The sequence below is a fragment of the Mobula birostris genome, chromosome 10 (assembly GCF_030028105.1).
Source record: "Mobula birostris isolate sMobBir1 chromosome 10, sMobBir1.hap1, whole genome shotgun sequence".
NCBI classification, from domain to species: domain Eukaryota; kingdom Metazoa; phylum Chordata; class Chondrichthyes; order Myliobatiformes; family Myliobatidae; genus Mobula; species Mobula birostris.
The window spans coordinates 39,465,511-39,609,689 of NC_092379.1; the positions used below are offsets into that span (position 1 = coordinate 39,465,511).

The 144,179-nt window shown below is 44.7% G+C and overlaps 1 protein-coding gene across 1 annotated transcript; it reads left to right on the plus strand.

The window, feature by feature from the left end:
• The first annotated feature begins 20,680 nt into the window (after window positions 1-20,680).
• LOC140203608 (serine/threonine-protein phosphatase 2A 65 kDa regulatory subunit A beta isoform-like) lies at window positions 20,681-117,004 on the plus strand. Its single transcript, XM_072269656.1, has 20 exons — window positions 20,681-20,928; window positions 22,496-22,710; window positions 52,589-52,746; window positions 53,808-53,938; window positions 54,597-54,676; window positions 57,486-57,595; window positions 58,574-58,664; window positions 58,756-58,856; window positions 62,251-62,483; window positions 64,251-64,398; window positions 67,227-67,382; window positions 70,519-70,633; window positions 73,015-73,085; window positions 73,528-73,662; window positions 78,742-78,915; window positions 86,201-86,261; window positions 88,045-88,199; window positions 99,629-99,771; window positions 102,900-102,991; window positions 116,946-117,004. The coding sequence occupies exons 1-20, from the start codon at window positions 20,681-20,683 to the stop codon at window positions 117,002-117,004; spliced, it is 2,676 nt and encodes an 891-aa protein (XP_072125757.1).
• The last annotated feature ends 27,175 nt before the right edge of the window (window positions 117,005-144,179 follow it).

Consider the following 144,179-nt stretch of genomic DNA (forward strand, 5'->3'; position numbering starts at 1 on the left):
GAAATGAATAACCAGTCGACGTTTCAGACCGTGACCCTTCTTTGGATCGTAAACACTTGTTTCATACCTGCATCCACTTCCACCAGACCCGTCGGTGTGTTCCAGGTACTCAAATCCTCAGCACATCTTTGAGCTGTTCTCTTCTGGCTCTTACATCTCAACTGTGAGCCGTCTGTCTTTGCCTCAGAATTTTGTAAACTTCTATCAGCTCGTCCCTCCCTCAGACTCCGTCACTCTGGAGAAAGCAACCTCTCCGGTAACATCTGCAGTACCAGCCAGCATGTCATCTGTACCTTTTTCAGACCCTTTAAACGGGAGACCAGAGCTGAATTCAGTACTTCAAATGTGACCGAACCAGAGGTTTCTCACAGGCAACGTCCTGTAAACACCTTCTGTACCTTCTCTAAAATCTCCACCCCTTTAAAGGGGAGGCCAGAACTGAATTCAGTACTCCAAATGTGACATAAGCAGAGGTTTCTCACAGGCAACGTCCTGTAAACATCTTCTGTACCTTCTCCAAAGTCTCCACACCCTTTAAAGGGCTGACCAGAGCTGAATTCAGGACTCCAAACGTGACCTAACAGACGTTTATCAAGAGACTGTCCAGGTTTTGTTCCTGCCTGCACCACCACCACCACCTCCTTTGGCAGCTCAGCTACCAACTCCTGCATGAAAAGGTTACTCCTCCAATCTTCTTTAATACATTTTCCCTCTCTCCTTCAACCACTGATGGATAAATCCTGGTTAGAAGTGAAAATCGCACAGTGAGATTTCAGTTAACGCCACCATCATCATCATCATCATCATGTGACGTGGGCGATCGTGGTCTCTCCATGGCCACGGCTGTTCTTGGCAAATTATCCTGCAGAACTGGTTTGTGCCATTGACGCCTTCTGGGCCGTGTGTGTCTTTACAAGACGAGGTGAACCCCCCCACCCCCCAGCCATTATCAGTGCTCTTCAGAGATTGTCTGCCCGGCGTCAGTGGTCGCACAACCAGGACTTGTGATCTGCACCGGCTGCACACATGACTGTCCACCATCTGCTCCCACGGCATCGCGTGACCCTGATCAGGTGGGGGGTCTTAAGCAGGTGTTGCACCTTGCCCAAGGGTGACCTGCAGGTCTGCGGAGGGAAGGAGCACCCTGCACCTCCTTTGGTAGCAACGTATCTCCACCCCGCCAACCCGTCCGGTGAACGATTTTTGTGAAATTGTGCGTTTGTGATTTGATTGGAATTTGTGTGGAAAGCAATAACAGACGGATTGTATTAAAAGGAAGTTTATGCATTCAGTGCCCCCTCTCTTCAACGGCATAAAAATGCGGCATCCAAATTATTCTCCTTTTGCATCCACTAACCTAAATGAGCTCAGCTGCAGTTTGTGACCGTAGTCTGCTAGTTGAGCTCTGACCCGTATCTGGCCAGTAAATGATCAGTTGTGGTAGTGGGAGCTTGCGTGAGAGGCAGAAAGAGGAGATTTTAATCTGGGTTATATCCAGTATCGCTTTAGATTTAAGTGAATGTGCTGCTGTCTTCTTTTGAAGGTCACAGGTACTAAAAATTGCTTTTAAATCACAGCACTTTACAGAACAAGTTCAAACCAATACTGGAGAAATTGGGTCAGGACCAAGGTATGGACGTAAAGTACTTCGCGCAGGAAGCCATGACTGGTAAGTTGTGGCTTTGGACCCAGCTCGGTACGAGCATAAGCATTCTCCCTTCAAGCAGTTGTGGCCTGCATTGTCCCAGAGTCTGTCACTGGGTCTCTGAAGATGAGCACAAGACAAGATGGGTGTCTGCTGGGTTCCTGCTGTGGGGGCACTGATGGTAGAAAAGGCTCTTTAAGCTAAAGATGTGTGTTTTGTAATCTGCACGTGTAACGAGTGAGGGTCGGGGAAAAACATGCAGTCCTCAGCACGTTCATTAAAGGGGATAAAACACAAATTATGGATTCAAAACTCTGAACCAGCAAGAGGGTTATTCGAGCTGCTGGAACAATGCTGTGATATTTGGAACTGTTTCCAGTTAAAGGGATTTACTAATTGTTCAGAATTATAAACCTTGTTATAGAGCCAAGCATGAAGTTCTCAGTTCTGTCTCTTACTTGCCTCCCTGTTTCTGTAAGCTGAATATTTTAGGAACCAATCCAGAGTTTTGAGTACAATCCTCAGTAAAGAGTTCTGTGTTTATATTAGGTGATTTTTAGGGTTTAGGAACGGGTGTTAAAATCTAGTGCCAGACATCCCACCCTGCAAAACCTCATTTCAGGGAGGTAGCAGTACGATATGGAGAGCAAGCTGTTGCCCCATGTAGCAAGCTCCAGTCTGCATGCACCCAAAGGAACGGCAGATTGAGTTTGGTACCAGGAGCACCACAGGAGTTGTCATTCAGCGTAGGACTGCCTTAGGGACTCCAGCTCCGGGTTTACTCCCGAAGCCTTCCCTGTGAGTGGGTACAGCCGCAAGGCAGCAGAGGTTTGAGATCCGAATTTTCCTTCTCCTAGATGAGCTGACGAGTCCCATCTCCCCGAATAGGTCTTGAAGCAACAGGAATTAAGAGTTGGCAATGTATGAATTCACTTGCAATATTTTAGAAATGACATACTCCATCGCTAGAATTCCCACAAGTTGTCGTCATAGCTTACAGATAGATGCGTGTTCTGATTATCTTCAGGAACGTTCCCATTTTGTCTCCTTTTAATATCTAATCTGCATGTTTTCTTTCTTATCTAGTGCTTGCCTTATCATAGAAAGGAGTGAAGAAACGGCTGTGCAGACTTGCAACGAGATCTGCCGCTGACATCTTTGAAAACCTTCTTCACTCTCTCTTTGTACCGTATAGGAAAAAGGAAAGTTACGTCACATCCGGAGTTTCTCCAGTTGCCGGACGATTTCCCTCCACGCCTCTCTGACATAGTGGGGAACCGCATACGAGGCAAGTGACAGCAGTGGTTTGCCATTGCCTTCTGCCGGATGAGTTTCCAAAGAGATCACCAGCTCGTAACCCAGCATGGATGGAAAGCGTGCAGGGGAGCCGGCTGGATTCAAACTCGGGGTGACGCCACTACAGCATCAGCCGGGTCAGCGTACTGTATAATATGGGGACTACTTTATGTTGTAGTAACACGTCGTTGCATGCGCTATTAGGCGCACATTGATACGTATGTGTGTGTTCTGCATCATTTTCTACTGGTAAAGAACCATGAAACTTCGCTCCTGTCTCCAGCATTTTTATTAATAGCATTGTTGTGTAGCCAGGCCACATACACAACACTCTTTAAAGAATTACCCCTGGAAATGTAAATGTCTCGTACGTAGTGTCACTGGATTTTAGCTGCCTTGTAGATTCTAGTCTGCAGTCTTTCTGCTGTCTCAATTTAGCTTGAGATATCAAGCTGTCTACTCCCCTATTTATTTTCATTGACTGTAGTGTACCCAGTGGCATTGTGTATCCGATGGGTTTAACTGTTAACAAGGATGTGAGGTTATTAGCTTTGCTGCTCTGTCGACAGTCACTTGTATCCAGTATGCCTCCTCCTCCTTTCCCAAAACACCTTCGCTTGTATTCCCAGCATCCAGTGGCAAATGCTTGAATTAAAACTGAAGATGTTGTCCAATCTGAAACTGTTCTCGGATGGGGTGGCAGAGGAGGGGCCCAGTGAGGGGCCCACGTTGGATGGGCCTTGGCTTGGGGAAGTGGTCCACATTAATGGGTCCTGACCCTGATGTAGGAGAGGTTTTCGCATTTGATGGGGCCTGGTGAAGGGGTGGGGCCCACATTTAATGGGGCCTCATGTGTCTGCACTGCATTGTCCCCACGTTGCTGAATGATGTGCTATAAGTTTTGACCTACCTTAATTTCCCTTTTAATCGTTTTTAACATTAAAAGAAAGAGTGCCCGTTAGACAGTTATTGAAATGACTTTCAATGCCGACCTCATTATTCCAGTGACTTGAACAGCAGTGCCAGTGGATGCTGTGATTACCTGATGGTTTGGTTAGGCAGCCATTGCTTCTGTACGTATTAGTTAAAGTAGATTTTTCAATAGCTAAGCTTCTCTTCCCGACCAGAATTACACAATATTGTATCATTCCAGTGGTCTAGTCACATTTGGGATGCCATTTCAATATTGCAAATCACGTAACTTAATCTCTGTTAGCTTTTTGAATGATCTTAGAGATTGTGTTAGGTACGTTTAACCTGTTACCAGTGGATGTCTTTCTCCTAATTTGTATATTACATCATTCTTTTGACTGCTTTCCCTAATAAAGTGTATTAAGGTAAACGCTGCTTCGTGTTGCACACCAGAGAGGTGCAGGATTTACCTCCTTGCGACTTTTGCGGAGCAGAAACGTAAAAAGCATGTCATGTGTTTCGTTTCCTTTTAATTTTTTCCTTCTGTTAAATTTCTTTTTGAGGTAGCTTTCTGTGCTGTTCACTGGGTTTTAGACCAAAGTCTTGCACACAAATCAGAGTTAGTCACTGAAGATTTAGTCAACGTGGAGAGACAAGTACAGCAGGGGAACAGGCCCTTCACCTCTTCTCTCTGGCATCTTCTCTCTTCATCTCTTCCTAACAAAAGCCCCAAGCCCAACCTTAGTGTCCCTCACCAGAGAAACCTCCCCTTAATCATAAGGCTATAAGATGGAGGAGCAGAAGTAGGCCCATCAGCCCATCGAGTCTGCTCTGCCATCCAATTCTTCCAGTCATCCCCATTCCCCTTGCCTCTTCATGATGCCCTGGCTAGTCAAGAACCTATCTATCTCTGCCTTAAATACACCCAATGATTTGGCCTCCACAGCCGCTCGTGGCAAGAAATTCCACAAATTTACCACCATCTGACTAAAGAAGTTTCTCCGCATCTCTCTTCTAAATGGATGTCCTTCAATCTTGAAGTCGTGCCCTCTTGTCCTAGACTCCCCGACCATGGGAAATAACTTTATCATATCTAATCTGTTCAGGCCTTTTAACATTTGGAATGTTTCTATGAGATCCCCCTCCCCTCATTCTCCTGAACTGCAGAGAATACAGCCCAAAAGCTGCCAGACGTTCCTCTTATGGTAACCCTTTAATTCCTGGAATCATTCTCGTGAATCTTCTCTGAACCCTCTCCAATGTCAGTATATTCTTTCTAAAATAATGAGCCCAAAGCTGCACACAATACTCTAAGTGTGATCACACGAGTGCCTTATAGAGCCCCAACATGACATCCCTGCTGTTTTATTCTATACCTCCAGGAATGAATACCAACATTGCATTCGTCGCGTTCACCACCAACTCAACCTGGAGGTTAACCTTTAGGCTATCCTGCACAAGGACCCCCAAGTCCGTTTGCATCTCTGCATTTTGAATTATCTCCCCATCTAAATAATAGTCTGCCTGTTTATTTCTTCCACCCAAGTGCATGGCCATACACTTTCCAAGATTGTATTTCACTTGCCACTTCTCTGCCCATTCCCCTGAACTATCCAAGTCTCTCTGCAGGCTCTCTATTTCCTTCACCTGTCTTGGTATTATCGGCAAACTTAGCCACAAATCCATTAATCCCATGGTCCAAGTTATTGATGTACATTGTAAAAAGCAGCAGTCCCAACACTGACCCGTGGAACTCCACTGGTAAGCGGCAGCCAGAATAGGATCCCTTTATTCCCACTCTGTTTTATGCCGTTCAGCCAATGCTCCACCCATGCTAGTAACGTCCCTGTAATTCCATGGGTGCTTATTTTGCTCAGCAGTCTCTTGTGGGCACTTTATCAAAGGCCTTTTGAAAATCCAAATACACCATGTCCACTGCATCTACTTTGCCTCCCCTGCTTGCAATCTCCTCAAAAATTTGCAGTAGATTTGTCAGGCAGGATTTTCCTTTCAGGAAGCCATGCTGGCTCTGGCCTATCTTGTCATGTGCCTCCAGGTGCTCCATAATTTCATCCCTAACAATCGATTCCAACAATTTCCGAACCACTGATGTCAGGCTAGCAGGTCTGTAGCTTCCTTTCCGCTGCTCCGACCCTTCTTAAATAGCAGAGTAACATTTGCAATTTTCCAGTCATCCAGTACAATGCCAGAATCTATCGATTCTTGAAAGATCATTGCTAACGCCTCCGCAATCTCTCCAGCTACTTCCTTCAGAACCCAAGGGTGCATTCCATCAGGTCCAGGAGATTTATCCACCCTCAGGCCATTAAGTTTCCTGAACACCTTCTCAGTCGTAATTTTCAGTGCACATACTTCACTTCACTGACACACTTGAGTGTCCGGTATACAGCAGATGTCTTCCACTGGATTCTAATTCTCCAGATGTCCCCACACTCTGAGACTCCCACCTTGCATTGTTATCTCTGCACCTCCTTCCAAAAAATGTCAAACCACCTGCCCAATCTCCTGTTTAGTGAGTAACAATTTTTAATCGCCCAAAACACTGCTGCCTTGTTCTAACATGCACCAAGACCTTTCATCCATCTCTTCTGTCCTCACCAAACAACCCAAACACCTGGGTAAACAACATTTCAATCTTAAGTCTCGTGCTTTCAATCCCGTCTCCTGTTTCTGCATCCTCTCCCACTCCTACAATTCACCCCAGCCCCAGTCTCTGCACCTCCAATTCCAGCATCTTGTTCAACCATGACTTTCAGCACTCTGCTATTGATGACTGTGCCTTCAGCTGTCTGTGTCTCAAGCTCTGGAATCCCTTCCCAAAACCTTTCTGCCTCTCTCCCCACCTCTGTGATGCTCCTATGAAACTTCCCATCGACCAAACTCTGGTCACTTGTTCTAAAATCTCCTTTCATGGCCTGGTCTCAAATTGTATTTGATGATGCTGCTGCTACGAGAGTCTCAGGACCTTTTGCTGTGTAGCTGTCAGTTCCAGTTCCGTCATAATTCACCTTTAGGCTCATAGGCCACTACAGCACAGAATCAGGTCCTTTGTCCTGTCCAGTCCATCCCAAACTATTATTCTGCTTAGTCCCAGCTGCCTGCACCTGAACCTTGCCCTCCGTACCCCTCCTATCCATGTACTTATCCAAATTTCTCTCAAATGTTGAAATCAAACCCTTATCCACCACTTCCTTTGGCAGCTGATTCCACATTTGCACCACCCTCTGAGTGAAGGTTCACCCTTAAGTATTTCAGCTTTCACCTTTAACCTATGAGCTCTAGTTCTAGTCTCACCCTGCCAGCATGGGAAAAGCCTGCTTGCATTTATCCTATCTACATCCCTCATAATCTTGGATACCTCTATAAAATCTCCCCTCATTCCCCTACACACCAGGGAATAAAGTCCTAACCTATTCAACCTTTCCCTATAGCTCAGTTCCTCAAGTCCTGGCAACGTCCTTGTAAATTTTCTGTGCGCTCTTTCAATCTTACTGATATGCTTTCTTTCATTAGGTAAACAGAACTGCACACAATACTCCAAATTTGACCTTACCTTTGTGAAAGATTGTTTCTTTACATTATAAACACCAATTGTGTTTTTATAAAACGTATCTGAAAGTGACTTCAGGCATATTACTATCTTTACCTGCTTTTTATTAATTATTTTGGTCAGTTTCCTCTTTTGTGTTCCCATGTCAGGTGGGTGTCACTTAAATGTTCCTTAGGCCAAAGGAAAGGAGTTAAGGGCAATTTATACTTCTGCATTGAATTAATGCCATAGGTACGGCGTAGCCGCGTACCCTACGCTGTAGCCTGACGAACACCTCCCCAAAAATGTAACCACGCGTTGCGGTGACGCAGACAGCAACAACTGATTGGTTGGCTTGGTAGCATCGCATTTCCTCCTGTGCATTTCTGGTTGCTTCTTGTCTCTCAGTGGCCGGACAAGCACAGAAAATTCACCCTCCTTCTGCCTCAACCCATTCAATGCTCGTACACACCATCTCCTCCCACGTCTTCCCTCCTTTCTGCGTCGCAGTAACTTCAATAAAAGTAACTCTTGTTCAACATTTATTAGCTCCAACTGCAACATGATGCGCTCAGTTTCAGTCGCCACTGCTTGAAGTACACGAAGAAACTCAACACAGTGGCATAGAAACCCCATCGCCAACTAGCGTTTTGGCGGTGAATTGCAGAGCGACGCGGACACACCAGTGCAGAAGTATAAATGCTCACAAGGGCATAGACCACTTCCGTAGGCTACGGCATCGGCTACAGGTTAGAGCCGACGCAGAAGCATAAATCAGCCTTAACGGTGGGGCGGGTGGAGAAGGGACAAGGGGAGGCCAAGTCAGTCAGATGACATCTTGCATCTGGCTTCGATCGGCTGTTTCTTTGTGGCAACTATTCACCTGTCTCTCTGCTGAGTGCACAGATTGTTCTTATTAGCACTTGTTGATGTGGAAATGTCTTTGGTACCATAGTATTATATGGGAGTTGAATTCCAAAACAGTCCAATTGGCTCAACTAATCTGTCTCAGTGTTTTACCCCCCACCCCATACAAGAAAATAGTACTGATCATATTTACCCAATCAGCTCCTATCTGTCTTTAGACTTGTTTCCATCATGCACCTGTCCAGTCTTTCTGCTGCAACTGTGAACTATGAAAACAAATTCCATGGCTTCTCCAATATCTCCGGTCTTTTGTTTGAAGTTTCTTGCATTTACTGCTGTATTCATGGGCCTTTGCAGTGGATCCCATGACTACTACTGGTCCACCTTTGCAACATTTGAGAAAACACTGTCATTGCAGCACACTGGGTTCCCTTTGTCCTTACCTACCAGCCCACGAGCCTCTGTATCCAGCACTTCACGCTCCAAAACTTCTGCCATCTACAGCGGGATCCTACCACTAAACGCATCTTCTCCCTCCCCCCACCCCCGACTCTCACTTTCTGCTTGTCCACTCATCCCTTCCCACTGATCTCCCTCCTCCACTTATCCCTGTGAACTGCCCCTAGACCACCTCCCTCACCACTATTGAGACCCTTAAACAGTCCTTCCGTGTGAGGCGATAGTTCACCAGCAGGTCTGCCTGGGTCACCTGCTGTAACTTGGTGCAGCCTCCTCTGCATTGGTGAGATTCGGCGTAGATTGGGGTATCATATATTTGAGCACCTTCACTCTATCTGCCACAAAAGGCAGGGTCTCCCAGTGGCTATCCATTTCAATTCAACTTCCTATTCCCATTTTGGCATGTTGGTTGTCTCCTCTACTGCTCAAAGAGGCCACACTCAGATTGGTGGAGCAACATCTCATATTTGATCTGGGTAGCCTCCAGCCTAATGGCACAAACACCAAGTTCTCCAATTTCCAGTAATCTTTCCCCACTCCCTCCTCTCTGTTTCCAGCCCTCATGCTGGCTCCTCTCTTACCCTTCTCTTCACTTCCTCTGGTTCCCCCCCCCCTTCCCTTTCTTCCATGATCTCTATCAGATTCCCTGTTCTCCAGCCCTTTACTTCTTCCACCTATCACCTCCCAGCCTCTCACACCCCCCTCCCCCTTCCCCCTCACCTGGTCTCGCCTATCACCTTCCAGCTTGTACTCCTTCCTGTCCCCGCACCACTTTATTCCAGCTTCTGTCCCCTTCCTTTCCAGTCTGTCCTGATGAGGGGTCTGTTTATTCCTCTCCAGAGATGGTGCTTGACCTGCCGAGCTCCTGTGTTAGTCTGACCTGTGCTGTTCCAATCAAGAAAGATTCCAGTTTCAAGGTCACTCAAGTTAAGAGCAGTGGGGTAATCAGGTTGTTCTCACTGAATCCTGGTCTTCATTGGTGTGTTTTCTTGCAGGGAGTGCTGTTGGAGAGAAGTGGAAACACACTAAATAAGGAGAAGTATGTGACCCAGCATGGAGCAGTGTGCAGGGGAGCCGGCTGGATTCGAACTGGGGACCTTTCGTCCCCAAGTCCGACTCTGATGCCACTACACCACCAGTCGGGTCACAGGACTATAGATGGGGAAATGCAAGCAGACTTTTTCCACTGAGGTTGGGTGGGACTACAACTAGAGGTCATGGGTTAAGGGTGAAAGGTGAAAAGCTTAAAGGGGAACATGAAGGGAAACTCAGAGGGTCATGAGTGTGTGGAATGAGCTGCAAATGCAAGTGGTGCACGCAGACATCCCACCCTGCAAAAACTCATTTCAGGGAGGTAGCACCATCAATTTGCGAGAGACTCCTGGAACTTCCGGGAGAGGTGGGATAGCTGCAATAGAGTAGCTCCTTAGCAGCTAGCCTGCTAGTTTAAATAACGTTAGTTATGATAATGAATGAATGACACCTGTTAAGCTCACCTCAACATGACTTTTACAGTCTTAACCCACCATGGGCAATAGAAAGGTCACTGTTACAAGCTGTGCAGCGAGCAACACTGTCATTATTTTGACCCCTGTTAGGCAGGGGTACACTTTAGTGCAGTCTGGGGTGAAGTACGTTTTATATTTTCTTTTTGCTTTTTGTGGAACACTCTGCCATCCATCCATCCTCTCTCCCTGCGCCCCCTCTCCCCTCCCGCCTCCTCCCTCCACCCTCTCCCCTCCCCCTCTCTCCCCCACCTCCCATGTGTGTGTGTGTGTGTGTGTGAAAAAAATCCATTTCCAGGATATTGTACATAATTTGCAGCCATCAGGGAGCCGCTGTCAATGTGCGGGTGACTCCTGCAACTTCCGGGAGAGGCGGGATGTCTCTGCATGTGAGCTCAATTTCTACATTTAAGGGTAGTTGCGATGGGTACCTGGGTGGCAGTGGTGTGGAAGGCTATGGACCCAGTGCAGGTTGATGGGAGTAGGCAGCTTAAATGGCCTTCTATGAAGTAGATCAGCCTGGGGCCTGTTCCTGTGTTGTATGACCTATGGAAGGCCATCTTAAGTATGAAAAAACAGTTCCAAGGGAAGCTAGAGACAGAATCGGATGCACCTTAGCTTTGGCAGAGTTTGCATGCTATTACTTCCTACAAGGTGAAACCTAACATCATAAATGGCTGAATTAAGATGAATGCCTTTTATGTACACTTTGAAAGGCAGAATAAAATTATACATGTGTAATTCCGTGCAGCATCTTATATCTGTCTCAGAGGCCGACATCTGAACAGCTTTCCAGAGGGTGAACCCTGACAAAGCTTCAGGCACAATGGTGCACCTGGCAAGGCACTGAAAACCTGTGCCACCCAACCAACCAGTTCTATAGGGAATGAATCTCATTGGCACTGAAAACCTGTGCCACTCAACCAACCAGTTCTACAGGGAATGTATCTCATTGGCACTGAAAACCTGTGCCACCCAACCAACCAGTTCTAGAGGGAATGTATCTCATTGGCACTGCACTCACCCTTGCACCAGCTGGTCAACAACAATGCCTACGTCAACCTACTGTTTATTGATTATAACTCAGTGTTCAACATCATCATTCCTTCATTACTGATCAACAAGCTTCAAAACCTGAGCTCCTGTACCTCCATCTGCAACTAGATCGTCGACTTCCTGATTGGGAGATCAAAAATAACATCTCCTCCTCCAAGACAATCATCAAAGACTTATTGTAACTTAGTTATTTTGTTTTCTGTATTGCAGCCACAAACAACAAATTTTACAACATATGCCAGTGATAATAAACTCGATTCTGATTTTATAATGAAGGTCCACGAACAATGCATCATTATGCATTTTAAGCGCTAGTTATTTTGAAATTTGTAGCAATTTACCGTCTTTGGGCTGTACTTTTGCAACTTTGCACTTTACAATTGCTGCAAAGCAGCTAATTTCCTGTCATATGAGACAGTATTAATAGACCTGGTTATGGTGTCATTGGAGACTTTGCTCCAGGAGGTCATCATGCCCTTAACAATAAGTACTGTAGAACTGGTGAGTAAGGCGAACAGATTGAAATTACAAATGAGGCTAGTATGTGGATCCAGACAACACCAAGGAAACTCCAGTCCTTGTATCTATTCAAGAGACTGCAGAATGGATGAGCAAAATTACCATAGTACGATGGTAGAAAGAATACATTTTCCAAAATCCCACCTCTTTCTTCTTGAGGTTCCCCTCAACTGGAAGGAAGTAAACGTAACCCCACTCTTTAACAAAGTTGGGAGAAGACAATTGCAGAGAAAATACTTAAAGCCTATCATTGAGTGAGTGGCAACAGCACATTTAAAGAAGTAGGACTGATCAGAATTGGCGTGTAACTTGTTCAAGATTGCTGAGAATTGATGAGGAAGACAGCTATGCTGCTCATTAGACTTTCAGACCTTGAATAAGGTGCCACAGAAGAAATCATAAAGCACATGGGATTGAAGGAAATATTCTTGTGTGGGTTGAGGATCAGTTAATAAACAGAAAATAATGACTAGGAATAAATAGGTCACTTTGAGATTGGGAGGTTGTTGACTAGTGTTGCAGGAGTTGATGTTGAGCTCTAATATTCAGTCAATATCAATGATCTTGTTGAGAGGGTTTACAATAATATACAGTATCCATGTTTGCTAATGATACCAAGTTGGGGTCTGTATGGCTTGTAATGATGATGCAGAAAAGTTTTAAAGGGATGTACACACAAAATGCTGGAGGAACTCAGCAGATCTATGGGAATAAATAATCAGCCGATGTTTTGGGCCAAGACCCTTTATCAGGGCTGGAGAGGAAGGGAAAGATGCCAGAATATGGAGGGAGGGGTAAGGGAAGGAAGACAAGTTTGAAGGTGATAGGTGTAGACAGGCGGGTGGGGAAGGGGTGAGGGAGAGAGGAAATAACAAGCTTGGAGATGACAGGTGGAAAAGGTAAAGGACTGGAGAGTGGACCATGGGAGACAGGGAAGGAGGAAGGGCACCAGAGGGAGGTGATAAACAGGGAGGAGAGGTAGTAAGAGGCCAGAGTGGGGAATGGAAGGGGCAAAATTTCCAGAAGTAATTCAAGTAAGAGAAATCAATGTTCATGCCATCAGCTTAAAGACTACTTAGTTGGAATACGAGGTGTTGCAGTGTGGGATAAGGGAACAATGAGGTTGGTGGCAGTGGATGGGAGATCTCCAGAGTCGATGAGGTTGCTGGTGGTGTCAGAGACAATATCCTGATGGTCCCAAGTGAGGTCCTTTTCAAGGGGTCAGTAAGAGGAGGTGTCCAGAGAATTGACACTTGGTCCCAAGATTCACAAAGCTGAATGGTTGGTTAGGCCCATTGTTTCTGCCTGTTCTCGCATCCACATACCACAACTCCATTTTATCGCTCTTGTTTCAGTTGCATCCCACCTACATCTGCAAGTCACCTTCCAGCTTCTTACATCATTCCCCCCTCCCCCATCCACTTGGCTTCACCTATCACCTTCAAGCTCAGTCTCCTTCTCCTCTCCCTACACTTTTATTCTGGCATCTTCCCCCTTCCTTACCAGTCCTGATGGAATGTCCCAGCCTGAAGCATCAACAGTTTATTCATTGTTGTAGCGTGGACAAAATCACCAGAGAGACAGAGTCACTGGTAGGTACATAGCAGCCTCTTTTTTCGACACAAGCTACAGCAGGCATCTTAAGGACGGAGACACCTTCCGCAGAAAGGTCTGCTAGCCCAATGCGGGCTCAATATTTATATGCTAAACACAAAGGCAATCGCTACTTAAAAAGTTAAAGACAATGCTTCCTTTTGAGGCTACATACAAAATATCACACCATCCTTTCCTTCCAACGCCAAAATGTTGACAGCCTTTAGGAATGTAAATTAAGTCTACGATACATTTATTTGGCATTTCCCATGCTAACATAGAAGACAATTAATATTTATAATGCATAGATAATACTGTCTTCAAAACTACAGCATCAGGTCAAACTACGGCGCCAGAAGCACAGGAAGTGCATTGTCAAGTAGAAGTCTGGTGGCCAAAGTCACTTAAAGGTAAACAAATCATTACCCTCAAAAAATTCACTTTAACATTCATTTCCATAGATGATGCCTGACCTGCTGAGTTCCTCCAGCGTTTTGTGTGTGTTGTCCTGGATTTCCAGCAACTGCAGTATCTTTTGTGTTTTAAATGGATTCATGCAGGTTATGTGAATCTGCAAGGTCACAGCTGATAGAGTGTAATGTGGAAAAGTGCAAGAGGAAATTTGGTAGGGAAAATAGAAAAGTAGAGTAGTTAAATGATGAGAGACTGTAAGGAGTTGGTGCTCAGAGTGACCTGGGTACCAGTGTACGTGAATCACTGATGCCAAAATACAGCAAACAATTAGAAAGACAAATGGTTTGCTCGTCTTTATTGAAAGAAGAAGGAGTACAAGAATAATAACATTCAAGTGCAATTATATAAATATCTGGTAAGATTGTGCCTGGAATATTGTAAAGAGATCTGGTCTCTCGAGCTAATAAAGGATATGAAAACAAACGAGACTGTAGATTCTGGGATCTGCCAGCAAAAACAAAACTCTGAAAGAACTTAGCTCATCAATTAGTATCTGCAGAGGAAGAATACAAGTTGATATTCCAGGCTGAGACCTTGCACCAGGAGTGGACTGGGTGTGAATAAATGATATACTGTACAGTGGATTCTGGTTAGTTATTCTATCGGTTAATCCAGACAGCCACTTATTTGGGACAACTCTAAATCAACATAAACTAATCAAAAAAATAGCCAGAATTTCCTCACTTATTTGGGACACTATGCCTCTTAACTGGGACGGGAGAGTATTGCCAAACAGTTTCTAACTAGCGTCAGTTGTGTGCACTTGTGTGCCATTAAATACTCCACCGTGCTTAGAGTGAACAGTTTTTAAATATCATCAGCTTGTGTTCAAAAAAGCAGTGGTTCATGTCAGGGATAGGTAGCGAGAAATAAGCAGTAAGACAATTCAGAACTGTTTTTCTCACTGCAGTTTCAAGCAGTCAGGCTTGGAGATGCAAGAAATGGCTGGGAATGAAAATGAAACAATTTCATTGCTTCAACAAATTAGAAACCACGAAGGAAGTTAAGATATTGATAATCATCTTGAATGCTACAATGAAAATGAGGATTTGGAGAATGCAACAGTTTCTAACTAGCATCAGTTGTGTGCATGTGTCTGGCCATGTGACACTACAGCATGCTTAGAGCAAATAGTTTTTAAATAGCATCAATTGCGTATGCTTGTGCTATGGTATTCATTTGAGCCTACTGATGCCAAATGACAAAGCAACAATTTTTGACATGACTTCAACACTGATTTTGTTCATTTACAGTCAATCAAAAAGAACAGAGCAGCGTACACTGTATGAACTCCGCTGTCGAGAACTATTAGGTGTTAACTGTAGTACTACAGTTATATTGGTAATATTCTAATTTGTTCTGTATTTATTTAAATACATAATTTGTTGCTCAGTTGAACATAGTTTGCCCTTTCAAAACTATTTTCATGAAAATTTGGCTAATTGTGGCAGCCACTTAATTGGGCCAAAATGTACTGATCCTGATGTGTCCCCATGAACAAGAATCCGCCATTCTGATAAATGGATGCAGGGTTAGTAAGGTAGAAGATCAGCCATGATTGCACTGATTGGTAGGGCATACATGAAGAGGCAAAGTGACCTACTTCTGCTTCGATTTTTTTAATGATCTCAAAAGCACGGTCAAGATCAATGAGCCTACCTTCAAAAGTCATATTCCATTAACTGCACCAACAGCCTAATTGACTATTAAATCACCAGTTTTGCATCAGACTATAAATCAGGCCTCATATGTAACATTAGAGTACATCACCTGTTCTATCCATGCACCAACAATTGACCCCCAAATCCAAATCTCACAGGTTACAGAAACTGCTCGTTTCAACCAAGATAGCCATGTCAACCAGGTGACACTTACCGACAAATTGTATTGCCCCTTGCAGAACAGGATGGTGTAGGGTCAGAAGCACTGGGTGCTTACTAAATGGGACAGGTGGACCACCACAGAATGAAAGTATCATGACTGCATTTAGTATGCTGGGCACTGACCTACATGATTCACTGCCAATGGTCACGTCAACTGGATCTTGAGGAAATGATATGACCTTCTAAAATATACCAGTGTTGCCTGCAAATTATGTGCATGCAGTAATTGTGCCCTGTACCCTAGTTCAGCTTGCAACTCCAGTGAAATTCCTGCACATTCTCAGTAAATTTGAAAAGTCTTAATATCTCTTCCACAGCAGAGGACAACTAACTGTGAGTTATTAAAAACAGCTCCAATCTGAGAGAAGCCAAACGCTAAAGATTTGTCAGCACATTAAAAGGCAATGCTGTTCTTTCCCTGTTGTTGTAATTGTAGCTGGTGATTTATTTCAGTGAGGACTTTGTGTAAGGCAACCTGCACCTCAACTTGGTATCTTACTGAAGTTCAGAGAGGAGAATGTTCCATAAAGATTCTGGGCGTAAACAAACTTCTGCAATGAGCCTTTCTCCACTTCCCCTCATGTCAGGATGAGTGGCTGTCCCAGCTCTGCTTGGTCCCTGTTATTAGTCACAGAATTGTACAACATAGGGACCTTGTACATTTGACCCATTGTGTCCGTTCTGTCAAAGAGCTCATTTACACTAATCTGATTTCCTGTTATAATAATCAATTAACCTAGTAACTCACACATCTTTTGAGTGTGCCTCAGTAGCAGCACAGCAAGTTCCTAATGGGAATGGATGCATCTGGTGGGATCTCAGAATGAATGTGTAGCCTCCACAGACAACACTGGAGATCAGGAAGGAAGCTAATGTTTGTACCAGACCTCCAAGGTAATCAGTTTCTCTCTGTTTGATCCTGTACCATTCCCTCCTACCATAACACACATCAAAGTTGCTGGTGAACGCAGCAGGACAGGCAGCATCTCTAGGAAGAGGTACAGTCGACGTTTCGGGCCGAGACCCTTCATCAGGACGAACTGAAAGGAGAGCTAGTAAGAAATTTGAAAGTGGGTTGGGGAGTGGGAGTGGGAGGGGGAGATCCAAAATGATCGGAGTAGACAGGAGGGGTTGGGATAGAGCCAAGAGCTGGACAGTTGATTGGCAAAAAGGATATGAGAGGATCAACTGTCCAGCTCTCAGCTCCATCCCTCCCCCTCCTGCCTTCTCCTATCATTTTGGATCTCCCCCTCCCCCTCTCAAATCTCTTACTAGCTCTTCTATCAGTTCATCCTGACGAAGGGCCTCGGCCCGATATGTCAACTGTACCTCTTCCTAGAGATGCTGCCTAGCCTGCTGCGTTCACCAGCAACTTTGATGTGTGTTGCTTGAATTTCCAGCATCTGCAGAATTCCTCGTGTTTGCTCTACTACCACAATACCATTCTCCTCCCTTCCAACCCACTATTACAGCCTTCGCCACAACTTGTCTACTTTGACTCTCCTTCATTATCTTTAAAATTCTTTAAGAAAACCTAAGACAAAATATTAATTTGCATACAAGAAATATTTTGCTGCTAATCATTTCCCCACCATGCTGTATATAAATAGCGCACATCCCGCACACTGATTCGGTTTGAGCGTTGAACCAAGCTTGAATGAGTAAGACATGCCCACTTCGCTTGTTTGACTGAAAGTGAGAAGATGGAGCGGGGCCTCATGTAGTTTCAGGTATCTGCAACAGGTAGACAGATACTATTTCAGAACAGACATTGCCAACCTCGGGAAGGCGCCGAACAGCAAGGACAAACGCTGCATTCGTAGTCTAACCACGGCAACAACATTTTCCTGAGTTACCGCCTTTAAAAGCCCTTGCAACGATCAATGCACACCGAAACCAGGACTGACCCTGTACCTCAAGATGAAAGGGGGCGAACTACTTTTCTTATCCTTACTATGTAATATTATTGCTATTAAATTGATATATTCGACACGTCTCAATAGCATTTTCGAGATTAATCACGGAACATTAAAGCGTGGACACGAGCGGATTTCCAAATATATTACCAGTGTTTGAGGGTCTTGGATTCGGTTCCCGGCCAATGTAATGACGTCAGATCATCAGAACTCAGGCGTCAGCGCAGCATTAGGGCGAGTCTGCGAGATGTTAATGTCGTGGACGCAATATATTAGCGTAAAAATGGGATGCAATGGTGTGGGAAGCGGTGGAGTCCAATGACATAGTAGTGGTTACGAATAGGAAGGATGACAAGTTGGGGTGCCGATGGTTAATGACCCTACCAAATTGGGCAGAAATACGAATGCGATGTGAAACAGGGTCAAAGACGCTTGGAGAGGGGAGGTGAGCAGGATGAAAGGATTCCCTTATATTTGCCACATTATCTTTCCTCTAGTTTGTCAGTGACCTCTCTCTGCATTATCTCGTACTGATCGGTAAGCTCTTGGTTCTTCTCCAGCAAGGCTTTGCCGAGCTTAGCCGCCAGGATGAGATCGTTATCCTTTTGCCGAAGCTGAGAGAGCAGGTGTTCGATACCGGGGCTACCGGCTGCTACTTCCTCGCTGTAATTCTCCTGGCGGCTGGTCGCCAGCACAGGGAAGCGTTCGTCGAACAGCAGGTTGGCACTGCCGTCGCCCTCAAGCCCTGGAGGTGTTGGGAGTGGAGAAATGGGCGGCAGTCTCGGCTGATTGCTGGCCTGATGGTGCTCGGCCTCCTCAACGCCAAACGAGTGGTGGGGCTCGTCACCCTGCTGAACCTCCTGCAGCCATAAAGCCGCCATAGTTCCACCTGCGCTGGGCAGATTATAATGGGCTCCGATCCCGGCTCAGCTCACAGATTGCACCGAATCCCATGGACCTTTCTCCCGTGTCCTGGCCGGGGATCAGGATGGCGTGACCCAGTTCCCCTGCTCGCAGCACTCGGTGTCTCGTGTGGTGATATCACGTGTCAGAACGTGATTGAACAGTGTTCGGAGAAATCATCGAGAAACTTCTATGGTAAACGTGGTTGCAGTTGCTGCAGTAAATAGAAGTTCGAGTTCTATTCTTCCAGAATATGTTTTGTTATTGTTAAACCACGATGCGTATAAAGAACACAACATGGTGTCAGAAGTCGGTCTGGAAGAATAATACGTTCGCTAGTACGGGAGAGTCGAAGATGATCCAAAAGAAAACCGCACGAACTGTTTTCGAGGTTTGCTAACAGCTTTAAAAATGGAACATCTACAATCCCCACCGACACTTCAGCTGACTAGGAATGCAGCTGAAAACTGGAGGAAATATAAGCAACATTTTGAAATCTATTTATCGGCGATCAGAGCCGATAGAAAACCAGAAAACATGAAAGCGGCGATTCTACTCCACGTAATAGGTGACGACGCAATTGAAATATAATCATTCTATTTCTGAAGATGAAATTAATTTCAATTTAAAGTCGATAATGGACAAATTGGAAGCATTTTGTATACCGAAGCGTAATGTGACGTATGAGGTGTTCAAGATTTTCACGTGTAAGCAGAAAATAGATCGATATGTTACGAAGTTGAAACGCCGAAGTAAATCATGTGCGTTTGCAGAACTGGAAGACTCTCTCATTGGAGACAGAATTGTTTGTGGCATTCGGGATAATGGTCTGAGAGAAAGGCTGTTAAGAGAGCAAGACCTGGATTTGGAAAAAGCTTTGATATTTTGCAAAGCTTCGGAAACCGTAACGACACAGGCTGAACATCTTTTCATTGAAAGCTGCAGCGTAGATACTGTAAAAAAGCGCGAACATATTAGAAGAAATATTAAAAAGGCAATGAAACCGACAGAGAGCAAGACGTCTTGTGATTGCTGCAGACAGCAGCACCAGGCAAAAAAGTGTTCAGCGTACGGAAAAATATGCATGCAACAAGAGTAATCATACTACTTTTCACACTGTTGCAGAAATAGGAATAAAATGAAACAAGTAAATGCAGTGATTGAAGATGAACGTGAGGAATGTTATATTGTCACGGTCCTGATTGTTTATTCCCTAGTTTCCTCTAATTTCCTTTAATTGTGCCATGGTTCTGACCGTTAATTTCCCAATTACTTCTAATTTTCTTTCATGATGACACACCTGGTTTCCATCAGGACCTGCAGTATAAGAACCCCCCGGCGTTACAAAACCGAGTTACCAGATCATGGTCTTTTTCCTGTGTGATAACTAACGTTTCCCGACCGCTTAGAAGTGTTTGTTCTAAGTTAGCTGCAATTTCAAGGTTTATCTATGAAACTCCGTCTCTCTGAGTCAAGGCTCCATATCAGGGCTCCGTGTCAAGATCCCTGCTGTTTGCTGTTCGGCGTTTACGCCCGTGTAAGCATCCTACCTTAATCTCCGTGCCTGTGTCCTGCACTTGGGTTCGCCGTAGTCGCTCCTTGCAACAGAACCATCTGGCCACTATGGACCCAGCGGACACGAATACCCTGTAACAAGCCCTCGCCAGCCAGGGCTCCCAACTGGATCTGCACGATCAACTTCTCTGGGATGTCATGGAGAACCTCCGTTCCCTGTCTGCTGACGTAAAGAAGATCAGTGACCAGGTGGACCGAGTATCCGTTCATCTTACCCGATCCACTCCTGGAACTCTGTCAGCCCAGCCCAGACAGCCGGAAGTGGCAACCCCCTACGTGTCGGTAACACCACCGCCAAGAGAGCCATACATACCTGAACCAGAACACTATGCTGCGGATTTGGGGAAGTGCCGGGCCTTCCTTCTGCAATGCTCCTTGGTGTTCGAACAGCAGTCATCCAAGTACTCCACAGACAAGTCAAAGATGGGTTATATGGGTTGTAGCGGGGAAGTGCCTTAGTGTGGGCTACAGCTATCTGGGATAATCAACCGGCTAACTGCTCTTCATTCCCCACCTTTATCACAGAAATGAGAAGGAGCTTTCACCACCCTGCCCGTGGTAAAGATGCCGCTAAGCGACTACTCACTCTCCGTCAGCGCTCACACAGTGTTGCCGCCTATTCCGTGGATTTCCGGATGTTAGTGGCTGACTCGGGGTGGAATGATGAGGCACTCCAAGGGGTATTTTGGAAAGGCCTCAGCGACATGGTGAAAGACGAGTTGGCGGCAAGGGATGACACCAACAGCCTGGATTGTTTGATCTCCCTAGCCACCAGGTTGGACAATTGTCTTCGAGAACGCCATAGGGAGAGAACTGGTCGTCCACTCCCTTTAGCAACTCCACGACACTCTTTACCGTCTCCCACCAGCCCTAGCCTCTCTTCTCCTCCCTCTCCTGGAATAGCTCCCAGTCCAGCCGTTTCCACCACCCAGGAGAGGAACCCATGCAGCTGGGACGGAACCGCCTTTCTCTCACAGAGCGACTCCGGAAATTGAGAGCGGGGAAATGTCTCTATTGCGGCCAGTCCCGCCACTTCCGTGCTACCTGTTCCCTTCGGCCAAAAGGGAGGGTTGACCAGTAGAAAGGGGGACCCTCGTGAGTCAGACAACATTCCCTTCTGTCCCCCGAACCCGGGTGCAGATCCAACCTCCTATCGTTTTTGTGTACCCCTGGTTAAGCGGGGGGCGGGCGGGGCATCCCAGATAATCTGAAGGAAACACGGCCTCCTGGAGAAGGTAGAATCCCGGTGGCTGTTGCTGTAAGAGAGTTACGCTAACCGCTATGCTACTGTGCTTCGAAAAGAACAGAGGAATATCCATTTAGAACAGGAAAGACGAGAAATTCCTTTAACCTGGAGGCGGCGAATCTGCGGTATTCGTTGCCACAGATGGGAGGAGGAGGATTTTAATTGAAAGTCGATGACCAGGGTTTTCCTGATAGACGGTAATGGCTGTCTCGAACGAGAATGCAGAGACTATGGTGGATGAAGAAACGAAGTAGAACATTTGGAAAGCTCATGGGCAGGTTACAGGAAAGACATGCAGGAATGTGAGTCTTGTGCAGAAGAAATGCAGGCTATCTGGACAGATTGTCATCACTTTCTGACGAGGTGGGTGAAAAGCCCCACTTTCGTGATTATATATAACGAGATTTCCACGAGACCCCTCTCTCGTTCTTTTGCGAATATGAATCGAATCGAATCGAATCAATCCCTTGACGGACATCAGTCTTGTCAGCCCAGGAATAAACCTGGCGAACCTTTGCTATAATCCCGATTTTGAACACTTTTCTCAGACAGGGAGACCTGCAGTAAACACTGTAATCATGGTGTACTTATGAAAACCTCTATCCCTACTTCTGGACTCAAATTTTCTCGTCATTTGGACTTAGCATTTTCATCCTTATTCGCCTTCTAGTTCTGTATATCCGTTGTCACTGACTAGAGTCATAGTGCTATACAGCAGAGATACGGGCCTTTTGGCCAAACCGGACCATACCAACCAAGATACCTATTTACCTTTGCAAATTTGTCCACATTTGGCCGATATCATTCTTAACCCAGTGCGCAAGGATACCAAAGGCTGTTTGCATTTTCATTACATAATCTTTCGCTGTTTATTTAACAACCTGCCTTTAAATTATTGCTACTAAAAGTGATAACACTGCATCTTTCGTGTAGTTCCCTGGCAATGAAATTGTACAAAGATACCCTCCCGTGTAATATATCCCGCACATAGCCCACATCCAAGCTTCATAAAGAAGTGTTTTGGATTTGGCTAAAATTAGGAGCTATTTTTTCCAACTTAGGAATGGTGTGCCAGCCATTCGGTGCTATTTTCGAGGGAGAACAGGAATGCAGATCCTTGTTCGAGGGAGAACAAGAACTCAGCCTTGGTCGAGGGAGAACAGGAACGCAGAGCTCAAGGTAGTGGGAAACGGCTGGATCTACCCAGCGGAGGCGAGAGCACGAAGAGATGGTTCCCAACACAAGGCAGCGGCAAACAGCTGGATCTACCCAGCGGAGGCGAGAGCACGAAGAGATGGTTCCCAACACAAGGTAGCGGCAAACAGCCAGACCTACCTAGCGAAGGCTTGGACATAAAGAGACAGTTCCAAACAAAGAAAGATAGTTCTTTATCTAGTCACAGCAAGGCCCCAGTCTTGCCCTGGCGGTTGAACATGACGGTGTTACAGGCGAAGGTAGCAGGCGAGGCTACAGAAGGATGGGAAAGGAACAGTCAAGCAACTGAAGCTGAACCCAGGAGCTGTTTATGTAGCCAACCAAAAATGGGAATCATGTGCCTGGATTGAGGCACACAACAGGACAAGGGAAAACTGGAAAACCTGGAATAAGGAACCATGGACCGGACTGTGAACTGGAATGCGACCTTCACGGACCGGACCATGACATGTATACAATATACGTACATCATGAAAATTTTTTTCTTCACAAGCATGCACGAAAACAGAGCATTGTCCCAAAGAGTGAATGATATTTAAATGTTAGAACTTCAAAGTCCCCGAACTTCCCCCACCCACGCATAAGCAGCAGCAAAGCAACGCAATCGCCAGCATAAAAAAAGCATCTGCTCCCTTCACGGAGCAGTCAAACGTGCAGCAAAGCAGTAATAAAGACACAGAATTTCAGTACCCCCGAAGACTTCTCCTTCGCCCTGTAATTCGCGAAGTCACAGGCTCTCTGTCTCTCCCTAATAAGGGAATAGCAGGTGTCCCAGTTTCACTGAGAGAGGGGAAACATAACAAAATGACTCACAGATTTATGGTGTTAAAGGTGTTTTGCGTCGTTTTTTCCCCGAGTTCTGTGTCCAAGGAAGTCTGGTCTCTGGTCACATAGACAGCAGCCAGCTCTCTGCTTTCGATCTTCCACAGCACATTAGGCGGTGACACCGACCTCACATCTGCCTGCCTCCAGAGCTATGAAATTCCGGCACCCTGAAGGCACGCTATTCTTCCAGGCTGTGTCCTTGGCGTATTGAAAAGCGGACAGTCATGAAGCCCTGAGATTTGTGATTTTTGTGTCCTCTTTGTGGTTTTTATATATGACTTCGATGAAGAAGTAGAAAGGTGGGTTGGTAGGTTTGCTGATGACACGAAGGTTGGGGGTGTTGTCGATAGTCTGGAGGATTGGCAATGGTTACAACGGGACATCGATAGGATGCAGAACTGGGCTGTGAAGTGGCAGATGGACTTCAACCCAGATGTGTGAAGTGGTTCATTTTGGTAGGCCAAAATTGAAGACAGAATATAATAGTAATGGTAAGACTCTTGGCAATGTTGATTATTAAATAATCTTCCAGAAATAGTAGGGGACAGAGGGACCAGTAAGATGGAGGAACTGAGTGAAATACCTGTTAGTAGGGAAGTGGTGTTAGGTAAATTGAAAGGATTAAAGGCAGATAAATCCCCAGGGCCAGATGGTCTGCATCCCAGAGTGCTTAAGGAAGTAGGCCAAGAAATAGTGGATGCATTAGTGATAATTTTTCAAAACTCATTAGATTCTGGACTAGTTCCTGAGGATTGAAGGGTGGCTAATGTAACCCCACTTTTTAAAAAAGGAGGGAGAGAGAAACCGGGGAATTATAGACTGGTTAGCCTAACATCGGTGGTGGGGAAACTGCTGGAGTCAGTTATCAAAGATGTGATAACAGCACATTTGGAAAGCGGTGAAATCATCGGACAAAGTCAGCATGGATTTGTGAAAGGAAAATCATGTCTGACGAATCTCATAGAATTTTTTGAGGACGTAACTAGTAGAGTGGATAGGGGAGAACCAGTGGATGTGGTATATTTGTATTTTCAAAAGGCTTTTGACAAGGTCCCACACAGGAGATTAGCGTGCAAACTTAAAGCACACGGTATTGGGGGTAAGGTATTGATGTGGATAGAGAATTAGTTAGCAGACAGGAAGCAAAGAGTGGGAATAAACGGGACCTTTTCAGAATGGCAGGCAGTGACTAGTGGGGTACTGCAAGGCTCAGTGCTGGGACCCCAGTTGTTTACAATATATATTAATGACTTGGATGAGGGAATTAAATGCAGCATCTCCAAGTTTGCGGATGACACGAAGCTGAGCGGCAGTGTTAGCTGTGAGGAGGATGCTAAGAGGATGCAGGGTGACTTGGATAGGTTGGGTGAGTGGGCAAATTCATGACAGATGCAATTTAATGTGGATAAATGTGAAGTTATCCACTTTGGTGGCAAAAATAGGAAAACAGATTATTATCTGAATGGTGGCTGATTAGGAAAAGGGGAGGTGCAATGAGACCTGGGTGTCATTATACACCAGTCATTGAAAGTGGGCATGCAGGTACAGCAGGCAGTGAAAAAGGCAGATGGTATGCTGGCACTTATAGCGAGAGGGTTTGAGTACAGGAGCAGGGAGGTACTACTGCAGTTGTACAAGGCCTTGGTGAGACCACACCTGGAGTATTGTGTGCAGTTTTGGTCCCCTAATCTGAGGAAAGACATCCTTGCCATAGAGGGAGTACAAAGAAGGTTCACCAGATTGACTCCTGGGATGGCAGGACTTTCATATGAAGAAAGACCGGATGAACTAGGCTTGTACTCGTTGGAATTTAGAAGATTGAGGGGGGATCTAATTGAAACCTATAAAATCCTAAAGGGATTGGACAGGCTAGATGCAGGAAGATTGTTCCCGATGTTGGGGAAGTCCAGAACGAGGGGTCACAGTTTGAGGATAAAGGGGAAGCCTTTTAGGACTGAGATTAGGAAAAACTTCTTCACACAGAGAGTGGTGAATCTGTGGAATTCTCTGCCACAGGAAACAGTTGAGGCCAGTTCAACGGCTATATTTAAGAGGGAGTTAGATATGGCCCTTGTGGCTACGGGGATCAGGAGGTATGGAGGGAAGGCTGGTGCAGGGTTCTGAGTTGGATGATCAGCCATGATCATAATAAATGGCGGTGCAGGCTCGAAGGGCCGAATGGCCTACTCCTGCACCTATTTTCTATGTTTCTATCTGAGAGATCTTGCGGTCACATAGGACACTCAAAGCTGCTGCTCACTTTGACAGTATTGTTAAGAAGGCCTGTGGTATGTTGGCATTCATCAACCGTGGGAATGAGTTAGAGACGTGAGATAATGCTACAGGTATGTAAGACCTTCATCAGACCTCACTTAGAGTATTGTGCTCAGTTCTGGTTACCTCACCGCAGGAAAGATGTCGGTACTATAGAGGGTATGTAGAGGAGGTTTCCAAGGATGTTGCCTGGATTGGAAGGCGTACCTTATGAGAATAGGTTGAGTGAACTTGGCCTTTTCTCCTGGGAGCGATGGAGGATGAGAGGTGGACTGATAGAGGTGTATAAGATCATGAGTGTCATTGATCGTGTGGATGATCAGGGGCTTTTTCCCAGGACTAAAATTTCTGGATTTTCATATTTTGCTACTGGAAAACGGGTAAGCCTGCGTTACTCGGTGTCTCGGACTTTCACACAGCAACGAAAACTAAAGACCTATTATTAAACTGTGCTAGCGACGAGGCTATACATCAGTAGGATATAATAAAACCGGATTTTTTTAAACTGATGTAAGATTTCTGTGGAAAACTATATATAGTAAGATCTCAGATTTGTGTAATTCCCAATTGAATTCCTCACTGCTCAACATCAATTCTCGGAAAGCTTGCAAGGTAAATTCAAGTAAATGTGTCAGTAAATTACATCTCTGAATAATTCTAAAAGTAAATAGAAGATAGAATATAATATAGATAAATTTGAAGTGATCTAATTCCAAAACATGTTGTTTTAGTTTCCCAAAGATTGGTCTTTTTTCAGTTAATTGGAACCTCGTTGTCCTGGAACACAAGTCATGTCATCGGGAAGGGCGATCCTTGTATAAGCAGACATTACAAGAAAGTTCTAGTACCGGACGAACTCTGATTTGTTCAAATTATGCGAGGCCTCCCTCAGACCTTAACTGGAGTTTTATTCATCGTCTTGGTTTCCCTACCTAATAAATGAGTAGCTCTGGAAAAAAAAGCAAGTGTACTTTGGCAGTGTAAAATGCTATTAGTCGGGGCCGGGAAGGGCGAGGTGTTTCGAAACCAGGAACATAATCTCCAAATATCATGAGGTCATTTATAACCAGTATGGAAATAAATATGCTGAATTAATTCAGCGCAGCATGCAGGCTCAGTCATTGAATCATCTGAAACACACACCGGTGTTTTTACTGCGTATTACGAATATAGAGGCGAGCAGGAAAATGACAAAAATGTGGATAATAAGCAATGATTTCGACTGAGTGGGCTCGAGTGTTGAAGCGACTCGTATTTATGACTTTTCCTATGAGAACGCCGGTTCATGCATATGCGTTCTCTAACCTAACTTATTTAACTTAAACTTTTCCATTTTCATATTACCATGAGCGTTTTACGTGTCAGAGTTCTAAAATGTATATTTTTCTTGTCTATGTACTGCTGCTGTTGACAGTCTATGGTATAAACATCCGTGTCTCCCTTTCTTTTCCCTAAAGCTAATTTGGTGGCGATTCTGATCCTGTCCCGCGGGAAGTGTGGCCTCTCTAAATGCATCACTCGCTATTTGGTCTCCATGGCAGTAACGGATTTGCTCCTCATTATTACCGCTGTGATTATCAACCGCATTTGTGGCATTTATTTCCCAGCAAGTTTCCTCTCCATCACCCCAGTGTGTAGTGCCATTATTGCAATAACCTATGCAGCCAGGGTCAGTTCTGTTTGGTTAACCGTCGCTTTCACCTCTGACCGTTTTGTCGTCATTTGTTGCCAGAAACTGAAGGCGAAGTATTGCACCGACAAAACGGCATCTGTGGTCATAGCAACTGTTTGTTTACTTAGTTGTTTTATCAATATTCCATGCTACTTCATTCATGAACCCAGCTATATAATTAACAATGTACCATGGTATTGCAAACTGAAAGCTGTCCGTTATACTTCTCTATTGTGGGGCATTTATGATTGGTTCAACCACCTCTTCACTCCTTGTTTCCCGATCCTTTTGCTCAATCTTCTCACTGTCAGACACATTTTAGAAGCTAGTAGAGCCCGGAAGAGACTCCAAGTCCAAAACAGTGGGAACAATCAGACTGACGCAGGGATGGAGAGCAGGAGGAAGTCTATTGTGTTACTCTTCGCCGTTTCAGGCAGTTCCATACTATTGTGGATGACACATTTGTTACAGTTCCTATATGAGAGAATTTCCAATGACCATCAAGTTAGCGGTTACAGTGATCCCAAGTCTATATTTATTGAAACTGCCAATATGCTCCAACTATTAAGTTGCTGCACAAACACATTTATCTCTGCAGTCACTCAGAGAAAGTTCAGGGAACAGCTGAAAACCACGGTACAATATCTAGTAAATATAATAGGTAAATGTATGAAATAATGGATGAAGCTAATTCAACCACGAATGTGCAACATTGTTTTAAATATAACTTGTCTTGTGTTAAATGTGAACCAGAAACTTTTATCTTCGATCACAAAACCACTTCTGCAAATACAGGGATAAAAATATTAGAATGAAATTGTTGTGAAATGGCCAAGTTGGATATATTTCTCTAATAATGTAATGACAGCAGCCATCCCTAATATTTGTCGGACAAATATTTCATTTGACTAACTGATGATCTATTTCGTACTACAGAGGCCGTGAATGATAGTTCAAGGCGAGAAAGAGCTACAAGGCGAATAAAAGGCAGTAAATGCCATAAAGCATATGGTTGATTTTTTTATGGTAGAAGAAATGGCTGTATTAATTTACTGCAATATGCATCAATGTCTGCGTTTCACAACTCCTTACAAATCGGCAGAAATACATCACGTACTTTTTTTTTACAAAATCATATTATTATATAACCTCTCCATTCGAAAAATATCTTTATATATCCTCGTTGGAACAAAGAGAAATTCTGCCCCAACACTCCATTCTCTGGAAGCCGGAACAAAGATAAGAGCATTTTGATCGTCCTTTATTAACAGACAACTAATCTCCGGAGATACAGCTAATCACTTCGGGCACAACAACAAACCTATCGCATGTACAGGTTAACAAACTCAACAAACCCAACAAAATCAACAAACTCATTCATAAGGCCAGTGATGTTGTGGGGAAGAAACTGGACTCTCTGACGGTGGTGTCTGAAAAGAGGATGCTGTCCAACTTGCATGCCATCTTGGACAATATCTCCCATCCACTACATAATGGACTGGCTGGGCACAGGAGTACATTCAGCCAGAGACTCATTCCACCGAGATGCAACACTGAGCGTCATAGGAAGTCATTCCTGCCTGTGGCCATCAAACTTTACGACTCCTCCCTTGGAGGGTCAGACACCCTGAGCCAATAGGCTAGTCCTGTACTTATTTCCTGGCATAATTTACATATTACTATTTAATTATTTATGATTTTACTACTATTTAATCATTTATGGTGCAAGTGTAACGAAAACCAATTTCCCTCGGGATCAATAAAGTATGACTATGACTGAACCTTCAAGCTAGATAGAGCAAAGATAATTGTGCAGATTAGTAAAATATGATTCGTCATCTGTGAAATCCACTTTGTTTTTTGAACAGAGATTTCAGCTTTTGAGGAGAGCAGACCTATAGAGAAGTGAGCTTCAGTGATTTAGTGATACCTTTGAAATAGTGAAGCCCGTAAAAGTTGTTATGGAAAAGTAGATCGAAAGGCTTCCAGGAAGATTCAGCTGGTTGGATACAAAATTAGATTGATGGTAGGAAGCAGAGGACAATGGTGTGAGTTTACGTTTCAGACTGGAGGTCGATGCATAATGGAGTTCCTTAGGGATTGGTTCCAGGCCTGTTTTCATCTGGAAACTAACAGTCGAGTTTCGTCGCAGCCCTAAGCCTTAACTGTACATTTCCCACTTTTAATGCTGCCTCACCCGCTCTGTTACTCCAGCATTTTAATGCATTGCTTAAACTAAGGATTCCCAGATCCTTATATGTTTTCCCACTGAATTAACAGTCACCTGGCTAGGTTCATTTCCCTACAGCAGATCCTACCTCACCCCTCCCCTCTACCCGGTTCATGGACTGTCGATATGTTGATATATGCAACCCTCGTGGATGTACGTAATGAATTCCGCCAAGCGTGAAGTCCTTGCACTGAGGATGTTGCAGTTAATATTGGAGATGCTGAAGTCACCCACAGCAACAAACGTGTTGCTTTTCGATCTTCCCCATATTTACCTGTGCATATCTCAGTATCTATATGCTCAAACTCTAGTTCGCTAATAGGAAGCGGGTAGTACAAAGCCACCTGAGTGTTTGCACCTTCGTTAACATTAATGTCTAGTCTAGTAGTCTGAGTGGATAAATCCTCTAATGTTTCCTCACTGAGAGCAACTGTGACATTGTCGCTGATTTGACAACACACCTCTCCTTTTATCTCCCTCTCTATCTTTATTGGTGCTGTTGTGGATAGTGTAGTTGACTGGCAAAAAAATACAGAGAGTAATAGATCAATTGTACGTATGGGTGGAGAAATGGCAGATGGAGGTTAACCGGGACAAATCCTGTACCTTGGTAGTCCAAATGGAAAGAGATAATACTGTCAAGGGCAATCTTAGCAATCTTGATGAGCAGAGGGATCTTGGGGTCGAAGTCCGTAGATACCGGAAAGTAGCTACACAGCTTGACAGTGTGGTTCAGGAGGCTTACGGAACACTTGCTTTTATTAGTCGAGGCATTGAGTTCAAAAGTCAAGAGGTTATGCTGCGACTTTCGGGCCACATCTGGATATTCCATACATTTCTGGTTGCCCCATTACGGAAAAGATGTCGAGGCTTTGGAAAGGGTGCAAAAGAAGTTTACCAAGATGCTATCTAGATCAGAAGGCACGCGCAATGGAGGTTATAAGATCATTGGATGCATAGATAGAGTAGACAGACTATCTCTTTCCTAGGGCCTGCATTCGGATAGAAGTGTAATCTCAAAGGAGATGTGAGGGGCAATATTTTACACGGAGACTGGGTGGTGCCTGGAATGAGCTTTCTGGGTTGATGGTACAGTCCGACACCTTAGGGATTTTTAAGCAACATTTCAACAGGCACATGAATGTGAGGGAAATAGAAGGATATTCACATTCTGTAGGCAGAACAGATCGGTTAGTCATTTGATTGTCAGTTTAAATAGTTCAGCACAACATTGTGGGCTGAAGGGTCTTTATATAAGGATGTAATGTTCTATGTTCTATGATAGAACCATGCATGATTTCAATAATTCCCCCTGTTTCTGGCCAGCCTTCCCCCCTCAGCTCTAATGAAACACCATCGGAATGAAGCGATAGCTCTCTTTCTCTCTCGTCAGGTATTAACGGACCTGTTAAATATACCAAAGGTAATCTCTTTTTATTAGGGATATCCTTCCTCAGCATTTTTTAGCTGTAGAAATTGTTTTTTTTTGTTCTTTCGTTACCTTAAGACCATAAAAGCAAAAGACATAGGAGCTGAATTGGGCCACTGCTCTGCCATTTGATCATTGCTTATCGCTTTTCTTCTCAATTCCATTCTCTTGCCCTCTCCTGTAACTTTTCAGCATTTGACTGAACAGGAACCTAGCAACTTCCGCCTTATCTACACCGAATGACCTGGCCTCCACAGTCGCCTGTGTTGTGCTAATGAATTCAACATATTCACAACTCTGAGGCTAAAGGAAAACCCCCTCATCTCCGTTGTAAATGCACGTCCCTCTATTCTGAACCTGTGCACGTCGGTGCTAGACTATCCCAGATAGAGGCAACATCCTTTCCAATCCCAGTCCATCTGTGCCTTTCAACATTCGATAGCTTTCAATGAAATTACACTAACCACACCACCCCCGTCTAATCCTTGAAAATCCAGCGACTACATGACCAGAGACGTCAAACGGCACTAATATGGCGAGCCTGTCATTTCCGGAATCATTTTTGCGTTTTTAATGGCCCCAAGACTGCTCACGGGACTCCAAGTGTGGTGTCACCAGTCCCTTATAAATTCCCAGCGTGATATGTTTCTTTTTTCTCTTTTTGTCCTCTCAGAATGAATGCTAAAATTGTATTTACATTCCTAATCACAGACTCAACCAGCAAGACCGTTAGGGAGTCCTGCACGAGGTCTTCCAAGTCCCTTTTCACCTCGGATTTTTGAATTTTCTCCCCTTTTAGTCTACGCTTTTATTCCTTTTACCACAGTTCATGATCATGTTCTTCCCGACACTGTATTCCATCTGCCACTTCTTTGCCTATTCTCCTAATTTGTCTAAGTCTTCCTGCAGCCCCTTTGCTTCCTCAACACTACTTGCCCGTCCACTTATCTTTGTGTCATCTGCAAAATTGGCCACAAAACCATCACTTCAAATCATTGAAGTAGAACGTAAAAATAAGTGGTTCTAACATTGACCACTGTGCAACACCACCAGTCATCGGCAACCAATCGGAAGAGGTTTTGCTTATTCACACTCTTTGCCTCTTGTCAATCTGCCAATGTTCTACCCATGCTAGAATCTTCTCTGTAGTACCATGGGTTCTTAATTGCTTAGCAGCCTCATGTGCGGCACCTTGTCAAAGGCCTTCTGAAAATCAAATCCACAACATCCACCGTTTCTGCTTTGCCTGTCCTACTTGGTATTTCGCCAAATAATTCCATAAGATTTGCCTGGCAAGATTTCCCATAAAGAAACCCATGTCTATTTTACCATGCCTCTGGTACCCTGAAACCTCTTCCTGAACAAGCGACTCCAAAGTTTTCCCAACCACTGAGGTCAAGGTAACTAGCCTATAATTTCCTCTCTTCCCCCTCGCTCACTTCTTGAAGAGTGCAGTGACATTTGCAATTCTGCATTTCTCTGCAACTATACCAGAATGTAGTGATTCTTGAAAGATTATTATTACTCCACAAACTATTCAGGTACCTCCTCTGAACCTTGGGGTGTAGTCCATCTGGTCCAGGTAACTTACTTGCCTTCAGACCTTACAACTTCCTGGGCACCTTCTTCCTAATAATAGCAACTACGTTCACGTATTCCCTCTGACACTTCCGACCATACGGTGTGCTGCTAGTGTCCTCTACAGTGAAGATACTGCAAAGTACTTAATCAGTTCTTCCGCCATTTTCTCGTCCCTCATTACTACCGTTCCAGTGTCATTTTCGGGAATTTGATATCTACTCTCGCTTTCCTTGTAATCTTTGTATATCTGACAAAAACAAAATACTGTTGACATCCTCTTTGTGTCATTGAGTAGATTCCTTCACATTTCAACTTTTCTCTCCCTATGGCTTTTCAGCTGCCGTCTGCTATTTCTCAGAAACTGCCGAATCTTCTGACTTCCCACTAACTAATCTAATTACATAGGTGATTTCTATCTGAAAGACTGCTGACATTTTCGAAGCGTTTGTATTTTCTTTTTACATTTGCCTTCTTCCAAACTTAAGAGATCTCAGATCGTTGTCCAAGTTTATCCCTCACTGTGAACCCATTACTTTTGGTATTGGGAAATGTGTTGAGGGTTAACCTGGCTTCTCAGATGAATTGACCTCACATCAAAAGCATTATGACCATGTTTCATTTCATGAAAAGGGAACCGATAGTCCTTTCGAACGTGATCGACTTTGCAGGCTAAAACAATTGACAATAGTGATTGGTCTCGTTTGCATTTCGTACACTTATAGCTGCTTTCAACTGCTTTATTCGACCATGTGAGATTTTAGAGAGCCGAAGGTGCAATGTCCAAGTTCAAATTCTAATTTTATTGGCATAAACATGGATCAGAATTAATGAGACCCAGGTTAACATATTCTGACAGGACTTTACTCTTTAAAAACTTATAAAAACAAAATCTTGATTTGAACTCCTCCCTCTCCATACTTGTCTATCTTCCAGCCTAACAACTCCTCTGCATGTGCAAGTAGACAAACGGCTAGGAATTGTAGGATTTGAGTAAGAATAAGTATGTTTTCAAGTGGCAGGCAGTGGCCAGAAGAGATACTGAAGGAATCAGTAATCCATGCATTCTTAATATATTTTCATGTCGAAGATCAGAAAAATAAATGTAATATCTGCGGTTCTGCTAACAACACAACTGTACAGCAGGGGTCCCCAACCTAGTTTGCAACGCGGACCGGTTTCTTATTGACAATATTCTTGCGGACTGGCCGACCTGGTGGAGGGGTGGGGTGTAGGGTTACCAACGGATACGTTGTGTTTACCTCGAGATAGGCTACAATGACCATGAAGACTTGCGTGGGCACCAGTGCGCATGCGTGACTTGCGCATGCGTGTACGTGCCGATTTTTTTTCTACAAATCGTTTTTGGCGATTCTGTACGGGGGCGGGGTGTTAATCACGACCGGAATATAGGTGATAAGTGGCTAATACACTGAATTTCATTTCTAAAAGGGTTTATCTAACAAATTTAATATTAAGCACACAGCGCATATCTTCCTTGCATGAATAAGTCAATTATAGGGGAGGACAGGGGAGATTGAAGTAAGTATTGAACGAACTTCCAGTGGAAGTGGTAGAGGCAGGTTCGATATGATCATTTAACCTTAAATTGGATAGGTATATGGACAGGAAAGGAATGGAGGGTTATAGGCTGAGTGCAGGTCGGTGGGACTAGGTGAGAGTAGCGTTCAGCACAGATTAGAAGGGCAGAGATGGTCTGTTTCCTTGCTGTAATTGTTATATGGTTATATAAGTCACTTATAAGTCAATAGCATCATAACATTTTAAGTAACATTTGGATATTAAACACACAGCACATATTTCCCCGCATATAAATTAATTGCAACACACAAATATCGCTGAATCAGTGGGAGCCCTGGGCTGAAAACTTGTTCCCTTCAACAACACGGTCATATCGAGGGGTGATGGGAGACAGCGATACTCGAAGTGGGTTCCCTATGTCCAGTCTATTCTGCAATTTAGTTTTTGTTGCATTCATTGCAGAGATATGTTGGAAATGGAAGCACCGTTTTCAGTGCTTTTGTGGCTATCTCAGGATATTTAGCCTTGACTTTGATCCAGAATGCCGACAGAGATGTTATGTCAAACATACTTTTAAGTCCGCCTTCATTTGCAAGCTCGAGGAGTTGATCTTCTTCCTGTGCTGACATGGATGACGCGCGGGTAATGACCTCGCGTGTGTTCAAGCTCAGCAGTGGGTGAGGGGGGATGAGGAAAGGTGAAGCTGACTCATATCGCCAAATCATATCGTTTCCTCGCGGCCCGGTACCGGTCCACAGCCCAGTGATTGGGGACCACTGGTCTTTGTTACGTACCCCGTAACTGGGTTGCCAAACCAGCAGAAATGGATCACTCAGTTGGAGTCTGGATTACTAGAACTAAGAAAGTTTTATTAAAGAAACAAGCAACACAGTACTCTAATCAAAAGGATAATGAATGCAACAGTTCAGCAATGATAAACATGCATGTACACAGAATTAAGATAACAGGATCAATCAAGCTCTATCGTTGTCTAGGGGTAAATGCCCAGTTTCAAAGTGACGCAAAGTTCAGTTCAGTTTAGTTCAGTTCAGTTCGCAGACAGTGGAGGGAAGGAGAGAGAGAGCAAAATGAATGAATATTCAAAAGGGCTTCCACACACAGACCTTCGCAGTCAGCTTTCGGGCGAGCCCTTTGTGATGTCATCTGAGGTCACTGACCGTGACCCCCTCCGTTTCGAGATACGATCGTTTCTCTGCGGTGAACCCGGCACCCAGGCAAGGGTGGACACACACCAGGTTCCCGCCGATCATGCCTTTCCGCCCTGTGCGTCTATGGCCTGGTCCCGCAACCGGCCTTCCAAAACTTCCCACCGACTTGTGAGAGACGCACCGCTTCCAGGGTCTCGTTACCTCGGGTGTCGTGTGTGTGCTGCCTTAGTGAACCTGTCCCTTTTTATCCCCCTGCTGGGGTATCGCCTGTCCATCACTTCAAACAGTTCAGGGTTCAAAGGGGGAGCCGATCTTGACAGCTCTCTCCTTCTGTTACTCTCTCTCCCGTCCCTTCATTACACATCTCCCAATGCTGCTCCATTGTTTTCCTTATCTCTCTCTCTCCTGAAGACAGGTGGCAGACCAACTACTGATCCCACTGGTGCCAGCACAGGACAGCTACATCTTAATCTATGTGTATTCTTGTCACACTTCCCCCCTTTAAGGATTTTTACCGGGGGTAAAAATTACAAACATGAATACATTATTTGGTACACACAGATATACATCTTTATCAGCTATTTGGCTAATACAGCGAGTTTGAAGTTGTCAACACCTGACAGACAGTCAGCCATCACATTTTCTGTTCCTTTTATATGTGTTATTAATAATCCCTCTTACCAGGCTCCAACTTAGCAAACTTCATAGTGGCCAAAAACACTGATGAATTGCGATCAATGTACCTCTCATTGGGTTTCGTCCCGGACCACAATAACAAGGGTCGTCCCATTCCGACTTAGTTTTCTCTCGCAAGGGCTTAGTCGGAGGGGGAGGGGTGGTAACCGCAGAGTTACTGCAAAACTTCCTACAGTACCCCACCATCTCCAAGAGCCTTCTGAGGGTCCTCTTGTCTGTCGGGGTTGGGATGTCAGCGATAGCCTGCACCGTAGCTTGCATCGCCGCCAGCTGCCCCTGTGTCACCACAATTCCCAGGTAAGTGACCTTCGTGTGGCCGAACTCATTTTTTCCAAGGTTCACTATCAAGCTGGCTTCAGACAGCCGTATTACATCGCCAATACACACCTCTGTGTTCGTCAGCCCTTTCGTCACTGAATTACCCAACTGTCAATGTCCTGGAGGGGCCAACATTGTCCAGAGTCTCAGCAGGACAGCCCACATAAATACTGTGGTACCAGAGCAGATTGGATGTTGTGAACTCAATGAAGACCTTCCCATCTTCACCCTCTTCCCTTCCTAATCCCCCTTCTCCCATGGCCCACTCTCCTCTCCCATCAGATTCCTCCTCCTTCAGCCCTTTAACTCTTCCACCTCTACCAGGGGTTCCCAACCTTTTACTTGCCATGGACCAGTACAATTAAGCAAGGGGTCTCAGAGTGAATGTGGAGAGGATGTTTCTTATGGTAGGGAGTCTAAGACTAGAGGACAGCCTCATAATAGTGAGGTGTCCTTTTAGAGATGAATAGGAAGATGAGAAGAAAGTTCTTTAGCCAGAGAGTGGTGAATCTGTGGCATTTATTGCCACAGTCAGCTGTGAAGGCCGAGTATTTTTGTATATTTAAGGCAGAGGTTGGTCAGGTCATGAAGGGATAAAAGGAGAAGGCAGGAGATTGGGGCTGAGAGGGAAAATGGATCAGCCATGATGAAATGCAGAGCAGACTAATGGTCTAATTCTGCTCCCATATCTTGTGGTTTTAGGATATTGGGAACCCCTGACCTAAACACTTCCAGCTTCTAACTTTATCCATCTTCCCCCTTACCTGGTCTCACCTATCACCTGCCAGCTTGAAGTCCTTCCCTCCATGCTCCCACCACCTCCCAGTCTTATTCTGGCTTCTTCCCAGTTCCTTTCCAGTCCTGATGAGGGGGTCTCGGTTTGAAACATCGACTCTTTATTCCTCAGCAGAGTTGCTGCCTGACCTGCTGAGTTCCTCCAGCACTTGGTGTGTGTGTTGTGGGTTGGAAGCAAAATATGCTTGACCCTGATGGACTGAGAGAGACACAATCTCCACCTACTGGCTGTTTATTAATACGTAAACCAGTACAGGAAAAAAAGAATTGTGGTCAGCATAGAGCAGACATGATTACATCGCACGGCAGGGCAGGCTTCTGACAACCAAGTCCAGCTCCTGGCCTTCACGTCTGGCTGAGCTACTAAGATTGGCGGAACCGTTTCTACTGACAGGAGAAGGCACCTAGGTGGGTTACTGATGCCTTAAAACAAGTTGCTTTGGGCTGATGCCAAACTATCGACCTCTGCCATTCCTTTGCATTCATCTGCTGCGTGGAGAGAGCTAGCCTGCTGTGTGGGCAACAACTTGCTCTCCGTGTTGTACTTCCTTGGCTTGCACATCATGTAGACAGCTAGGACACAACATCCATGGTCCATTCCGACCAATGCAGAACCTCCAGGTCTAGCTCATTAACAGACTCCTTCAGCCGACTGGAGGACAGTCTCCATATGAAAGACCGGAAGAACTGAAGACATTGGAGTAGAGTTAGGCCTTTCAGCCTATCGAGTCTGCTCCGCCGTTTCATCATGGCTGATCCATTTCCCTCTCAAACCCATTTTCCCTTTAACCTTTGACGCCCTATCTAATTATTTGGTGATGCGTTGCCTGAGCTGCCTATTCAAACATCCAATGTCAGTCCATCCTTTCTGAGATAAGGGGCCCAAAAATGCACACAAGACTCCAGGTGAGGCCTCACTACTGCCTTATAAAGCCTCAGCATTACATCCTTACATGCAGAAAGACTGGAATCCTCTCTCTCACTCACGCTGACACCAAGCTGTCTGGCCAGGGCAAACATCTGCCAACAGGTTTGGTTGCTAACTTGAAATCCAGCTCACGTTCCCAACCTCCGAACCAAAGCCCTGCTTGTGCTGAAGGCTAAAGCAGTGAAAAGACCCATTGGCGTGACCCTCCGACGTTCCTTCAAAGATATCCCTGCAGCTGAGGGCAGGAGTCCTTTAATAGAACATACAACAGTATAGTACAGGAACAGGCCCTTCGGCCCTCAATGTTGTGCCAGAACAATTAAATTAGTAATCAGATAGCTAACTAAGCTCATCTCTCCTGCCTACACAATGTCCATATCCTCCCATCTTCCTCACATTCATGTGCCTATCTAAACGTCTCTTAAAAATCTCTAATGCATCTATCTCTACCACCACCGCAGGCACCCACCACTCTCTGTGTAAACGATCCGCTCTCACATCTCTGAAATTACCCTCACTCACCTCCTCCTCTCCTTGGACTCCCCGCTCTGGTTCTCTGCCTGCTCTGGATCTTCTCATCTCGAATTGCCGACGGGACATCGACTTCATCACTCCTTCACTCCTCCACTGAATGCACTGCCCTCTACTCTCCCCGCACCAATCCCAACCTGACCATCAAACTGCCTCCAAAGCCAGTCTATCCTTCCTCAAGTATGGAGACCCGAACTGCATGTAGTACTCCAGGTGCAGCCTCACCAGTACCCTGTACAGTTGCAGCATAACTTCCCCGCTCTTCAATTCAGTCCCTCTAGTAATGAAGGCCAATACTGTATTCCATTTGCTTTTGTGATAGCCTGCTGCACCTGCAAACTAACCTTTTGTGATTCATGCACAAGTACTCCCAAGTCCCTCAGCACAGCAGTATGCTGGAAATTTTCACCGTTTAAATAATAATCTGCTCTTCTATTTTTCCTAACAAAGTGGATGACCTCACATTTACCAACATTGTACCCCATCTGCCAGACCCTTGCCCACTCACTTAACCTATCGATATGTATCTCTCTGTATCTTCTGCACAATTTACTTTTCCACTCAATTTGGTATCATCAGCAAACTTAAGCGATACACTACACTTGGTTCCCTCTTTGAGATGGTTAATATATATTGTGAACAGTTGCGGGCCCAGCACCGACCCATATGGCACCACTGCTCACCACTGATTGCCAACCAGAGTAACACCCATGCATCCGAACTCTGCTTTCTTTCAGTTAACCAATCCTGTATCCATGCTAATACATCACCCCAACTCTTTGCATCCTTATCTTATGGATAAGTCTTTTATGCAGTACCTTATCAAACACCTTCCAGAAATCCAAGTAAATAACGTCCATCTGTTCCCCTCTATCCACTGTGCTCGTTATATCCTCAAAGAACTCCAGTAAGTTTGTCAAACAGGATCTGCCTTTGCTGAATCCATGCTGCATCTGCCTGATGGATCCATTTCTTGCCAGATGCCTCGCTATTTCTTCTTTAATGATAGCTTCAAGCATTTTCCAACTACAGATGTTAAACTAACTGACCTGTAGTTACCTGCTTTTGCCTACGTCATTTTTTGAACTGTGGCGTGACATTCGCCGTCTTCTAATCCACCAGAACCTGCCCACAGTCCAGAGAATTTTAGTTTATTTTCTTTCCTTATTCCCTTTCTTTATTAATTGCTTGATGGGTCTTTGTTGCTGTTTGAAATTTTCCCAGTCTTCCAGTTTCCCACTACTCTTAGAGGCTTTCTATTCACACGCTTTTAGTTTGACACCTTCTTTAATTTCCTCAGTTATCCAAGACTGGCTCTCCCCACCCTTACTGTCCGTGCTTTTAACTGGAATATACTTTTGTTGAGCACCGGGAAAAATCTCTTTGAAAGACTTCCACTGCTCCACCATATAGCCTGTATTCCCAGACTACTTTTGCACCCTCCATTTGTATGGGAAACTCAGTCATACTGTGATCACTCTTTCCAAGAGGATCCCTAACTACAAGATCACTAATCTTACCTTTCTCATTGCACAGGACCAGATCTAAGATAACACATTCTCTTGCAGGTTAAGTAACACGCTGTTCAAGAAAGCCATCATTTATGCGTTCTATGAAGTCCTCCACAAGACTGTCTCGACCAACTTGATTCACCCAATCTATGTGCAAGTTAGTCTCCCATGATAACTGCTGTTCCATTCTCCCGTGCCTGAGATATTTCTGTTTACTGCCTGTGCCACTGTAATGTGATTATTTGGTGGCTGATCGACAACTCCCACCAGGGATTTTTTTTCCATTACTGTTCCTAATCTCTACCTAGATGGACTCAACGTTCTGCTCCTTAGATCTTATATCGTCTCTCACTGTCGCACTGATCTCATCCTTAGAGCGCTACCCCACCTCCCTTACCTTCCTGCCTATCATACCGTATAACCTGATATCCTTGGATATTTAATTCCCAATCTTGACTTAGCTGAGAGGTTGCTTTGAGCTGAGCTGTAAATCATCTACAAGATGTCAGCTCAGCTGAAATCATCCACATCTCATAGATTAAATCATTCGTCCCACCTAAGACGACTTAGCACGTCAACCAAGAGAATGGTTATCAAACTGATTGTTCATTTGTATCAATAGTCCATTGACTTGGCCGGAATGGTTATCAAGCTGATTGTTCTTTGTATCCATAGTCCATTGACTTGGCTGGAATGCTTATCAAATTGATTGTTCTTTTGTATCGGTGGCCTTATAACCTCTGACAATTCTGACATCAGGCAGTGAATTAGTTGAACTGCTGGGGAGATCAGAAAGGTTCTCTCCCTGATGTCGGGTCCAAATTCACTCACCGGCTGAGCTCGAAGAAATAAACGGGTGGAAAGATAAGTAACGATCTTTTTGTACTGTTGTTATTTGATCCAGCAAAGTTACGTTTACAAACCTCCTCTGCACCTTTCCAATCCTGAGGCAACCAGAACGCGACACAATTGTGTTGTGGGTAGTGGGGAACTGGTGTGGGATCAGAAAGAGGGCGATAGGATTGAGGAGGGATTATAAAGGGGTAGTAGAGAATGTGGTTAAGAGCATAAGATGCAGATCAGAATTAGGCCACTTGGCCCATCAAGTCTACTCTGCCATTTCATCATGGGTGATCCATTTTTCCTCTCAGCCGCAATCTCCTGCTTTCCATATAACCATATAACAATTACAGCACGGAAACAGGCCATCGTGGCCCTTCTAGTCCGTGCCGAATGCTTACTCTCACCTAGTCCCATCTACCTGCACTTAGCCCATAACCCTCATTCCTTTCCTGTCCATATACCTATCAAACTTTTTTTTAATGACAAAATTGTACCTGCCTCTACCACTTCTACTGGAAGCTCATTCCACACAGTTACCACTCCCTGAGTAAAGAAGTTCCCACTCTTGTTACCCCTAAACTTTTGCCCCTTAACTCTCAACTCATGTCCTCTTGTTTGAATCTCCCCTACTCTCAACGGAAAAAGCCTATCCAAGTCAACTCTATCTATCCCCCTCATAATTTTAAATGCCTCTATCAAGTCCCCGGTCAAACTTCTACGCTCCAAACAATAAAGACCTAACTTGTTCAACCTTTCTCTGTAACTTAGGTGCTGAAACCCAGGTGACATTCTGGTAAATCTCCTCTGTACTCTCTCTATTTTGTTGACATCCTTCCTATAATTTGGTGACCACAACTGTACACAAGACTCCAACTTTGGCCTCACCAATGCCTTGTACAATTTCAACATTACATCCCATCTCCTATATTCAGTGCTCTGATTTATAAAGGCCAACATACCAAAAGCTTTCTTCACCATCCTATCCACATGAGATTCCACCTTCAGGGAACTATGCACTATTATTCCTAGACCACGCTGTTCTACTGCATTCTTCAATGCCTTACCATTTACCATGTATGTCCTATTTTGATTAGTCCTACCAAAATGTAGCACCTCACACTTATCAGCATTAAACTCCATCTGCCATCTTTCAGCCCACTCTTCTAACTGGCCCAAATTCTCTGCAAGCTTTGAAAACCCACTTCATTATCCAAAATGCCAACTATCTTAGTATCATCTGCATACTTACTAATCCAATTTACCACTCTATCATCCAGATCATTAATGTATATGACAAACAACATTGGACCCAGTACAGATCCCTGAAGCACACCACTAGTCACCGGCCTCCAACCTGACAAACAGTTATCCACCACTGCTCTCTGACATCTCCAATCCAGCCACTGTTAAATCCATTTTTCTACTTAAATATTATACCTAACGATTGAACCTTCCTAACTAACCTTCCGTGTGGAACTTTGTCAAAGGCCTTACTGAAGTCCATATAGACAACATCCACCACTTTACCCTTGTCAACTTTTCAAGTAACCTCTTCAAAAAATTCAATAAGATCTGTCAAACATGACCTTCCATGCACAAATCCATGTTGACTGTTCCTAAACAGCTACCCTGTCTATCCAGATAATTATATATACCATCTCTAAGAATATTTTCCATTAACTTACCCACCACTGACGTCAAACTCACAGGCTGATAATTGCTAGGTTTACTCTTAGAACTTAGCAATTTACTCTTAACTTTACTCTTAGAACACCTCCACCACCATCGCCAGCAGCTCATTCCACGCACTCACCACTCTCTGCATAAAGAGCTTAGCCCTGACATCTCCTCTGTACCTACTTCCAAGCACCTTAAAACTGTGCCCTCTCATGCTAGCTGGGAAAAAGCTTCTGACTATCCAAACGATCAATGCCTCTCATCATCTTATACACCTCTGTCAGGTCACCTCTCATCCTCCGTCGCTCCAAGAAGAAAAGGCCGAGTTCACTTAACCTATTCTCATAAGTCATGCTCCCCAATCCAGGCAACATCCTTATAAATCTCCTCTGCACCCTTTCTATGCTTTCCACATCCTTCCTATAGTGAGGCGACCAGAACTGAGCAGAGTACTCCAAGTGGGGTGTGACCAGGGTCCTATATAGCTGCAACATTACCCCTCGGCTCTAAACTCAATCCCACGGTTGGTGAAGGTCAATACACTGTATGCTTTCTTAACCACAGAGCCAACCTGCACAGCAGCTTTGAGTATCCTATGGACTCGGACCCCAAGATCCCTCTGATCCCCCACACTGCCAAGAGTCTTTTTCTTCATTAATCTTTTCATTGATTTAAAAAAAGCTTAAATACAAATCAAGAGGAGAATTCATTCAAATATATATATCGGTAACAATATAATCCAAGATTAAGATAGACATTGTCAAAATCATAGATATTGTTAAACTAGTATAAAATATATAATAAAAAATGAAAATAACAATTGTCTTAGCAGTTTATGAAGAGAAAGGAAAAAACATTGGGTTTTAAATGAAAAGGAAAAAGAACCCACTACACTAAAGAAACAAAAAAAAAGAGGACTGGGCAGTCCATTTTCAGGATACGATCAAGAAAGAAAGAAAGACTTTCTGATGAAATCTAAAACTTTGAAAAAAAGACTGAAAGAGTAATAAATAATTAAATGAAAATATTGGATAAAAGGTCACCGTATTGCTAAGAGCCTTACCATTCATACTATATTCTGTCATCATATTTGACCTACCAAAATGAACCACCTCTCACTTATTTGTGTTGAACTTCATCTATCACTTCTCAGCCCAGTTTTGCATCCTATCAATGTCCCGCTATCCACACTATCCACAACCCCGCCAACCATTGTGTCATCAGCAAATTTACTAACCTAATCCTCCACTTCCTCATCCAGGTCAATTGGTGGCCATCAAGAGGTCCTGGTTTCTTCTGCTGAATGGACTGTGGGTGCTCGTCAAAGTGGTCTCCCAATCTGGGCCGGGTCTCACAGGTGAAATGTTGCCTCACCTGGAAGGACTGTTTGGGCCCCGAATGGTAGTGAGGGAGGAGATCCAGGGGCAGCTGTGGCACTTCTCCTGGTGGCCACCAATTTTAATTCTACCTCCCATTCCCATTCCAACATGTTGGTCCATGGCCTCCTCTACTGCTGCGATGAGGCCACACTCGGGTTGGAGGAACAACTCCTTATTCCGTCTGGGTAGCCTCCAACCTGATGGCATCAACATCAATTTCTCCTGCTTCTGGTAATGACCCCCCCACTTCACCATTCTCCATTCACATTTTGCTCCCTCACCTTATCTCCTTACCTGCCCATCACCTCCCTCTGGTGCTCTTCCCCCTTCCCTTTCTTCCATGGCCTTCTGTCCTCTCCTATCAGATTCCCCCTTCTCCAGCACTTTATCTCTTTCACCAATTTCTCAGCTCTTTACCTCACCACTTCCCATCTCCTGGTTTCACCTATCACCCACAACCTTGTACGTCTTCCCCACCTTCTTACTCTGATCTCATCTTTTTTTTCTAGTCCTGATGAAGCATCTTGGCCCAAAACGACAACTGACTGGTACAAGCTGACAGGAAGGTGACAGTAACTCAAATCACCTCACGTTACAACAGTGGTGTGCAGAAGAGCATCTCTAAACACACATGTCGAACCTTGAAGTGGATGGTGAAGAATACCATTTTCACAATACCAGTAATATTATTGAAAAAAAAATAACGTTGACTTGCAGTCTATGCAGAAGTAAACATCATGGTACCTGCAGCTGCCTAAATTGACATACAGTGGCAGGAAAACGTTTGGGCACCCCGGTCAAAATTTCTGTTACTGTGAATAGTTAAGTGAGTAGAAGATGAACTGATCTCCAAAAATCATAACGTTGAAGATGAAACATTCTTTTCAACATATTGAGCGAGATTAGTGTATTATTTTGGTTTTGTACAATTTTTGAGTGAAAAAAAGGAAAGGAGCACCATTGAAAAGTTTAGGCACCCCAAAAGATTTGAGCTCAGAGGTAACTTTTACCAAGGTTCCAGACCTTAATTAGCTTGTTAGGGTTATGGCTTGTTCACAGTCATCGTTAGGAAAGGCCAGGTGATGCAAATTTTAAAGCTTTATAAATACCCTGACTCCTCAAACCTTGTCCCAACAATCAGCAGCCATGGGCTCCTCTAAGCAGCTGCCTAGCACTCTGAAAATTAAAATAAATGATGTCCACAAAGCAGGAGAAGGCTATCAGATGATAGCAAAGCATTTTCAGATAGCCGTTTCCTCAGTTCGTAACGTAATTAAGAAATGGCAGTTAGCAGGAATGGTGGAGGTCAAGTTGAGGTCTGCAAGACCAAGAAAACTTTCCAAGAGAGCTACTCATAGGATTGCCAGAAAGGCAAATGAAAACCCCTGTTTGACTGCAAAAGACCTTCAGGAAGACTTAGCAGACTCTGGAGTGGTGGTGCACTGTTCTACTGTGCAGCGACACTGAAGAAATATGACCTTCATGGAAGAGTCATCAGAAGAAAACTTTTCCTGCATCGTTACCACAAATTTCAGCATCAGAAGTTTGCAAAGGAACATCTAAACAAGCCTGATGCATTTTGGAAACAAGTCAATGGTAGAATTGAGTTTTCTTCAGTTGGCAATTCTTCTAGAAGTGCCAGGATTTGTTTTCCTCAAAGACCATTTCTATATTTTAAAGATTCTTTGCTTCCTGCAGGGAGGAGGTGTGAGGCTATTTGGCTAACCATTGGTGGGAAGGTAATTTAGATTAGGAATCAATTAAAGCCAATTGTACGGACAAATGTCAACTTTCCCCTTATTATTCTTTTGCCTCGGAGAACAATTTAGAGTGATTTCTTTTTTTTAATCCTAACTTGCCCAAAGAGGTGAATATTAATGCACTGGGATCACGAATGTAATTCTGTGTCGTTTTCTTTTCTGTGTACATTGGAACAAAAAGTCTGTCAGACACAACTGTTTCATTCAATAAATCACAAGACCCACCCCAACTGAAATTTGTGGCCAATGATTATAATCAATGATGGGAAGGTTCAAATAATGAAGTGCTTCAAATATTTGGGATAGCATGTTTTAATTAGTTTTAATCAGTGGCTGATGTCATCACAGTGGGTCATGACATCACAATGGCTGATGTCATCACAGTGGCTGATGACATCACAATAGCTGATGACATCACAGTGGCCAAATCAGAAACCATGAGAAATATTTTGGTGTTGATATCAGATAAGAAGCACAAACTGTTGTGTCTCAGTCTTCAGCTAGGAAATAATAGAGAGCTAAAGAGGTGATAACTCCCGAACAAAATGGGGTTGAGATGGACCAGATGCTTGCTCAGGCAGGATGAAGAGGAAAGATCTCAGGTAATTCCAAACTTGTCAGCAAGTGTTCAGTGTCCAGCTGGCCCCCATTTTTTGAACGTTCACTTTACGACTCCTCGCTGTTATGAAAGACCAAATTAGTTACCGGTTTTCGCTGACAAGAAGGTGTTTTCACTGTTACAAAAAAATGCAGCATGCACCCCGAGCAGCGAGAGTGGTGAAAATAGCGTTCAGCATTTCTTGTGAAGCGAGCCGTTATAGAGGCAGCGCGCACCCTGAGCAGCGAAAAGTGAAAGCGTTCAGCGTTTAGTTTTGCAGCCAGCCGTTATAGAGGCAGCGTGCACCCGGAGCTGCAAGAGTGGCGAAAAGCCAAGCTTCTTCCCCGGGAACTACACTCAGCATCTCAGCATTAAGCTGCCATAGCTTTGAACTGCGTGAGATTTTCGCTACAATTGACAATGCTGCAATGATTGCAGAAAAGTATGACTTTAACTTTGAAAGGGCACGTAGGTTCAGGGCAGGTTTGCAGGATGTTTTGAGTGCTTACAAAGAACTGTATGATAGAAAGATGTGTGAACGTTCCAGCATGCTGGCTGTCTTCTTGACTCTGCTAAGTGAAACTACGCTGTACATCAGTGGTCCCCAACCTCCGGTCCGCGGACCGCTACTGATCCGCAAAGCATGCAGTGGTGCAGCGATAGCCGGAACGCACCCAGAAAAGTGCTGAAATAAACAAGCTAATTAATTAGGTGCCGCCTGGCATGTAAATGTCGGCCCAGATCAGAGACGATGCAATCAGCACCTAATTAATTAACACACATAAAAGTTGCTGGTGTACACAGCAGGCCAGGCAGCATCTATAGGAAGAGGTGCAGTCGACATTTTGGGCCGAGACCCTTCGTCAGGACTAACTGAAGGAAGAGCTAGTAAGAGATTTGAAAGTGGGAGGGGGAGGGGGAGATCCGAAATGATAGGAGAAGACAGGAGGGGGAAGGATGGAGCCAAGAGCTGGACAGCTGATTGGCAAAAGGGATATGAGAGGATCATGGGACAGGAGGCCTAGGGAGAAAGAAAGGGGGAGGGGGGAAGCCCAGAGGATGGGCAATAATGGATGGGGTACGAGGGGGAGGTGGGGCATTAACGGAAGTTAGGGAAGTCACCGTTCATGCTATCAGGTTGGAGGCTACCCAGTCGGAATATAAGGTGTTGCTCCTCCAACCTGAGTACGGCTTCATCTTTACAGTAGAGGAGGCCATGGATAGACATATCGGAATGGGAATGGGAATGGGACATGGAATTAAAATGTGTGGCCACTGGGAAATCCTGCTTTCTCTGGTGGACAGAGCGTAGGTGTTCAGCGAAACGATCTCCCAGTCTGCGTCGGGTCTCACCAATATATAGAAGGCTGCATCGGGAGCACGGGACGCAGTATACCACCCCAGCCGACTCACAGGTGAAGTGTCGCCTCACCTGGAAGGACTGTCTGGGGCCCTGAATGGTGGTAAGGGAGGAAGTGTAAGGGCGTGTGTAGCACTTGTTCCGCTTACAAGGATAAGTGCCAGGAGGGAGATCGGTGGGGTGGGATGGTGGGGACGAATGGACAAGGGAGTCGCGTAGGGAGCCATCCCTGTGGAAAGCGGAGGGGGAGGGAAAGATGTGCTTAGTGGTGGGATCCCGTTGGAGCTGGCGGAAGTTACAGAGAATTATTTGTTGGACCTGGAGGCTGGTGGGGTGGTAGGTGAAGACAAGGGGAACCCTATCCCTAGTGGGGTGGTGGGAGGACGGGGTGAGAGCAGATGTGCGTGAAATGGCAGAGATGCGTTTGAGAGCAGAGTTGATGGTGGAGGAAGGGAAGCTCCTTTCTTTAAAAAAGGAGGACATCTCCTTCGTCCTGGAATGAAAAGCCTCATCCTGAAAGCAGATGCGGCGGAGATGGAGGATTTGCGAGAAGGGGATGGTATTTTTTCAAGAGACAGGGTGAGAAGAGGAATAGACCAGATAGCTGTGAGAGTCTGTAGGCTTATAGTAGGCATCAGTAGATAAGCTGTCTCTAGAGATAGAGACAGAAAGATCTAGAAAGGGGAGGGAGGTGTCGGAAATGGACCAGGTATTCAAGGACTCGGCAGCTAACCTCAATGAGTATGCCTCAGCTGTCACAGACTTCTTTGGAAATGCACGGAGAACTGTGTGTCTCACAAGACGATCCGGGTATTCCCTAACTGGAAACCATGGATGAATTATGAGGTCAAATCCCTTTTAAAGGCTGGAGCTGCGGCTTTTAGGTCCGGGGATACCAGTGGCTACACAGAATCCAGGCGTGAACTCCGGAAAGCCATTAGGGGTGCCAAGAGGCAATATCGAGCCGAGTTGGAAGCCCAGGTTAACCAAAGGGATGCCAGTAGACTATGGCAGGGTCTAAATGAGATCACTGGGCACAAAGAAAAGGCTGGGAATTTCTTGTGTGATTCTTTCAAGGGTAACATGTTTGAGATGAACATTAAACTTTGAGGGTTTGGGCTAATAGGTTGCAGCAGGTTAGTGAAATATATGGAAGGATATAATGGGATGCATTGAAAGGGCAGGGAGGGGGCAATCCAGTGGACGGATGTACAGAATTTAAGTTGCTGGATGTTAAATGTTTGCAAGCTTCCTGCCCATCTAATCTTTATTTTATCAAATCAGAAAATACTAACAGCTCGGGAACTAATCTATTTCCATTCTCTTGCCCTTGTGCAGTCTGCTTCCTCAGAAGACAGTGCCCCTTCATCAAACGAAGCTGATAGAAAGACTAACACCAGCCCTAGTTTACAGTCATGCCAAGGATCCTGCAGCTCGTCTGACGAATCTGTATCCATGACACAATCAGGTATGAAGTTTCTGACAGCTATGTGTGAGCTTTTCAGTATTATACTCGGTAGGTACTCACAGAATTCCATGTAAGCACAGCTAACATTACAGCTCAGTACTGATGGGAGAGTCTCAGTAAATCTAGTTGCTCATGAAGGGTTGCAATTGTCCATATCAGCAGAATTGTATTCAGCTGCAAACTGTAATCTCGAGGCCTGGTCTATCACTCCTTTTGACCATTACTATCAAGCTAGGGACCAATGCCAGTTCAGTGGTGAGTATAGAAAGAAGTTTTACAAGTTGCATTGGGTGGATCTGAACTGAATAGAGCTGCTACACAGAACCATCAGCTTGTTAAATGGCAAAAGCAGCATGCAGTAAACAGATGCATCACACACAATGCTGGAGGAACTCAGCAGGCCAGACAGCATTAAAGGAAAAGAGTAAACAATCGATGTTTCAGGCCGAAAACCTTCACGACTGGAACGGAAGGAAGAAGGAGTCAGAAAAAGAAGGTGGGGGAAAGGAAGGAAGAGATACAAGTTGGCAGGTGATAGGTGATACTGGGAGAGGTGGAGCGGTTAAAGTAAAGAGCTGGGAAGTTGATTGGTGAAAGGGGTAAAGGGTTAGAGTAGGGGGTATTTGATAGGAGAGGACAGAGGACCATTGAAGAAGGGAAGGAGGAGGAGCCCCAGTGGGAGGTGATGGGCAGGTAAGGAGATGAGGTGAGAGAGGGAAACGAATGGAGAGGAGGAGGAGGCAGCTACTGGAAGTTTGAGAAATTGACGTTTGTGCCATCAGGTTGGAGATCACCCAAACAAAAAATAAGCTCTTTGCCGCTCCAACCTGAGGGTGGCCTCACAGTGACAGGAGACCATGGGCTAACATAATGGAATGGAAAGTAGAGTTGGAATGGCTGGCCACCGGAAAATCCCGCTTTTTGTGGCAGATGGAGCGAAGCTGCTTGACAAATGTCTCCCAGTCTGGTCTGATCAATATATAGGAGGCAACACTAGATACTATAGGTGATCCCAACAGACTCACGGGTGAAGTGTCGCCTGGCGTGGAAGGGCTGTTTGAAGCCCTGAATGGTAGTGAGGAAGGAGGTGTAGGGGCAGGTGTGGCCCTTGTTCTGCTTGCAAGGATAAGTGCCAGGAGGGAAATCAGTGGGGAGGGATGAGTGGACAAGGGAGTCGTGTAAGGAGTGATTCCTACGGAAAGATGTGCTTGGTGGTGGGCTCCCTTTGGAGATAGCAGAAGTTGCAGAGAGTTACGTGTGGGATGCAGAGGCTTGTGTGGTGATAGGTGAGGACAAGAGGAACCCTATCCTTCGTGTGGCGGCAGGTGGAAGGGTTCAGGGTGATTTGTGCAATGTGGTTGAGGGCTACGTTGATAGTGGAGGAAAGGAAGCCCTTTTCTTTGAAGAAGGAGGATATCTCAGTTGTTCTGGAATGAAAAGCTTCATTCTGGGAGCAGATGCAGTGGAGATGGAGGAACTGAGGCCAGGGAATGGCATTTTTGCAAGTGATAGGGTGGGAAGACGTCTTGTCCAGAGAGCTGTGAGAGTCAGTGGGTTTGTAAAGAGTATCAGCAGATAAACTGTCTCCAAAGATGGAGACGGGGATCGAGAAAGGGGTGAGAGGTGTCAGAAGTGGGCCAGTTGAGGGCAGTGTGGAAATTGGAGAAAGTTGAGGAAATTGATGAGCTCAGCATGGGTGCTGGAAGCAGGACCAATGCAGTTATCTTTGTATCGTAGGAAGAGTTGTGGAGTGATGCCCATTTAGGTTCGAAACATGGACTGTTCCACAACTGTTAACTCTCTTCCATAGCTGTTGCCTAGCCTGCTGAGTTCCTTCAGCATTTTCTGGGTATTACTTTGGATTTCCTATATCTGCAGATTTTCTCATCTTCAATGAAGAGTTCAGCAGTTCCCCAACCAATGGATCTGATCAAAGTTCTGCCACCCTGGATCACACAGTCGTGATGGTGATAGGTTAGCTAACATGAGGACACTTCTCCAGTGAAGATCCCCACCTTCAATTAAACCAGAGCCTGGAATGAACTTTGTGAAACTATATTCAACTCGAAGAACTGAGTGAATGATGCATCTGTGCTTCCTCCCAAAGTCCTCACTGTTATAATGGTAGTTTTCAGCCAAATCAAAGAATGAGCAAGTAGCAGGAACAGCAATAATAATGAAAATGGGTAACCTCTGATGTGCCGTGCTTAAAGTTGCACTTCAGAACTAAATGCCTAGCATGCCAAGCATATCCAGTACAGGTCTGTCAGTGGCAACTACATGTCCCTAGTTACGTTCTATCCACCAAAAACAGAGTATATCCGATCTGGCTAATTACTGTCCTATCATAAAAGTAATGGGAGGTGTCACCAACTGTGCTCTTAAGGGACATTTGCTCTTCAGTAATCTGTTCCCCCATGCCCATTTTGACTTTCCAGGGTCAGAGTTAGTGCAGTATTTACAGGTGATTTGAGTGACTGCCTTTAATGAGGCTGTATTTGACAGGGTGTGGGATTAAATAGCCCGAATCAAATTGAACTCTGGAAATCAACGTGAAAACTACACTGGCAAGATTTGTACCACACAAAGGAAAAGGTTTAAAAGCAGTGGTCAGTGAGTTCTAGCTTTGGTTAGTGAACTGCTGCGTGTAATCTATTTTGCAGCAAGTGTTTCTCTGCCTATTGATGCAATGCTCACCATTAGCTTCCATTTTTTTAAAAATCCAATTTTATATTTAAATTGTTTCCTGATGTTTCCCTGCTTATGATCTCAATGAGTCCACAACTGTATTTGCTGTTGAGAGTGTGAGCCACGTCTCCAACGAGGCCGTGACTCTGGCCGGTCGGTGTCCGACGAGGTTGGGGCTTTATGTGCGTAATTGGTATTTTGGGGGATATCAGTATTTCTTTCCTTCCCTGTTTGCCCTTCATCTGTCGGCTTACTGGGCCAATTAAGAAGACATTTAAGAGTCTATTGCCTTGCTCAGCTGTGTGTTAGTAGTATTCTGAGCTATAAGAGTGCATTTAGTGAGTTATGGATCTGATTGCACTGTACAGTGACAGCTTTTGATTATATTTACGGGAGAATGGTACCAGGAGGACAGTGTCAAAATCAAAATGCATTTCCTGCCACTGGGGATCTCAGGACATGTGTGATAAACAAAACAAAATCGTATGTGAGAGTTTCCATTTAATTCTGGCAGCTATTAATGCATTGAATCAGGTGGATTTTAATTCGAAATTTAAGCTTCAAGTAGCAATAAATGAATAGAAACTGAGTAAAATTGTTAGTTGATTTCACCCTGCTGAGGTATGTATTTTGAATGATAAATAATTGGTTGAATTGGAAGCTATTACCTATTATAACTTTGATTTGATTGCATCCTGAACAGAGAAAGCATCTGAGCAGAGTGATATCGAGGGCAGGATTCATGCACCTAAAGATGATCTGAGGAAACATAAACCTATTGTAAACAAATTGAAGAAAGGGCAGAAGCTTCGGAAGGAGAGATTGAAGGCACAGGAGGTCAGTCTCATTAACGAACTAAGGGTAAGATTGTCGGCGTACTCACCTTGACTGCCCTGCCAGTCTTTGATTAGGGCAATAAGAACGTTGTATGTATATACTACCCCAAAATCAATTTGCTATCCACAATATTCATTTTTTAATTTGGAAAATTGTTGAGGAAATTCAGTAACACACATCAAAGTTGCTGGTGAATGTTTATGTGTGTTGCTTGAAATCCTAGCATCTGCAGATTTCCTGGTGTTTGAGGAAATTAAGTACATGATTATTCAAAGGACTTGATCTACCTTTATTCTTTTTGTTTCTGTTCCATTGCTGGAAAATCCTTTATATCACCCTCAACTCATTCTTAAGGCCCTTTGCATTGCTATATTGCTTCTGACTTTCAAAAGTCTTTGAAAAGTATGTAGCATTCAATAGTGCGTTCGGTTGTCTTTCCCCAGTTGCTGCTATTCTCCTGCTTTGTATCTGCTATGTTAAAGCAGCAGGAGGCAATGCTTTCTGAAAGTTTGGGGAAATCTGGATTGTTGCAGTCTTTACAATTTATTTTTTACAGCATTTAGCCAAATTGATTTGCCATCCTCTGAATATTTTCAGTTGTCAGCCTTGATTAATTTACCAACTAAAATTGGATTGATTAAGTTGAAAATGCTTTTGCTGATTTGTTGAGTTTGCAGCCACTGTCTTCGTATGCCGATGGAAAGCTGTTTCCAATATCCTGAGACATATGTGAATTTTGGACTGTACTTCATATTGGTTTCCTTCAGGTTTTGGTGTTTTGTTAATTGTGGCTGGTTGGTGGGTGGGTGAGCTGTAAATATTTTGTGTGTAAGGTGGGGTTGGGGGTTTCGATGTTACTGTGACTGGTCTGTTTTGCAGGCGAGGGGGTCGGGGATTGTTATTGTTTCTTTTCTTTGTCGTACTGATGGTGGGGAGAGTTGGTGTCTTTTCTTTCATCAACTCTCATGGTCTTTCTGTATTTCAGGGCTATCTGGAGAAGACAAGTATCAGAGTTGTACGTGCATACTTTGACAATAAAATGAACCTTTGAACATTTCACCGTTTTCTTTCTCTTGTATTACCAGTCCTGTGATGAATCGATTAAAAGGACTCCAGCAAAACTAAGCAAAGTGTCCAGTTCCACCAAACCACAAATCAAAACCCCTTCCTCCATTGCTGCTGAGAAGCCCAAGGCTGAACCACTTTCTCTACAAAGGTAATGTCACTGGGCAATACAGCCTTAGTTGGAAAAGGACTTCTCAGAATATTGGTAGTGTCACTGTTTTATAAGTTAAACATAATGGGATACCTTCTCCCCTATTGAAAGTACTTATTTTTAAATTAGGTTGCACGTGACTGTTGTTCATTTATTTAGCAGACTTCTTTAAAGAGTAGTACAGTATTTTCTACTGAGGAGGTGGAGCATGAAACAATGACAGTGACTTTTGAAATATTATTTCAGTAATTTTGTTTCTCTCTTTTTAGACACTGCTTCACCTGCTGAATATTTTTTCATTCTCTTTACATTTCCAGCACCTGCGATATTTTGATTTCTGTTTTCAAAAAGTTTACTAAATTTCTAGCAGGTTTTCTTTCAAGAGCTGATTGTTCCATCCAGTGACATAATTCATTCTATTCTGCAGTTTAATGATAATCTGTGAAATTTGCTGTGCTCCTGAGTCTGTGGGATTTGGCTCAGAAATGTTGTGAGTAGCTTGCTGTAACACGCACGGAATCAGGCAGAATTTGTGAAAAGAAAAGCAGTCTACAATGTCGATCTGCGATCCTTCGTCACTGCAAAATTCCAAAGACAATATGATATTTATCTGCCAAGCTCTTAAGCTCAAAATTAGTTTTCTGCTTTTTGTTTTCAGGGCTGAATCTGAAAAGAGCTGGAAATCGCTTCCTGAGGGTGAAGGATCTAATGTGTCATTGAGTTGCTTTGTTAAAAAGGGTACGTCTGCATCTCAAAATGTTCTCTCTGTAAACACCTGAGATGACACATTCCAAAAACACTTGATAAAAGAAAGTTTTTTAAGTTGAAAGTTTACAAGTATAAACACTTTTAAAAATTAGTTGAACAACTAAATTGTGTTTCTAAAAATAAAACCTACCTGCCTATTTCCTAAGCCAAGCTCATAGAACCATAAAAATAAATATGTTGGGAATTGCATCTGTGATGGTCAAGAAAAGAGCTACCCATTCTAATTCCACGTCCTACCTCAGGCTCTGTAGCCCAGTTGATCACAGCGCTTCAGATATTCATTTACTTTTTAAATATGAGGGGAATTTATGCCTTGGAAGTATTTCAGATCCCTCTACCATCCTCTGAGTGAAAATACTTTTAATACTACTAGCAGTTACGATGGACCTCAGTTTTTTTTTAATCCCCCTGTTCAGGAAATAAGCCCTTCTCATTTCTGCCATTTGATCCTCCCAATTTTATACATCTCAAGACTAGAAAACAACCCAAGCTTATCCAATCTTTCCTCCATAGCTACAATTTTCCAGGCTTAACATTATCTCTTGTAAGACCGACCTGGGCTCCCACAATCCAGGCTATTCATATGGTACGGTATTGAAGGATTACTCTACCAATAGAGATGCAATGGTAACCGGAAGCCTGTCTGGTTTTATCAATGTAACAGATAATGTAGTCCCAATTTTAAAAAGAAGTAGGAAGTGTTCTTCCTCCAGTTCTTGCCAATGTTTTTCTGGCAACCGACACTTAGAACATTATCTGGTCTGCAATCTCTCCATCACTTCAATCACTTTCAGTTACTTGGCCCAGATCACTTTATTTTCACTATGGGTTTAGTGTTTATACATTTTCATCCCCTTCCAGGAAGTCCTTAATGTTCTGCTTCTTTCTAGACAACAGACCTCATCAGTTCCCCTTCATCACCATCTTTCCTCACCTGGTAGAACTAGTTCTTACTCTCAAGTTTGACTTAGGTTTCTCCCACTTTCTCCAAACTAAAGGTGAAGCCTCGGACAGTTGCATGGGCCCCAATTAAACATGCCTTTTCAGCAGTTATATGGGACAATCCATGTTTCAAGCCTTCACTAGTAACGCCTTGGCTTCCTGCATATGGCGTGCACGCAGTAGCTTCATTTCGGGTACAGTGAACCAGATGCCCGATATGTTAACTCCACCTGCTCTCCTTGCTGATCTCCAGGGTCCCAAGCTTAAACCTCTCAGGCTGGGGATTGCCCTGCAGGTGATAGGGCATGGTCCTCAATTTCTCAACTCCCAGCATGCCCAGTAACTCGTAGATGAGTCTACTCTCGAAGTCCCATCCCTGGTCGCTATGTATCCGCCTGGAGAAGGCCATAATGCATGAAATACTTCTCCCATAACACTTTTGCCACCGTAGTCGCCTTCTGGTCCTTGATAGGAAAAGCCTGAGCATATCCAGTGTAGTGGTCCGTGTTGCTGGCATCGGGTTCTATAGACAGGAAATCCATACACACCAGGTCCAGGAGCCCTGCACTCTGCAGGTATGACCGAGGAGCTGCCTGCACAGGCAGTGTCTTCCAGCGTATGCAGCGAATGCACGACTTGCAGTCCTCTTCAACCTCCAACTTCATTCAGGGCCAGAAAAACCATAGGTCTTGTCCACCCCCAAATGTCCAGAATCATCATGAAGTGAACTCAACGCAATGCTCCGATACTTCTCAGGCAGAACCAGCTGGCAACGCCGAGGTCGGTCCGGGGCTGACATGGCCGGTATAAAATTTGGTTCTTTAACTTCAAACGAGGCTATTCTCTCAGTAATGGAGGTACTGAAGCTGGTTTTGTCTTCTCCGCCTGCGCCATATCCCCCTTTCCAAATACATACCAGATAGTGCCAGTGCCCGGATCACCTCACTGAGCAGCTGCCACTCCTCCAGAACTCAATTCCGGCAGCTGCTTGCTCTTCAGAGCAGTCAGGTTACAGTAAACTGGAGGTAGGGCATCATCAGAAGCCCCCAAATGATCCACTGCTCGATCCGCCCTTTCCTTTTCGTCGGCCTTCACGGTGATGGCAAACTGACACATGGCCTTTATAACCCTTATTTTGTTGTGTGGTTAGTAGAGAAACCAAATATAAAAGACAAAGACGCCACTCTTGTTAAAGTTAACAGTTTGTGCACAAAAATCTTTGGAGCTCACGCCTCCGGTGTTCCTCCTCAATGACCTCCGCCGAAACGTTGCCAACCGCTGGACCCTCGAATTCCCGTAGACTCCGTCCGGTGATCACCGGGCACTCCCCACACTCGTTCTACCTCCTCACTCGCCTCGACCGAAAAACCACAAAAGCTCGGTTCCCAGACAAACAAGATAGAATAATGTGTCTCTCGTTTGGTTAGTTCCCTGTTATCTGTAGTTAAAACCCAAATATCGCAGCTACAGAGAAACTATTACATCAGCAGTTAGCATTACAGAGACGCCATTTCATTAGCCTTAGCAGTTAACATTACCAAGAACCCTACATGTGTTAGTCGGTATGTGTTCTAAGACTGGGGCTCTCAGTACATGTGTGATAAACAAAACAAAATGGTATGTGAGAGTTTCCAATTAATTCTGGCAGCTATTACTGCATTGAATCAGATAGATTTTAATTGGAAACTTAAGCTTCAGGTAGCGATAAATGAATAGAAACTAAGTAAAATTGTTAGTTGATTTCTCCCTGCTGAGGTGTATATTTTGAATGATAAAGAATTGGTTGAATTGGAAGCTACTACCTATTATAACTTTGATTTGATTGCATCCCTAACAGGGACAGCATCTGCCAAGAGATCTAGTGTAGACAAATTGAAGGAAGTGCATGAAAAGTATCAGGAGGAGAGATTGAAGGCACAGGAGGCCAGACTCAGTAAAAAACTAGAGGTAAGATTATTGTTATACCTTCTTACCTTGACTGTCCTGCCAGTCTTTGATTAGGGCAATAAGAAAGTTGTCTGTATATACTACTCCAAAATCAATTTGCTATCCACAATATTCATTGTTTAATTTGGAAAACTGTTGAGGAAATTAAGTATATGGTTATTCAAAGGACTTGATCTAGCTTTATTCTTTTTGTTTCTGTTCCATTGCTGGAAGATCCTTCATATCACCCTCAACTTATTCTTAAGGCCCTTTGCATTGCTATATTGCTTCTGACGTTCACAAGTTTTTGAAAAGTATGTAGCTCATTCCACACTCTCACCACCTTCTGAGTGAAGAAATTCCCCCCTCATGTTCCCCTTAAACCTCTCACCTTTCACTCTTAAACCATGGCCTCTGGTTGTAGTCCCACCCAACCTAAGTGGCAAAAATCTGCTTGCATTTACCCTAGATCCTTCATACCTCTGTCAAATCTCCTCTCAATCTTCTATGTTCCAAGCAATAAGGGCCTAACCTATACAATCTTCCCTCATAACTCAGGTCCTCCAGTCCTGGCACCATCCTTATAAACCTTCTCTGTACTCTTTCAACTTTACTGACATCTTTCCTGTGGGTAGGCAGCTGAAAGTGCACATGACACTCCAAATTAGGTCTTACTACTGTCTTATAGAATTTCAACATAACATGCAAACTTACCTTGATTTATGAAGCCCAAGGTGCCAGAAGCTTTCTTCATGACCATATCTACCCATGGCACCACTTTCAGTGAATTATGGTCCTGTATTCATGGAAATGGATGACCAAAGCAGAGGCTCGGCATCTGTAGAAAGAGAAACCATTTAATGACTGGGCTCGGGACTTGTGCTGACGAGAATAATGTTGTGCGGTGCCCAGTGGAGTGGCCAGTAATATCTTTTTTTTTCCAGAATTCTGTTCAGGGTTGGATGGCATTGATCAATTTCATTTCTTTCCTTTCCCCAGTCACGGTTGAACAACATAAAGCAACTGTCCACAATTGCCTTGGCCTTGGGGGTAGAGCATACCCGGAATGAGCTGCTCCCACTTCTGACTGGTAGGTACAAAGCTGCGTGTGGTTGGGCTGCTTCGGTTTGAACAATCGCCTCTCAGAGTCACCTTGCCACTGATTTCTCGTCTAGATGCAGACACCATTTTCGATGAAGACGAGGCACTGCTGGCATTAGCGGAGCAACTAGGGAGCTTCACGGTGCTCGTTGGCGGACCGGAGTATGTTCACTGTTTGCTGGTAAGAGCGGTCGTACATTTACAAAGCACTGCACAAGACGGACACGCGGTTAATGCCATTGAAGTGGTATTACTGTCTTAATAAAGGTTAATTTCCAGAAGATGATTCTCAAAGCAGCAGGGTTCCACAGGCAATGATAAAGTAAGTGACTTTATAATGAGTCATAGAAAAGTTCAGCACATGTTCCCCTTAAACATTTCACCTTTCACCCTTAACCCATGACCTCTAGCTGCAGTCTCATCCAACCTCAGTGGACAATGACTGCTTGCATTTACCCTATCTAAACCCCTCATAATCTTGTCTCCTTCTGTCATATCTCTTTGCAATCTTCTATGTTCCAAGTTAAAAAGAAGTCCTAACATATTCAATCTTTCCATATAACTCAGGTCCTCCAAACCCGGCAATGGCCCTGTAATCTCTCTTTGTTATGATGGGTTGCTTGAATGAGGGGTAAATGGACACATACAGAACCCTCTCTGCTTTTATTGTTTGCAATAAAATCTTTGAGGCAGATGAGGCTTTGTGCCACCCCAACATATTTGTAGGCACGAGAAAGTCTGCAGATGCTGGAAATCCAAATCAACTCTCACAAAACGCTGGAGGAACTCAGCAGCTCAGGCAGCGTCTGTGGAAAAGAGTAAGCGGTCGATGTTTCTGGCCGAGACCCTTCTTCAGGACCTGGTTAAAATATTGGAGGGGTGTATCATTGAGAATTGCTGCAGTGAAGTGTAGTTACTCTACCCCTGATCCAGGTTCACCCACGCAGCCTGTTGGAAAACATACACGAACTGATACCGTCCCCCGAACACTGAAACCTCTGCTCTGTATTGACCAAATATACGTTCAACATGAGCCCAACCGGGGGAAACAAAACACAGATTTTAATGCCCAAATGCAATGGTCCTATGCATTAAATATTTATTTAAAATAACATACTTGTATTGTTTTTAAATACCCGTAATGGGGAACAAGATTCTGAAATTAAATAACGAGGGCCTCAGGCTATTACAGGGCATAGATCAAATTGAAATGATTTTCAGTGATCAGTTCATCATAGGACAATTCAGAATTAAAACAATGAAATCAATTTATGAAACCACCAAAGTAGCTCGATCAATGAGGTTTAACCAGGATGCTGCCTGCTTTAGAGGAAGTGCTGCAACTTTGTCAGACTCTGGGTGGGCCACGTCTGGAGTATTGCATGCAGTTCTGATTGTCCCACTATAGGAAAGATGTTGGGGCTTTGGGGTCGATGCGGAAGAGGTTCGCCAGAATGTTGCCTGGTTTAGAGGACGTGTGATCATGAGAGCTGGATAAACTTATGTTGTTTTCTCTGAAGCGCTGGAGGCCGAGGGGAGATCTGCTAGAGGTTTGTAAGATTATGAGGAGCATGTGCATAGATTAAGTAAAGAGGAGTATCTGTTTCCCAGGATTTAAATGTCTAATACCAGAGGTATGCATTAAAGGTGAGAGTGGGTAGGTAGGTTCAAGGGGGATGTGAGGGGTAAGTTTTTTTTACCATCAGAGTGGTGGATGCCTGGAATACATTGACTGGTATGATGGTAGATGCTTTTCAGAGACTTTTGGATAGGCGCATGGGTATGAAAAAGATGGAGGGAGATGGACATTGTGTAGGTAGGAGGGATTAGTTCTTGGTGGTTTTTGATTTTCTTTTTAGCTGGTTCAGCACAACATTGTGGGCCGAATGGCCTGTTTCTGTACTTTACTATTCCATGTTTCACTTTATTGTTTGCAGTGGTTTCAAATTAGACATTCCAGCGTCAGTATGTTGCGTATAGAGTGTGTACGTTCTTTTGTATTGATACTCCTTTCAAAAATGTTTTCTTTTTGTGTAAAATTACCTGCGAGTACAGGCAGAGAATTCTTAAAGCATTTACGTAAGGAATCCAATTTGCTCATGTGTGGGTGGGGGCTGTATATAAAATATCACAAACTTTTAGCAGTGTTTCTTGAAGAACGCTGAGATGGCGTGGCTTTGTATTATAGAAAATAGCAATTCAGAAACGTTTTCTCGGAGCCCCTGTGATGCCTGCAATTCTAAACTGAAACGTGGGCACAGTTGTTGTTTGAATAGTTCTATAAGATATAGGTGCAGAGTTAGGCTATTTGGCCCATCGATCCATTTTCCCCTCTCAGCCCCAATCTCCTGCCTTCTCCCTGTATCCTTCCATGCTGCGATTAATCAAGAGTCTTATCAATTTGTCTTTCAATCATGGCTGATCCTTTTTTCGCCTCCTCTGCCCCACTCCCCAGTCTTCTCCCAGTAACCTTTGATGCCATGAACCTATCAAGAACCTATCAATCTCTGCCTTAAATATACCCAATGACTTGATCTCCACAGCCACCTGTGGCACAGAATTCCACATATTCACCACCCTCTGGCTAAAGAAATTCCTCATCATTTTCATTCTAAAAGCATATCCCTCTATTCTGGGGCTGTGCCCTCTAGCCTTAGACTCCCCTGCCATAGGAAACATCCTCTCCACATCCACTCTATTCAGACCTTCCAACATTTGATAGGTTTCAATGAGGTCTCTTCTCATTCTTCTGAACTCCAGCGAGTACAGGCCCAGAGCCATCAAACGCTCCTCACGTGACAAGCCTTTCATTCCCAGTATTATTTTTGTGAATCTCCTTGAAACTCTGCACACTGTCAGCACCTCCTTTCTTAGATGAGGGGCCCAAATCTCCTCATAATACTCTAAATGATGCCTCACCAATACATTATAAAACCTTAACATTACATCCCTGCTTTTATATTCTAGTCCTCTGGAAATGACTGCTAACATTGCATTTGCCTTCCTCAGCCTGCAAGTTAACCTTTAGTGAATGCTGCACGAGGACTCCCAAGTCCCTTTGCACCTCGGATTCTTGAATTTTCTCCCAATTTAGAAAGTAGTTTACACTTTTATTTCTTCTAACAAAGTGGATGACCATGGACTTCCCTCAAACTTTGGCAAAATTATTCTGACAGGCAGCTTCATGTTTATTTGCATATTAAAACCTCATAGGATGAACAATTATTGGTACTTAATTTGAAGATGAAATAGTAATTACTGATAATTAGGAATGTGTCAGTGTAATTTCCATTTAATATTAGTACAGAGTTTTCTGGTTAGGAACCTTGGGAATTTCTGTGATTGAGAAAATATGTCCTTTGATTTATACAGTTTTTGGTAGTTTGTGTTTTGTCCTCCAGCACGGCTCTATATTCTTCTGCCTTTAAATGTTTCTCTGTCTCATTTTCTTTATGAGAATTCCTAATTCTCAGCAATGTAAGAATTTATCTTAAAGATTGTTTCTAAATATTGTGTTTCTTAGAAGTAGAGTAAAAAGAAGATGTGTTTCAGTTTAATTCTTTCCCACTAATCAGCCTCCCTTGGAGAACCTGGCAACGGTGGAAAAATCGGTAGTACGAAATAAAGCCATCGATTCACTGCGAGCCATCTCCCACGAGCACTCTCCTGCAGACCTAGAAGTCCACTTTGTGCCACTGGTCAAGCGCCTGACTTGTGGTGACTGGTTCACGTCCAGGACTTCGGCATGCAGTCTTTTCAGTGTCTGCTACCCTCGGGTATCCAGCTGTGTAAAGACCGAGCTGCGTCAGTAAGTACTTTCCTCCCTTGGAATGCTGGAGATGAACATGATTGAAGTTGGCTAGGAATATTACAGTATTATTGTAGAAAATCTACATCCTGTAGTATCGCTCATTATGTACCGTGTCGTGTGGTGTGGGCGATCGTGGGTCTTTCCGTGGACACGATTGTTCTTGGCGAAGTTTTCTACACAAGTGGTTTGCCATCGCCTTCTTTCTGGGCAGCGTGTGTCTTTACAAGACGGGTGACCCCCAGCCCATTATCAATACGCTTCCGAGACTGTCTGCCTGGTGTCAGTGTCAGGAGTTGAGATCTGCACCTGCTGCTAATACAACCGTCCACCACCTGCTCCCACGGCCTCACGTCGTCCCGATCGGGGAGGCTAAGCGGGTGCTACACCTTGCCCTAGGGTGACCTGCAGGCTAGTGGAGGGAAGGAGTGCCTTACACCTCCTTTGGCAGGGACGTATTTCCTTCCTGCCACCCAATTTCAGTATAATTTGGTTTTATTGGCGATAAGATGCTACCACCATGGTGGACGGGACCTTGTTTTAACTGAGTGGGTAGAAGTTTCTAGTTTAGAGAATAATCAGCCCCAAAATAGCACAGAAAGTGTGGCATTTTTGTTTTTAATGACATAAACTGAAGGTTTTTTGTGTGTTTTTAGTGAGGAAGGAGCAAAAGCCGAGGTGCATCATAGTGGAGTGGTGCTCATCGCTTACTCTCGGCTGTGTGGTTGAAGTGGCCTTGTCATTTACAAAGGCGTGCTCTTTTTGAGAGCCGTGTCTTGTCAAGCCTGTTGCTCTGCTTCAGGGCCATTTTGATTAATCTGGCGCGCAGAGGATTTCACTTGTTCGGAGGTGTTTGAGTTTTGTCGGACGAGAAGGTTGCTTTGGTAACTGTGTGCCCCTGCAGTCCACAACCAATGGCTCTGTTCTGCTCCAAGTGCAGGAGTCCCACATCTGGGGTTCACTTCCAGCCGCTTTACTCCCTGAATTAAAATTTTTTGTGGCGTCATTTGTGTAAACTTTCAGACACAGTCAGTTGTTTCAGAAAAAGAGAGGGCTGTATGGTGGGGAAATTCTAGGCAGCTTCTAGAGTAGGTTACGTGGTCAGCACAACATTGTGGGCTGAAGGGCCTGTAATGTGCAGTAAATTTCTATATTCTGTTGCTATCTTGAAGTATTTCTCAGGATAAAATCTGAATACCACAAATATTGGATTTTTGGGTGGTGTGGTGGAGATGCGTCTCTACCAAAGGAGGTGTAAGGCTTCCTTCTGCTGGTCTGCAGGCCACCCTTGGGCAAGGTGTAGCTCCTGCTTCGATACCATCGACCCCTCCCGACCGCCCCCGCCCCGATCAGGGTCAGGTGAAGCCATGGGATCAGGTGGTGGATGAGCAGCCGGTGCAGATCACAAGTCCCGGTTATGCGACACCTGACGCCAGGTAGACAGTTTCTGAAGTGCATTGATAATGGGCTGGGGGTCACCCACCTTGTAAAGACACACACTGCCCAGAAGGCGGAAATGACAAACCACTTCTGTAGAAAACTTTACGGAGAACAATCAGGGTCATGGAAAGACCGTGACCACCCATAGCATATGACACAGCACATAATGATGATGGGTTTAGCAAAATATTTTAGTAGCTTCTGATTTAGAAACATTAATTGCAAAAATGTCAATTTTTAGTGCTTGTATTTCTGCTTGCGAATTGTTAAGTTCTGCATCAATGGGCGACTACTCCTATGTGACCTTTAATTTTATTTTTTCTGCAGACTTTTCCACAGCTTGTGCTCAGATGACACGCCAGTGGTCCGCCAGGCAGCAGCATCAAAGTTGGGTGAATTTGCAAAGGTTCTGGAGCTGGAGTTTTTGAAAAGTGACATTATACCCCTCTTCACTTCCCTGGCTTCTGATGAGCAGGTATGTAGTTGTAGAGCAGACACTGGGGTGGCAGCGGGAAGTCGAATTGAAGTGGGTGGCCATTGGGATACCCCGGCTGTCGCAGCGGAACCAGAGAAGGTGCTCGATGAAGAAGCCGCCCCCCCAACCCCATCTGTGTTGGTCCTCCGATGTCGAGGAGGCCACGGCAGGAGCTCCAGATACAGCGAATAGCCCCGAGAGGAAAGCACCGCTTCGCCTGCAAGAACAGTTTGCAGCCCTGAACGGAGGCAAATGGGCGAGTGTAGACCTTGTCTTGCTTTCGGGGAGAGCGGCGAGGATGAATGAGTGGCGTGGAACCCTGAAGGGTGGGGTGGGTGAAGGGGGGTGTGATTAGTGGCAGAGACCCCTTGCAGATAGCGGAGGATTGAGATTAGTCTAGGAGTCTATTGTGGGTGGTGGGGGCTACAGACACTGATGCGCTGGAAAGGCTTGTGGGGTGGGAATGCAGGTGACGTGGATAAAGGAAGCGTGGATTATAGTGAAGAAAGGTGATCTTATTCCCCATGGCTTGTCATGATTTATCTTGCTGAAGCTGCTGCTGTCACCTTGGCTTTATGTCACATGTGTATCAATTGCTTGTACTGAGGAGCCTCTGTATCCCACACGTCATGGCAGTGTGTGAAATAACGGAGAGCACTTGGCTCGTTCCGGTCACAGGCTGTCTGTCATTCCGCTCACTGGAGCAATTCCCCCCCCCCCCCCACCCCACATTACCGCTTGCATTTCACTGTATGGATGAGCTGGAGGTGGGAAAGATTAGTACGGATGGTGTGTCCGTGGCAAAGAACTGAGTTGCATCCGGTTAATACGTCCATGTACTCAATATGCTACGCCTTGTTAATGCCACTTCCTGCTTGCAAAGTTTCTGTTGTCGTAGTCTGCACCATCTGTTCACCTTTGTAACCGGGGTTCACAACCCTCTTTTACGCCATCGACCCCCTACCATCAACCGAGGGGCCCCAGGTTGGGAGCCCCTGCTTTATAAAGTTCCTTTGTCCACAGCAGATGGAAGCAGTGCCCGTCAATCTATCGACATGATTACACCATTCCAGTACTCCAGCTGGAGATGCTCCTCCAAGAAGGTGGTTATCTTGAGGCTTTTGCCTGAAGAGTGAACTGTTTAATCAGTGTGTGTCCTTTCATATTCCTCCAACCTAAAGTATCCCGGGCAAAAGGCTTGACGCAGTCCGCAGTCTCCTCGTGTACTAAGGAGCCAGAGTCGTACAGAAATGGTACGCTGAAGGGGAGCTGGGATGGACACTTTGACCCTCACCTAGCTTCTGGTTAACGGTTGGACGTGTGCTCCTTGGTGTTGAGTAAGCTTCTCTTCTGGTTACTGTCCAGTGACTCCTGGAAATAAACCTTCACATCTGTAGCCAAGGAGATGTTCACACTTGCTCCAGGTTCAGACCCCACCAATGATGGCTAGCGTATCAAAACAAGGATGTAATGTTCACATTTTATAAGGCTTCACTTGGAATATTGAAGGTAGTTTTGGGCCCCTTATCTAACAAAGGGTTTGCCAAGACAGGAGTGGGTTCAACGGAGGGTCACGAAAGTGATTGAAAGGTCCAGGATTGAAAGGCTTGTCGTTCAAGGAGCATTCGATGGCTCTGTTCCTGTACTCATTTGAATTCAGAAGAATGAGGGGGAGGGATCTCATTGTAACCTGTCAAATACTAAAAGGCCTCTAGAGTGCATATGGGGAGGATGTTTTTTATGGTGGGACAGCCTAAGACCAGAGGAAGCAATCTCAGAGCAGAGGTTTGTCCATTTAGATTGGAGATGAGGAAGGATTTCCTTATCCAGAGAATCTGTGGAATTCATTGTCACAGAGGAGAAGTCATTGGGTATATTCAGGGCAGAGAGGTTGATAGATTCTTGATTAGCCAGGGCATGAGAAGTGACCTGGTTGAAGCGTGTAAGATGATAAGAGGTATTAATCGTGTGGATAGCCGGAGACTTTTTCCCAGGGCTGAAATGGCTAACATGAGGGGGCATAGTTTTAAGGTGCTTGAAAGTAGGTATAAGGGGGACATCAGAAGTAAGTTTCTCACCTAGAGAGTGGTGGGTGTGTGGAATGCACTGACAACAAAGGTGGTAGAGATGGATACAGGGTTTTTTAAGAGACTCTTAGATAGGTACATGGAGCTTAGGAAAATAGAGGGCTATGCGGTAGGGAAATTCTAGGCAGTTTCTCGAGTAGGTTACTTGGTCGGCACAACTTTGGGGCTGGATAGCCTGTAAAGTGCTGTAGATTTCCGTGTTTCGATGAAGAGATATGGGGAGAAGGCAGGAGATTGGGCTGAAGGTGAAATGGATCAACCATGATGAAATGTCAGAGGAGACTCGATGTGCCAAATGGCCTAATTCAGCTCCTACATCCTACGGTGAAAAGTGACCACTTGGGTGATTAGCTTGGAGATTCACTCAGCAGAGAATGCTGCTTCAAGAGCAGGAGAAAGAAAATTGATTTATCAATAAATTTTTGCACTGTCATGACATTTGCTAATATACTAATCCAAGGAATGCTTCCATCAAAGGTTGCATGTTGATACACTCCAAATTTCCATTCCAGTACTTGTATCCTGGGAAGATTCCAGCACACATTGCAAAGTAATGAAACCTGTTGCTACTTTCCAGGTGATCTGAACGGATATCATCTGGGAAACAATTGTTATATTGTCAGTATTTATTTTTATGATTTTTTTGATGAGATTAGTTCTTCCTAATGTTAACTTCAGGAAATTAATTTTGTTTTTTAATGAAGAACCAGCTCAAACCCGGTTTGAACATCTTTTTCACAGGATTCGGTGAGGCTGTTGGCAGTTGAGGCTTGTGTGAGCATAGCCCAGCTGCTGCCCCAGGAAGACCTGGAAGCGTTGGTGATGCCGACCCTCCGGCAGGCAGTGGACGATGAATCCTGGCGTGTTCGCTATGTGGTGGCAGACAAATTTTCTGAGGTACGTGTTATTGCTAAAGCACAAAATGCATCTCTTTGGTATGATGATATGGTGCATTTATGTTTTAAAGCTAGTCTTTAAGTTTTCTGTTCCAGCTGGAATCCCTTCTGATTCTGTCAAAAGTCATGAAAACACGATTAGTTCCTCTAATACAGTTTTAAAAAATCATTAAATCAAGCACCTGCGTATTTTTAATATAATTGACTGACATGCCAAAAGGTGCTGAGATTTCTTTCCAGATTCATTTAATTAGCCTGTTTTTAAACATGGACCTGAAATACAACAAACTTGGTCTGAATTGAGCTCAGATCTTTTTCAGTGTATCTGAAGGATAATCCTGTGACAGGGGTTTAGAACAAACTTGTTGGCATAGTGCCAGGGATCTGGGGATTCAGCACGTGCACAGGTTGATGACACTGATATTTTTCACTTTTGACTGGAGGAAGTTAAGGGGAACTTCAGTTCTGTTTAAAAATGAGCCGAAAGGTTGAAAAGCCAGGACGAGATCCTCAGACACTTTGACACTCAGGAACTTGAAACTACTCACCCTTTCCACAGTCCCCTTGATTAGGACTGATGTGTGTTCCCTTGACTTCCCCTTCCTGACGTCCACAATCATTGGTTTTACTGTCATTGTGGTAAATTTTGTGATGTAGGGCATTAATTAATTAATTTAATTAAAATTTTGATGGACTGGACTTTGCTGGTTCCTTCCCACTGCTGACTTCACACAAACCAGGTATGGTGTAGGGAGGTGGTGATTCAACTTCACCCTCCTGTGGTCCACAATCAGTTCCTTGGTCTGACTGACAAGTGCCAGATTGTTGCCACACCACTCAACCAGCTGATCTATCTCACTCCTCTTCGGCTCCTTGTCACCATCTGAAATTCTGCCAACAATAGTTGTGTCATCGGCAGATTTATAGCCCTGAAGAGCAGTCTCGGCCCGAAACATGGACTGTTTATTTCATTTCCATAGATGCTGCCTGGCCCGCTGAGTTCCTCCAGTATTTTGTGCTGGGTTTCCAGCATCTGCAGAATCTCCTGTGTGTTTATAGTTTTTGAACCAGATGGTCTTTGTTCTCAGTATAAAACTTGTTGCCTCAGGCTTCCTCCTGGTGCTCCGGTTTCCTCGCACAGTCCAAAAGCATTCCAGTTAGTATGTTAAAGGGTCATTGTAGATTGTTGCACAAGTTGGTGGCTTACTGGCGGTGCAGTTTGAAGGGCCGGAACAGCTTGTTGTGTTCTGTGTCTCCAATTAAATCTATGCCCTTTAGTCTTAGACTTTCCCAGCCTGGGAAAACACTCGGATCAACTGGAATCTCTGTGCTTTTCTCACCACAGTGTAATCCAAATCCTCAAAATAAAGGCACATTGCCTACACAGGTTAATTGCAAACATTAACAATCAGGTTAACATTATTTAACAATTAAGAAGCATTATTTAATGATTAAATAACATTATTTAGTTGTTTTTTTTTGACCTGAGAAATTAGCTGATTACAATTGCTCACGTTGTTGTCTGTGTACCATACTTTCGGATTCAGAGCCATCAACGACAATATTTTCTCAACTTTGCCTTTCTTTAAAAATTTAAAATTCCGTCTCTTTAGGCCAGGAAAATCCGGTCCCACCCCAAAGCATTGAGATTAAATCTTTCTGTTCTGTATGAGTGTAAAATCTGTACTGAAGCAGCTGGTTTATCTGTGGATATTTTATCAAGGATAGATCATTACAGCTGTTTTACCTGGGTAACACTTAAGATTGCTGCTTCTAAATGGACATCATTTATATAACCATTCCTTTTTTCTCCCCTCTCATTTATTTCTTTACCAGAGCATGAGGTATCCACTCATTGATAAACATCTGAACACAATGGCAACATTTCTCTGGGTTTCTTTCCTCTTACCCCATGGCTTCACGTGACCCTGATTGGGGGGGTGGGTTGGCTAAGCAGGTGCTACACCTTGCTCAAGGGTGACCTGCAGGCTAGCGGAGGGAAGGAACGCCTTACATGTCTCTTGGTAGAGATGTACTTCCACCCCGCCACCCATGATAAAATTACATAATTAAAAACTGTAAACCTGATCGAAAATTAAAGCAAATTACAGATGGACCAGTGTTCAAAAGGACACAGAAAACACAGCCATTTTGTCAGCTTAGGATTATTACCCTTGGAACAGGCAAAGACTTTATATTGTCTGTCTTTATAAGATAACTAACCCGTGTTCAAAAATAAGCTCCATATAAGGTAACACACACAAAAATGCTGGAGGAACTCAGCAGGTCAGGCTGCATCTATGGAAGTGAATAAACAGTTGACGTTTTGGGCCAAGACCTTTCATCAGGACTGGAAAGGAAGGGGAAATATGCCAGAACAAGATAAAGGTTGCCAGAGCACTTGTGAAATTGGCACCAACCCATTATTGGAAAACAATTGCATTAGAACGGTACGGAGTTTATTGTATTTATAATGTTCTGCTATCATTGCTAATGACAGACCATCACAAAAGGCACTTTCTATGCTCAAGATCACGTATAAACTAATCTTGCAATGAAGTCTGTAGCTAAAGTATAGTTCAGATTTTTAATTTTGAAGTTCATATTTTTAGAGTACATACATGTCACCACATAAAACCCTGAGATTCATTTTCCTGTGGGCATACTCAGCAATTTCTATAGAATAGTAACTGTAAACAGGATCAATAAAAGATAAAGTACAAATGCAAATGTAAATAAATAGCAATAAATAACAAGAGTATGAAATAACAAGATAAAGAGTAATTAAAGTAAGATCATTGCTCGTGGGAACATCTCAATTGATTAAGTGTACTTATCCCCTGTAGTTCAAGAGCCTGATGGTTGAAGTGTAGCAACTGTTCTTGAACCTGGTGGTGTGGGTCCTGAGGCTCCTGCACCTTCTACCTGATGATTGAGGGGTAGTAACTGTTCTTGAACCTGGTGGTGTGGGTCCTGAGGCTCCTGCACCTTCCACCTGATGGCAGCAGCGAGACCAGTGTGGAAAAGAAAGATGGTGTTGTCCTTGTGATTCCTCTGTTCACGTGTTAATGCACAGATTGCTGCTATTGAAACCCACTCTATCTTTGTTACTCATTTGGTTTCTCTTGCCTTTAAAGCTTCAGAAAACCGTGGGTCCTGAAATTGTGGAAAATGATCTGGTTCCTGCTTTCCAAAACCTGTTGAAAGATTGTGAGGCTGAAGTGCGAGCAGCTGGGGCCAACAAAGTTAAAGGTTGGTTGGGAATTCTCATTCTTGTCTTTTCCATCCGGTTTAAGATGTTGTTGGTGAAGCACAGTGACAACTTTCTGGCAGCAGAAACAACTATCAATTACTTCATTAATAGACTCTTGTTCTGGGCAATGACACTGCAATCTGTGCCTGTAACTTTCCTAGTGGAGACGAGGCCTTTGATCCAGCTGTACAACCTGGCATTTTGCAGTGCAGTCCTGAACATTATTTGCTTACTTTTCTTGTCTGCACAATTTGTCTTTTTTTCCTGCGCATTGTGTGATTGATAGTTTTCTGTTTTTAATAGGTTCTGTTGGGTTCCTTTGCTTTGTGGCTGCCTGTAAGGAGACAAATGTCAAGGTTGTGTATAGTACACATGGTGGTTGCACATTTTGTCCGACGATGACAGGAAACCTGTGCGGGAGAGTTTTTAAAATGGAAAAGCCTTTGCACTGTGGCAGTTCCACTCTCTTGGCCTCAGAAGTCCGGGTCCAGTGGTATGAACAAGCGCCAGAAGAAACAGGGGTCTTCTTGTTTGCAGTGGATGACCAGGACGCTTTCTGTGTCTTTTCATGCCCCTCGCTCTCCACAGCGCGATGCAGAGCCACCTTCCTGGCCGTTGGGTTTTACTGTAGATCGCACCCGCCCAGTCCGCTGAGGCTGACTTTGCGTGCTAGGACTGGCTTGTCCGAATCTCACTGGAGTATGAGACTGCTGTCACGTGCAAATGGCTGCTTGCAGCCACAGGGGAGAGATGAGTGTCCGGTGGGGAGCAAAGGTGAGTGAGCTGCCCCGGAATGGACACGACAAGCCCCTTCACCAGAGGTGCGACCCCTTCCCTGGACACCCCTGAACTTTGAACTCCTGTGAAAGATCTAAACAAGGTTGAAAGAATGCAGAGAAAATTTACAAGGATGTTTCCTGGTCTGGAGGACCTGACTTAGAAGGAAAGATTGAATAGGTTAGGACTGTATTCTTCAGAATGCAGAAGACTGAGAGGAGATTTGATGGAGGTACAATATTATGCGGGGGGTATGGATGGGATAAATGCAAGCAGGTTTTTTCCACTCTGGTTGGGTTGGACTACAACCAGAGGTCATGGCTTAAGAGTGAAAGGTGACAGGTTTAAGGGGAACATGAGGGGAAACTTCTTCACACAGAGGGTCATGAGAATGGAACGAGCTGCCAACACAAGTGGTCCATGCAGTTTTGATTTCAATATTTAAGAGAAGTTTGAATAGGTACATGGATAGTAGGGATATGGGGCGGGGGGATGTTGTGGTCCTGGTGCAGGCAGATGGGAGTAGACAGTATGAATTGTTCAGAATGGACGAGAGGGGCCAAAGGGCCTTTTCTGCGCTGTGCTTTTCTATGACTCTATTTAATGTGGTACCACATATCCAGGTGACACTTCTCCAAGTGAGAACAGCATGCCAGCATGCCTCCCCTTTGGCATCCTGATCTGATCCCAGAACTGGATGACAGCAAATGGAAAGGAATTGTGTGCCACTTGACTTCATGTTTCGATGGTGGCTGCTCCTTACAAAGTGCACTTCATTGCTTGTGCAGAGTCGTGAAAGGTTGTGAGATTGTGAAAAAGAGTGAATGCTGTTCTTTACGTTTGTACCACTGACTGCCTAACCCGAGGCCCTCCGTTGGTCAGGGTCCACCATGGATGTTACGTGCAGCTGTCTACGTGATACGTAAGCCAGGGCAGTATGATATGGAGAGTAAGCTGTTGCCCATGTAGCAGGCTCCCCCTCTCCACGCATCTGATGAATCTGAAGGATCGGCAGAGACCGATACAGTTTGGTACCAGTGGCGTCGCAGGAGTTGCCAGTCAGCGTTGAACTCAACGTAGGACTGCCTCGGAGAATCCGGCTCCGGATTTTTCCCTCGGGGTTTACTCCAGGGAGAACATACAGATGTGCCAGAATTGAACCTGTGCTGTCTGACTCTTGATGTTTACGCTGTAGGTGCTGGCCTTGCTTTTCCTTGTGCGACTTAAATTGTGCTGCAGAATGTATGTTTTCTCTTGCCACTATCTTGTGAGAAGATACAAATATTAAGGCAGATGCTTTTCAGCAATTGCTTAATCTGTTAAACTTTATTGATTTATCATTGTGGTGAGAGTGTGGAACGAGTTGCCAGCACAAGTGGTGCGTGCAAGCTCGATTTCAACATTTAAGAGAAGTTTGGATGGGTACGCAGATGGTAGTGGTATTGAAGGCTATGGTCCAGATGCAGGTTGATGGGAGTAGGCAATTTAAATGGATTGGCACAGAATAGATGGGCTGAAGGGCCTATTTCTGTGCTGTACTTTTCTCTGACTCCATTGTTTTGTTTGAGAATAACTCTCTAACATGCAGTACTCTATCTTGCAGATTTCTGTGAAAACTTGCCAGTGGATTGCAGGGAGACTGTCATAATATGTCACATCTTGCCGTATGTTAAGGTAATATGCCTTCTCAAATTCTTGGCTGGTTATACAGTCTATCTAAAATTAATGTAGCAACTCATCTCATTCACTTCAGGAAAAAGTCCCTCAGTATTTTGGGTGGGTCTGAAACGAGGATTCAGGCACCATTTATCAGTGTGAACTGCTTGTAACTGGAAAAGCTCAGTGTCCAAGCACGAGTCACATCTTGCCCCCTCTCCTGTCCCATTCTCCTCTCCTGTCCCATCCCCCTCTCCCACTCCCTCCCCATCCCCCTCTCCTGCTCCCTCCCCCTCTCCCAAAGGGCTGAGTTCTGCCGAAGGGTTTTGGACTGAAATGTCGACTGTCCTTTTCTCCATAGGTGCTGCCTGGCCTGCTGAGTTCCTCTAGCATTTTGTGCGTGTTGACTGAGATACCTGTCTGGGTTTTCATTTGATCATTTTTTGTGTTTCTTTTCCAGGAACTTGTGTCTGACACCAATCAACACGTGAAGTCAGCTCTGGCCTCTGTTATTATGGGCTTGTCCACCATCCTGGGCAAGGACAGCACTGTTGAGCACCTGCTTCCCCTGGTCTTGGCTCAGCTCAAAGATAAGGTAATTTTATCATGAAGTACAAACTTTAACATACCCCTTGCGTGACTGGTGGCCATCGTGGATAATATTTGATTAGCCTACCGAAATCAGGCAAACACCAATGGAGAGCTTTCTTCTGTGTGCTGTTTGGAAGCTGTTGTCAAGTCCAGAGTGCTGAGGAAAGGTCGCTTATTGTTCATTAGGCGATCAAAAAGTTGGTTGTCGTCTCTGGAACTTGTACATCTGCTGAAGGTGACGAGCAGTCCATGCTCCACCACAAGATACAGGTATCTGGATAAGTGTGCCAGAATGGGACGTGTTGCAACACAGACTGATGTGTCTAGGCTTTTACTCTCACTGATATCGATTCCCGGAAGGGGACAGCAGTTGGCCCATGTTCATCTGCTTTCTTTCCTGTTGACAAACATTGTAACTGCCGTTTGCTTGAAGCTGTGCGGTGATGTCCAGCATTCTAAAGTGGATAATCACAGATCCTGCAGATGCTGGCAATCCACAGCCACACGCGTGCACACACACATACACACACACACAATGCTGGAGGAATTCAGCAGGTCAGGCAGCATCTATGGAGGGGAATGAACCCTTGGGCTGACACCCTTCGTCAGGACTGGAACGGAAGGGGGAAGGCGCAAGAATAAGAAGGTTGGGAGGATGGGGGGAGTACAAGCTGGTAGGTGATAGGTAGACCAGGTGATGGGAAAGGTTGGTGTGTAGGGGAGGGGAGTTGAAGGCAGGTGATGGGTGGGAAAGGTGAAGGGCTGGAGAGGATAGATAGTAGGGGAATTAAGGGTTATGGGGAAAAGGCAGGTAGATGAAGCTGAGTTTATGGACAGGTCAGCCATGATCTTACTGAATGGCGGGGCAGGCTTGATGGGCCGGATGGCCTACTCCTGCTCCGATTTCTTATGTTTTTCTGAATCATGAATGGAATAACAACTGTTTCTTCCACCGGAGTCTCTCCAACTGTTCTTTTAGTTTGAGAGCTTCAGATAAGAGCAAATGTGCAGTGCGTTCTTTAGAAGCAGTGATGTGAGCTGGTTTGTAATCTGAGTGCATATTGGATTAAAGATGAATCGGTTAATGGTGTGATGGAGCTGTTATTTCTCCATCCATCAAGTTCCTTGTTTATTTTGGTGTGAACTTAAACAAAACTGTTGCATGTGCAAATTCTGGATTTTTTAATTTATATGGAAATTTGCATTCTTTCATTATTTTTACAGAATTAAGATTATTTTTAAAAATGTAAAAAAAATCTCACCCCTCTCCTCTCTTTCCTCAATTCCCCACTCTGAGCTTTTACTTCTCACCTGTCTATTACTTCTCCCTGGGTCCCCACCTCCTTCCATCTCTCCTGTGGTCCACTCTCTTCTCCTCTCCTCTCTCAGATTCTTTCTTCTCCAGCCATTGACCTTTCCCACCCACCTGTCTTCACCTAACACCTTCCAGCTGGCCTCCTTCCCCTCTCCTCACCTTTATATCCTAGCATCTTCTGCCTCCCTTTACAGTCCCGATAAAAGGCCTCGGCCTGAAACACCGACTGTTTACTCATTCCCATAGATGCTGCCTGAGCTGCTGAGTTCCTCCAGCGTTTTGGGTGAATTGCTCTGGATTTCCAATGTCTGCAGACTTGATTCCCTTCATGTGCTACACCCGAAAAGATTCCCCAAATGTCAGAAATGCCTCGATTTTCCAGGCACAGCTGACAGATTCAAAGTGTACATCTTCAAATTGGCAGCTGTTAATTCAAGCCTTGAATTATTTGTTAGTTTGAAATGAAATCAAGAAAAAAGCCTGCTGAATCATGATTTGAACTGTTGGATAATTTAATAGTAATTAGTATCTTGCATCTATTTATGCCAAAGGTGCAGAAAGATTTCTCAAACGCAGAAATTCAAGTGTTTTTCTTTTGTGAAATGCAGCTTTTCACAAAATGACCGTTGTTTCCTCCCATGGCCCTCCCGAGGAGCTCGCCTGCACTCAGGGAGAGTGAACGGACAATAAATTAAGACTCAGGAACAGAATTAGGCCACTCAGCCCATCGTGTCTGCTTAGCCATTCCATCATGGCTGGCTTATTACCCTCTCGGCCCCATTCTCCTGCCTTCTCCCCCGTAACCTTTAACACCCTGACTAATCAAGAACCTGTCACCCTCCACGTTAAGTATACCCAATGACTCGTCCTCCACAGCCTTCAGCGTTGATGGATTCCACAGATCCACCGCCCTTTCCTGAAGAAATTTCCTCTCAGCTCTGTTCTAAATGGACGTCCCTGTATTCTGAGGCTGTGCCCTCTGGTCACAGGAAACCTCCTCTCTGTTCTAGGCCTCTTAATATTCCATAAGTTTCAATGAGATTCACCCCTCTTCCTTCCCGTCTGAACTCCATCGAGGACAGAGCCGGAGCCGTCAAGCACTCCTCCTGTATGTTTCATTCCCAGGATCATTCTCGTGAACCCTCTCTAATATCAGCACATCTTAGATAAAGGGCCCAAAGCTGCTCACTATACCCCCAACTGCGTTCTGACCAATGCCTTATAAAGCTTCAGCATTACCCTTATATCTTTTCTAGTCCTCTCAAAATGAATGCCAACATTCCATTTTCTTTCCGTACCACCAACTCAGCCTGCAAGATAACGTTTAGGGAACCCTGCACGAGGTCTCCCAATTTCCTTTGCACGTCTGATTTCTGAATTTTCTGCCCATTTGGAAAATAGTACACGTCTTTACTCCTTCTACCAAAGTGCATGGCCATACGTTTCTGGTAGTAGGCACCCTTCGATCCCGGGGATGATGGGTTTGTGCCTCTGGTGGACTGTGTCCTCTACTGGGCAGGAAGGTTTGTAGGACCGGCTCTTCCCATGCAGCAGGCTCCCCCTCTCCACATCACTCATGTTGTCGAAGGGAAGGGCAAGCGCCAATACAGCTCGGCACCAGTGTCATCGCAGAGGTTGCCAGAGTGAAGCTGTAAACGACATCAAACTGCCTTAGGGGTTTACCCCCAAAGCCTTTCCCATGGGTGGGCATGACTGCAAGGCAGTGGAGGTTTAAAATCAGGGTTTTCCCTCTCCTAAGCGGGCTGCCGCCCAAGGCTGAGAAATCCTACCTACCAGAAACACTTTCGGTCAGTGCAGTATATTCCAACTGCCACTGCCTTGCTATTCTCCCAATCTATTAAGTCCTTCTACAGACTCTCTGCCCCTCCACCTATCTTGGTATCATCCACAAATGTGACCACCAAGCCATCAATTCCGTTGTCCAGATCATTGACATCTGCTTGAAAAGAAACGGTCACAATACCAACCCCTGTGGAACACTAATGGTCACCTGCAGTCAACCAGAAAAGGCCCCTTTCATTTGCAACTCTTTGCTTCCCGTCAGTCAGGCAATCTTCTATCTTTACTAGGATATCTTCTGTAATACCATGGGCTCTTAACTTGTTAAGGAGTCTCATGTGCGGCATCTTGTCAAACTCCAAGTAAACAGCATCCACTGACCCTCCCTTGTCTATCCTGCCTGTAATTTCCCCTTAAGGAAACCATGCACCTCCAAGTACTGGGAGCCTCGTCCTTAATAATGGACTCCCAACATTTTCCCAACCACTGAAGTCAGGCTGAAGGGCCTATAGTTTCATGTCTTTTGCCTCCCTCCCTTCAGAGTGAAGTGACATTTGGAAATTTCCAGTCCTCTGGAACCATTCCAGATTCTAATGACTCTTGAAAGATTATTACTAATGCCTCCCCAATCTCTACAGCTGCCTCTTTCAGAACCCTGCGGTGTAGCCCATCTAGTCCAGGTGACTTGACTACCTTCAAAACTTTCAGCTTCCCAAGCACCTTCTCCTTAATAAAAGCAACTGCACTCACTTCTGCTAACTGACTCTCGAATTTCTGGCATACTGCTGGTGTGACCATAACTTGGACCATAATGTATAGTACTGTGCAAAAGTCTTAGGCTGGTGTATATAGCTGGGGTGTCTGAGTTTTGCACGGTCCTGTAGTAATTCTTATATACTGCACTGTGCTGCTGCTGCCGCAAAAAACAATCAAATTTCTTGACATCTGTGAGTGATGATAAACCTCGCAGATGTCTGATATGGGTCTCTGATGTGGACTGAGAGTGGGAAGGGGGCAGGGAGAGGGGAGTTGTGTCCCTGTCCCCCTCTTTTGGTGAATGTCGGTGATAGCGTAAGATGATATCCTGGTTCTGCATTTGTGTTTATGGACTGTGGACTTTTTCAGATTTAGGGTTTTTATATTCTGTTTTCTTCATCGCCTTATTCTTTTCGTTTTGTTGTGTGAGGGGAGGGTGTTTGGGGGTAAAATGCTCTGTTAGTTTTTTGTGCGGGGGATGGGTTGGGGGGGATCAATGTTGCTATTCCGTTTTGTGTGTGGCGGGAGGGGTAGTTTTGGGGATCAGATGATCAGGATGCCATTATTTTTTGTACCAGGGCTGGGGAGGTGTAGGTTTCATGCTTCTCTCTGAGTGACTTTCATCTTCTTTCTTTGCTTGGTGGCTATCTGGAGAAGACAAATTTCAGGGTTGTATTTGGATACGTGCTTTGATCATAAACAAACCTTTGACTCTTTGGTTGGGAAAAGGGGGAAGGGAGCGGGAAGCACCAGAGAGACATTCTGTAATGACCAATAGACCAATTGTTTGGAATCAAATGCCCTTGCTTGTGTTCTCAGAGCTGAGTGTGTCTCCACTCGCACCACACCCTCCTGCCCCTGGCAGTCCACCTCAGCCACCTCTCTCACACCCCTACCGTGGGTGCTCCACTCTCACCATTCCCAACATCCTGTGCTCCCGCCAGATTTACAAACTTGCTCTCCACTGCACGTTGGCAAGTACAGTTCTGTGCAAAAGTCATTGGCACCCTGGCTAGATGTGCATGTGCCTAAGTACTGTAAGTGTGAAAGTGGCATTCATATTTCTTTTGTGGGATTAATATTTCATAAATGTCCAAGATGATACTTTGAAAGCAGAGAGTCTGGGGAGCGCCAGTGTGTTTGTCAGACAGCGTTCGCAGTATGAATGTTTTTCACCTTTGCTGTACTCAGAAAATTGCCTTTCCTTCCTAGTGCCCTGAGGTCCGTTTGAACATTATCTCCAATCTGGACTGCGTGAATGAAGTTATTGGAATTCACCAGTTAGCACAGTCTCTCCTGCCAGCCATTGTAGAATTAGCAGAAGATGCCAAATGGAGAGTGCGCCTTGCGATAATCGAGTACATGCCTCTGCTTGCAGGGCTGCTGGTGGGTGGTTTATTCTAAAATGTTTTTATAGTCTATTAGCAATGCTTCCATATGGATGATTTGCAGAATGGAAATGATTGCCCATATCAAATTGATACTTTAGTTTAAAGACGGAAATAACTTTGAACATCTTCTTTCCTTTTGCACCAGAAGCAAATGTGCGATAGTAACAATTATACTTGTAGCCCACTGACATGGGTAGTCTTACTTTAGACTCGGGGCTCCCAACCTTTTTTTTAATTGACCATTAACCAAGTAGGGGTGGAAACCCCTGGTTTAGACAATCAGGTTTAGACCCCTGTTTAAGGACTGCGGACTTTGTCAGACTTGGGGATTTTATATTCTGTTTTTATATTGTCTGTTTCTTTTCATTTTGTTGTGCGAGGGGAGGGTGTTTCAGGGTAAAATGTTCTGTTAGTTTTTGTGTGGGGGGTGGGCTGGGATTGTTGCTGTTCCATTTTCTGTGTGGAGGGAGGGGTGGTTTTGGGGGGGGGGCTGATGATCAGGATGCCATTCAATGACTTTCATGTTTTTTCTTTGTTTCATGGCTATCTGGGGAAGACAAATTTCAGAGTTGTACATGATAATAAGTGAACCTTTGGCCTGCACATCAAACAGACACAAACAGAAAGGGCAATAAACTCCATACAATCAGATGAGGGGGTGACAACGGTTGTCGCAGAGGAAATAAACAATATCTTTTTGAGATTTTACCAAGATCTGTACAGCTCAGAATATTCAGATTCAGCTCCACAAATACAAACGGAATTTCTCGACTTGTTACAATTTATACCCCGAGATGAAACGTCCTTGACATCACTGGAGTTTAAACTTAGAGGCTAAAGAATTGTCTGCAGCTATAACTAACATGAAGGGAGGGAAAACTCCTGGGCCCAATGGAAATTCCGATTGAAATATATAAAATCTTTAAGACTAAACTAATACCACCTCTGCTTGATATGTATCAGGAGTCATTTGACAATGGATCCCTTCCCTCCTCTCTTAATATGGCAGCAATCACACTACTGTTAAAACCTGGAAAACCACCATCCCTTTGTGGATCTTATAGGTCAATCTCACATCTGAACAATGATCTCAAAATTCTCTGTAAGGGATTAGTTAGGAGGCTGGAGCCACTCTTGCCAAAAATGGTCCACCCTGACCAAAATGGGTTTGTAAGGGAAGGCAGGGCTTCCACAACATTCGAAGAGTGCTTAATATACTTTATGAAAAATCTGGAAGCTCCGATAGCGCTATTCTGTCATTGGATGCCGAGAAAGCCTTCGACAGAGTGGAGTGGAATAGGGGGAAAATTTCTAAGATACAGCTTCTGTATTCTAACCCACAGGCTGAAGTTTTAACTAACCTGCTTTTTTCGGCATCTTTTAAACTCCAACGGGGAACAAGACAGGGATCTCCCCTCCTGCTTATCCTGGCCATTGCGCCACTTGCTATGGCAATTTGAAAACAGGCTAACATAGCAGGAATAACTATAGGAGATGTAGAACATCGCATAGCCCTGTACATGGATGACGTAATTTTGTCAGAACAGGGTTTACCTATTTGGGTGTTAAAATTACTCCTACTATTGGTAAAATTATCCCAACTAATTATAAACCTCTCACAGACTCAGTTACTCAACTTACAAACAGATGGACGAAATTGCTCATAAATTTGATTGGACGCATAAACGTTCTAAAAATGTCAATTTTACTGAAGTTCCTGTACCTTTTCCAATCTATCCCACTTTCTCCTCCATCATCTTTCTTTTATTTATTTTTTTTTAATTTTATTTTTATTTGGATAAGGAATTCACAAATATCACGTACTTTTTTCACACATATAACCTTTTCCATTTTTTTATATGTATAAAACTACAATTATTTATACATTCTTAAGTACACATTGAGATGATATAAAAGGAAAATAAACATTTAAATAGATAATTATGTACTGTGGTAAATCTAACCAATTAGGCTAAGTAATGGAATTAGTTGTTAAGAAAAATGGTAATAATAGTTTCCATATAACCCTTCTGGACCATTTCCACTGGTCCAAAATGTTGTATATAAGCCTAAGTATCAACCATTGCAGGTGTTTATATCCTAATTTGTTCATGCTTGCTCCTGCCCGCAGACATAATTATCCAATCCCTATGTAGTTATTTACTCTTTCTTTTATTTATTAAAGAAATGTTTTTCTAATTTCATCTGGAATAATAGATGTCCAAGACTCAGGCTTTCCCTGTTATATCTGCCGTATGACAGAGGTGGCTTACAGCTACCAAATCTTATATGGTATTTCTGGGCGGCCCAAATTAGAGCAGGAATGTTTTATTTTGTTAAGGATCACTCCCCTCCTTGGGTCTCAATGGAATCCCAGTTGATCAATATCCCTCTAGAACTATATATGTATTCAGCAAATAAGAAAAACCTGGTCACACAATCTAAAATCCCTTTCTTAAAAAATACAACAATGATTTGGCACGATGCTCTTGCGTAAATGGGTGAGACATCACAGTTATCCCAGTTTACTCCTACCTTTGGTAATGATAGCTCCAGCCCGGCAGAGCGGATCCTAGTTTTAAAACTTGGCCGCCCCGAGGCATAGCTAAGGTGTCTGATCTTTATAATGGCAATTCATTTATGTCTTTTGAAGAACTCAAGGCCACATATGGAATTCCAACAAAACACTTTTTTAAATGCCTTTAGTTGCAAAGTTTTATTATGTCCAGGCAAAGTTACAGTTTGAAGCTCCCTCCTTTATTTACCCTAGAAGACATCACTCTGAAATTATCTGAAGCTAGGGGACAAGTGTCTGAATTATACATGTAAGGGTTTCTTCTTTTATGTTACTTGCTAAGGCTAATAAAATGGCTTCTCTGTACTGTTAACTGCTGAGACAGTGGTTCTCTAGAGCAGCTTGTTTGGGTTATAATTACTGATACAGGAATTGTATTCATTTGCTAACCAATTGGGATAGATGGTATTCTTTCTTGTGTGTCTCTAAGCTATTGTTTTTCGTGGGCTCTGGGCAGAAGGCGTGATGGGGACAGAGAGAGGAGACGCGAGGAGAGAGATGCTGTAAGCTGGGCAATGGCACGGACCCCGAGCGGGAGTCCGAGGCCCAGGGTCTTCAGCGAGGATAGGAGACGAGGACAGACTCGTGTGGAGTGTTTGGTGGATCACCGAGGGTGGTCCCATTCGTGGGTTGGCGGAGTTCAGAGGACATTGATTGGAGGAAGGGGGACCCGGTTGTGTAAGAGCTCCAACGAGTGTGCACCGAACTGATAGTTACTGACTTGGCACCTTTATTCTATTTGTTTCTACTAACCCATCACCAAGAAATACTTATAAAGTGTAATCATTTAATCGCATATGGCGTACTGTCGGTTAATTGGCGGTGTGGGGTACATCACACAGCATCCACACAAACTTGATCTCCCCGTTTGGCGGGGCTGAAGGCTTCTCCCCCTAGACGAAAGCGAGCTGAGCGAGTCTGAGGCTTACCAGGGGGCTACATACAAATTGTTTGCAAGTAAATGCAAAGAGTCATCAAACAACATGCTACAAGCATGGAGAACTGATTTGCATGAGAACCTGTCAGAAAAAGAGTGGTCAGAAGCTTGTTCCTTCGTTCAAACCCAGTCAGTGAACACTCATTCTAAGCGGATAACCAGACAGTACATTACTCCAGTCAGGTTTCGTCACTTTAACCCCAACATTCCAGACACATGCTTTAAATGTAATCACTAAAAGGGGTCTCTGTTCCATTGTATGTGCGAGTGCCCCCAGATAATCTGCTTCTGGAAGAAGGTGCTGGATTTGATTAGTCAGATTATTGGAAAAAAGGTGCTCCTTGATCCTAAATTATGTATTCTGAACATTTATCCAAAGGACTTTGTAACCTCCAAAAGTGCAAGGTCTCTGCTTAATATTTGTTTTTTGAAAGCCAGACGTTGCATAGCCTATTCATGGAAGAAACCCACAACCAGTGGACTTTCACAATGGCTGAAAGGAGTGACTTTGTATCTTGCTCTAGAAAAGATCAACTACATCACAGAAAAACAAACTTGGCAAATGTCGGGAAATTTGGGATATTTTCCACAAGTTTCTGGAGAACAATATTTGGGATGATGAAAGTAACAAATTGAACTGACAGCTTGTTTTTAATGGCCGGGTGTTTGCTTTTTTTGTGCGTTGTTTTTCCTTTTATTTCTGATGTATTTTATTTTTCCCTTTTTCTTTAACCTTGTTGCACTTTCAAACCTATGGATGATCGAATGTGTTTACTTTTCATTCTGTAAAAGCAATAAAGAGATGTTTGAAAACAAATAAGTGAACCTTTGAATCTTTGATTGGGAAAAGGGGAAGGGAGAGGGAAGCACCAGAGAGATATTCTGTAATGATCAATAAACCAATTGTTTGGAAGCAAATGACCTTGAGAGCAGAATTAGTCCATTCAGCCCATTGAGTCTGCTCCAACATTCCACCATGGCTGATTTGTGATCCCTCTCAACCCTATTCTCCTGCCTTCTCCACATATCCTTTCACACCCTGATTAATGAAGAGCCTGTCAGCCTCCATTTTAATTATACCCAATATCTTGGCCTCCACGGTTGTTCATGGAAATCAATTCCACAGATTCACCACCCTCTGGCTGAAGAAATCACTCCTCATCTCTGTTTCTGCCAGGTGCTCCGATTTCCTCCTCCATCCCAAAGACGTGCTGGTTGTAAACTGGTTGTTGTAGATTCCTCCTCTGTGTCGGTAACTAGCAGGAGTAGTGAGGTAGTGTTCATGGGTACGGTGTCCACTCAAAAATCGTATGGCAAAGGGGAGGAAGCTGTTCCTGAATCAGTGAGTGTGTGTCTTCAGACAAATTGTCCCTCCTTTCTGGTAGTAGCAATGAGAAGAGGCTGGTGGGGCCCTTAATGATGGACAGTGTCTTTTTGAGGCACCGCTCCTTGAAGATGTCCTGGATAATATGGAGGCTGGAGCACACGATGGAGCTGACTAATTTTATAACTCTCTGTAGCTTACTTAAGCTCTCCTGTATCATACCGGATTTAGTATGTATTTGGTTTTAAGGAAGCAAATCGCTCTCAGTTTCGGTGTGCAAACACAAAGTAGATTTTCTTCAGTAAGGCCTTTGACAAGGTCCCGCATGGGAGGTTAGTTAGGAAAATTCAGTCGCTAGGTATACATCGAGAGGTGGTAAATTGGATTAGACATTGGCTCAATGGAAGAAGCCAAAGAGTGGTAGTAGAGAATAGCTTCTCTGAGTGGAGGCCTGTGACTAGTGGTGTGCCACAGGGATCAGTGCTGGGTCCATTGTTATTTGTCATCTATATCAATGATCTGGATGATAATGTGGTAAATTGGATCAGCAAATTTGCTGATGACACAAAGATTGGAGGTGTAGTAGACAGTGAGGAAGGTTTCCAGAGCCTGCAGAGGGACTTGGACCAGCTGGAAAAATGGGCTGAAAAATGGCAGATGGAGTTTAATACAGACAAGTGTGAGGTATTGCATGTTGGAAGGACAAACCAAGGTAGAACATACAGGGTTAATGGTAAGGCACTGAGGAGTGCAGTGGAACAGAGGGATCTGGGAATACAGATAGAAATTCCCTAAAAGTAGTGTCACAGGTAGATAGGGTCGTAAAGAGAGCTATTGGTACATTGGCCTTTATTAATCAAGGTATTGAGTATAAGAGCTGGAATGTTATGATGAGGTTGTATAAGGCATTGGTGAGGCCGAATCTGAAATATTGTGTTCAGTTTTGGTCACCAAATTACAGGAAGGATATCAATAAGGTTGAAAGAGTGCAGAGAAGGTTTACAAGGATGTTGCCGGGACTTGAGAAACTCAGTTACAGAGAAAGGTTGAATAGGTTAGGACTATTCCCTGGAGCGTAGAAGAACGAGGGGAGATTTGATAGAGGTATATAAAATTATGATGGGTATAGATAGAGTGAATGCAAGCAGGCTTTTTCCACTGAGGCAAGGGGAGAAAAAAACCAGAGGACATGGGTTAAAGGTGAGGGGGGAAATGTTTAAAGGGAACATTGGGGGGGGCTTCTTCACACAGACAGTGGTGAGAGTATGGAATGAGCTGCCAGACGAGGTGGTAAATATGGGTTCTTTTTTAATATTTAAGAATAAATTGGACAGATACATGGATGGGAGGTGTATGGAGGGATATGGTCCTTGTGCAGGTCAGTGGGACTAGGCAGAAAATGGTTCGGCACATCCAAGAAGGGCCAAAGGGCCTGTTTCTGTGCTGTACTTTCTATGGTAAAGAGTTGTCAAGGTCTGAGTCAGAGTCACGGGCAGAGGTTGTGGTTGGGCTACTCAGCCACGTGGTTACCCTGGGAATTGTTAGCTGTGCTGGATATGAAGCAAAGTAACCTGAGAATTATGCAAAGGCTAACTTGTTCCCAGTGACTGAATGTAGAAAGTGGAATGTTTTAACCACATGGGAGACGTGAATGTAGAATGCTGCACTGTCATGACGAAGAGAGATACTGTGCGGGTCAGGAGTGTGGGATCTGTAATCTAAATAATCCAGCACATGCATAATTACGTTTAAATGGTGAAGTTGAAATAGCACCCTGCTGTGGATGTGGTAGCATAGGATTCACTGGGTTATTTATTTAAAGGTACATGGAGGAATAAGGCCCTTCCTGCCCTTCGAACCGTGCTGCCCAGCAATCTCTGATCCAACCCTAGCCTAAACAGGGACAGGTAACAGTGATGAATTAACCTCCCAACTGGTGCGTCTTTGGATTGTGAGAGGAAACCCGCGCGTTCCGCAGGGAAAATGTACTGGCTCCTTACAGGTGACATCAGAATTCCCAAGCTGTAACAGTGTCAGGCCAACTGCTACGCCACCGATAGTGGTCAGTAACGTTCTTACTGTCTGCATTAAACCATCGGACACTTTTAAGATTTTTCCTATTTTTCATGGATCATAGTCCTGGTATTGACACAAAGAAATTAATTAAGGATAGTCAAAATACTAGATGCAAGTACCTTAGATAGGGTATCTTCTGTGTAGCCTTCTGCCACGGCACAATCCAGTTTGGTGCAGTTTATTAGAGCACGTTGCCAGTCTTTCTTGTGTGACCCCTTCACCATTGGCTCAAAGGAGTTAGCAAACTGTACTGGTAAGTAGCGAAAGGTGAAGACGGCTAGAATGCAAATGTGGCAAGTTGGCATGTTCTACTAGAAATTCGAGGGGTTATTTTATCAACATTCTTTCTTTTGTCAAAACCTGTTTAGGGAGTGGAGTTTTTTGATGAGAAGTTGAACTCCTTGTGCATGACGTGGCTGGTGGATCGCGGTGAGTATAGCCTTGATGAATCGTTACTTTTGTTGAACGAAAGTCCTTCAAAGTTGTCCATGTCATCTTACTGGTGCTTCCATGATGCTGAGTGACCCTACCAGGTGCCTAACCAAAAATCCTTCATCGTGCTTTGTCACATCCTCAAAGGATTGGGTCAGGCTCAAGACACGACATGCCCCTCACAAAGCCATGCTGACTCTCCGGAATCAGACTATGCTTCTTGTAAATCCTGTCTGTAGGAATCTTCTCCTGTAATTTGCCCACCGGTGAAGTAAAACTGACTGGTCTATAATTCCCAGGGTCATCCCTACTCTCTTTCCTGAACAAGAAAATAACATTTGCCAACTTCCAATCATCTGGTACTTCCTCCGGTGAGGACTGGCCAGTGAGGATGCCCAGATCGTCACTAAAGGTGCAGCAATCTCTTCCCTTGCTTCCCGTAGTAACCCTGGGGTATATCACATCTGGCCCCGGGGACTTATCTATCCTAGGGCTTTTCAAAATTCCAGAACATCCTCTTTCTCAATGTCAACATGTTGCAGCATATCACTGCCCTCGCAAGCATCAAGGTCCCTCTCACTGCTGATTACTAAAGAAAAGTATTCATTGCGGATCTCCCCCAAAGTCCACCGACTCCAAACATTTTGCCTCTTTTAGCTCTGGCCGGCCCAGACTCTCACTCTGGCCATCCTCCTGTTCTTCAAGTTTGTTCTTCTGAATCCAACTCGCCACGTCCTTCTCGTGGCCCCTCCTGGTTCTCCGAAGTCCATTCTTCACTCCCTCCCTGGCCACATTGTAACCCTCTGGAGCCCAGGCTGATCTTTGCATCCTATGCTTCTAGACTAGCTGTTGCACATCTCTTGTCAAGCATGGCTCCTTCACCCTTCTGTTCTTTCCCTGTCTCAGTAGGACAAAACTCTGCAGAGCTCCATCCAGGTGAAGCCCAAAATGACTTCCACATTTCAATTGTGTGTTTCTGAGTGCATTCATCCCAGTTTGTACTCCCAGGTTCCTGTCCAATGTCCAATACCATCATAGTTCAAACACCGGCACCTCCTCCCCCCCAGTTATTACTGCTGCAAGCAATCTTGTCGTACTCTTGTACACATGGCAACAAGAAACAGACTTGACTTTGACCGATACGTTTATTTATTTAATTATTCGAGAATAGCATGGAACAGGCCCAACAAGACGCACTGCCCAGCAACCGGCCGATTTAACCCTCGCCTCATCACAGGACAGTTTACAATGACCAATCAGACTACTAAGTAATAAATAATGGTAATCTATTCGAAGTATTTTTTAAGTATCTAATGGGGCAACACAGTGGCGTCTGGTTAGCGCAACACTTTGCAATTGGGTTCGATTCCCACTGCCACCTGTGAGGAGTTTATACGTTCTCAGCCTGACTGCGTGGGTTTCCTCCGGGTGCTCCTGTTTCCTCCCAGAGACCTACTGGTTGGTAGGTTAACTGGACATTGTAAATTGTCCTATAATTAGGCTAGGGTTAATCGGGGGTGGCTCACAGGGCAAGAAGGGCCTGTTCCACGCTGTATCTCAATAAATAATCAATGATAAATAAGTATATTAAAATGCTACTTTCCAAGTGCATAATTTCCTCCACTGTGTGTAACTTGGTATGGAACAGGTCGACACTTTGAAGAAGGTGGTACGAGCATTTCATTTCGGAACTTTGTATTTTATCAGCAAGGTACATATTTGAAAATCGAGTAGTAACAGCGATCAGATCATTTCTTGACCTGTCAATGCTGTCTTGCAGTGTACGCCATTCGTGAGGCCGCGACCAACAACTTGACCAAGTTGGTGGAGAAGTTTGGCAAAGACTGGGCAGAATCCGCCATTGTGCCGAAAGTACTTGCCATGGCCAGTGACCCCAACTACCATCACAGAATGACCACCCTGTTCTGCATTAACGTGAGTATAGCTTTGACAATGTACTTGCCCATGGCCAGTGACCCCAACTACCTTCACAGAATGACCACCCTCTTCTGCATTAACATGAGTATAGCTTTGACAATGTATTTGCCCATGGCTAGTGACTCCGACTACCATTGCAGAATGATCACTCTGTTCTGCATAACGTGAGTATAACTTTGACAATACTTCCATTACACTTCACAAGCTGCTAAAATATTTCATGAATAAAATGTACAGTTAGAACACACACTAAAGAATAAAGAATTTAACAAAAATAATATGGATTTGTTTAAAATGTTCTTTTAATATATTCTTTGTGAATGTTTAGATTCTGCAAAAAATCAATTAACACTTTGCCAAAGCTGCTCCTTCCAATATTGACATCTGCTTGATACGAGCTTCTGTGCTTGCGTTATTTGCTGAGGTGTAGTGGTGTTTTGTGTTTAATCTGCAAGGTGTCTGGAGTAAAAATTGAGTTGAGGGTGAGACTTTTTATGATTTCGTGGAGCAGAGTTCCTAACCGTCCCTGTGGAAATGGACTGATGGTGTTAGCTGAAGGACAACTGATTTCATGACCTGTTGACCCACCAGATGGCTTACAGCTTTCAAGTTTTATTTCACAAGGGTCTGTTTCCGTGCTGTAGTGGACTATGGCTCTGTCTTTTGCTTAGAGATCTGAGTACCTTGAAATGGACATTATACATTATCTGGCTGAGGGAATTGTAAGTTTTTTGACGCAACTAGTTTCAATTTACAAGTGTACTTAAAGGCCCCCACAGTCATTCCAGTTGCGGAATTAACTTCTTTCCCTGGATTTATTTTATGGGCCTGGGCTTTGCTGGAGTTTGGACAAGGTGATGGAGAGATTCAGTTGAAATGCCCAGATAAAATGGATGTTTCTAAAGTGGGTGAGTCTCGGACTGGAGGGCACAGCCTTTGGAACAGAGGGATATCCCTTTAGAACGGAGATGAAGAATTTCTTTAGCCGAAGCGTGGTGAGTCTACAGAATTCATCGCCACAGGCGGCGATAGGAGGCCAAGTAATTGGGTGTATTTAAAGTGGAGCTTGATAGGTTCTGGAGGGTGTCGAGAGGTCTGCACAACCTGGCATTTTTGCGGTATCCTCAAGGATTTGGCAAGCTGGACTCTCAAGAATGCAGGTGCAGCGGCCGCGGCCATTGCTGGGAGTGGACTTCAGGTTGGATGAGAGTGGCCTGAGAGGGGAAAATGAAGTGGTGTTCAGTCGATTTCAACAACGAGCCAGGTTAAAAAGTTTAAAGAGTCGCAGGGGGAAAGACTAACTTCTCTGTGAGGCTTTACACACCTCAGCAGTGAACCGACTGTCACTGTCAGCACTTGTCTCCGCACTGAATTGACTTGCTGGCTGTGCCCTGCGACCATTGGGCCCCTGGCTCAGATAAAATGCTGAACTGGCTCCTTGGCTGTGGACTGCAACCATTGGGCCCCTGGACTGGTTTCACTTCTCTCAGCACAGAACTGACTCCCTTGCTGTGGCCTGCAGCCATCTACTGATCTGAACTGGCTCCCTGCCTGTGGGCCTAATTTCGGCGACCCTGCGGTTCATGTTCTGTTTCTTACTGGTTTACTATTTTTTTATTCTTGTTTGCCCGATTTGTTCTTTTTGGGCACATTGCGTGTCTGACAGTCTTTGCTGTGTAGGATTCTTTCTTTTTCCATGGATTCTCTTGTGTTTCTTTGCTTTATGGCTGCCTGCAAGAAGACGAATCTCCTGCTTGTATATGGAGTTCATACTTTGGTAGCAATGTACTTTGAAATTTAGACCTCTGGATCAGCAGGAACACCTCAGAAAGATATGCCTGCGTGGGCTGGACCAAAACAGGGCTAACAGCCTGCGGGAGTGCTCGCTGGGATTCAAACTCATAGGGATGGGCCACAGGCCACATTTACAGTTGAGGTGGCAGTGGAGTTAAATATCGAAGGGAAACAAAGCAAGCCCAGTAAGGAGAGCAAACCTCAGTCTGATAAGAAATGCAAGATTATATTTATTTTGGTGTAAGCAACGTTACTAGTAAAGCAAATGAGCTCACAGGAGGGTGATATTGTTACTGTCATAGAGAGGGTTGAATGGCTGAACGATTCACTCAGTGAATGGTGTGGTGGGCGTGGCACCGTAATATTGATTTCTTACTGAAATATCGAGGAGGAGGACATTTTGGGACACACCTTACTAATCCACAAGCCTCTACTGGTGAACTTCCGGTAAGATGGCAGTGTGCTGGGGCGCGGCGGGTTCTACGGGGCCAGCCAAACGTGTTACTATCTTTTGTTTATTTCTTTACAATCTCAAGACCCTGCTGGAAGTTAAGCACTTAAAGAGTGCTGCGGCCTACCCCAACGGCGTAGAAACTGAAGAAGCTGGACTTGGGGCAGATCGTTCTGCTCCCTGCGTCAGAGAGTCAGCAATCTGGTTGGCGTGCAGACTGGCAGCGAGCAATTGTCTTAGTCTCTTTTCTTGTGATTGCAAAACCCTGTTGAGCATTGTTAATGTGTAATGCTGCAAGTCTGGTCTTCTGATTTATTGCGGACTACAGGGGCTGGCAGCAGCGGTGACTGACACCCCTGCAGGGTGAGCGGATGTGGCCTCAAGCCATGGGGCCGCCTGTTTGCAGCCACCCAGGAGAGAGGCATCAAGAGCTGGCACTGGAGGTGGTGTAGCGCAGCGTTTAAGCTAACATTGGTGCTGTCCCTCTCCCCCAAAGTGTTTGCTTGGCAGAAGGCAGGATGTATGTGTTCGACTACAGACTGCTGCAACATTCATGGACTCAGGGACTTGGACTATATTTGTTGTGTGACTATATTTTACTGCTATATGTGCCACGTGCTGTGTATGACTGTTGGTACTGTGTTTTGTACCTTGACCCTGAAAGAACACTGTTTCGTTTGGATGTATTCATGGGTATTTATGAATGACAATTAAACTTGAACTTGATGTAAACAGCCAAGAACAGCAAAACATTGGAATATTACCTGCAAGCTGCACACCAACCGGACTTGGAAATATATTGCCATTACTTCTGAAACCATCTTTTCACTGGGCGTCTCTGGAAATGCAGCCTTTTAGCCCCTCGCAAACAGCCACTGGACTCCGCGGGGAGAAATTTCAGGCTTCGTACATCTAAGGTGTATGTGACTTTGGTCCCGCAAAATCCGTGAGGTTGGGATGTCTCACCTACCCAAACCCCGGTTTGTGTGAATGCTGTGTGATTTACTGCCCCTGGCAATCGCCTGTCAGCAGAAAATAACAGATTGTACACTGCATAGAATTATTCAGGAGTATATTTAAGAATGTTAACTTAAGCAAAGAGTTATTAAAGGAAAGAAAGAGAAAAAAAGCAAAAAGGGCCCATTCTACTTAAAAAGTCACAACTGCACAGTGGAGCTCAAATCTTGAACTTCTCTGTAAATCGCGCGCTGGACCCTCCCTCGGTCTGTGTGAAAGCACACAGCACCTTCCGAAGGTCACTGGAAATCCATCTTGAACAAAGAGGCTTTCCCACGGGATTATTGGTCCTTCCTCCTTGAAGCCATTCATCTGCAGAAAGCACCCTCATCGTCCACCATCTTTCCTCCTGTCTTCTCCCAGCTCCCGCCAAACAAAGACCTCTCTGCCCAGTAATCTCTAGCACCTTCTCCCAATTCTACCATCCTGATTGGGTGACACCTCATTCCTGAGCTCAGACCCAAACAGGCTGAAAGCAGAACAGATTGCTCTTACAGAACTGCTAAAATGAAATGCCTACAGCATAGCAGTAAAAATCTGAACCAGGGCATTGACTCTGACTGGGTCAGAATCCTGTATCACCCACCTGAACTGCATTGTGGGTGCACCCACACCTCAAGGGCTGCAGCCCACCACAAAGGAATTAAATACCACTTCAACCTGTGATGCCCACACATTCCTTGGAGGAATATGCAAAAAGAGCTTCAAGTAACAGTGTACAGGTAGTCCCTAGGAGTGGTCACATGTGACAGCTCTCCCAGTATTCAGCATGAGGTACAGGAGCAAGGATATCAGAATCAGGTTTAACGTCACCGGCATAATGTCGTGAAATTTGCTGTCTTTGTGGCAGCAGCACAGTGCAAAACATAATAACAGAGAAAACTGTGAATTACAGTAAATATATAAAATAATAGTGCGGAAACAGAAATAAAAAATAGTGAAGTAGAGCATGGGTTCAGTGTCCATTCAGAAATGGCAGAGGGGAAGAGACTGTTCTGGAATCGCTGAGTGTGTGCTTTCAGGCTTCTGTGCCTCCTTCCTGAGGGTAGCAGTGAGAAGAGGGCATGTCCTGGGTGGTGGGGGTCCTTCACCATGGATGCCGCCTTTTTGAGGCATCGCTCCTCAAAGATGTCCTGGATACGAAGGAGAAAGGCAAAACACAGTTGTGCGAGTTAACAGGTTATAGCAGTACAGAACCGCAACTTCTCTGTTATCAGCACGAACGATTTCAAAGGGAATGGCCCAAAGGAGGGGGGATCCAGGAAAACTTCGTGAGAAACAGAGTGAGAGAAGGACGTGGCTGGAAAACTCGAGCAGGGCAAGAAACCGAGTTATTAGGAGTCTTTAGTGGGGTTGGATATGGATGTATTTCCAAGGCCTGATGAAATGTATCCTTGGCTGTTATGGGAAGGAAGGGCTGAGCTCCCAAGGTCTCTTTGAGAGTTCAGTGCTCCCATTGCTCTCTCATTGCTCCCCCTCCGTGATCTCTGCTTCCCTTCGACGGGAGTCAGTGAAACCTTCTCTCACTCTGTGATATCTGCTCAGCTCTTTACTTCATCCCTCCCCACTCCTGGTTTCACCCAGCACCTTGTATTTCTTTCTCCACTCACCTTCCACCCCCCCCCCCACAACTTTTAAATCTACTCATCTTTTTTCTCCACTCCTGCCGAAGGGTCTCGGCTGGAAATGTCGACTGTACTCTTTTCCACCGATGCTGCCTGGCCTGCAGAGTTCCTCCAGCATTTTGTGTGTGTTCAAGGATCCTGGTTGTTTAAAATCCTAAATTGTCACAGAACAGGTGCCAGGTAACTGGATCCCAGCAGTACGGTGCCGTTCTTCGACGAAGGCAGCAACTGGTAACTACAGAGCTGTGAATCTAACATCAGTGGTAGAAAGGGTGTTGTAAAAAGTCTCAAGGGACGGGATTCAGCTGCACTTGGGCAGAGCTTCATCAGAAATGGTCAGCGTGCAAGCGGTGATTCTGTCGGCCAGTTTGAGTTTCTTGGAGTTACGGGTGTACTCATGCAGTTGGTGTTGTCTACAGGGACTTCGGTAAATATTTTGACAAAATCCCCAAATGAGCAAGAGACCGAGGGATCCGAAGTAACTTCACAAATTGGGTTCAAAGTTGATTTGCTGATCAGCTTTTGTGATTACCCCGTGGCGTACCACAGGAATCTGTGCTGGAACTCTCCTGTAAATGATTTGGATGTGGCTAGAAGTTTAGAAGATGACATAAAAATGTGAGCTTTGTCTTGCAGTGTTAGTGCTAATGATGGTGCATTGGTTAGTTGGCAAACTAGGCAGAGCAATTGTACCTAGAACATAGAACGTTAAAGCACTGTGTTAAAGTGCTGTGCTGATCTTTTAACCTACTCTGAGATCAATCTAACCGTTCCCTCCTACATAGCCCTCCATTTTTCTATCATCTGTGTGCCTATCTAAGAATTTGTCAAATGTCCCTAATGCATCTGCCTCTACCATCACGCCTGGCGGGGCATTCCACACACCCACCCACTCTGTGTGTGTGAAACAAAAATCTTACCTGTGTACCTTCCTCCAATCATCTCAAAATTATGCCTCTGGTATTGGCCATTTCTGCCTTGGGAAAAAGTCTCTGGCTGTCCACTCTATCCACACTTCTCATCCTCCTTCACCCCAAACAGAAAAAGCCCCAACTCACTCAACCTTTCCTCATAAGACACGCTCTCTAATGCAGGCAGCCTCCTGGCAAGTCTCCCCTGTGTCCCCTCTAGATCTTCTCCATGCTTCCTATGACAAGAAGGAAGAAAAAGAAAATATTTAAAGAAAAACTGGATAGGTATATGGACAGGAAAGGAATGGAGGGTTATGGGCTGAGTGCAGGTCGGTGGGACTAGGTGAGAGTGGAGTTCGGCACGGACTAGAAGGGCCGAGATGGCCTGTTTCCGTGCTGTAATTGTTGTATGGTTCTACAAGTCACTTATAAATCAATAGCATCATAACATTTTAAGTAACATTTGGATATTAAACACACAGCACGTATTTTCCCCGCATGAGCATATAAAATCATTGCAACACACCAATATCGCTGATTCAGTGGGAGCCCTGGGCTTGTTTCCCTGCAACAAGACGGTCCTATCACGGGCTGATGGGAGTCAGCGATACTCGAAGGGGGTTCCTCATGTCCAGTCTTTTCCGCAATTTAGTTTTCGTTGCATTCATTGCAGAGATATGTTGGAAATGGAAGCACCGTTTTCAGTGCTTTCATGGCTATCTCAGGATATTTAGCCTTGACTTTGATCCAGAATGTCGCCAGAGATGTTATGTCAAACATACTTTTCAGCCCGCCGTCATTTGCAAGCTCGAGGAGCTGATCTTATTCCTGTGCTGACATGGATGACGTGCGAGTAATGACCTCGCGTGTGTTCAAGCTGAACAGTGGGTGAGAGGGAATGAGGAAAGGTGCAGCGACTCCTATCGCCAAATCATGTCGTTTCCTCGCGGCCCGGTAGCACATGCTTTGTGGCTTGGTACTGGTCCGCAGCACGGTGGTTGGGGACTGCTGCGCTAGGGAAATTCTAAGCAGTTTCTAGAGTAGGTTACCTGGTCGGCACAACATTGTGGGCCGAAGGGCTTGTAATGTGCTGTGAATTTCTATGTTCGGAAACATGTGGTTAAACCTCCCAGCCCTCTCGTGCTTTCCCACTTATTTCTGCCTTCTCTGCTTACCGGACCTGCCTGTTCAGTGAGTTTGACATAGAATTCTGAGTTAACACCTGCTACACTAGTATCCTGTGTCCCAGCCCTGCTGCCTCACCAGCTTAAACCCTCCCAAAGTGCTCGAGCAAAGGTATGGATAAAAGGGACGCACAGAGGCGGTTTCCAATAGCGCAAGAGTCTGGGGCCAGAGGGCACAGCCTCAGAATAGAAGGACGTCCCTTTACAGCAGAAGTGAGGAGGAATTTCTTCAGCCAGAGGGTACTGAATCGGTGGAATTCATTGTCACAGACGGCTTTGGAGGCCAAGTCATTGAGTATATCTAAAGTGGAGGTTGATAGATTCTTGATTTGTTAAGGGCGTGAAAAGATATGGGAGGAGGCAGAAGAATGGGGTTGGGAGGAAAAATAAATCAGCCATGATGGAATGGCAGAGGAGACTCATAGAAACAAAGAAAGCCTACAGCACAATACAGGCCCTTCGGCCCACAAAGCTGTGCTGAACGTGTCCTTACCTTAGAAATAACTCCGCTTACCTATAGCCCTCTATTTTTCTAAGCTCCATGTATCCATTCAGGAGTCTCTTCAAAGACCCGATCGTTTCCGCCTCCACCGCCGCCTCTGGCAGCCCAACCCACACACTCACCACTCTCTGCATAAAAAAAACTTGCATTGAAACATAGAAAACCACAGCACAATACAGGCCCTTCAGCCCGCAAGGTTGTGCCGAACATGTCCCTACCTTAGAAATTACTCGGCTTACCTGTAGCCACCTATTTTGCTAAGCTCCATGTACCTATCCAAAAGTCTCTTAAAAGACTCTATCATATCTGGCTCCACCACCGATGCCGGTAGCCCATTCCACACACTCACCACTCTCTGAGTAAAAAACTTACCCCTGACATTTCCTCTGTACCTACTCCCCAGCACCTTAAACCTGTGTCCTCTTGTGGCAACCATTTCAGACCTGGGAAAAAGGCTCTGACTATCCACATGATCAATGCCTCTCATCATCTTACACACCTGTATCAGGTAACCTCTCATCCTCCATCGTTCCAAGGAGAAAGGGCCGAGTTCACTCAACCCATTCTCATAAGTCATGCTCCCCAATCCAAGCAACATCCTTGCAAATCTCCTCTGCACCTTTTCTATGGCTTCCACATTCTTCTTGTAGTGAGGCGACCACAGTACTACAAGTGGGGTCTGACCAGGGTCCTATATAGCTGCAACATTACCTCTCGGCTTCTAAATTCAGTTCCATGATTGATGAAGGCCAATACAGCGTATGCCTTCTTAACCACAGAGTCAACCTGCGCAGTCCCAATGATATGGACTCGGACCCCAAGATCCCTCTAATCTTCCACACTGCCAAGAGTTTTACCATTAATACTATATTCTGCCATCATATTTGACCTACCAAAATGAACCACTTCACACTTATCTGGGTTGAATTCCGTCTGCCACTTCTCAGCCCAGTTTTGCATCCTATCAATGTCCCGCTCTAACCTCTGACAGCCCTCTACACTACCCACAACACCTCCAACCTTTGTGTCTCAGCAAACTTACTAAGCCATCCCTCCACTTCCACTTCCTCATCCAGGTCATTTATAAAAATCACGAAGAGTAAGGGTCCCAGAACAGATAACTGAGGCCGACCTCCATGCAGAATATGACCTGCCTACAACCACTCTTTGCCTTCTGTGGCAAGCCAGTTCTGATCCACAAAACAATGTCCCCTTGGATTCCATGCCTCCTTACTTTCTGAATAAGCCTTGCATGGGGTACCTTATTAAATGCCTTGCTGAAATCCATATACACTACGTCTACTGCTCTTCCTTCATCATTGTGTTTAGTCACATCCTCAAAAAATTAAATCAGGCTTGTAAAGCACGACCTGCCCTTGACAAAGCCATACTGACTATTCCTAATCATGTTATACCTCTCCAAATGTTCATAAATCCTGCCTCTCAGGATCTTCTCCATCAGCTTACTGAGGTAGGACTCTTTGGTCTATAACTTCCAGGGCTATCTCTACTCCCTTTCTTGAATAAAGGAACAATATCGGCAACCCTCCAATCCTCTAGAACCTCTCCCATCCCCATTGATGATTCAAAGATCATCACCAGAGGCTCAACAATCTCCTCCCTCGCCTCCCACGGTAGCCTGGGGTACATCTCATCCAGTCCTAGCGATTTATCCAACTTGATGCTTTCCAAAAGCTCCAGCACATCCTCTTTCTTAATATCTACATGCTCAAGCTTTTCAATCTGCTGCAAGTCATCACAACAATCACTAAGATCCTTTTCTATAGTGAATACGGAAGTATTCATTAAGTACCTCTGCTATTTCCTCTGGTTTCATACATACTTTCCCACTGTCACACTTGATAGGTCCTGTTCTTTCACGTCTTATCCTCTTGCTCTTCACATACTTGTAGAATGCCTTGGGGTTTTCCTTAACCCTGCCTGCCAAGGCCTTCTCATGGCCTCTTCTGGCTCTCCTAATTTCCTTCTTAAGCTCCTTCCTATTAGCCTTGTGCTGTGGTAAAGGAGATAGAATTATGATCACTATCTCCAAAATGCTCTCCCACTGAGAGACCTGACACCTGACCAGGTTCATTTCCCAATACCAGATCAAGTACAGCCTCTTCTCTTATAGGCTTATCTACATATTGTGTCAAGAAACCTTCCTGAACACACCTAACAAATTCCACCCCATCTTAAACCCCTTGCTCTTGGGATCCACCAATCGATATTTGGGAAATTAAAGCCTCCCATCATGACAACTCTGTTATTATTACACCTTTCCAGGATCTGTTTCCCTATCTGCTCCTCGATATCCCTGTTACTATTGGGCGGCCTATGAAAAACACCCAGTAAAGTTATTGACCCCTTTCTGTTCCTAACCTCCACCCACAGAGACTCCGTAGACAATCCCTCCATGGCGTCCACCTTTCCTGCAGCTGTGACACTATCTCTGATCAACAGTGCCACGCCCCCACCTCTTTTGCCTCCCTCCCTGTCCTTGTTGAAACATCTAAAACCCAGCAGTTGAAGTAACCATTCCTGTCCCTGAGCCATCCTAGTCTCTAATGGCCACCACATCATATCTCCAAGTACTGATCCACGCTCTAAGCTCATCCGCTTTGTTCACAACACTCCTTGCGTTAAAATAGACGTATCTCAAACATTCGGTCCGAGAGCATCCTTTCTCTATCACCTGCCTATCCTCCCTCTCGCACTGTCTACAAGCTTTCTCTGTTTGTGAGCCAACCCCCTCTTCCCTAGTCTCTTCAGTTCGGTTCCCAGCCCCCAACCATTCTAGTTTAAACTCTCCCCAGCAGCCTTAGCAAACCTCCCTGCCAGGATATTGGTCCCCCTCTGATTGAATTGCAACCCGTCCTTTTTGTACAGGGCACACCTGGCCCAAGAGAGGTCCCAATGATGTAGAAATCTGAATCCCTGCCCCCTGCTCCAATCTCTCAGCCACGCATTTATCCTCCACCTCATTAACCACTGACATCTCCTCTGTACCCACTCCCAAGCACCTGAAAACTATGCCCTCTCGTTCTAGCCATTTCAGCCCTGGGAAAAAGCCTCTGACTATCCACACAATCAATGCCTCTCATTATCTTGTTCACCTCTATCAGGTCACCTCTCATCCTCGTTCGCTGCAAAGAGAAAAGGCCGAGTTCACTCAACCTATTCTTATAAAGCATGCTCCACAATCCAGGCAACATCCTTGTAAATCTCCTCTGCACCCTTTCTATGGCTTCCAAGTCATTCCTGTAGTGAGGCGACCAGAACTGAGCACAGTACTCCAGGTGGGGTCTGACCAGGGTCCTATATAGCTGTAACATTACCTCTCGGCTCTTAAACTCAATCCCACGATTGATGAAGGCCAATGCACCGTATGCCTCCTTAACCGCAGAGTCAACCGCATAGCAGCTTTGAGTGTCCTATGGACTCTGACCACAAGATTCCTCTGATCCTCCACAGTGCCAGGAGTCTGACCACTAATGCTATATTCTGCCATCATATATGACTCGATAGCCGAATTCCACTCTTGCGTCTTATAATCCTGGTTCCCTCTTGGCTCGGGTCACCTTGTCATGGAAGAGATCCCAGTGATGCTGTCTGCTCTGCACCCACACTTTGTATATTTCAGCCGTCCTGCCTTCCTGTTTCTAAACTCGCTCGTACATGGCAGAAGGGGTAGTCCAGTGATTACAATATACCAGCACTTTTTCTTTACAACTTGTCTATTGATCTGTAAATCTCCGTTGCAGGACCTCATCTCTCTCCTTGCGGGTGATCATTGGTGCCAGTGTGGACTATGCCTTTTTATCATGGGGCAAAATACATTCTGAGCGTCGCACAAATCAGATCGATGATCTTTTCTTCAGTCTTGCTTCGTGAAGTTCGGGGCTGTGAATGAACGTTTGCATTTTCTGCTGTTTTTTTTAGGTGTTGTCTGAAGCCTGTGGCCAAGAAATCACAGCAAAGCACATGCTGCCGACGGTTCTCCAGATGGCAGGCGATCAGGTGGCAAACATTCGCTTCAACGTGGCTAAATCATTGCAGAAAATAGGACCGGTTTTAGATGCCAGGTAAGTATTTGAGTTGGGGCTTATAACCCGGCCTGTGGAGAATGTTTCACCTCCAGTTTGGAATGGAAATTGAGACGCCACTGTGGTGGCATTTAGTGATGGAGTCGCACCGTCTTTTGTACCCACAGGTCCAATCCGGCCAAGACCACCGTCTCTGCCGGTCCCATCGTCCCAGGTTCTCAACCTGGGGTTCATGGACCCCTAGTGTAATGATCCATGGCACCAAAATAGTTGTGCACCCTTGCTCTAAACCTTTCCTGCCCGCGTACCTGTCCTTATTGAAGTTGTTAATGTGCCTGTCTCAACCAGTTCCTCTGGCAGCTCATTCCATGTACTGCATGGGAGAGGGGCATAAACTTAACCCTCGGGCCTCCCCCTCCCCTGTGGTGTTTGCCTCACTTTCCTGCTTGACCTTGATCCTTTGGTACCCTTAAACGATCTTCTTCTCTATCCAGAGGTTAAGGCCATAAGACACAGGAGCAGAACCAGGCCGTTCGGCCCATCGATACTGCACGGCCATTCTATCATGGCTGATTTATTATTCCCCTCAACCCCACTCGCCTGCCTTCTCCCCTTTTTTTTAAAGAAAGGACATCCTCACCAAGAACATTTAGTAGCCCGTTTCTACCCTCCAAATTACCTGTTTAAGGTCTCTCCACTGCCTTTGTATTCCAAGGGCCTCATTTTACTACAGCTTTCCCAAGCAATGCGCAATATTCCTTTGGGTTCTGGATACAGTCAGTTGTACTGTATAGAAGCATGACCTCTTGTCCATTGCATCTATACTGACAATCACTCCTTGCTATTGTAAACCCACTCAGCCACACTAACTCCACATCCCTCTGTCTTGTTCACTGAACCTGTACAACAGGCCCGTTGGCCCACAATGTTGTACCAAACTAATTCTTCCTTTTCAGTCCGGACGAAGGGTCTGGGCCCGAAACGTCACCTGTTTATTCATTTCCATAGGTGCTACCTGACCTGCTGAGGTCCTCCAGCATTTTGCGTGTGTTGCTCTGGGTTTCCAACTCCTGCAGACTTTATAAATAAAGCAGCGCCTAATTGAACCGTGTCCTTTTGCCCGCACGTGGCCGATATCCTCCATTCTCCGCACGTTCATTTGCCTGTCTTAACAGTGTCTTAAATACTTCAATGCTCACACAAAACGCTGGAGGAACTCAGCAGATCAGGCAGCGTCCATGGAAATGAATAACCAGTCGCTGTTTCAGACCGTGACCCTTCATTGGATCGTAAACACTTGTTCTTGTTTCATACCTGCATCCACTTCCACCAGACCCGTCGGTGTGTTCCAGGTACTCAAATCCTCAGCACATCTTTGAGCTGTTCTCTTCTGGCTTTTACATCTCAACTGTGAGCCGTCTGCCTTTGCCTCAGAATTTTGTAAACTTCTATCAGCTCGTCCCTCCCTCAGACTCCATCACCCTGGAGAAAGCAACCTCTCCGGTAACATCTGCAGTACCAGCCAGCATGTCTTCTGTACCTTTTTCAGATCCTTTAAAGGGGAGGCCAGAGCTGAATTCAGTACTCTAAATGTGACCTAACCAGAGATTTATCACAGGCAACGTCCTGTAAACATCTTCTGTACCTTCTCCAAAGTATCCACACCCTTTAAAGGGGAGGCCAGAGCTGAATTCAGTACTCCAAATGTGACGTAAGCAGAGATTTATCACAGGCAACGTCCTGTAAACATCTTCTATACCTTCTCCAAAGTCTCCACACCCTTTAAAGAGCTGGCCAGAGCTGAATTCAGTACTCCAAATGTGACCTAACCAGAGGTTTATCACTGGCAACGTCCTGTAAACATCTTCTATACCTTCTCCAAAGTCTCCACACCCTTTAAAGAGCTGGCCAGAGCTGAATTCAGTACTCCAAATGTGACCTAACCAGAGGTTTATCACTGGCAACGTCCTGTAAACATCTTCTGTACCTTCTTCAAAGTCTCCACACCCTTTAAAGGGGAGACCAGAGCTGAATTCAGTACTCCAAATGTGACCTAACCAGCGGTTTATCACAGGCAACGTCCTGTAAACATCTTCTGTACCTTCTTCAAAGTTTCCACGCCCTTTAGAGGGGAGACCAGAGCTGAATTCAGTACTCCAAATGTGACCTAACCAGAGGTTTATCAAGTGACTGTCCAGGTTTTTGTTCCGGCCTGCACCACCACCACCTCCTTTGGCAGCTCAGCTACCAACTCCTGCATGAAAAGTTTGCTCCTCCAATCTTCTTTAATACATTTTCCCTCTCTCCTTCAACCACTGATGGATAAATCCTGGTTAGAAGTGAAAACCGCACAGTGAGATTTCAGTTAACGCCACCACCATCTTCATCAGCATGTGACGTGGGCGATCGTGGTCTCTCCATGGCCACGGTTGTTCTTGGCAAATTATCCTGCAGAACTGGTTTGTGCCATTGACGCCTTCTGGGCCGTGTGTGTTTTTACAAGACGGGGTGACCCCCCCCCCCCACCCCCCAGCCATTATCAGTCCTCTTCAGAGATTGTCTGCCCGGCATCAGTGGTCGCACAACCAGGACTTGTGATCTGCACCGGCTGCACACATGACTGTCCACCATCTGCTCCCACGGCATTGCGTGACCCTGATCAGGTGGGGGGGCTTAAGCAGGTGTTGCACCTTGCCCAAGGGTGACCTGCAGGTCTGCGGAGGGAAGGAGCACCCTGCACCTCCTTTGGTAGCAACGTATCTCCACCCCGCCAACCCGTCCGGTGAACGATTTTTGTGAAATTGTGCGTTTGTGATTTGATTGGAATTTGTGTGGAAAGCAATAACAGACGGATTGCATTAAAAGGAAGTTTATGCATTCAGTGCCCCCTCTCTTCAACGGCATAAAAATGCGGCATCCGAATTATTCTCCTTTTGCATCCACTAACCCAAATGAGCTCAGCTGCAGTTTGTGACCGTACTCTGCAAGTTGAGCTCTAACCCGTATCTGGCCAGTAAACGATCAGTTGTGGTAGTGGGAGCCTGCGTGAGAGGCAGAAAGAGGAGATTTTAATCTGGGTAATATCCAGTATCGCTTTAGATTTAAGTGAATGTGCTGCTGTCTTGTTTTGAAGGTCACAGGTACTAAAACTTGCTTTTAAATCACAGCACTTTACAGAACGAGTTCAAACCAATATTGGAGAAATTGGGTCAGGACCAAGATATGGACGTAAAGTACTTTGCGCAGGAAGCCATGACTGGTAAGTTGTGGCTTTGGACCCAGCTCGGTACGAGCATAAGCATTCTCCCTTCGAGCAGTTGTGGCCTGCATTGTCCCAGAGTCTGTCACTGGGTCTCTGAAGATGAGCACAAGACAAGATGGGTGTCTGCTGGGTTCCTGCTGTGGGGGCACTGATGGTAGAAAAGGCTCTTTAAGATAAAGATGTGTGTTTTGTAATCTGCACGTGTAACGAGTGAGGGTCGGGGAAAAACATGCAGTCCTCAGCACGTTCATTAAAGGGGATAAAACACAAATTATGGATTCAAAACTCTGAACCAGCAAGAGGGTTATTCGAGCTGCTGGAACAATGCTGTGATATTTGGAACTGTTTCCAGTTAAAGGGATTTACTAATTGTTCAGAATTATAAACCTTGTTATAGAGCCAAGCATGAAGTTCTCAGTTGTGTCTCTCACTTGCCTCCCTGTTTCTGTAAGCTGAATATTTTAAGAACCAATCCAGAGTTTTGAGTACAATCCTCAGTAAAGAGTTCTGTGTTTATATTAGGTGATTTTTAGGGTTTAGGAACGGGTGTTAAAATCTAGTGCCAGACATCCCACCCTGCAAAAACTCATTTCAGGGAGGTAGCAGTACGATATGGAGAGCAAGCTGTTGCCCCATGTAGCAAGCTCCCCATCTGCATGCACCCAAAGGAACGGCAGATTGAGTTTGGTACCAGGAGCAGCACAGGAGTTGTCATTCAGCGTAGGACTGCCTTAGGGACTCCAGCTCCGGGTTTACTCCCGAAGCCTTCCCTGTGAGTGGGTACAGCCGCAAGGCAGCAGAGGTTTGAGATCCGAATTTTCCTTCTCCTAGATGAGCTGACGAGTCCCATCTGCCCGAATAGGTCTTGAAGCAACAGGAATTAAGAGTTGGCAATGTATGAATTCACTTGCAATATTTTAGAAATGACATACTCCATCGCTAGAATTCCCACAAGTTGTCGTCATAGCTTACAGATAGATGCGTGTTCTGATTATCTTCAGAAACGTTCCCATTTTGTCTCCTTTTAATATCTAATCTGCATGTTTTCCTTCTTATCTAGTGCTTGCCTTATCATAGAAAGGAGTGAAGAAACAGCTGTCCAGACTTGCAACGAGATCTGCCGCTGACATCTTTGAAAACCTTCTTCACTCTCTCTTTGTACCGTATAGGAAAAAGGAAAGTTACGTCACATCCGGAGTTTCTCCAGTTGCCGGACGATTTCCCTCCACACCTCTCTGACGGAGTGGGGAACCGCGTACGAGGCAAGTGACAGCAGTGGTTTGCCATTGCCTTCTGCCGGGTGAGTTTCCAAAGAGATCACCAGCTCGTAACCCAGCATGGATGGAAAGCGTGCATGGGAGCCGGCTGGATTCAAACTCGGGGTGACGCCACTACAGCATCAGCCGGGTCAGCCTACTGTATAATATGGGGACTACTTTATGTTGTAGTAACACATCGTTGCATGCGCTATTAGGCGCACATTGATACGTATGTGTGTGTTCTGCATCATTTTCTACTAGTAAAGAACCATGAAACTTCGCTCCTGTCTCCAGCATTTTTATTAATAGCATTGTTGTGTAGCCAGGCCACATACACAACACTCTTTAAAGAATTACCCCTGGAAATGTAAATGTCTCGTACGTAGTGTCACTGGATTTTAGCTGCCTTGTAGAGTCTAGTTCTGCAGTCTTTCTGCTGTCTCAATTTAGCTTGAGATATCAAGCTGTCTACTTCCCCTATTTATTTTCATTGACTGTAGTGTACCCAGTGGCATTGTGTATCCGATGGGTTTAACTGTTAACAAGGATGTGAGGTTATTAGCTTTGCTGCTCTGTCGACAGTCACTTGTATCCAGTATGCCTCCTCCTCCTTTCCCAAAACACCTTCGCTTGTATTCCCAGCATCCAGTGGCAAATGCTCGAATTAAAACTGAAGATGTTGTCCAATCTGAAACTGTTCTCGGATGGGGTGGCAGAGGAGGGGCCCAGTGAGGGACCCACATTGGATGGGCCTTGGCTTGGGGAAGTGGTCCACATTAATGGGTCCTGACCCTGATGTAGGAGAGGGTTTCGCATTTGATGGGGCCTGGTGAAGGAGTGGGTTCCACATTGATGGTTCCTAAGGTGGGGCCCACATTTAATGGGGCCTCATGTGTCTGCACTCATTGTCCCCACGTTGCTGAATGATGTGCTAAGTTTTGACCTACCTTAATTTCCCTTTTAATTGTTTTTAACATTAAAAGAAAGAGTGCCCGTTAGACAGTTATTGAAATGACTTTCAATGCCGACCTCATTATTCCAGTGACTTGAACAGCAGTGCCAGTGGATGCTGTGATTACCTGATGGTTTGGTTCGGCAGCCATTGCTTCTGTACATATTAGTTAAAGTAGATTTTTCAATAGCTAAGCTTCTCTTCCCGACCAGAATTACACAATATTGTATCATTCCAGTGGTCTAGTCACATTTGGGATGCCATTTCAATATTGCAAATCACGTAATTTAATCTCTGTTAGCTTTTTGAGTGATTTTAGAGATTGTGTTAGGCACGTTTAACCTGTTACCAGTGGACGTCTTTCTCCTAATTTGTATATTACATCATTCTTTTGACTGCTTTAATTAATAAAGTGGATTAAGGTAAACGCTGCTTCGTGTTGCACACCAGAGAGCTGCAGGATTTACCGCCTTGCGACTTTTGCGGAGCAGAAACTCGTAAAAAGCATGTCATGTGTTTCGTTTCCTTTTAATTTTTTCCTTCTGTTACATTTCTTTTTGAGGTAGCTTTCTGTGCTGTTCACTGGGTTTTAGACCAAGGTCTTGCACACAAATCAGAGTTAGTCAATGAAGATTTAGTCAATGTGGAGAGACAAGTACAGCAGGGGAACGGGCCCTTCACCTCTTCCCTCTGGCGTCTTCTCTCTTCATCTCTTCCTAACAAAAGCCCCAAGCCCAACCTTAGTGTCCCTCACCAAAGAAACCTCCCCTTAATCATAAGACCATAAGATGGAGGAGCAGAAGTAGGCCCATCAGCCCATCGAGTCTGCTCCGCCATCCAATTCTTCCAGTCATCCCCATTCCCCTTGCCTCCTCATGATGCCCTGGCTAATCAAGAACCTATCTATCTCTGCCTTAAATACACCCAATGATTTGGCCTCCACAGCCACTTGTGGCAACAAATTCCACAAATTTACCACCATCTGACTAAAGAAATTTCTCCGCATCTCTCTTCTAAATGGATGTCCTCCAATCTTGAAGTCGTGCCCTCTTGTCCTAGACTCCCTGACCATGGGAAATAACTTTATCATATCTAATCTGTTCAGGCCTTTTAACATTTGGAATGTTTCTATGAGATCCCCCTCCCCTCATTCTCCTGAACTGCAGGGAATACAGCCCAAGAGCTGCCAGACGTTCCTCATACGGTAACCCTTTCATTCCTGGACTCATTCTCGTGACTCTTCGCTGAACCCTCTCCAATGTCAGTATATTCTTTCTAAAATAATGAGCCCAAAGCTGCACACAATACTCCAAGTGTGGTCACACGAATGCCTTATAGAGCCCCAACATCACATCCCTGCTCTTTCATTCTATACCTCCAGAAATGAATACCAACATTGCATTCGTCGCGTTCACCACCAACTCAACCTGGGGGTTAACCTTTAGGCTATCCTGCACAAGGACCCCCAAGTCCCTTTGCATCTCTGCATTTTGAATTATCTCCCCATCTAAATAATAGTCTGCCTGTTTATTTCTTCCACCCAAGTGCATGGCCATACACTTTCCAACATTGTATTTCACTTGCCACTTCTTTGCCCATTCCCCTGAACTATCCAAGTCTCTCTGCAGGCTCTCTATTTCCTTCACCTATCTTGGTATCATCGGCAAAATTAACCACAAATCCATTAATCCCATAGTCAAAATTATTGACGTACATTGTAAAAAGCAGCAGTCCCAACACCGACCCGTGGAACTCCACTGGTAAGCGGCAGCCAGAATAGGATCCCTTTATTCCCACTCTGTTTTATGCCGTTCAGCCAATGCTCCACCCATGCTAGTAACGTCCCTGTAATTCCATGGGTGCTTATTTTGCTGAGCAGCCGCTCGTGGGCACTTTGTTAAAGGCCTTTTGAAAATCCAAATACACCAAGTCTACTGCATCTCCTTTGTCTACCCTGCTTGCAATCTCCTCAAAAATTTGCAGTAGATTTGTCAGGCAGGATTTTCCTTTCAGGAAGCCATGCTGGCTCTGGCCTATCTTCTCATGTGCCTCCAGGTGCTCCGTAATTTCATCCCTAACAATCGATTCCATCAATTTCCGAACCACTGATGTCAGGCTAGCAGGTCTGTAGCTTCCTTTCTGCTGCTCCGACCCTTCTTAAATAGCAGAGTGACATTTGCAACTTTCCAGTCATCCAGTACAATGCCGGAATCTATCGATTCTTGAAAGATCATTGCTAATACCTCCGCAATCTCTCCAGCTACTTCCTTCAGAACCCAAGGGTGCATTCCATCAGGTCCAGGAGATTTATCCACCCTCAGGCCATTAAGTTTCCTGAACACCTTCTCAGTCGTAATTTTCACTGCACATACTTCACTTCCCTGACACACTTGAGTGTCCGGTATACAGCAGATGTCTTCCACTGGATTCTAATTCTCTAGATGTTCCCACACTCTGAGACTCCCACCTTGCATTGTTATCTCTGCACCTCCTTCCAAAAAATGTCAAACCACCTGCCCAATCTCCTGTTTAGTGAGTAACAATTTTTAATCGCCCAAAACACTGCTGCCTTGTTCTAACATGCACCAAGACCTTTCATCCATCTCTTCTGTCCTCACCAAACAACCCAAACACCTGGTTAAACAACATTTCAATCTTAAGACTCTTGCTTTCAATCCCGTCTCCTGTTTCTGCATCCTCTCCCACTCCTACAATTCACCCCAGCCCCAGTCTCTGCACCTCCAATTCCAGCATCTTGTTCAACCATGACTTTAAGCACTCTGCTATTGATGACTGTGCCTTCAGCTGTCTGTGTCTCAAGCTCTGGAATCCCTTCCCAAAACCTTTCTGCCTCTCTCCCCACCTCTGTGATGCTCCTATGAAACTTCCCATCGACCAAACTCTGGGGGTCACTTGTTCTAAACTCTCCTTTCATGGCCTGGTCTCAAATTGTATTTGATGATGCTGCTGCTACCAGAGTCTCAGGACCTTTTGCTGTGTAGCTGTCAGTTCCAGTTCCGTCATAATTCACCTTTAGGCTCATAGGCCACTACAGCACAGAATCAGGTCCTTTGTCCTGTGCAGTCCATCCCAAACTATTATTCCGCTTAGTCCCAGCTGCCTGCACCTGAACCTCGCCCTCTGTACCCCTCCTATCCATGTACTTATCCAAATTTCTCTCAAATGTTGAAATCAAACCCTTATCCACCACTTCCTCTGGCAGCTGATTCCACATTTGCACCACCCTCTGATTTAAGGTTCACTCTTAAGTATTTCACCTTTCACCTTTAACCTATGACCTCTAGTTCTCGTCTCACCCTGCCAGCATGGGAAAGGCCTGCTTGCATTTATCCTATCTACATCCCTCATAATTTTAGATACCTCTATAAAATCTCCCCTCATTCCCCTACACACCAGGGAATAAAGTCCTAACCTATCCAACCTTTCCCTATAGCTCAGTTCCTCAAGTCCTGGCAACGTCCTTGTAAATTTTCTGTGCGCTCTTTCAATCTTACTGATATCCTTTCTTTCAGTAGGTAAACAGGACTGTACACAATACTCCAAATTTGACCTTACCTTTGTGAAAGATTGTTTCTTTACATTATAAACACCAATTGTGTTTTTATAAAACGTATCTGAAAGTGACTTCAGGCATATTACTATCTTTACCTGCTTTTTATTAATTATTTTGGTCAGTTTCCTCTTTTGTGTTCCGAAGTCAGGTGGGTGTCACTTAAATGTTCCTTAGGCCAAAGGAAAGGAGTTAAGGGCAATTTATACTTCTGCATTGAATTAGTGCCACAGGTACGGCGTAGCCGCGTACCCTACGCTGTAGCCTGACGTACACCTCCCCAAAAATGTAACCACGCGTTGCGGTGACGCAGACAGCAACAACTGATTGGTTGGCTTGATAGCATCGCATTTCCTCCTGTGCATTTCTGGTTGCTTCTTGTCTCTCAGTGGCCGGACAAGCACAGAAAATTCACCCTCCTTCTGCCTCAATCCATTCAATGCTCGTACACACCATCTCCTCCCACGTCTCGGCTCCTTTCTACGTTGCAGTAACTTCAATAAAAGTAACTCTTCTTCAACATTTATTAGCTCCAACTGCAACATGATGCGCTCAGTTTCAGTCGCCACTGCTTGAAGTACACGAAGAAACTCAACACAGTGGCATAGAAACCCCATCGCCAACTAGCGTTTTGGCGGTGAATTGCAGAGCGACGCGGACACACCAGTGCAGAAGTATAAATGCTCACAAGGGCATAGACCACTTGCGTAGGCTACGGCATCGGCTACAGGTTAGAGCCGACGCAGAAGCATAAATCAGCCTTAACGGTGGGGCGGGTGGAGAAGGGACAAGTGGAGGCCAAGTCAGTCAGATGACATCTTGCATCTGGCTTCGATCGGCTGTTTCTTTGTGGCAACTATTCACCTGTCTCTCTGCTGAGTGCACAGATTGTTCTTATTAGCACTTGTTGATGTGGAAATGTCTTTGGTACCATAGTATTATATGGGAGTTGAATTCCAAAACAGTCCAATTGGCTCAACTAATCTGTCTCAATGTTTTGCCCCCCACCCCATACAAGAAAATAGTACTGATCATATTTACCCAATCAGCTCCTATCTGTCTTTAGACTTGTTTCCATCATGCACCTGTCCAGTCTTTCTGCTGCAACTGTGAACTATGAAAACAAATTCCATGGCTTCTCCAATATCTCCGGTCTTTTGTTTGAAGTTTCTTGCATTTACTGCTGTATTCATGGGCCTTTGCAGTCGATCCCATGACTACCACTGGTCCATCTTTGCAACATTTGAGAAAACACTGTCATTGCAGCACACTGGGTTCCCTTTGTCCTCACCTACCAGCCCATGAGCCTCTGTATCCAGCACATTACTCTCCAAAACTTCTGCCATCTACAGCGGGATCCTACCACTAAACACATCTTCTCCCTCCCCCCACCCCCGACTCTCACTTTCTGCTTGTCCACTCAACCCTCCCCACTGATCTCCCTCCTCCACTTATCCCTGTGAACTGCCCCTAGACCACCTCCCTCACCACTATTCAGACCCTTAAACAGTCCTTCCGTGTGAGGCGATAGTTCACCAGCAGGTCTGCCTGGGTCACCTGCTGTAACTTGGTGCAGCCTCCTCTACATTGGTGAGATTCGGCGTAGATTGGGGTATCAAATATTTGAGCACCTTCACTCTATCTGCCACAAAACGCAGGGTCTCCCAATGGCTATCCATTTCAATTCAACTTCCTATTCCCATTTTGGCGTGTTGGTTGTCTCCTCTACTGCTTGAAGAGGCCACACTCAGATTGGTGGAGCAACATCTCATATTCGATCTGGATAGCCTCCAGCCTAATGGCACAAACACCGAGTTCTCCAATTTCCAGTAATCTTTCCCCACTCCCTCCTCTCTGTTTCCAGCCCTCATGCTGGCTCCTCTCTTACCCTTCTCTTCACTTCCTCTGGTTCCCCCCTCCTCCTTCCCTTTCTTCCATGATCTCTATCAGATTCCCTGTTCTCCAGCCCTTTACTTCTTCCACCTATCACCTCCCAGCCTCTCACACCCCACTCCCCCTTCCCCCTCACCTGGTCTCGCCTATCACCTTCCAGCTTGTACTCCTTCCTGTCCCCGCACCACTTTATTCCAGCTTCTGTCCCCTTCCTTTCCAGTCTGTCCTGATGAGGGGTCTGTTTATTCCTCTCCAGAGATGGTGCTTGACCTGCCAAGCTCCTGTGTTAGTGTGACCTGTGCTGTTCCAACAAGAAAGATTCCAGTTTCAAGGTCACTCAAGTTAAGAGCAGTGGGGTAATCAGGTTGTTCTCACTGAATCCTGGTCTTCATTGGTGTGTTTTCTTGCAGGGAGTGCTGTTGGAGAGAAGTGGAAACACACTAAATAAGGAGAAGTATGTGACCTAGCATGGAGCAGTGTGCAGGGGAGCCGGCTGGATTCGAACTGGGGACCTTTCGTCCCCAAGTCCGACTCTGATGCCACTACACCACCAGTCGGGTCACAGGACTATAGATGGGGAAATGCAAGCAGACTTTTTCCACTGAGGTTGGGTGGGACTACAGCTAGAGGTCATGGGTTAAGGGTGAAAGGTGAAAAGCTTAAAGGGGAACATGAAGGGAAACTCAGAGGGTCATGAGAGTGTGGAATGAGCTGCAAATGCAAGTGGTGCACGCAGACAACCCACCCTGCAAAAACTCATTTCAGGGAGGTAGCACCATCAATTTGCGAGACACTCCTGGAACTTCCGGGAGAGGTGGGATAGCTGCAATAGAGTAGCTCCTTAGCAGCTAGCCGGCTAGTTTAAATAACGTTAGTTATGATAATGAATGAATGCCACCTGTTAAGCTCACCTCAACATGTCTTTTACAGTCTTAACCCACCATGGGCAATAGAAAGGTCACTGTTACAAGCAGTGCAGCGAGCAACACAGTCATTATTTTGACCCCTGTTAGGCAGGGGTACTCTTTAGTGTAGTCTGGGGTGAAGTACGTTTTATATTTTCTTTTTGCTTTTTGTGGAACACTCTGCCATCCATTTATCCTCTCTCCCTGCGCCCCCTCTCCCCTCCCACCTCCTCCCTCCACCCTCTCCCCTCCCCCTCTCTCCCCCCCTCCCATCTGTGTGTGTGTCTGTGTGTGTGTGTGTGTGTGTGTGTGTGTGTCTCTGTGTGTGTGTGTGTGTGTGTGTGTGAAAAAAATCCATTTCCAGGATATCGTACATAATTTGCAGCCATCAGGGAGCCGCTGTCAATGTGCGGGTGACTCCTGCAACTTCCGCGAGAGGCGGGATGTCTCTGCATGTGAGCTCAATTTCAACATTTAAGAGTAGTTGGGATGGGTACCCGGATGGCAGTGCTGTGGAGGGCTATGGACCCAGTGCAGGTTGCTGGGAGTAGGCAGCTTAAATGGCTTTCTATGAAATAGATCAGCCTGGGGCCTGTTCCTGTGTTGTATGACCTATGGAAGGCTATCTTAAGTATGAAAAAACAGTTCCAAGGGAAGCTGGAGACAGAATCGGATGCACCTTAGCTTTGGCAGAGTTTGCATGCTATTACTTCCTACAAGGTGAAACCTAACATCATAAATGGCTGAATTAAGATGAATGCCTTTTATGTACACTTTGAAAGGCAGAATAAAATTATACATGTGTAATTCCGTGCAGCATCTTATATCTGTGCCACCCAACCAACCAGTTCTATAGGGAATGAATCTCATTGGCACCGAAAACCTGTGCCACCCAACCAACCAGTTCTATAGGGAATGAATCTCATTGGCACTGAAAACCTGTGCCACACAACCAACCAGTTCTATAGGGAATGAATCTCATTGGCATTGAAAAGCTGTGCCACCCAACCAACCAGTTCTACAGGGAATGTATCTCATTGGCACTGAAAACCTGTGCCACCCAACCAACCAGTTCTATAGGGAATGTATCTCATTGGCACTGAAAACCTGTGCCACTCAACCAACCAGTTCTATAGGGAATGATTCTCATTGGCACTGAAAACCTGTGCCACACAACCAACCGGTTCTACAGGGAATGAATCTCATTGGCACTGAAAACCTGTGCCACCCAACCAACCAGTTCTACGGGGAATGTATCGCATTGGCACTGAAAACCTGTGCCACCCAACCAACCGGTTCTACAGGGAAAGAATCTCATTGGCACTGAAAACCTGTGCCACTCAGCCAACCAGTTCTACAGGGAATGTATCTCATTGGCACTGAAAACCTCTGCCACTCAACCAACCAGTTCTATAGGGAATGATTCTCATTGGCACTGAAAACCTGTGCCACTCAACCGACCAGTTCTATAGGGAATGTATCTCATTGACACTGCACTCACCCTTGCACCAGCTGGTCAACAACAATGCCTACGTCAGCCTACTGTTTATTGATTATAACTCAGTGTTCAACATCATCATTCCTTCATTACTGATCAACAAGCTTCAAAACCTGAGCTCCTGTACCTCCCTCTGCAACTAGATCATCGACTTCTTGATCAGGAGATCAAAAATAACATCTCCTCCTCCAAGACAATCATCAAAGATTTATTGTAACTTATTTATTTTGTTTTCTGTATTGCAGCCACAAACAACAAATTTTACAACATATGCCAGTGATAATAAACTTGATTCTGATTTTATAATGAAGGTCCACGAACAATGCATCATTATGCATTTTAAGCACTAGTTATTTTGAAATTTGTAGCAATTTACTGTCTTTGGGCTGTACTTTTGCAACTTTGCACTTTAAAATTGCTGCAAAGCAGCTAATTTCCTGTCATATGAGACAGCATTAATAGACCTGGTTATGGTCTCACTGGAGACTTTGTTCCAGGAGGTCATCATGCCCTTAACAATAAGTACTGTAGAACTGGTGAGTAAGGCGAACAGATTGAAATTACAAATGAGGCTAGTATGTGGATCCAGACAACACCAAGGAAACTCCAGTCCTTGTATCTATTCAAGAGACTGCAGAATGGATGAGCAAAATTACCATAGTACGATGGTAGAAAGAATACATTTTCCAAAATCCCACCTCTTTCTTCTTGAGGTTCCCCTCAACTGGAAGGAAGTAAACGTAACCCCACTCTTTAACAAAGTTGGGAGAAGACAATTGCAGAGAAAATACTTAAAGCCTATCATTGAGTGAGTGGCAACAGCACATTTAAAAAAGTAGGACTGATCAGAATTGGCGTGTAACATGTTCAAGTTTGCTGAGAATTGATGAGGAAGACAGCTATGCTGCTCATTAGACTTTCAGACCTTGAATAAAGTGCCACAGAAGAAATCATAAAGCACATGGGATTGAAGGAAATATTCTTGTGTGGGTTGAGGATCAGTTAATAAACAGAAAATAATGACTAGGAATAAATAGGTCACTTTGAGATTGGGAGGTTGTTGACTAGTGTTGCAGGAGTTGATGTTGAGCTCTAATATTCAGTCAATATCAATGATCTTGTTGAGAGGGTTTACAGTAATATACAGTATCCATGTTTGCTAATGATTCAAAGTTGGGGTCTGATGATGCAGAGAAGTTTTAAATGGATGTACACACAAAATGCTGAAGGGACTCAGCAGATCTATGGGAATAAATAAACAGCCGATGTTTTGGGCCAAGACCCTTTATCAGGGCTGGAGAGGAAGGGAAAGATGCCAGAATATGAAGGGAGGAGTAAGGGAAGGAAGACAAGTTTGAAGGTGATAGGTGTAGACAGGTGGGTGGAGGAGGGGTGAGGGAGAGAGGAAGTAACAAGCTTAGAGATGACAGGTGGAAAAGGTAAAGGACTGGAGAGTGGACCATGGGAGACAGGGAAGGAGGAAGGGCACCAGAGGGAGGTGATAAACAGGGAGGAGAGGTAGTAAGAGGCCAGAGTGGGGAATGGAAGGGGCAAAATTACCGGAAGTAATTCAAGTAAGAGAAATCAATGTTCATGCCATCAGCTTAAAGACTACTTAGTTGGAATACGAGGTGTTGCAGTGTGGGATAAGGGAACAATGAGGGTTGGTGGCAGTGGTTGGGAGATCTCCAGAGTCGATGAGGTTGCTGGTGGTGTCAGAGACAATATCCTGATGGTCCCAAGTGAGGTCCTTTTCAAGGGGTCAGTAAGAGGAGGTGTCCAGAGAATTGACACCTGGTCCCAAGATTCACAAAGCTGAATGGTTGGGTAGGCCCATTGTTTCTGCCTGCTCTCGCATCCACATACCACAACTCCATTTTATCCCTCTTGTTTCAGTTGCGTCCCACCGACATCTGCAAGTCACCTTCCAGCTTCTTACATCATTCCCCCCTCCCCCATCCACTTGGCTTCACCTATCACCTTCAAGCTCGGTCTCCTCCTCCTCTCCCTACACTTTTATTCTGGCATCTTCCCCCTTCCTTACCAGTCCTGATGGAATGTCCCAGCCTGAAGCATCAACAGTTTATTCATTGTTGGAGCGTGGACGAAATCATCAGAGAGACAGAGTCACTGGTAGGTACAAAGCAGCCTCTTTATTCGACACAAGCTACAGCAGGCATCTTACGGACGGAGACACCTTCCGCAGAAAGGTCTGCTAGCCCAATGCGGGCTCAATATTTATATGCTAAACACAAAGGCAATCGCTACTTAAAAAGTTATAGACAATGCTTCCTTTTGAGGCTACATACAAAATATCACACCATCCTTTCCTTCCGACGCCAACATGTCTGGGTTGGTATCGACAGCCTTTAGGAATGTAAATTAAGTCTACGATACATTTATTTGGCATTTCCCATGCTAACATAGAAAACAATTAATATTTATAATGCATAGATAATACTGTCTTCAAAACTACAGCATCAGGTCAAACTACGGCGCCAGAAGCATAGGAAGTGCATTGTCAAGTAGAAGTCTGGTGGCCAAAGTCACTTAAATGTAAACAAATCATTACCCCCAAAAAATTCACTTTAACATTCATTTCCATAGATGATGCCTGACCTGCTGAGTTCCTCCAGCGTTTTGTGTGTGTTGTCCTGGATTTCCAGCATCTGCAGTATCTTTTGGGTTTTAAATGGATTCATGCAGGTTATGTGAATCTGCAAGGTCACAGCTGATGGAGTGTAATGTGGAAAAGTGCAAGAGGAAATTTGGTAGGGAAAATAGAAAAGTAGAGTAGTTAAATGATGGGAGACTGTAAGGAGTTGGTGCTCAGAGTGACCTGGGTACCAGTGTACGTGAATCACTGATGCCAAAATACAGCAAACAATTAGAAAGACAAATGGTTTGCTCGTCTTTATTGAAAGAAGAAGGAGTACAAGAATAATAACATTCAAGTACATTTATATAAATATCTGGTAAGATTGTGCCTGGAATATTGTAAAGAGATCTGGTCTCTCGAGCTAATAAAGGATATGAAAACAAACGAGACTGTAGATTCTGGGATCTGCCAGCAAAAACAAAACTCTGAAAGAACTTAGCTCATCAATTAGTATCTGCAGAGGAAGAATACAAGTTGATATTCCAGGCTGAGACCTTGCACCAGGAGTGGACTGGGTGTGAATAAATGATATACTGTACAGTGGATTCTGGTTAGTTATCCTATCAGTTAATCCAGACAGCCACTTATTTGGGACAACTCTAAATCAACATAAACTAATCAAAAAAATAGCCAGAATTTCCTCACTTATTTGGGACACTATGTCTCTTAACTGGGACGGGAGAGTATTGCCAAACAGTTTCTAACTAGTGTCAGTTGTGTGCACTTGTGTGTCATTAAATAGTACACTGTGCTTAGAGTGAACAGTTTTTAAATATCATCAGCTTGTGTTCAAAAAAGCAGTGGTTTATGTCAGGGATAGGTAGAGAGAAATAAGCAGTAAGACAATTCAGAACTGTTTTTCTCACTACAGTTTCAAGCAGTCAGGCTTGGAGATGCAAGAAATGGCTGGGAATGAAAATGAAACAATTTCACTGCTTCAACAAATTAGAAACCACGAAGAAAGTTAAGATATTGACAATCATCTTGAATGCTACAATGAAAATGAGGATTTGGAGAATGCAACAGTTTCTAACTAGCATCAGTTGTGTGCATGTGTCTGGCCATGAGACACTACAACATGCTTAGAGCAAATAGCTTTTAAATAGCATCAATTGCGTATGCTTGTGCTATGGTATTCATTTGAGCCTACTGATGCCAAGTGACAAAGCAACAATTTTTGACATGACTTCAACACTGATTTTGTTCATTTACAGTCAATCAAAAAGAACAGAGCAGCGTACACTGTATGAACTCTGCTGTCGAGAACTATTAGGTGTTATCATAGTACTACAGTTATATTGGTAATATTCTAATTTGTTCTGTATTTATTTAAATACATAATTTGTTACTCAGTTGAACATAGTTAGCCTTTTTAAAACTATTTTCATGAAACTTTGGCTAATTGTGGCAGCCACTTCATTGGGCCAAAACGTACTGATCCTGATGTGTCCCCATTAACTGGAATCCACCATTCTGATAAATGGATGCAGGGTTAGTAAGGTAGAAGATCAGCCATGATTGCACTGATGGTAGGACATACATGAATAGGCAAAGTGACCTAATTCTGCTTCGATTTTTTTAATGATCTCAAAAGAACGGTCAAGATCAATGAGCCTACCTTCAAAAGTCATATTCCATTAACTGCACCAACAGCCTAATTGACTAGTAAATCACCAGTTTTGCATCAGACTATAAATCAGGCCTCATATGTAACATTAGAGTACATCACCTGTTCTATCCATGCACCAACATTTGACCCCCAAACCCAAATCTCACAGGTTACACAAACTGCTCGTTTCAACCAAGATAACCATGTCAACCAGGTGACACTTACCGACAAATTGTATTGCCCCTTGCAGAACAGGATGGTGTAGGATCAGAAGCACTGGGTGCTTACTAAATGGGATAGGTGGACCACCACAGAATGAATGTATCATGACTGCATTTAGTATGCTGGGCACTGACCTACATGATTCACTGCCAATGGTCACGTCAACTGGATCTTGAGGAAATGCTATGACCTTCTAAAATATACCAGTGTTGCCTGCAAATTATGTGCATGCAGTAATTGTGCCCTGTACCCTAGTTCAGCTTGCAACTCCAGTGAAATTACTGCACATTCTCAGTAAATTTGAACAGTCTTAATATCTCTTACACAACAGAGGACAACTAACTGTGAGTTATTAAAAACAGCTCCAATCTGAGAGAAGCCAAATGCTAAAGATTTGTCACCACATTAAAAGGCAATGCTGTTCTTTCCCTGTTGTTGTAATTGTAGCTGGTGATTTATTTCAGTGAGGACTTTGTGTAAGGCAACCTGCACCTCAACTAGGTATCTTACTGAAGTTCAGAGAGGAGAATGTTCCATAAAGATTCTGGGCGTAAACAAACTTCTGCAATGAGCCTTTCTCCACTTCCTCTCATGTCAGGATGAGTGGCTGTCCCAGCTCTGCTTGGCCCCTGTTATTAGTCACAGAATTGTACAACATAGGGACCTCGTACATTTGCCCCATTGTGTCCGTTCTATCAAAGAGCTCATTTACACTAATCTGATTTCCTGTTATAATAATCAATTAACCTAGTAACTTGCACATCTTTTGAGTGTGCCTCAGTAGCAGCACAGCAAGTTCCTAATGGGAATGGATGCATCTGGTGGGATCTCAGAACGAATGTGTAGACTCCACAGACAACACTAGAGATCAGGAAGGAAGCTAATGTTTGTACCAGACCTCCAAGGTAATCAGTTTCTCTCTCTTTGATCCAATACCATTTCCTACTACCATAACACACATCAAAGTTGCTGGTGAACACAGCAGGCCAGGCAGCATCTCTAGGAAGAGGTACAGTCGATGTTTCGGGCCAAGACCCTTCGTCAGGGTGAACTGAAAGAAGAGCTAGTAAGAGATTTGAAAGTGGGGAGATCCAGAGTGATTGGAGAAGACAGGAGGGGGAGGGATAGAGCCAAGAGCTGGACAGGTGATTGGCAAAAGGGATATGAGAGGATCAGCTGTCCAGCTCTTGGCTCCATCCCTCCCCCTCCTGCCTTCTCCTATCATTTTGGATCTCCCCCTCCCCCTCTCAAATCTCTTACTAGCTCTTCTATCAGTTCATCCTGACGAAGGGCCTCGGCCCCGATATGTCGACTGTACCTCTTCCTAGAGATGCTGCCTAGCCTGCTGCGTTCACCAGCAACTTTGATGTGTGTTGCTTGAATTTCCAGCATCTGCAGAATTCCTCGTGTTTGCTCTACTACCATAATACCATTCTCCTCCCTTCCAACCCACCATTCCAGCCTTCGCCACAACTTGTCTACTTTGACTCTCCTTCATTATCTTTAAAATTCTTTAAGAAAACCTAAGACAAAATATTAATTTGCATACAAGAAATATTTTGCTGCTAATCATTTCCCCACCATGCTGTATATAAATAGCGCACATCCCGCACACTGATTTGGTTTGAGCGTTGAACCAAGCTTGAATGAGTAAGACATGCCCACTTCGCTTGTTTGACTGAAAGTGAGAAGATGGAGCGGGGCCTCATGTAGTTTCAGGTATCTGCAACAGGTAGACAGATACTATTTCAGAACAGACATTGCCAACCTCGGGAAGGCGCCGAACAGCAAGGACAAACGCTACATTCGTAGTCAAACCACGGCAACAGCATTTTCCTGAGTTACCGCCTTTAAAAGCCCTTGCAACGATCAATGCACACCGAAACCAGGACTGACCCTGTACCTCAAGATGAAAGGGGGCGAACTACTTTTCTTATCCTTACTGTGTAATATTATTGCTATTAAATTGATATATTCGACACGTCTCAATAGCATTTTCGAGATTAATCACGGAACATTAAAGCGTGGACACGAGCGCATTTCCAAATATATTACCAGTGTTTGAGGGTCTTGGATTCGGTTCCCGGCCAATGTAATGACGTCAGATCATCAGAACTCAGGCGTCAGCGCAGCGTCAGGGCGAGTCTGCGAGATGTTAATGTCGTGGACGCAATATATTAGCGTAAAAATGGGATGCAATGGTGTGGGAAGCGGTGGAGTCCAATGACATAGTAGTGGTTACGAATAGGAAGGATGACAAGTTGGGGTGCCGATGGTTAATGACCCTACCAAATTGGGCAGAAATACGAATGCGATGTGAAACAGGGTCAAAGACGCTTGGAGAGGGGAGGTGAGCAGGATGAAAGGATTCCCTTATATTTGCCACATTATCTTTCCTCCAGTTTGTCAGTGACCTCTCTCTGCATTATCTCGTACTGATCGGTAAGCTCTTGGTTCTTCTCCAGCAAGGCTTTGCCGAGCTTAGCCGCCAGGATGAGATCGTTATCCTTTTGCCGAAGCTGAGAGAGCAGGTCCTCGATACCGGGGCTACCGGCTGCTACTTCCTCGCTGTAACTCTCCTGGCGGCTAGTCGCCAGCACAGGGAAGCGTTCGTCGAACAGCAGGTTGGCACTGCCGTCGCCCTCAAGCCCTGGAGGTGTTGGGAGTGGAGAAATGGGCGGCAGTCTCGGCTGATTGCTGGCCTGATGGTGCTCGGCCTCCTCAACGCCAAACGAGTGGTGGGGCTCGTCACCCTGCTGAACCTCCTGCAGCCATAAAGCCGCCATAGTTCCACCTGCGCTGGGCAGATTATAATGGGCTCCGATCCCGGCTCAGCTCACAGATTGCACCGAATCCCATGGACCTTTCTCCCGTGCCCTGGCCGGGGATCAGGATGGCGTGACCCAGTTCCCCTGCTCGCAGCACTCGGTGTCTCGTGTGGTGATATCACGTGTCAGAACGTGATTGAACAGTGTTCGGAGAAATCATCGAGAAACTTCTATGGTAAACGTGGTTGCAGTTGCTGCTGTCAATAAAAGTTCTAGTTCTATTACACTTAAATGAAAGGGTGGGCTGGGGAGTTGGCAGCTGATACCGGCGAGGAGACCAGGGCGTGGTGGCTGAGGCTGGAACTGGAGTTGGCTCGACGGGAAGCTGGCTGTGTTTTGCTTGATGCGTGAATGTGGTTTGGAACCTGTTGAGGGAAAGAGAGTGGGGAAGGAACGGAAATTGTTGGGAGGGGGTCGTGTGGGTCCAGTAATGGCGGACAAGATAAGAGGTGGAGTTGAGGGCAAGAAAGTGGAGAAGGAGAGGGATAGGGACTTGGGATCAGAGGTAGGCAGCTGGGGAGAGGTGGATTATTGTGAAGGGAGAAATAAAGGGAATGAGGAGGTAGTGAGGGGTCGGATGAATAATAACCAAGACAAAGGGAATAGAAGAATAAGAAATGATAGTGGAGAAAGCTCTGAAAGTGAGGAAGATGAACAAGCTCAGAGAGGAGGTGTTGTCATAATTAGGTTTAATGAGAAGGCTCAGGGACATATGAAGAAAATTGACCCGTTTGTGCTAACAACAGCTCTGGCAAATAAGATAGGGGAAATAGTATTTGCAAAAGTCCTTAATGATGGCAACTTATTGGTAAGATGTGCGAATGAGGAACAACTTGAGAAAGCACTCAAGCTAAAAGAGATAGGAAAATGCAAGGTGGAATACACTGGGAGGGTGGGAGCACAAAACAGTGGTTGTGAAGGAGTGATCATGGGGGTACCAATGAGTATAAATATGGAGGAGATAAAGAGGAATATCAAAGGAGGGAAAGTAATGAATGTTCAAAGACTGAAAACAACAAAGGAGGGAGTGAAAAAGGAAAGTGAAACAGTATTGATTGAATTTGAAGAAGAAAGAGTGCCAGGAAGGTGTTCCTGGGTTTCATGAGTTACCCAGTAAGGGTGTATGTGCCAAAGCCACTGAGGTGCTATAATTGTCAAAGGTTTGGACACATAGCTAAAAACTGTAAAAGGTAGAGGAGATGTGCTAGATGTGGGGGTGATCATGAATATGGAAAGTACAGAACAGGAGTGCAACCAAAATGCTGCAATTGTGGAGGAGCTCATAATGTTGCATATAGTGGGTGTGAGGTTGTCAGACGGGAGACTAAAATTCAAGAAATAAGAGTGAAAAGAAAGATCACTTATGCAGAAGCTGTAAGAATGTCAGGAGAATAGAATAATGCTCCTAATGAACAGGGAGCAATAGGGATACGAGAGATGCAACAAAGAACAAATGGCAGGATTTATGTAGACAAAAAGGCTCTAGTAACATTCATTGCAGGAGTAGTTAATAGTACGGCTGAGGTAAAGTCAAAAAGTGACAAAATTCAGCTGGTGGTAAAAGCAGCAGTAAACCATTTAGGGTTAGTAGGACTGGCATGGGAGGAAGTGAGGGAGAACCTCACTATTCAGTCAAGCCAGGAAGTGTCATGTGTTGGTTAATACTAATTATGGTGATTCTTTTACAATGGGATGCAAGGAGCTTACTGGCCCATAGCCAGGAATTCAAGCACTTTATTAAAGAAATGGTTGTAAAACCGGATGTAGTGTGTATTCAGGAAACTTGGTTGAAACCAACTTTAGACTTTGTGGTATATGGGTATACAATGATAAGGAAAGATAGAAATCTAGGGGGAGGAGGGGGCTGTGCTATGTTAATCAAGCAAAATATACCATATAGGGTACTGGAAAAAGGAGATGATCAGGAATACATGGTGGTGGAAGTGTGGGAGAGAGGGGAGGGAGTGGTTATAATTAACTACTACAATTCATGTAAAAGGTTGGATTTGGACAGCCTATTAAAGATACAAGGACAAAACAGACATAAAGTAGTGTGGTGTGCAGATTTCAATGCTCAACGCACAATATGGGGGGATCAGATTACAGATCCAAATGGAAAGGTAATTGAAGATTTGATGGAAGAAAGGGATTTGGTGTGTATGAATGATGGTAGAGGCACAAGGATAGACATAACAACAGGAACTGAGTCAGTGTTAGATATTACATTAGTGTCTAATACCTTGGCTGGCATTAGTAACTGGGGAGTTTGGACTGCTTCAACAGTAGGCAGTGATCACTACCCAGTTTTATGTTCAGTGGGTGAAAGAGTTGAAGTAAGACCAGGTGGCAGAACCCCAAAGTGGGTGTTTGGAAAAGCAGATTGGGGTAAGTTCCAGAAGTTGAGTGAAGAAGGGTTGACAAAGATTGATATTTCTGGAAATGTAGATGAATTAAACAGTCAGGTGACTTCAGCAATTATCATGGCAGCAGAAGGATCTATTCCCAGGAGTAAAAATAGGATGAATAGGAAACTGGTAGCATGGTGGACAGAGGAATGTTGTCAGGCTGTAAAAAACAGAAATAGAGCATTCAGGCTAGTTAAAAGAACCCATAATATGCAGCATTTGGTTCAATATAAGAAAGCACAGGCAGTGGTGAGAAGAACTATACGTCAAGCTGAAAGGGCAAGTTGGAGGAGTTTTTGCGACAAGGTAGGAAGAACAACACCTGTGGGAGAGATATGGGGGATGATTAAGAGGATGGGAGGAGATAGAAGGGAATGGGAATATCCAGTAATGATATCTGAGGAGGAAACTGCAGTCTCCAGTAGGGATCAGGCTGAGGTCATGGCCAAGTCATTTGTACTGATACACAGTTCAGAAAATTTGTCTTAAGAAGGGAGAAGGAGAAGGGAAAGAATAATGAGTTAACACCCAGGTGTGTTAAACAGGAGGGAAGGGACAGATGATATAATTGATGATCCATTTACATTAGCAGAAATAGTGAGAGCAATAAAGAGATCGGGACCAACCTCCCCAGGGAAAGATCTGATATGCTCTGTGATGCTAAAAAATCTCGGAGAAGGAGCGCTCTTGAAGTTGCTGCATTTTTATAACAGAGTGTGGGAGGAGGGAAGATTACCAAGTGCATGGAAAGAAGCAGTAGTAATTCCAGTAAGGAAGCCTGGCAAGGATCCGTCAAAACCCACGAGCTACAGACCAATTGCATTAACATCAAGTATATGTAAGATACATATATGTAAGATACTGGTACAAAGGTACCAGTGGATATAGGTAGGTCACTGTTTGCGGATGATGGGGCCTTGTGGAAAAGAGGCAGGAACATGGACCATATAATCAGGAAACTACAAGAAGCAATTGATGAAGTGGTGGAGTGGGGTTATGATTGGGGATGTAGATTTTCAGTAGATAAAACTCAAACTGTATTTTTTACCAGGAAAAAGGTTGAGGTAGGGAAGAAGTTAAGGATGTATGGGGTTGAATTAGAAAGGGTTGTATCATTTAAATTTCTGGGAGTTATATTTGATTCACGATTAACATGGGCAGACCATATCAGGAAAGTTGAGGAGAAATGTAAAAAAGTAATAAATGTGATGAGATGTTTGACTGGTAGGGAATGGGGAGCAAGTTGTTCAGCGTTGAAGAGAATGTATGTGGTCTTAGTGAGATCTGTATTGGATTATGGAAATATAGTATAAGGATCAGCAGCTAGGTCTCTTATAAGGAAACTGGATGTGATTCAGGCTCAGGCCTTGAGAGTGTGCAGTGGGGCTTTTAAAACGTCACCAGTGTCACCCTACAGGTAGAATGGGAATAATGCCTTTGGAGCTAAGAAGGATGCAACTGATGACAAACTACTGGGCTAACTTGCAGGGGCACAATGATTCTCACCCTGCTAAAGGAGTGCTGGGAAAATGGGAGGTTTCAGAGGGATACCTTTAGTCGGGTAGGGAATGATATCGCGAAAGAATGTGGTGTGTTTGATCTGAGGATAAGTCCTTCAGTAGTTTATCCAGTAGTAGCTCCATGGAAGCTTGTATGGCCTGACATAGGCTGGCATTTGTTAGAGGTAAAAAGGAAAGAAAGATATAAAACCGATTTGGTAAATGCATTTAACTGTCATGTGATGGAAAAGTATAGTGATTATACTCACATTTATACGGATGGTGCGAAGGAACCTGAAACAGGAGTGACAGGGTTTGGGGTGGTAATACCAGCACAAGAAACTGGAATCAGCAGAAGAACATCTAATAAGTTAGGGGTGTTTACAGTGGAGATGCTGGCAGTGTTGGTTGCGTTGCAATGGGTGCAGAAAGCCAGACAAGTCAAAGCATTGATATGTTCAGATTCATCCTCAGTTCTAGCAAGTTTAAGGTCTTTTCACAAAAACAGTCAGCAAGATGTACTTTATGAAGTCCTTCAGTTAGTTACAAGAATTGCAAATCAAGGAGGTCAGGTAAAATTTCTATGGGTTCCAGCACATGTAGGGGTGAAGGGGAATGAGAGGGTGGATGAGTTGGCAAAGAGGGTGTTAATAAAGAAAATGTGGAAATGCACATTAGTATCAGTAAAGCAGTGTGTAATCTGGGAAAAAGTCAACCGAATGTGGCAAGAAAGATGGGACAGGGAGGGGAAAGGGAGGCATTTATATCAAATACAAAAGAGTGTTGCAGGTACTAGGGTAGGTAATGGAAACAGAAGAGAGGAAATTGTGTGGACTAGGTTAAAGCTGGGGCATTGTGCATTAAACAAAACATTGAAAACGATAGGGAAACACCAGACAGGATTGTGTGAGGAATGTCAGGAAGAGGAGTCAGTAGAACATGTAGTTTTGTGTTGCAGGAAGTTTGGGAGACAGAGAGAGATGATGAGAATTAAATTAAGGGAGTTGGGGGTGCAGGAATTCACATTAAAAGGGTTGCTGGGCATGGGTGAGAGAGCACAAGTCTGGATATTATTAGCGTTTTTAAGGGGTACAGCGGTTTTATATAGGATATGACGGATAAACAGGAATAGGGTACTAGGAAGGTCAAAGATGGGAGGGTACAATGTAGGTTTGTGTGTGTGTGTGTGTGTGTCTGCGTGTGTGTTTAGGTGAAGGGATTTAGAATATAGGTCTAGTGCACATTCCGGAGCCGAGGGTGGTGGTAATGCACCATTAAGCTGGACGCCGACCATCCTAAAACAAGACGCAGACAGACAGACACTTAAATAACTTTGGCCACCAGACTTCTACTTGACAATGCACTTCCTGTGCTTCTGGCGCCGTAGTTTGACCTGATGCTGTAGTTTTGAAGACAGTATTATCTATACATTATAAATATTAATTATTTTCTATCTTAGCATGGGAAATGCCAAATAAATGTATCGTAGACTTAATTTACATTCCTAAAGGCTGTCGATACCAACCCAGACATGTTGGCGTCGGAAGGAAAGGATGGTGTGATATTTTGTATGTAGCCTCAAAAGGAAGCGTTGTCTATAACTTTTTAAGTAGCGATTGCCTTTGTGTTTAGCATATAAATATTGAGCCCGCATTGGGCTAGCAGACCTTTCTACGGAAGGTGTTTCCGTCCGTAAGATGCCTGCTGTAGCTTGTGTCGAATAAAGAGGGTGCTTTTTACCTACCAGTGACTCTGTCTCTCTGATGATTTCGTCCACGCTCCAACAATGAATAAACTGTTGATGCTTCAGGCTGGGACATTCCATCAGGACTGGTAAGGAAGGGGGAAGATGCCAGAATAAAAGTGTAGGGAGAGGAGGAGGAGACCGAGCTTGAAGGTGATAGGTGAAGCCAAGTGGATGGGGGAGGGGGGAATGATGTAAGAAGCTGGAAGGTGACTTGCAGATGTCGGTGGGACGCAACTGAAACAAGAGGGATAAAATGGAGTTGTGGTATGTGGATGCGAGAGCAGGCAGAAACAATGGGCCTACCCAACCATTCAGCTTTGTGAATCTTGGGACCAAGTGTCAATTCTCTGGACACCTCCTCTTACTGACTCCTTGAAAAGGACCTCACTTGGGACCATCAGGATATTGTCTCTAACACCACCAACAACCTCATCGACTCTGGAGATCTTCCATCCACTGCCACCAACCTCATTGTTCCCGTATCCCACACTGCAACACCTCGTATTACAACTAAGTAGTCTTTAAGCTGATGGCATGAACATTGATTTCTCTTACTTGAATTACTTACGGTAATTTTGCCCCTTCCATTCCCCACTCTAGCCTCTTACTACCTCTCCTCCCTGTTTATCACCTCCCTCTGGTGCCCTTCCTCCTTCCCTGTCTCCCATGGTCCACTCTCCAGTCCTTTACCTTTTCCACCTGTCATCTCTAAGCTTGTTACTTCCTCTCTCCCCCACCCACCTGTCCACACCTATCACCTTCCAACTTGTCTTCCTTCCCTTACCCCTCCCTTCATATTCTGGCATCTTTCCCTTCCTCTCCAGCTCTGATAAAGGGTCTTGGCCCAAAACATCAGCTGTTTATTTATTCCCATAAATCTGCTGAGTTCCTCCAGCATTTTGTGTGTACATCCCTTTAAGACTTTTCTGCACCATCATGAGAAGCCATACAGACCCCAACTTGGTATCATTAGCAAACATGGGTACTGTATATTATTGTAAACCCTCTCAACAAGATCATTGATATTGACTGAATATTAGAGCTCAACATCAACTCCTGCAACACTAGTCAACAACCTCCCAATCTCAAAGTGACCTATTTATTCCTAGTCATTATTTTCTGTTTATTAACTGATCCTCAACGCACACAAGAATATTTCCTTCAATCCCATGTGCTTTATGATTTCTTCTGTGGCACTTTAGTCAAGGTCTGAAAGTCTAATGAGCAGCATAGCTGTCTTCCTCATCAATTCTCAGCAAACTTGAACAAGTTACACGCCAATTCTGATCAGTCCTATTTTTTTAAATGTGCTGTTGCCACTCACTCAATGATAGGCTTTAAGTATTTTCTCTGCAATTGTCTTCTCCTAACTTTGTTAAAGAGTGGGGTTACGTTTACTTCCTTCCAGTTGAGGGGAACCTCAAGAAGAAAGAGATGGGATTTTGGAAAATGTATTCTTTATACCATAGTACTATGGTAATTTTGCTCATCCATTCTGCAGTCTCTTGAATAGATACAAGGACTGGAGTTTTCTTGGTGCTGTCTGGATCCACACACTAGCCTCATTTGTAATTTCAATCTGTTCGCCTTACTCACCAGTTCTACAGTACTTATTGTTAAGGGCATGACGAGCTCCTGGAGCAAAGTCTCCAGTGAGACCATAACCAGGTCTATTAATACTGTCTCATATGACAGGAAATTAGCTGCTTTGCAGCAATTGTAAAGTGCAAAGTTGCAAAAGTACAGCCCAAAGACAGTAAATTGCTACAAGTTTCAAAATAAATAGTGTTTAAAATGCATAATGATGCGTTGTTCGTGGACCTTCATTATAAAATCAGAATCAAATTTATTATCACTGGCATATGTTGTGCAATTTGTTTCTTGTGGCTGCAATACAGAAAACAAAATAACTAAGTTACAATAAGTCTTTGATGATTGTCTTGGAGGAGGAGATGTTATTTTTGATCTCCCGATCAGGAAGTCGATGGTCTAGTTGCAGAGGGAGGTACAGGAGCTCAGGTTTTGAAGCTTGTTGATCAGTAATGAAGGAATGATGATGTTGAACACTGAGTTATAATCAATAAACAGTAGGCTGACGTAGGCATTGTTGTTGACCAGCTGGTGCAAGGGTGAGTGCAGTGCCAATGAGATTCATTCCCTATAGAACTGGTTGGTTGTGTGGCACAGGTTTTCAGTGCCAATGAGATACCTTCCCTATAGAACTGGTTGGTTGGGTGGCACAGGTTTTCAGTGCCAATGAGATACATTCCCTATAGAACTGGTTGGTTGGGTGGCACAGGTTTTCAGTACCAATGAGAATCATTCCCTATAGAACTGGTTGGTTGGGTGGCACAGGTTTTCAGTGCCAATGAGATACCTTCCCTATAGAACTGGTTGGTTGGGTGGCACAGGTTTTCAGTGCCAATGAGATTCATTCCCTGTAGAACTGGTTGGTTGGGTGGCACAGGTTTTCAGTACCAATGAGAATCATTCCCTATAGAACTGGTTGGTTGGGTGGCACAGGTTTTCAGTGCCAATGAGATACCTTCCCTATAGAACTGGTTGGTTGTGTGGCACAGGTTTTCAGTGCCAATGAGATTCATTCCCTATAGAACTGGTTGGTTGGGTGGCACAGGTTTTCAGTGCCAATGAGATACATTCCCTATAGAACTGGTTGGTTGGGTGGCACAGGTTTTCAGTGCCTTGCCAGGTGCACCATTGGGCCTGAAGCTTTGTCAGGGTTCACCCTCTGGAAAGCTGTTCAGATGTCGGCCTCTGAGACAGATATAAGATGCTGCACGGAATTACACATGTATAATTTTATTCTGCCTTTCAAAGTGTACATAAAAGGCATTCATCTTAATTCAGCCATTTATGATGTTAGGTTTCACCTTGTAGGAAGTAATAGCATGCAAACTCTGCCAAAGCTAAGGTGCATCCGATTCTGTCTCTAGCTTCCCTTGGAACTGTTTTTTCATACTTAAGATAGCCTTCCGTAGGTCATACAACACAGGAACAGGCCCCAGTCTGATCTATTTCATAGAAAACCATTTAAGCTGCCTACTCCCAGCAACCTGCACTGGGTTAATAGCCCTCCACACCACTGCCACCCAGGTACCCATCCCAACTTCTCTTAAATGTTGAAATTGAGCTCACATGCACAGACATCCCGCCTCTCGCGGAAGTTGCAGGAGTCACCCGCACATTGACAGCGGCTCCCTGATGGCTGCAAATTATGTACAATATCCTGGAAATCGATTTTTTTTCACACACACACACACAGATGGGGGAGGGGGGAGAGAGGCAGAGGGGTAGGGAGGGGGGAGAGGGGGCGCAGGGAGAGAGGATGGATGGATGGCAGAGTGTTCCAAAAAAAGAAAAAAGAAAATATAAAACGTACTTCACCCCAGACTACACTAAAGTGTACCCCTGCCTAACAGGTGTCAAAAATAATGACAGTGTTGCTCGCTGCACTGCTTGCAACAGTGACTTTTCTATTGCCCATGGTGGGTTAAGACTGTAAAAGGCATGTTGAGGTGAGTTTAACAGGTGTCATTCATTCATTATCATAACTAATGTTATTTAAACTAGCCGGCTATCTGCTAAGGAGCTGCTCTATTGCAGCTATCCCACCTCTCTGGAAAGTTCCAGGAGTCTCTCGCAAATTGATGGTGCTACCTCCCTGAAATGAGTTTTTGCAGGGTGGGATGTCTGCGTGCACCACTTGCATTTGCAGCTCATTCCACACACTCATGACCCTCTGAGTTTCCCCTCATGTTCCCCTTTAAGCTTGTCACCTTTCACGCTTAACCCACGACCTCTAGTTGTAGTCCCACCCAACCTCAGTGGAAAAAGCCTGCTTGCATTTCCCCATCTATACTCCTTCTGTGACCCGACTGGTGGTGTAGTGGCATCAGAGTCGGACTTGGGGACGAAAGGTCCCCAGTTCGAATCCAGCCGGCTCCCCTGCACACTGCTCCATGCTAGGTCACATACTTCTCCTTATTTAGTGTGTTTCCACTTCTCTCCAACAGCACTCCCTGCAAGAAAACACACCAATGAAGACCAGGATTCAGTGAGAACAACCTGATTACCCCACAGCTCTTAACTTGAGTGACCTTGAAACTGGAATCTTTCTTGTTGGAACAGCACAGGTCACACTAACACAGGACTTTGGCAGGTCAAGCACCATCTCTGGACAGGAATAAACAGACCCCTCATCAGGACAGACTGAAAAGGAAGGGGACAGAAGCTGGAATAAAGTGGTGCGGGGACAGGAAGGAGTACAAGCTGGAAGGTGATAGGCGAGACCAGGTGAGGGGGAAGGGGGAGGGGGGTGTGAGAGGCTGGAAGGTGATAGGTGGAAGAAGTAAAGGGCTGGAAAAGAGGTAATCTGATAGAGACCATGGAAGAAAGGGAAGGAGGAGGTTGTCTCCTCTACTGCTTGAAGAGGCCACCAATCTGAGTGTGGCCTCTTCAAGCAGTAGAGGAGACAACCAACACTCCAAAATGGGAATAGGAAGTTGAATTGAAATGGACAGCCACTGGGAGACCCTGCCTTTTGTGGCAGATAGAAGGTGCTCAAATATATGATACCCCAATCTACGCCGAATCTCACCAATGTAGAGGAGGCTGCACCAAGTTACAGCAGGTGACCCAGGCAGACCTGCTGGTGAACTATCGCCTCACACGGAAGGACTGTTTAAGGGTCTGAATAGTGGTGAGGGAGGTGGTCTAGGGGCAGTTCACAGGGATAAGTGGAGGAGGGAGATCAGTGGGGAGCGATGAGTGGACAAGCAGAAAGTGAGAGTGGGGGGTGGGCAGGGAGAAGATGTGTTTAGTGGTAGGATCCCGTTGTAGATGGCAGAAGTTTTGGAGAGTGAAGTGCTGGACACAGAGGCTCGTGGGCTGGTAGGTAAGGACAAAGGGAACCCAGCATGCTGCAATGACAGTGTTTTCTCAAATGTTGCAAAGATGGACCAGTGGTAGTCATGGGATCCACTGCAAAGGCCCATGGATACAGCAGTAAATGCAAGAAAGTTCAAACAAAAGACCGGAGATATTGGAGAAGCCATGGAATTTGTTTTCATAGTTCACAGTTGCAGCAGAAAGACTGGACAGGTGCATGATGGAAACAAGTCTAAAGTCATATAGGAGCTGATTGGGTAAATATGATCAGTACTATTTTCTTGTATGGGGTGGGGGGTAAAACACTGAGACAGATTAGTTGAGCCAATTGGACTGTTTTGGAATTCAACTCCCATATAATACTATGGTACCAAAGACATTTCCACATCAACAAGTGCTAATAAGAATAATCTGTGCACTCAGCAGAGAGACAGGTGAATAGTTGCCACAAAGAAACAGCCGATCGAACCCAGATGCAAGACGTCATCTGACTGACTTGGCCTCCACTTGTCCCTTCTCCACCCGCCCCACCGTTAAGGCTGATTTATGCTTCTGCGTCGGCTCTAACCTGTAGCCGATGCCGTAGCCTACACAAGTGGTCTATGCCCTTGTGAGCATTTATACTTCTGCACTGGTGTGTCCGCGTCGCTCTGCAATTCACCGCCAAAACGCTAGTTGGCGATGGGGTTTCTATGCCACTGTGTTGAGTTTCTTCGTGTACTTCAAGCAGTGGCGACTGAAACTGAGCGCATCATGTTGCAGTTGGAGCTAATAAATGTTGAACAAGAGTTACTTTTATTGAAGTTACTGCAACGTAGAAAGGAGCCGAGACGTGGGAGGAGATGGTGTGTACGAGCATTGAATGGATTGGGCAGAAGGAGGGTGAATTTTCTGTGCTTGTCCGGCCACTGAGAGACAAAAGGCAACCAGAAATGCACAGGAGGAAATGCGATGCTACCAAGCCAACCAATCAGTTGTTGCTGTTTGCGTCACCGCAACGCGTGGTTACATTTTTCGGGAGGTGTACGTCAGGCTACGGCATAGCGTACGTGGCTACACCGTACCTACGGCGTAGATTCAATGCAGAAGTATAAATTGCCCTTAACTCCTTTCCCATGGCCTAGGGAACATTTAAGTGACACCCACCTGACATGGGAACACAAAAGAAGAAACTGACCAAAATAATTAAGAACCAGCTGGTAAAGATAGTAATATGCCTGAAGTCATTTTCAGATACGTCTGATAAAAACAAAACTGGTGTTTATAATGTAAAGAAACAATCTTTCACAAAGGTAGGGTCGAATTTGGAGTATCGTGTGCGGTTCTGTTTACCTACTTAAAGAAAAGATATCAGTAAGATTGAAAGAGCACACAGAAAATTTACAAGGACGTTGCCAGGACTTGGGGAACTGAGCTATCGGGAAAGGTTGGATAGGTTAGGACTTTATTCCCTGGTGTGTAGGGGAATGAGGGGAGATTTTATAGAGGTATCCAAGATTATGAGGGATGTAGATAGGATAAATGCAAGCAGGCTTTTCTCATGGTGGAAGGGTGAGACTAGAACTAGAGGTCATAGGTTAAAGGTGAAAGGTGAAATACTTAAGCGTGAACCTTCACTCAGAGGGTGGTGCAAATGTGGAATCAGCTGCCAGAGGAAGTGGTGGATAAGGGCTTGATTTCAACATTTGAGAGAAATTTGGATAAGTACATGGATAGGAGGGGTACGGAGGGCGAGGTTCAGGTGCAGGCAGCTGGGACTAAGTGGAATAATAGTTTGGTACGGACTGGACAGGACAAAGGACCTGATTCTGTGCTGTAGTGGCCGATGAGCCTAAAGGTGAATTATGACGGAACTGGAACTGACAGCTACACAGCAAAAGGTCCTGAGACACTCATAGCAGCAGCATCAAACACAATTTGACACCAGGCCGTGAAAGGAGATTTTAGAACAGGTGACCAGAGTTTGGTCGATGGGAAGTTTCATAGGAGCATCACAGAGGTGGGGAGAGAGGCAGAAAGGTTTTGGGAAGGGATTCCAGAGCTTGAGACACAGACAGCTGAAGGCACAGTCATCGATAGCAGAGTGCTTAAAATCATGGTTGAACAAGATGCTGGAATTGGAGGTGCAGAGATTGGGGGTGGGGTGATTTGTAGGTGTGGGAGAGGTTGCAGAAACAGACGGGATTGAAAGCAAGAGTCTTAAGATTGAAATGTTGTTTAACCAGGAGTTTAGGTCGTTTCGTGAGGACAGAAGAGATGGATGAAAGGTCTTGGTGCATGTTAGAACAAGGCAGCAGTGTTTTGGATGATTAAAAATTGTCAGTTGTTAAACAGGAGATTGGACAGGTGGTTTGACATTTTTTGGAAGGAGGTGCAGAGATAACAATGCAAGGTGGGAGTCTCAGAGTGTGGGAACATCTGGAGAATTAGAATCCAGAGCTGGAACAGGGGAAGACAAGATTTGGGATACTTGGCCGGGAAAGGCTAAGTGGGCTAGGTGGGATGAAGCCATGGAAGGATTTGTAAATAAGTACATGAATTTTGATATCAATCCCCTGTATTGCCAAGTCAATGGAAGTCAATGGGAGTAACTAAGGAGTATGGCATAGAAGCATTTGCAGCTCCTCAGTATGGCCATTTGCAAGAGTGCTACCGGACCTCTTCCTTAAAGCTGTGGATCAAAGGGCTCCCCTCTACCTTTTGGAAGAGGTAATGTGAGTACATCTCATCCCACTTCATGGAATGGATTCTGAGTCGGAAGATGATCTTGGAGGGTTCTGAGACAAAGACTGAGGCCTGTTGGCTCTCCACTTCTCGGTGTTCCTCCCTAATATCCACACCCTTGACTGCAACAGGAGAAGATTCTGCAAGCACGTCAGAAGTTGACACAAGTCCTGCTGACCCTGTCTTGGTTTCTGAATACCTTTTCATATGAAGGATCTCTTGATGATTTCAATGCATTTGTTCTATTATTCATCCAAATCAAACTGGCTTTATGCCAGGTAGACATATGCAGTTTAATTTGCGACATCCTTTCAATACTTTATACACAGAACATGCAGAAGAGGCTGTAGTCATTTCATTAGATGCGCAACATGCGTTTGACCAAGTGGAATGGCCATATATGATGTTTGCACTTAAGAAATTTGGATTTGGACCATCTTTCATTAAATGGATTGAGATAATTTATTCACACCCATCTGCTTCTATTATCACTAATCAGAATATTTCCTCCCCTTTTGCAATTCATCGTGGGACTCGTCAAGGCTGCCTCCTTCTCCATTTTTGTTTGCAGTTATCATTGAGCCACTGGCTGTTAGCATCCGACAGGACCCTTTGATAGCTCCTATTGATATGCATGGACATAAACATCACCTTTCGTTATACGCTGATGATGTCAAGCCAGCGAGCACTGTGAGGGTCATGGTTTTTGACTTCTCCAATGCGTTCAACACCATCCGCCCTGCTCTGCTGGGAGAGAAGTTGACAGCGATGCAGGTGGATGCTTCCCTGGTGTCATGGATTCTTGATTACCTGACTGGCAGACCACAGTACGTGTGCTTGCAACACTCTGTGTCCGACAGAGTGATCAGCAGCACTGGGGCTCCACAGGGGACTGTCTTGTCTCCCTTTCTCTTCACCATTTACACCTCGGACTTCAACTACTGCACAGAGTCTTGTCATCTTCTGAAGTTTTCTGATGACTCTGCCATAGTTGGATGCATCAGCAAGGGAGATGAGGCTGAGTACAGGGCTATGGTAGGAAACTTTGTCACATGGTGTGAGCAGAATTATCTGCAGCTTAATGTGAAAAGGACTAAGGAGCTGGTGGTAGATCTGAGGAGAGTTAAGGTAATGGTGAACCCTGTATCCATCCAGGGGGTCAATGTGGACATGGTGGAGGATTACAAATACCTGGGGATACGAATTGACAATAAACTGGACTGGTCAAAGAACACTGAAGCTGTCTACAAGAAGGGTCAGAGCCATCTCTATTTCCTGAGGAGACTAAGGTCCTTGAACATCTGCCGGATGATGCTGAGGATGTTCTACGAGTCTGTGGTGGCCAGTGCTATCATATTTGCTGTTGTGTGCTGGGGCAGCAGGCTGAGGGTAGCAGACACCAACAGAATCAACAAATTCATTCGTAAGGCCAGTGATGTTGTGGGGACGGAACTGGACTCTCTCACAGTGGTGTCTGAAAGGAGGATGCTGTCTAAGTTGCATGCCATCTTGGACAATGTCTCCCATCCACTACATAATGTACTGGTTGGGCACAGGAGTACATTCAGCCAGAGACTCATTCCACCGAGATCCAACACAGAGCGTCATAGGAAGTCATTCCTGCCTGTGGCCATCAAACTTCACAACTTCTCCCTTGGAGGGTCAGACACCCTGAGCCAAAAGGCTGGTCCTGGACTTATTTCATAATTTACTGGCATAATTTACATATTACTATTTAACTATTTATTGTTTTTTTACTATTTATTATTTATGGTGCAACTGTAACGAAAACCATTTTCCCCCGGGATCAATAAAGTATGACTATGACGATGAGTATATCTCCAGCCCACAAACATCAATACCCGCCCTTCTGACTCTAATTAATCATTTTGGTAGTTTCTCAGGTTTCTCTATTAATTGGGATAAGCGTGAACTAATGCCAGTCACTGCAGTGGTTTAATACGGCATATTTACAGTCCATTCCCTTTAAAATAATTCATGATAATTTTTCCTATCTTGGTGTGACTAATACAAAAAACCCAGATGACCTTTTGCAAGTGAATTGGCGAAACAAAGGTGAGCAGGTTAAATGCAATATTGACTTTTGGAAAACCCTTCCGATTTCTTTGGTGGGGGGGGTTAATGCAATCAAGGTAATTGTACTGCCACGATTTCTTCATCGTTTCCAGTCAATTCCATGCTTTATTCCTCTGTCATATTTTAAGCAATTGGATTCAATTATTATACCCTTCATTTGGAATTATAAAGCCATTAGAATTACTAAAAAGCACTTGTCAAAGCCCAGGGAAGCAGGTGGTTTTGCCCTACTGGACGTTAAAATGTATTACTGGGCTGCCCACCTATCCATGCTTGCATGGTGGAAAAAAGGCCCACCCTCTACCTCAGACTCGTGCCCAGCATGGTTACTCAGAGAGTGAGTGCTTTGTAAAAAGACTTCCTTACAAGCTCTCCTTATTAGCCCCACTGCTGTTAATAAGTCACATTTTAGTAACAGCTTCGTGGTTGGCAGCACTACAAGAATTTGGAAGCAGATTCAACTCCACGTTAAGGCCGCAAAAATTTATATTAACACTCCGATTTGACAATCATTCCTTTTTGCTTGGCCTGAATGATACTGTTTTTTTCTACCTGGAAACAGAGAGGCATCTGTAGTGTAGGTGACCTATATAGTAATGGAAGCTTTGCCTCATTTGCACAGTTACAAGCAGTTTATAATATCCCTGCATCTAGTTTTTTTTAGATATTTACAAATTCAGATTATGTTAGGAAATATATACCTAACTTCGAAGTTTTAGACAAACATGAGTCCCTGGAGGCAATAAATAAATTTGATCCTGTTACTCGTAGTGCAGTATCCTATCTTTGTCAGATTCTACATAATGGAGCTCGGGTGAATGCTGCAGGTCTTAAACAGGCATGGGTGGATGAACTGGGTATAGAACTGACAGAGGAGGTCTGGGATGAGTGTTTAAAGAGTATACATGATTGTTCGGTCAACGTCAGACACAGACTTATACAGTTTAAAACAATACATAAACTTCATTATTCCAAAGTAAAGTTGCACAGTTTCTACTCTGATGTTTCACCAGTTTGTAATAGATGTAAATCTGTGAGCAGTAACTTGTCACATTCATTCTGGTCATGTTGTAAGCTTTATGCATACTGGAAAAGTATTTTTCACTCTTTCTCTGCGGCTTATGGGAAGCGACGGGAACCAGACCTGCTTTTAGCCATCTTTGGAGCAACAAGCTCCCTATCTTCAGCCAATAGGTATGAAAAAAAGGCTGTATTGTTTGACAGGGTGATTGCTAAGAAGTTAATCCTGCAAATGCCGAAAATGGACTCTGTGCCTACGTACGATCTGTGGCTGAGAGAACCGGCAAATACCGTACATTTGGAGAGACTGAGACTATGTAATGAGGACAGAGGGGACATCTTTGAAAGGATATGGGGCCCTGTATTGGACTTTCTCATGGGGTGAGGACTGAGGTTTTTTGGTGCGGTGCCCCTCTGCTACGTATGTATACTTTAGCCTTCATATTTTTCTCCCTTTTGCTGCTCGATATTTAATTAGATTTTGTTGAGGTCCTGGTTTCTGTAGATGTGCTGTTTTGTTTTGTTTTTCTTGTTTGTAATAAAAAAATAAAAAGAATATGAAAATAAAAATAATTCAAGAAATATGTTTCAGAACTTAAGGAAAATACTCAGATTTTAGGGTTGAAGCCCAGGGTGCAGAACTGCAACAACAAATAGAAGTACCCGACAAGAACAACTGTGAATTGGAAAGGAGATTGGGAAATGGAGGAAATTATTACAAGGATACAAAAAGAAAAGGAATGTGTTGCAAAGCGAATTATCTACATTTGGATTATAAAATGAAAACATGGAAGCAAATGAAGAAGAACTCCGAGGTCTCAGTAAACAACTGCAGGCTACGATCCAAGAAAAGGAAAACCTGAAAAAGCAGCAGACTTGGAAAAACAGCAATTTTAAAAGTATCACGTGCAATAGTTACTATTCTTTAACAAGACGATTTTAGTCTTACAAGTGATGCAGATGAAATCAATGTGATTGAGGTAATGCAACTACACGAAAACATCTGACAAAATTATGGAAGAATAGCAGTTTCTGGCATTATCTAATGAGCGCATTAAGCATTCACGAGGGATTGCAACTACAGAGTGATGCTAATAGAGAACTGCAGGCTGAACTAGATTGTCTAAAGTAGAGAACTCCAGGACATATTTGGTTGGAACACCACAAGTCTAGCAGGTGGCCGTAATGCACTGAAAAACTGGTTGCCAACCGCCATAAAACAAAAAAGCAGAAGAAGTAGAGGTCCAACTGCTGGTGAGTGAGTATCCTGGCAAAAACTACACCACGAAGACAAAAGAACACTCCAAGCAACTCCGCGAAAAGGTTATTGAAAAGTACAGGTCAGCAGATGGATACAAGAATATTTCTCAGCCGCAGAATATCCCTTGGAGTACAGTTAAGTCAATCATCAAGAAATGGAAAGGATATGGCACAGCTATAAATCTGAAGGGAGTAGGCCGTTCTCGAAAACTGAGTGACCGTGCAAGAAGGGGAGTAGTGAGGGAGTACATGAAGAGACCTGTGACAACCCTGGAGAAGTTACAAGCTTCAGAGGCTGAGATGGGAAAGTCTGTGCGTACAACAACTGTTGCCTGGGTGCTTCAAAGTTGCAGTTTTATGGAAGAAGAAACGATGAATTATGAAAGGAATCTGGTGACTAACATCAAAGAAGACACTAAAAGTATTTTTAAGTATATAAAGGGCAAAAGAGAGTTGAGGGTAGCTTTAGGACCAATAGAAAATGATGCTGGAGATATTGTAATGAGAGACGCAGAGATGGCAGAGTATTTTGCATCAAGTGGAGGACATCTGCGGTATACCGGACACTCAAGTGTGTCAGGGAAGTGAAGTATGTGCAGTGAAAATTACGACTGAGAAGGTGTTCAGGAAACTTAATGGCCTGAGGGTGGATAAATCTTCTGGGCCTGATGGAATGCACCCTTGGGTTCTGAAGGAAGTAGCTGGCGAGATTGCGGAGGCGTTAGCAATGATCTTTCAAGAATCGATAGATTCTGGCATTGTACTGGATGACTGGAAAATTGCAAATGTTACTCTGCTATTTAAGAAGGGTCGGAGCAGCAGAAAGGAAGCTGCAGACCTGCTAGCCTGACATCAGTAGTTCAGAAGTTGTTGGAATTGATTGTTAGGGATGAAATTATGGAGCACCTGGAGGCACATGACACGATAGGCCAGAGCCAGCATGGCTTCCTGAAAGGAAAATCCTGCCTGACAAATCTACTGCAAATTTTTGAGGAGATTGCAAGCAGGGTAGGCAAAGGAGATGCAGTAGACTTGGTGTATTTGGATTTTCAAAAGGCCTTTAACAACGTGCCCACAAGAGGCTGCTTAGCAAAATAAGCACCCATGGAATTACAGGGACGTTACTAGCATGGGTGGAGCATTGGCTGAACGGCATAAAACAGAGTGGGAATAAAGGGATCCTATTCTGGCTGCCGCTTACCAGTGGAGTTCCACGGGTCGGTGTTGGGACTGCTGCTTTTTACAATGTACGTCAATAATTTGGACTATGGGATTAATGGATTTGTGGTTAATTTTGCCGATGATACCAAGATAGGTGAAGGAAATAGAGAGCCTGCAGAGAGACTTGGATAGTTCAGGGGAATGGGCAAAGAAGTGGCAAGTGAAATACAATGTTGGAAAGTGTATGGCCATGCACTTGGGTGGAAGAAATAAACAGGCAGACTATTATTTAGATGGGGAGATAATTCAAAATGCAGAGATGCAAAGGGACTTGGGAGTCCTTGAGCAGGATACCCTAAAGGTTACCCCCCAGGTTGAGTTGGTGGTGAACGCGACGAATGCAATGTTGGTATTCATTTCTGGAGGTATGGAATAAAGGAGCAGGGATGTGATGTTGAGGATCCATAAGGAACTCGTGTGACCACACTTGGAGTATTGTGTGCAGCTTTGGGCTCCTTATTTTAGAAAGAATATACTGACATTGGAGAGGGTTCAGCGAAGATTCACGAGAATGAGTCCAGGAATGAAAGGGTTACCGTATGAGGAACGTCTGGCAGCTCTTGGGCTGTATTCTCTGCAGTTCAGGACAATGAGGGGAGGGGGATCTCATAGAAACATTCCAAATGTTAAAAGGCCTGAACAGATTAGATATGATAAAGTTATTTCCCATGGTCGGGGAGTCTAGGACAAGAGGGCACGACTTCAAGATTGAAGGACATCCATTTAGAAGAGAGATGCGGAGAAACTTCTTTAGTCAGATGGTGGCAAATTTGTGGAATTTCTTGCCACGAGCGGCTGTGGAGGCCAAATCATTGGGTGTATTTAAGGCAGAGATAGATAGGTTCTTGATTAACCAGGGCATCATGAAGAGGAAAGGGGAATGGGGATGACTGGAAGAATTGGATGGCAGAGCAGACTCGATGGGCTGATGGGCCTACTTCTGCTCCTCCATCTTATGGCCTTATGATTAAGGGGAGGTTTCTCTGGTGAGGGACACGAAGGTTGGGCTTGGGGCTTTTGTTAGGAAGAGATGAAGAGAGAAGATGCCAGAGAGAAGAGGTGAAGGGCCTGTTCCCTTGCTGTACTTGTCTCTCCACGTCGACTAAATCTTCAGTGACTAACTCTGATTTGTGTGCAAGACTTTGGTCTAAAACCCAGTGAACAGCACAGAAAGCTACCTCAAAAAGAAATTTAACAGAAGGAAAAAATTACAAGGAAACGAAACACAAGACATGTTTTTTACATGTTTCTGCTCCGCAAAAGTCGCAAGGAGGTAAATCCTGCACCTCTCTGGTGTGCAACACGAAGCAGCGTTTACCTTAATCCACTTTATTAGGGAAAGCAGTCAAAACAACAAATAAGGAGAAAGACGTCCACCGGTAACAGGTTAAACGTGCCTAACACAATCTCTAAAATCATTCAAAAAGCTAACAGACATTAAATTACGTGATTTGCAATATTGAAATATCATCCAAAATGTGACTAGACCACTGGAATGATACAATATTGTGTAATTCTGGTCGGGAAGAGAAGCTTAGCTATTGAAAAATCTACTTTAACTAATACGTACAGAAGCAATGGCTGCCTAACCAAACCATCAGGTAATCACAGCATCCACTGGCACTGCTGTTCAAGTCACTGGAATAATGAGGTTGGCATTGAAAGTCATTTCAATAACTGTCTAACGGGCACTCTTTCTTTTAATGTTAAAAAAGATTAAAAGGGAAATTAAGGTAGGTCAAAACATATAGCACATCATTCAGCAACGTGGGGACAATGAGTGCAGACTCATGAGGCCCCATTAAATGTGGGCCCCACCTTTGGACCCATCAATGTGGAACCCACCCCTTCAACAGGCCCCATCAAATGCGAAACCCTCTCCTACATCAGGGTCAGGACCCATTAATGTGGACCACTTCCCCAAGCCAAGGCCCATCCAACGTGGGCCTCTCACTGGGCCCCTCCTCTGCCACCCCATCCGAGAACAGTTTCAGATTGGACAACATCTTCAGTTTTAATTCGAGCATCTGCCACTGGATGCTGGGAATACAAGCGAAGGTGTTTTGGGAAAGGAGGAGGAGGCATGCTGGATACAAGTGACTGTCGACAGAGCAGCAAAGCTAATAACCTCACATTCTTGTTAACAGTTAAACCCATCCGATACACAATGCCACTGGGTACACTACAGTCAATGAAAATAAATAGGGGGAGTAGACAGCTTGATATCTCAAGCTAAATTGAGACAGCAGAAAGACTGCAGACTAGAATCTACAAGGCAGCTAAAATCCAGTGACACTACGTACGAGACGTTTACATTTCCAGGGGTAATTCTTTAAAGAGTGTTGTGTGTGTGGCCTGGCTACACAACAATGCTATTAACAAAAATGCTGGAGACAGGAGCGAAGTTTCATGGTTCTTTACTAGTAGAAAACGATGCAGAACACACACATACGTATCAATGTGCGCCTAATAGCGCATGCAGCGATGTGTTACTACAACATAAAGTAGTCCCCATATCATACAGTAGGCTGACCCGGCTGATGCTGTAGTGGGGTCACCCCGAGTTTGAATCCAGCCGGCTCCCCTGCACGCTTTCCATCCATGCTGGGTTACGAGCTGGTGATCTCTTTGGAAACTCACCCGGCAGAAGGCAATGGCAAACCACTGCTGTAACTTGCCTCGTACGCGGTTCCCCACTATGTCAGAGGCGTGGAGGGAAATCATCCGCTAACTGGAGAAACTCCGGATGTGACGTAACTTTCCTTTTTCCTATACGGTACAAAGAGAGAGTGAAGAAGGTTTTCAAAGATGTCAGCGGCAGATCTCGTGGCCAGATACGGTTTAGAGCTCAACTAGCAGAGTACGGTCACAAACTGCAGCTGAGCTCATTTGGGTTAGTGGATGCAAAAGGAGAATAATTCGGATGCCGCATTTTTATGCCGTTGAAGAGAGGGGGCACTGAATGCATAAACTTGCTTTTAATGCAATCCATCTGTTATTGCTTTCCACACAAATTCCAATCAAATCACAAACGCACAATTTCACAAAAATCGTTCACCGGACGGGTTGACGGGGTGGAGATACGTCGCTACCAAAGGAGGTGCAGGGTGCTCCTTCCCTCCGCAGACCTGCAGGTCACCCTTGGGCAAGGTGCAACACCTGCTTAAGCCTCCCCACCTGATCAGGGTCACGCAATGCCGTGGGAGCAGATGGTGGACGGTCATGTGTGCAGCCGGTGCAGATCGCAACTCCCAGTCATACAACCACTGACGCCAGGCAGACAATCTCTGAAGAGCACTGATAATGGCTGGGGGGTGGGGGGGGTCACCTTGTCTTGTAAAGACACACACGGCCCAGAAGGCGTCAATGGCACAAACCAGTTCTGCAGGATAATTTGCCAAGAACAATCGTGGCCATGGAGAGACCATGATCGCCCACGTCACATGATGATGAAGATGGTGGTGGCGTTAACTGAAATCTCACTGTGCGATTTTCACTTCTAACCAGGATTTATCCATCAGTGGTTGAAGGAGAGAGGGAAAATGTATTAAAGAAGATTGGAGGAGTAACCTTTTCATGCAGGAGTTGGTAGCTGAGCTGCCAAAGGAGGTGGTGGTGGTGGTGCAGGCAGGAACAAAACCTGGACAGTCACTTGATAAACGTCTGGTTAGGTCACGTTTGGAGTACTGAATTCAGCTCTGGTCAGCCCTTTAAAGGGTGTGGAGACTTTGGAGAAGGTACAGAAGATGTTTACAGGACATTCCCTGTGATAAACCTCTGGTTTGGTCACATTTGGAGTACTGAATTCAGCTCTGGTCTCCCGTTTAAAGGGTCTGAAAAAGGTACAGAAGACATGCTGACTGGTACTGCAGGTGTTACCGGAGAGGTTGCTTTCTCCAGAGTGATGGAGTCTGAGGGAGGGACGAGCTGATAGAAGTTTACAAAATTCTGAGGCAAAGACAGACGGCTCACAGTTGAGATGTAAGAGCCAGAAGAGAACAGCTCAAAGATGTGCTGAGGATTTGAGTACCTGGAACACACCGACGGGTCTGGTGGAAGTGGATGCAGGTATGAAACAAGTGTTTACGATCCAAAGAAGGGTCACGGTCTGAAACGTCGACTGGTTATTCATTTCCATGGACGCTGCCTGATCTGCTGAGTTCCTCCAGCGTTTTGTGTGAGCATTGAAGTATTTAAGACACTGTTAGACAGGCAAATGAACGTGCGGAGAATGGAGGATATCGGCTACGTGCGGGCAAAAGGACACGGTTCAATTAGGCGCTGCTTTATTTATAAAGTCTGCAGGTGTTGGAAACCCAGAGCAACAGACACAAAATGCTGGAGGACCTCAGCAGGTCAGGTAGCACCTATGGAAATGAATAAACAGGTGACGTTTCGGGCCCAGACCCTTCGTCCGGACTGAAAAGGAAGAATTAGTTTGGCACAACATTGTGGGCCAACGGGCCTGTTCTACAGGTTCAGTGAGCAAGACAGAGGGATGTGGAGTTAGTGTGGCTGAGTGGGTTTACAATAGCAAGGAGTGATTGTCAGTATAGATGTAATGGACAAGAGGGCATGCTTCTATACAGTTCAACTGACTATATCCAGAACCCAAGCTTTGCTTGAAACACCCTCCACCATCCTCAGCCAACTTTTAACCCACGTTGCCAGCTTGCCAGAAGTTTTAACAATAAGGACCAGCCTCCCGTGCAGGATCCTGTCAAAGGTCTCACAGAAGTCCATGCAGACGACATATATTGCATGACACACGAACAAAATGGTTTAATTACTGTGTTAGGCTCCCAAAAGGCCACTGGGAGCTGGGGAACAGATATACAGGCAGATACGACCAAAAGGTATGACCACACAGGAGCAAAATCAGGCCATTCAGCCCATTGAGTCTACTCT

What these genes read in the sequence shown, in the direction of transcription:
- LOC140203608 (XM_072269656.1), top strand. Translation starts at nt 20,681, where the DNA reads ATGAGAAGGAGCTTTCACCACCCTGCCCGTGGTAAAGATGCCGCTAAG. An exon ending in GAACCACTTTCTCTACAAAG is followed by an intron (nt 53,939 to 54,596) that starts GTAATGTCACTG and finishes TTTTGTTTTCAG; the next exon opens with GGCTGAATCTGAAAAGAGCT. An exon ending in TGCGCAGGAAGCCATGACTG is followed by an intron (nt 102,992 to 116,945) that starts GTAAGTTGTGGC and finishes GTTCATTTACAG; the next exon opens with TCAATCAAAAAGAACAGAGC.